Source organism: Dipodomys merriami, unplaced genomic scaffold, assembly GCF_024711535.1.
Source record: "Dipodomys merriami isolate MVZ:Mamm:240054 unplaced genomic scaffold, mDipMer1.0.p SCAF_2, whole genome shotgun sequence".
In the NCBI taxonomy this organism is placed as follows: Eukaryota; Metazoa; Chordata; class Mammalia; order Rodentia; family Heteromyidae; genus Dipodomys; species Dipodomys merriami.
The window spans coordinates 11,308,785-11,452,364 of record NW_027203381.1 but is presented as its reverse complement, the minus strand read 5'-3'; the positions used below and the strand labels follow the sequence as shown (position 1 = coordinate 11,452,364).

The window sequence follows — 143,580 nt, the reverse complement described above, 5'->3', positions numbered from 1 at the left end:
GTTTGTGGTCACCAAATCTCCACATTCCAAGTAACCCTGATTAACAATGTCTCCTCTTCTTCTTCCTTCTCCTTCTCCTCCTCTTCCTCTGTCTCCTAGTTCTTCTTCCAGCTTGTTAAGCAAGCAGTCGCCATTAATCTATGTCCCTACTAGTCCTTTTTTTTTTTTTTTTTGGTCATGGGGCCTAAACTCTGGGCCTGGGCGCTGTCCCTCAGCTCTTCAGCTCAAGGCTAGTGCTCTACCAGTTGAGCCTCTTCTGGCTTTTTTTTTTTGCTTATGTGGTGCTGAGGAATTGAACCCAGGGCCTCATGAATGCAAGGCCAACGCTCTACCACTGAGCCACCTTCCCAGCCCCTCCCCAGTCCTTTTGGATTTTCATTTAAGACAGGGTTTCATGCTTTTTCCTGGACCGGCTTCCTATGGGGCTGGGATTACAGATGAATTCCTTCACCCCAGGTTCCAGGTCCTGCTATCTTCGCCCCTCTCCACATCCCAGCTCTGGTTTAGACTCTCACAGTTGCATTTCTATCACCGCTCCTTGACTGCTTATCTTACCTCTTTGTACCTCACAGGGGCAAAGTCTACTTTCTTGTCAATGACTTTTCTTTCACATACGTATGTGTAATGTCAGTCCTGTGCCTTCAAAGCACTGATGGCTCCCTGGTGCAATGGAGTACACCCCCAATCACCTCACAATCGCACCCTGGACTACTTCATCTCCTGCCCCCAACCATGTGGATGATACATGGAGTCAATCTCATGACTCCAACTCTTCATGCCATGCACAGTCTCACACCTACTTCTCCTTCTCTTAGCACAGCTTTCTCTAGCTAAGGATAACTGTATGCTTCTCAAGTCCAAATTCCAATTCCAAATGATAGAGTGCAGCCTTGAATTCCACACTCAGCCTACCTGAACTCACACCAACCCCTCCCACAAATGAAACACTCCCTACCCAGGAAATCCAATGCATTTGTTCCTACCTTGGAGAAACTTTGCATTAGGAGCTTCTGGCTTTTTGCTTAGAAGGAGGCTGTGGCAGTATGGGTAGGTGGAATTACATTTGTCACATCCAATGCTAGTTCATGACTTGGCTCTCTCTTCTCAAAGACCTGATCTTTCTTAGTTTTACTTCACAGTGCCTTGCATACATGTTGGCTAAATTGAAATGAATTGTTGAGGATGTATTAAAGATTGCACACCAGAATTTGGAGAGAATGAGAAAGAAGGAAATTGTGTTCGAGTCAATAATAAATTTAATCTACTTCATATTTGTAAACATAGAGATACTCTCAGTGCTCAAAAGTTTAATGAATGAGTTGGGCTGATAGTTCAAGCCAGAAGTAACACCCCTGCATTTTGCCTATTCCGGAAGTTACATCCCTGTTCCTTGTCTACTGTTGGCATGGTCCTTGTCATGTGTACCAACCTCCTATTTCTTACTGACAGACAATGTCAGTAAGGTTGGAATTCTCTGTTTTCCAACTATGCGTCATCTTAGCACAATCAAGAAACCTACATGTATTTTTTCCCAAGAATTAAGAAATCTAGGGGCTGGGAAGGTAGCTCAGCAGTAGAGTGCATGCCTTGCAAGCATGAGGCCCTGGGTTCGATTCCTCAGCACCACATAAACAGAAAAAGCCGGAAGTGGCGCTGTGGCTCCAGTGGTAGAGCGCTAGCCTTGAGCTGAAGAGCTGAGGAACAGTGCCCAGGCCCAGAGTTCAGGCCCCATGACCAGCAAAAAAAAAAAAAAAAAGAATTAAGAAATCTATTCCATTTTGGAGTTAGGATCTCATTACATAGCTCAGGCTGGCCTTGAATTTACAATCCTCCTACCTCAGCTTCCCAAGTGCTAGGATTACTGGTGTGAATTACCACACCAGCCAAGTAAACAAAGTAGTCTGTAGTAGGCATTTTTATTGTCTTTATCACCTGAGGTTATTGTTATTGTTGGCATTATGGTTAATGTTTAAAATTTCTTTTTCTCTAACCTAAGTTCCTTGAAAGCAGAGACACTGTATCTGTGGTATATTAAGTGTCCAGTACATGTTTTGTTGAAGTTTTAGAATGATGGATGGATACATGGATGGATAGATGCATGATGAGTAGATAGATGCATACGTGGATGGATGGGTAGACAGATACAGGCATATGTTCATAGATGGGTGGACAGATGACAATTGAGGTGAATTGTTGCTGTCTCTCCTCCCTTATAGTCAGAACGACATAGTTATGTTTCTAGGTAAATAAGAAAGAACAGGCACATAAATTGGCTGCACATTAAAGTAATTTGAAGGAGCTTTCCAGAAAATAGAAACCATAATTTGTGGAGGAAGATTCCAGATGTCAGTATTTTTAAAAGATTTTTCCCACGGGATTTTTAAAATGCATTCATATTGTACTTATTGTACTTTATCTTGTTTGTTGGAATTTGCTTTATTTTATTATTTATTCATTTATTTATTTTTGGTGTGGGTATGAACACTGGTACTATGGGATTGAACTTAGGTCCTAGAACTCTCACTTGGCTTATTATTATTATTATTAGTCTCTCATGGGGCTTGAACTCATGTCCTGGATTATCCCTGAGCTCTTTTTGTCAAAGGTAGTGCTCTACTACTTTGAGCCACAGAGCTACTTCCAGCTTTCTGGAGGTTAATTGGAGATAAGAGTCTCATGGACTTCCCTGCCCAGACTGGCTTTGAACTGTGATCCTCAGCTCTTAGCCTCCTGAGTAGCTAGGATTACAGGCATGAGCCACTGGTGCCTGGTTTCACTTTTTTTCTGCTCAAGGCTGGTGTGCTGCAACTCTACTTCTGGCAGTTTGCTGGTTAACTGGAGATAAAAAGTCTCATGAAGTTTTCTCCCTTGGGCTGGCTTTAAACTATGATCCTCAAATCCTAGCCTCCTGAATAGCTAGGATTACAACCATGAACCATCTGCACCCAGCTAATTTTTCTAAATAGTTATGCTACATACTTGATAGTTACTACTAAACTGTCCAGTGGAGATTAACCCTGAATCCAAATTCCAGAATTCAAAGACTAGAATGTTATTATCATGTGTTAGATACATATATTAAGGCATGCTTACTGTATTCAGGTATAAAATTCAAAACAGGGTAGCAATGACAGAAGTGATTCATCTGTCATAATTCAGATTGGTGGTGACTTCTGGATAGGGTTGACTGTTCACTTTGTTGTTGTTGTTTTTTTCCCCCTTGCCATTAAAGAGTTTTGTTCTGAGACAGGAAACAATCTGGACTCTTTGATGTGGTTCAGAGGAAAGGAGGGCAGTACCACATTTTGAAACACTTTGTAGTAAAGCATCCAGACCCGAAGCAGCCCTCCAGGGCTCCCAGAGCTGTTGCCCAAATGAGAGATGTCTGCAGAGAGAGAATGTGGGGAATCTCCCACCCTGCACCACGTTCTCATTGGAAGAAAGCACAAAAGCAAACAGTGGGAGGTGCCACACAGTTGTGCTTTATTTGAATAGAAATAACTTTCCAATCCCAGTGAGTCTTTACTTTGAGCCTCTGCCAGACACTGAAGACAGGAAACCAAGCCTTGGATTAGAAACACACTCTTGTACAGAGGTATCTGCTTTGGGAAGTACAAACCAGACACCCTCTTGGAAGTGATTGCATTTTTACACCATTATACCTTCCTGTGGCATTTCTCTCTCAGCTTCCTTTCTCTAATCCTTCCTTCTCCCCTTCTAAAAGAGACAGAGTCAAATAAGAATGACAGAAACATGGAGATATAGAGGAAAGAGAACAGATTTCCCTTTGGTTGTGACCTGGTTTTAAAATTGCAATCCAGGGGCTGGGAAGGTGGCTCAGTGGTAGAGTGCTTGCCTTGCATGCATGAGGTCCTGGGTTCGATTCCTCAGCACTACATAAGCAGAAAAAGCCAGAAGTGGCACTGAGGCTCAAGTGGTAGAGCACTAGCCTTGAGTTGAAGATCTGAGGATCAGCGCCCAGGCCCAGAGTTCAGGCCTCACAAAAAAAAAAAAAAAAAAAAAAAAAGTTATCCATGACATGATGAAAGGAAGGGCCCATGACAAAATAGGTCATTTTTATGTTCAGTGAGATCTAGTACTAGGACTTGAACTCAGGACCCTGCCCTTTTGCTAACCTTTTTTGCTCAAGGCTGGTGCTCTACCACTTGAACCACAACTCCACTTCTGGCTTTTTGCTGGTTAATTGGAGATAAAAGTCTCATGGACTTTCTTGCCTATTTTTGAACTGTGATCCCTAGATCTCAGCCTCCTGAGTAGCTCAGTTTATATCTACTGGGAGATCTTGCCATTCACTGACTTTTTTCATAGTCCCAGAAAGAATAGTCTGGCTGTTTTGGCTTTGTCACTTGCCTACTTCCTGTAGTTAGGGGCTGAGTCTGGTATCAGCAAACCCTGAGGGAAGCTGGGAAATAGTGCTGTCAGATATGCAACCACAACCCCAAATCACCTGTGGTTTGTAAGCCTGTGTGTTAGAAGTGGTTCATAGTGGCATCACATTCAGTGGCTCGTCATCCCTATATGTCATCTTCAGGAAAATTCATAAAAGTCTGATTAGAATAAGGATGGGACAAAACTGTTCATGAGGAAGGGTGAACATGATTTGGTCTCATGCACACTGTTATTTTATTTACAGTGGGTATTTATTCCCTTATTTTTTGAGATGGGGCCTTCCTATTCTACCCAGGAGTCCGTGGCTCCAGAAATTCTCCTTTCCTCAACTGACTACAAATACAGATGTGTGCCAACATACCAGGTTTGCAAGCAGCAATTTTGTAAAAACAGTGTAACAATATTTGCACACTTGTGTTCATAGCAACATTAATCACAACAGCCAAGGGTGGAAGCAATCTAAAGGGTCCGTTGATGGCTACGTGGATAGACGACATGGGGTATGCACCTACAATTAAATATTTTTGAACCCTAAAAAGAAAGGAAATTTCCAGGGGCCAGTGGCTCATGCCTGCAATCCTAACTACTCCGGAGGTGGAGTAGCCAGCCCAGACAGAAAAATGCAATAAACTTCATCTCCAAAATAACTAGCAAAAAGAAAGGCTGGAGATGTGGCTCAGTGGTAGAATAGCAGCCGAGCAAGCAAGTTGAGCAAGCATAATAATTCTTGAGTTCAAACCTCACCGCACCCCCACCACCACCACACACACACAGATAAATAGGAGGCTGGCGTATGTCTGAGTTAAAGCACATTGGTTTGTTACTTAGCACTACCAAGAGGGGAAAAAGGTGAAAATAATAGTAACTTTCATGTTATGTACAGCTTATCAAACTATTAAAGAAACAAGACTGAAACTGCCCAATAGTAGAAATACCTGAAGCACAGTAAGGAATCTGAAAAAGGAGAAGACAGGTGTTTTTTTTTCAAACAAGGTGCCCTGTTCCAAGGTTTTGGACAGTGGATTGACTTGCCTTATCCCAAGCTTTATAATTAGTCATTCCTCCCTCTTTGTGTTTCTGTGTGTGTGTGTGTGTGTGTGTGCGCGTGTGCACGCGTGTGCTCATGTGAACACATTGATCCTGCAGCTTGAATTCAGCGCCTGGATGCTTCATCCTAAGCTCCTGGATGCTTCATCCTAAGCTTTTTCACTCAAGGCTAGCACCCTAACACTGAGCCACAGTTCCATTTCCAGGGTTTTGGTTTTTGTTATTGTTGTTGTTGTTATTGTTTTTAGTGGTTAATTGGAGAAAAGTTGCAAGGACTTTCCTACTCAGGCTAGCTTTGAACCTTGATTCTCAGATCTCAGCTTCCTGAGTAGCTAGGATTACAGTTATGAGCCATCATACCTGTCATTAGTCATTCTTTAATGTACAGAATTAAAAATTCATGAGTTCACATGAAACTTCCTTCCTTCCTTTCTTCTTCTTCTTCTTCTTCTTCTTCTTCTTCTTCTTCTTCTTCTTCTTCTTCTTCTTCTTCTTCTTCTTCTTCTTCTTCTTCTTCTTCTTTTTCTTCTTCCTCTGTCCCTCCCTCTCTCTCTCTCCTTTCTCTCTCTCTCTCTCCTCTCTCTCTCTCTCTCTCTCTCTCTCTCTCTCTCTCTCTCTCTCTCTCTCTCTCTCTCTCTCTCTCTCTCTCTCTCTCTCTCTCTCTCTCTCTTGTCCTGGGCTTGAACTCAGGACCTGAGCACTGTTCCTGAGCTTCTTTTGCCCAAGGCAAGCACTCTACCACTTGCGCCACATTCCTAGCCAAATGAAACTCTTTCAAGACCAGGAAACATGTTCCTACCAGTCAGGCTGGTAATCCGAAGCCTTCCTGCATGCACACAGGCTTTCCTCACTTGCTTGCTCTGTAGGACCCAGGATAAACATAAAAACTTTATGGCCAGCAGCACTATTTCATTTCCTTTCTGAACGCTACCCATGACAGGCCACCCATGCAGCCTTTTGCAGCTGTGAGCAAGAGGGTGAACTGAAGAGACTGTATTTCAGTTCCCTCTAGGTTGAGAAAGCAAACCAACCAAACAACAAAACAAAACAAAACAAATGCTATGAATATAAACTCCCTACAAGGTCTGGTTTGCATCTTGATAGCTTAAAATCAGTGAAGCTGTGAGGTTATCTGTAGTCTTTCATGTGGTTAGTTTCAAAATAATATTTATTATCTTCCCCTGACTGTGGTTTTTTGCCTTTTCTCCTTTTTATGGCTTTCTTTCTGGGTAATTGGCCTCCTAGCCTTCAAAGACTATTGTCTATTCTAAAACTCACCAAAATGATCAGCATCCTTTCGAGAAATCTTCCTGAATTCCTTCGTTCAGAGAATTGCCAGGACTCTAATGACTTTCTTGCTTCCCTATGACCCCACAGGATTTGGGGCTATCAAATCAAAGCATCAGTTGCAAAAAGTGATTCTCATCCAAAGGCAGAATGAACATGTGTGGATTATCTAAATTTACACGTGTGGATTAAATGAATTCAGGAGCCCTCGGGAAGGTGGTAAGGCTAGCTCCAAGGAAAATCGGATGAACAGAAGTGCATGTGACCCCTCTGGAAAAACATCCTGGGCAGAATGTTTTCTCAATCACAGACAAAAAGCAGAATGTCCTAAAGAGCAAGGAAACTATGACCTTAAGAATTATCTTAAGCACCAGTGGCTCACACCTGTAATCCTAGTTACTCAGGAGGCTGAGATCTGAGGATGATGGTTAGAAACCAGCTTGAGCAAGGAAGACCATGAGATTCTTCAATTAATCAGAAAACAAAACAAAACAAAACAACAACATCAACAAAAACAAACGGAAGTGAAGCTGGCCGTGGTTAGTGGTAGAGCACCAGCCTGGAATGGAAAAAGGTAAGAGACAGTGAATGCCCAAGCTGTGAGTTCAAGTCCCAGTACCAGCACACACGCACACAAATCTATCTTTGTCACTATTGTGTGTGTGTGTGTCTGTGTCTGTGTGTATGTGTGTGTATGACAATACTGAGGAGTGAACTTAGGGCCTTGTGTTTGCTAGACAGACAAACTTCCTCTTGAACCACACTGGGCAACATCTAGGCCCTAAGTTTAAGCCTTAGGATTGGTGCATACACACCCAAAAAGTGCTATCTAAACTTGTTTTTCATGAGTTGGGTTTATGAATGCTTTAGAGAAGGATCCAAACTACAATAATAAAAATTTAGAATGACTACGGTTAAAATTTTTAAAAATAGCTAAACAATTGACAAAAGTCTTGCTACTTTAATTACATATGGCATTTTAGGATAATAATTTTGGTTGATAGCATTATACTAGCACTATCAGAGTCTTCCTGCTTTTGCCTTTTGTTGACATTGTAATTTCTTTTTCTTTTTTTGGGTGGTCATGGGGCTTGAACTTTAGGCCTGGGCTCTGTTCCTGAGCTCTTCAGCTCAAGGCTAGCACTCTTACCACTTGAGCCACAGTGCCACTTCTGTCTTTTGGTGGTTAGTTGAATAGAAGAATCTCACAGACTTCCTAGCTCAGGCTGGCTTTGAACTGTGATCCTCAGATCTCAGCCTTCTGAGTAGCTGGTATTACAGGCAGGGGCCACTGGTACATGGTAGAGAGAGAGAGAGAGAGAGAGAGAGAGAGAGAGAGAGAGAGAGAGAGAGAGAGAGAGTGTAACACTCAGGCTTAAACTTAGGGTCTTTTGCTCTTGCTGGCTGTTGGTGGTACAGCTGGTGGCACGAGCCAGTTCCAGCTTTTTGCCAGTTAATTGGAAATAGAATCTCTCAGCTTTGTCTGTCAGGGTTGACTTTAGGCCACCATCCTCAGATCTCAGCTTCCTGAATAACTAGGATTATAGGTGTGAGCCCTCAGCGCTATCTCCTCTCTTGAGGAGACAGTTTAATCAGCCCACTGGAGACTCCATGACATCACATTACCCTACTTGATTCTTGCAACATTTCTGCCTAGCGATGACTACTTTGCTCATTCTTAGATGAAGAAACCAAACTTGAGAGATAGTTCACATGTTTTCTGAGGTTGCACTTGAGCAAGCAGAACTAAGCTGAACTCCAGAGTCTGTTTTTTAAATGTCATTCATTGCTGTCTCTCTGCCAACAAGCAAGATTGGAAATCTCTGCTCTAGTCAGAGCCGACGCTGATCTTTGTCAGTTGATGATGAACATACTTCCTGGGGTTGGAAATTCCATGTGTTTAACTTTTGTGTTGATCTGGTTTTTATTTTCTGTATCCTATGATATAGTGACATGGGGGCAGGGGTTAGGGGGACTTCTGGAACTATAGAGTCCCTGTGGGGTAGCACATTAATAAGAATGAAGACTATAGGCCCAGCCCGACACTGGTGGCTCACTAGTGGCTCACGCCTGTAATCCAGGCTACTTAGGAGGCTGAGATCTGAGGATCACTGCTCAAAGCTACCCCGGGGCAGTAAATCTGTAGGACCAACAACGATTAATCAGGAAAAAAAAAAAAAGGCTGGAAGCAGAGATGTGGCTCAAGTAGTAGAGCACTAGCCTCAAGCTGAAAAAGCTTAGAGACAACTCTCAGGTCCTGAGTTCAAGCCCATGCCAGGCAAAACAAACAAAAAACCTACGTGTTGATGAGTGTTTTTCCTAAGCAAACCAACTAATCCTAAATCTGTAGCCCTAACCAACTCCTACCAAACTCCCACACCAAGCCAGTTTTCCTCTACCCTAAATCATGCCAGACCCAGACCCTAACCAGCAAACAACCACTACTGCAGCCCCAGGCCTGCTGAAATTATTCAAACAATCCAGTCCTGTTCAGCTCACCCAGCCTGGCCTCGTCTTCCCTTAGAAATCCTGATAAAAGCTCTGCCCTGACTGTCTCCTCATTCCTACTTTCTATTGGCTGAACAAAACCCAGCATTCCTTCCTCCCGTGAGTCTGGGGAGCACTGTGAGTAAGCAGGGGGGAATCTTGTGGCTTGGAAAATTACCCAAGCCATATATTACAAACAAGATAGGCCCGGCGCCCTTGCTGGGATTCTTGCCCAAGCTGGCCAACTTCACCTCTAACTAAAGCAGTAATGAAGATGGAGATTCATTCATACTGCTGCTTGTCACAGGCTTTTTTTTTTTTTTTTGGTCAGTCATGAGGCTTGAACTCAGGGCCTGTATTGTTCTTGAGTTCTTTTTGCTCAAGGGTAGCACTCTACTTTGGGCCATGTTTCCATTTCTGGTTTTCTAATGGTCAATTGGATTTTTAAGAATCTCATGGATTTTCTGCCAGGTCTGGCTTTGAACCATGATCCCCATATCTCAGCCTTCTGGGCAGCTAGGATTATAGGAGTATGGCTCTATCTGCCCTGGGGCCACAGCAGGCTTTTATCGATCCTTCTGGTGTGGGCTAACGTCTGGAAATTGTCCATTGGTGAAGGACTTGGTTTTCAATGATGTTTTTCCTCTTGTGTACAAGCATTCTGACTTTGAGGCGCAAGGTGGAAACTTAACTCAAAAAGTGTTCCCTTCCTCTTACTATAGCTGCCGTTCTCTTATGTAAGTGTGCTGGCTTCTCGGATTGGTCTGTCTGGGTCTTACAATAAGGCTGAGGAGCTGTGGGGTAGATGAAATGAGTATCTGCTTCAGTAGGTTAGAGGCCAAGTTAACCTTTTGTTAAAATCTTACAAAACATTTTGAATGGTCAACATGCCTATGTACAGACAACCTAAGGGTTAAGACAGCAAAGACAGATAAAATATGAAGACAGAGATGCCAAGCCTTTTATCTCATTTTAGTCATCCATCAGATATCTGTAAGGCTCTGGTAAAGAGCTAGTGTATGTGTGTGTGTGTGTGTGTGTGTGTGTGTGTGTGTGTGTGTGTGTGTTGTTATTATTATTATTATTATTATTATTATTATTATTATTCTGGCCAGTCCTGGGGCTTAAACTCAGGGCCTGGGCACTGTCCCTGAGCTGCTTTTTGTTCAAGGCTAGCACTCTACTGCTTGAGCCACAGCAGCACTTCCGGCTTTTTCTGTGTATGTGGTGCTGAGGACTTGAACCCAGGGCTTCATGCATACTAAGCAAGCACTCTACCAGTAAGCCACACTCCCAGCCCCAGAGCTGGCCAAAGATGGCGGTCCAGTGCCTAAAGAGTAGCCTAGACAACTGTTACCACAATCAATAGGTGTTATCTCCAGGTGGTTAATAGTGTCATCTCCCAATTTAGAGTTGTTGTTGTTGTTGTTGTTTAAGCTGACTAAGCAAATGCTGTGCTCTCAGATCAGACTGCCTAACATCTAAGTTAGTTCTGGGAGTTTGTCAAGTACATTTTAAGAGGTGAATTTTCTCCTTTTCAGCAATTTCCCCTTGCCTTTGTCTGAGATTGTGTCAACATCTCACACTACACCAGTCTTAGCTCGGTTAGTCATGGGGGCTCTAGGCCATCCACATTCCGGTCCTATCATCCAAGCTCAAGTTTCATGATAAAGCTACAGATAGCATGCTTGTGAGGGGAAACAGGTTAAGGTTCTGGAATTTGTGTGGCTTTTGTTCCCTTGTGGTGGTCTCTATCTGTTCTAGAATGGTATGCCCCTTTAAGATCTCAGGTACAAATTGCCTTTTTCTTTTGAGTTGGTTCTGGGGCTTGAAATCATGGCCTGGGCACTATCTCTGAGCTTTTGTGCTCAAGGCTAGTACTCTACCATTTGAGCCACAGCTCCACTTTATAGCTTTTTTGGTGGTTAATCGGAGAGAAAAGCCTCAAGGATTTTCCTGCCCAGGCTGGCTTTGAACCATGATTCTCAGATCTCAGACTCCTGAGCAGCTAGAAGAAGGCATGAATTTCATGAGCCAACAGTGCCTGGCGCACTCTCTCTCGCTCTCTCCCACCCTCTCCCCGGCTCCTCCCTTCCCCTCTCCCTCCCGTTCTCCCTCTCCCTTTCCCTCGCCATCCCCCACCCTCTGTGCCAGTACTGGGGTTTTAACTCAAGGCCTTGCACTCACCCTGCTGGGTGCTATATGACTTAAGCCATGCCATCTACCTGGTTTTTGCAGATTATTTTGGGGATAGCGCTCAAGTGGTCTTTTTCTGGGAAGCTGGCTTCAAACCACAATCCTCTAGATCTTAGCCTCCAAAGTAACATATTAGAGGAGTGAGCCATCAGCACCTGACATACTGTACTAACATCTTCATAGTTATATGTATTAGCTTATCTGTTACAGCTCACTTGGGAATCTGTGGTCTCTGAGACAAGATTTTGAAATCACTTTTAATATAAAATTATATCCATCAATGTATTTCCTGCTATATCACTTGGTTTATTCAACATCTTGTTGATTGATTCTTATAACTACAGAGTCTAGAGAATCCCAGGAGCATATTATAAGGCAGAGATTACCAATTCCCAGCCATATTTATTTTTCTCATCTTTCCTGGTAGTAAAAATTTCAGTGGTGCTCGTGGCCACCCAGAAATGATGGATTTGCTGGCTTCCCTTGCAGGCAAGTGGGCCTCTTGACTAAGTCCAGGCCAACCAACAGGAAAGATGGATGCAGTTTGTGTGGTTTGCAACCTTTTCCTTCTCTCTTGTTCATTGTCCTTTCTTGTATCCAGACGATAAGAACTAGTCCCTGGAGATTTCTTGGAGCAGATCACTTAAGTGATTGTTATTTGGGGTTTTCTGTCACTCACAGCCATACCAAATCGCTACTAGTTCCGTGGCAAATGGTATAAGTGGAATAGTCTAGGATGTGACACTGGGTGATGAAAGTAATACCTGCCTGGCTGAATTGAGGTGGTACCATATGGACCTCAGCAGCTGTAACAATAATGATTGCTTAGAAGAAGGGACTTGGCTCTGAGCAACATAAGGCTTTGAGCTCAATCCCCAGTTACCCTAATAAACAAAAAAAGAATGGCTTGCTTTGGGAGTGCTTTATAATTTCCATGCAGGTTCACACTCGTTTTCTCTTTTGATCTTCATGATAATGACTATGTAGGCCACAGAAATAAACACTTTGTTTGTGGCCTTTAAACTGAAAGCTACCTTCTGACCCTGAGGGCTCAGGTTTTTCTGCCCTAGCTTACACCTGGCTCAATTGAGCCAATTATTGGAATGGTAGTTCAGCTGACATGACCTAAGTACTTCACCTTATTATCACCTGAATTATTTTAAAGCTAAGCCCAGACATTATATCATCTCCTCTGCAAATGTTGTAGCACCAGTCTAAATGATAAAGACAATTCTTATAACTATTTGTTTACTTCTTTTCAACACCAAAGCCTGTAAACTCTGTAAAAACAGGCTTTCTCCTCTTTCCTTTTTCTCTGGAAGAGAAAATAGCAGGCAGGTGACTTGTACATTATATAGGGCTCATGAGCCCATTCCTCAGGCTTGGTTTACTGGCCTGCCTGCCATCCTGAAATTCGTGTGTGTGTGTGTGTGTGTGTGTGTGTGTGTATACCAGTACTTGGACTTGAACTCTGGGCCTGAGCATTGTCCCTTAGCTGTTTTGTTCAATACAGGCACTTGACCACTTGAGACACAGCTCCACTTTTGGCTTTTGGTTGTTCAATTGGCGATAAGAGTCTCCCAGACTTTTCTTCCCAGGCTGGCTTTGAACTGGCAATCTGCAGATCTCAGCCTCCTAAGTAGCCAGGGTTATAGGCTTGAGCCATCATCAACTCTTCTCGGCCAGCACTCAATAGCAGATGGCTCCACATCCTTCCAGATGTGTAGATCTAAAACCTAAGGGTCATCTTCACTTCCTCCCTCTCCCTCAGCCTTCCATCCCATACCACGTGACACATACACATCCTGACACAGGCAAACACAGAATTCGGTGAAGGATGGCTAGGGAAGGGAGAGCTAGTTTTGAGCTGTCTTTGCAAAAAGCAAGCATTCTATTTCTTTCAGCTCCTGTTTGTTTGGGTGACCTACAGGATGGTGTCTTTGTGTTTGGATTCCTCCAGGTGCTAGTGCTTTGCTTGGGAGATGATTTCAGGAAGCACTGTGAGCGGATGGGGAAGTGGGACAAGGAGGGGAATGAGTCACACGTGTGCTAATGAGTGGGCTACCTCTGTGGACACCTGGGGTTGGATCTTGTTGGGTATCCTCTGAAAGACGGTGGAGGACTCACTCTAGCATCATCCAACTGAAAGGAAAGGAAGCTGGGGGATGTATCCACCAAGTCCTATGTCCTGTTTTGGCTTGTTCATTTTTTCATTAGTCCTGCGAATGAATACACTAAGGATGTGCCTCATCACTGGCTACATCCCCAGGGCCTGTTTACTCATGGTGGCTCCTGGGACCTTTAACCCTCCAGCATTTGCAGCTGTGTACTTGTTGGCCTAGCACATGTCTGCTGCTATGGAAGGCCCGCAGGCTTGGTAGACAAAGGGCTTGAGCCAAGAAGTCATTGGGGCATAGGAGAACTCTCTCTCAGATCTATGGCTGAGCTCAAGGCGGACTGAAGGATTATGGGCAAATATCAACAACATCTCCTTTAGAAAGACGATGGAGATTGCATATCCTCTCCTTTCTGGGATCCCTTCAAAGATGTCAGATATCTTTCCACTGCCGAGCCATCCTCTTTCCATTTGCTACCTGTATTTCCATTTCACCAATCTAAAAGGTGGGGTAAAGTGGTAAGAAGGACATTTTTCAATCTTTGATTTTCTTTTTGTCGGTTGGGGGTGGGGAAGCCTTGAACTCAGGGCCTGAGCACTATCCCTGAGCTCTTTTTGTACAAGGCTAGCACTTTGAGCCTCAGCACCGCTTCTGGTTTTCTGGTGGTTAATTGGAAATATGAATCTCATGGACTTTCCTACCCAGACTCGCTTTGAACTGCGATCCTCAGATCTCAGCCTAGAATTATAGGCATGAGCCACTAGTGTCTAGCTAGATTTATAATAACTTTTTAAATATTAGTAAGGTGGAATTTTAGGCATCTACCTAGGAGACATTTCTTTTGTGGGGAGGAGGGGTGGGTACTGGAGCTTGAACTTATTACCTTGCTTGGCTTTTTCATTCAAGGCTGGCTGGCAGTCTACCTCTTGAGCCACAGCTCTACTTCCAGCTTTTTGCTGGTTAATTGGAACTATGAGTCTCTTGGATTTATCTGCCCAGGCAGGTTTTTAGCCATAATCCTCAGATCTTAGCCCCTATCCACCAGCATCTGATGATTTTTCTCTTTCTATTGAGAATATTTCTCTGCCAGGGAAAAAGGACTATGGTGTTTATTCCTAGGAAGTTTTGTTACTTGTCAAAAGCATCCATAGGCTCCACTTATGAGAGAAACGACTGTGTTATTTTATCTTTTGTCTTGTTGAAGGCCACTGGCACATTCCACTATGCCACTTCCTTTCCTTAGAAAGAAAATTGGCAAAGTCTTCCTAGATTTGTTTGTTGTCAAAGCAACCCATACTTTTGGCTGGAATACTCTCCATTTAACGAGGAGAGGGAATGACTCTGAACCTGTTTTGTGTTTGAAAATGTTGCTAGTAGATGAAGTCAAGGAACCGCTTTTTTGAACCCCAGCCACAGTGCTAGCTTTCGTGTTTAATTGAATCTATGCTTACTGAAAGTCAGAGCACCTATTACTCTACCACACCTGTGGGAAATTACAATAGAGTTGGAATTAGACCAATATACTGGGAATTCAGTCAGTCTCCCAGTAAGAATATTGCAATCCCTCTTATGTCTATATTTCTTTATCTGTAAAATGGGAAGAACATACATCTTTTGTAATTAATTTGCATAAAGGTATCTACATATTTCTAGAATAGGGAAATGCAGAATTTAACCACCCATTAGGTAACTATTATTCAAAACAAAAACAAGCCAGGCTCAGATAGCTCATTCTTATAATCCTAACTACTTCAGAGACTGAGATCCAAGGATCTCAGTTCAAAGCCAGCCCAGCAGAAAGACTCCATCTCCTATTAGCCAGCAAAGAGCTGGACTGGAGTTATACTCAAGTAATAGATCACCAACTATAAAAGAAGAGCAAGAGTGCTAAGCCCTGAGTTCAAATCCTAGTACTGACACAAAAACTTTTTTTTTGAACTGAAGGATACCAGCGCTCAACCTTTCAGATTGTGGACTTTTATCAATTTATCTAAAAGAGGCCAGATTTTTTAAAAAAAACTTATTTTATTGTAATGGTGATGTACAGAAGAGTTACAGTTACGAACATCCGGTAATGAATACCTTTCTTTTTGAACAATCACCCCTCCCTCATTTTCTCTGCTTTTCCCCTCCCTAGTCCCTTTGCTGCCAAGTTGTAGAGTTCATTTTCAACATAGTGTCCAGAGTATCACTGCTGAATTACTTTACCCTTTGTCCCACTATTTCTGTGCTTCCCCTTCTCAGGAGACCAGATATTTCCCAACGAATTTTCTAAGACCTGTTCCTCAAACTGGAGGTATAGCTCAGTGATAAATCAGGTGTGAAGCCCTGGCTTTGATCCCCAGCATCATAAAGTAAAATAAATAAAAATAAAGGAAAAAGTGAACAGTTTATTTTGTTCTAAAGTATGTGGATTTTTAAAAATCATTTTAATCTAATTACTGTATATCTGTTTTTCAAATAACACATTAGAAATACAAAGTCTAGAAGTTAATACAACACCTGCTAGGCCTGGGCTGAGCTAATAGATGAGCGCATGGCTGCAGCATGGCGGACCTGAGGTCATCCGTTCCCGTCAGATTTTATTGGCTGGAAACACACAGATGTGGTGGATGTACTGAGTGGTACCTTTAGCGTTTTCTGATTGCTTATTTGCATCCACAAATAATACATACTTAGATCTGATGGCTTTTTAATGAGCTGTATAAATGTCATCTCAAAACAGAGGAAATTCAAAGCATCTCATTTCTGGGACACTGGTGAATTTCTTGCTTGGTTAAATTCAATTTGCAACTGTTCAACTCATGACACTAGCATCCCAAATTGTGTGAACTCTTTATGCATGCCCTTTGGAACCTCATATGTACACACAAGAGGAAGATTTTTATACTGCCCCCGACCGAATATGGGGAGCAGGATGCTGCTAATTAACCACTTTCTCAAACTTTCGTACAGGTATGGCTGACAGTGCTGAACAGCTCTGGGCCATGATAGCTAAGCAAAAAGCTGCTTGGAGTTTTCTAGAAAAGATTTTCATTTCCTGATAAAAGGGCTGGTGGCTCACACCTGTAATCCTACCTACTCAGGAGGCTCAGATCTGAGGATGGAGGTTCAAAGCCACCCTAGGCAGGAAAGTCTGTGAGACTCTTATCTCCAACTAGCCACCTAAAAACCAGAAGTGACTCTGTGGCTCAAAAGTGGTACAGTGCTAGTCTTGAGCAAAAGGGCTCAGGGACAGTGCTTAGACCCTGAGTTCACACCCCATGGCTGACAAAACAAAAAAATCCCCACAAGCCTTAAACTTTAATAAGTTCTGTTACAAAATGACAGAAGCTAGTTCCCAAAGACTGTGATTCCTGAGCTGCTCTTTCTCGCCAAATGAGTCCTTTTCAGCTTGGCTCCTAGAAAAGGAAAAACTATGAAGACAGTCAGTGCAAAGATCACTGGTGGCTGGGGTGAAGGGAGGATGGTCAGGATGCTGGGCGGAGGGGAGGAGGGGAGGGAAGTAGAGAGGATATTTAGGGCTCTTTTTATACTGTACTGGTGAGTGCATATCTATGCATCCATTGGTCCAAACCAATAGTTAGAGGTGTCTAAATTATACTTAATAAACCTAATTAAAACTAAAATGAATGTTGGAAGAGGGATAGAATCTGAGATGACAAGAACCCCAGAGGGCGTTCTGCACCTGTGGCTCATGCACATAATTGAAGCCACTCAGGAGGCTGAGAGCTGAGGATCATGGTTCAAAGCCAGCCCAGTTAATGACCAGAAAACCAGAAGTGGTGCTGTGGCTCAACATGGTAAAGTACTACCTGTGAGCAAAAAGAGCTCAGGGACAATGCACAGGCCCCGAGTTCAAGCCCCACAACCAAAAAGGAAAAAAAAAAAAAAGCTGTAAGTAGTAGAGCATTAGTCTTGAGCAAAAAGCTAAGTGAAAGCATGAGCCCTGAGTTCAGTTCCCAGTAGAGCACATGCATCCGTGCATATGTGTGTGTGTGTGTGTGTGTGTGTGTGTGTGTAAACAACCACACACACACAGAACCCACCCAGAGATTACCTAGCAGGCCCTAGCCTGCCTATGTGAACTTAAGATGTGATTCTGTGCTGCACTTTACTAACTGGATTGTATTGCTTTCTACAATGAATTCCTTTGATGTTGACTTGATATACGAAGCTTAAATAGAAGCCAGGCACTGGTGGTCACGCCTGTAATCCTAGTTACTCAGGAGGCTGAGATCTGAGGATCATGGTTCAAAGCCAAACGGGGCAAGAAAGTCCGTGAGACTCTTATTTCCAATAAACCACTAGGAAACCGGAAGTGGCGCTGTGGCTTAAGCGGTAAAGCGCTAGCCTTGAGCTGAAGAGCGCAGGGACAGCGCCCAAGCCCAGAGTTCAAGCCTCACGACCAACCAAAAAAAAAAAAAAAAAAAAAAAAAAAAAAAAAGCTTAAATAGAGAAATTCAGATGAGTGAAATGATCAAACCCTGTTTAAAAAAAGAAAATCCCAGTGACTGTGTGGTGAATCAGGAGACAGTACCAGGCTTTAATGTCTACCAACTTCAAAATTGCTCTGGGCAGCCATGAGCAGGGCAGCCTGCTAAACTAAGTGAAGACCTCAGGATCTGTGCACAGTGGTTCTTCCATCCCTCTAAGCTGGCCTGGCCCAGCCAGCCTGGCCCTTCTACTGCTCCCCCAGGCCTTAGGAGCCCTGTTTAAAGACCTTGCCATTTAAAGGAGGGAAGAAGCAGCACATGCATAGAGTTGAACATAAAACACTTTTTCTCCAGGGTTAAGCCAAGTCCCCGGGTTAAGACTTGTTAGTGGAGCCCACCTGCTATCCTTTTAAATAGATAAAAGACTCTACCCCACAGCCCCTTCCACTCTCTCAAAACCTGCTTCCCCCACCCTAAAACCCTGTAATTAAGAAGGCTCTTTTCAGGATGGAGTACAATTCCAGCACAATTGTCAAGAAAACCCAGCTCTGCTGGCTCTGCTTTCTTGGTGACTGACAACTCCCTTTGTGTAAATCTCATTAAATCAAACCAGTGATTCCTGGTTTTTGAGACAATTTGTAGGAAGAGAAAGCCATGTTGATTTAAGCAATAATGTTGCAAATATGAGGTATGAGACCTCTTTGGATTAGAAAGTAATATTATTTCTCTCTCTGAAATCATTAACAAATCAACCATGAACAATTGATAATAGTTTTTGTCACCAAAAATCCTTTTTTCTAGCCCCAAGTGTTCTCCAGGTGTAAAAGAAGAGGAATACACACAGCTTTCTTTGAAGAGCTATTTTATTTTCAGGCCTTTCAAGAGACAAATGAAACTCCTGGAAGTATTGCTTTAGAACCCATTTTCAATTCATTTTCATCCTATACCTTTTTTAGTACTTAGGAACAATTTGCTTCTTATTTGATGAGGAAACAAAAGGATTCTTAGTCAAACCTTAAGCAGCGGAGGGTTTGCTTTAAGCCTTGCAAAGCTTGAAAAGTAAAATGTTTCTTGTGTAAAATTAGACACAACAATGACACTTCTTCTGTGCTTGACTGAGCAACATCTACTATCAAAATTGTTAGCCCAAAGAGCTCCCTTCCCATAGCTTAGTACGCCTGCTCCTCTCCTTCTCCACAGCTTAGCATGCTCCCTTCTCAGGCAAATGCTAGGACCATGTGGTAAAGGTAGTAAATAATCAGCTTCCAACCTTTACCTTGGGATGGCACTTCTCTGGGGCAGCCACCACCATATAAAGCAGCAAGAGCCCCTTAGAGTGACCTTCAGGTCTGGGCAGTTGCAGGACTTTTAGCTACTGTTTGGACAGCAGCCATAAATCCTAGTCTGCCATGATGAAGCCCTTGGCCCACATGTCCACACCAGGGTCTCTGCCTCTTAACCCCTTCTAGCCCCTCCTAAACCTCCTAGGTTATATAGGTCACCTCAGACAATAGCCGGCGCTTCTCATTTCTCCCTTGTGCGAAGGGGTCTTGCTGGCCCCCTTTCCCAGCAATAAACCTGTCTTTGTTCTCTGTACCTGGATGTCTGCGTGGTTTTCTGGCCAAGTCCAAATAATCTAGCAGAAATCATAGGCATATTTTTAGGGCCTAGAAGATGTGGTAACTATTATTATCTTGTATTTTCTCTTTTAATTCTGTTATTTTTTATCCCCATTTTAGAATTTCCAAAGTCCCTAACTTTTAGAAGTTTCCTTCTTGTTTATACACACACACGCTCACACAAAATTTTTATTTTTATTGTTTTGATGCCAGTAAGAAGGTTGGAACTCAAGGCCTGGGAGCTGTCCTTGAGCCTTTTTCCTCAAGACTAGTGCTCTACCAATTGAGCCTCAGGTCCACTTCCAGCTTTTTAGGTAGGTAGTTGGAGATAAGAGTCTCAAGGGCCTTCCTGCCCAGGCTGGCTTCAATCCAGGATCCTCAGATTTCAGCCTCCTGAAAGGTGAGGATTAGAGGTATGATCCAATGGCACTCCGCTCCCTGACAGTTGTTACTGTCAAAGAGTATAAATGGCTTAAGACTCTCCCTTAACATTAAACGTCCAAATAGAGCATGTTGGGCATTGTCTGGCTCCTACCAGGAAAGGGCAATGGTGTGACCCAACCCTGCCATTCTCCTCTCTCCGAGTTAAAGAATGTGGACATCTTTGCTTGAACTAGAATCCCTTCAGGGTTACAAAGTTTTCATTTCAGACCCAAAAGTGGTGGTATACACTTCTAAATGGAGCATGTGGGAGCCTATTGCAGGAATATCGAAGTTCCAGGGCAACCTGAGCTACATAGCAAGATCCTGTCTCAAACAAAAATGAAACAGGGCACCAATGGCTCATGCCTGTCATCCCAGCTACTTAGAAGGCTGAGATCTGAGGATTGTGATTCGAAGCCAGCCTGAGAAGTCCCCCAGTCACTTATCTCCAATCAACCACCAAAAAGCAGGAAGTGGAGCTGTGAAGTAGAATGGTAGCCTTGAATGAAAAAGCTCAGGGACATTGCCGCATTTCAAAGTTCATGCCCCAGAATTGGCACACATACACAATCCCCAAATGCCTGTAAATCTAGCTACTCTGAAGGCTGAGATCTGAGGATTATGGTTCAAAGCCACGCAGGGCAAGAAAGTACACGACACTCATTTTCAATTAATCACTGAAAAAAAAAAAAAGCCAGAAGTGTAGCTGTGGCTCAAGTGTTAGCCTTGAACAGAAAAACTCAGGGACAGTACCTAGGCTCTGAGTGCAGGCCCCAGTCTCCCCCACTTCCCTCCCCCCCACCCCCGCCATCCCTAAAAGCCAGGCACTGGTGGATCACACTTTTGTGATCCTACCTACTCAGGAGGCTGAGATCTGAGAGTCCAGATTCAAAGCCAGCTGGGGCAAGCAAGTTGGTGTGAGATTCTTATTGCCAATTAACCACCAGAAAACCAGAAGTAGCACTATGGCTTGAAGTGGTAGAACACTAGAACAAAAGAGCTCAGGGAGAGCACTAAGGCCCTGAGTTAAGAAAAAAAAAAAAAAAGTGAATTATAAAGGCCTAATTTTTTACCAACCCTTCAGCCTTTTGTTTGCCGTGAAGGCTTTCAGCCTGCTCTACCTGGCACTATACCACTTGAGCCAGGTCTCCAGTCTGGCTTTTTATTGCTTATCTTAGAGACAGAATCTTGTGGACTTTCCTACCCAGTCTGGCTTTGAACCTCAGTCCTCCAGATCTCAGTCTCTAGCTACTAGCTAGGATTACAGGGATGCGCCACTGGCACCAGGGCTCTTCCTTTAGTCTTATAAGGATATTCCTCCTTCTCCATCTCATGTGAACCTTGGCCTCTTGGCTAACTTTGAGCACAGCTGATGCAATCAATGACCGATGTCAACTGAGAAAAGAGAGACAACCAGGTTACTGATAAAAGATACGCAGTGTGTGTGGAGGTGTAGCTCAGAGGTAGAGTGCTTGCCTAGCATGTGTGAGCCTCTGGCCTTCAGCTTTTAAGTTCAATCCCCAGCCTTGCAAAACAAACAAGAAACAATGGTGAGTCTAAATGGTCTGGTAAGGAGCTGGCAGGAAGATTGTGAATGCCACGCCCGGCCCTCTCTCCACATCTCCAGGCTCCATCTGGTACCAGCTGTTCCCTGTGTGTTCAGGCCTCTTTCCTCGTACATCTGCTTGGGAGCATTTTATCCAGTTTGTTATTAAGGAACAGTTTCCCTGTCCCTACTCTGCACAGATCTGGGAGGCATCATCCTTCTGGGTGGTCCTCAGCTCCGGCTTCACCGGACCTTCATGCCTTCCTAGTAGTGAAGACACTTTCCTTCCTATCCTCCTCTACCAGGCAGTGCAGACGCCTGAGAATTCAAATCTGTTAGACCCCATCAGACACATTTTACAAAAGAATAACCTTCTGGTAGAATCTCTTCTGAGGGAGATAAATAAAGCAAGCTTGGGCTCAGAACCAGAAATATCCTTCCCCTAGAATGAGCTTGTGAGGACCTAGGAAGACTTAGGAAGGCTTAGGCTCGGAGAAAAAAAAGTCTCAGACAAAGGGAGGAGAGAGGGCAGAAGGGGAGCAGGATTATGGGGCACACCCTCTAGTGAGATGCCTCGTGATTAGCAGGGATGATGAATATTTATGAAGGCCTCCTTGATTATTTTTACTGGGCTTCATTTGAATAATCATGAATATGTTTCCATGCATTTGCACCTAATGCAGGCTTTAATGAGGCTATGGCGTGTGTTTGGAGGGTGGGGGAGAGGAGAGCAGGAGCAGAGAGGGGAGTGAAGGATGTGGGTCACGACCCTTAGGCATGGGTTTTTTTGTTGTTGTTCGTGGCACAACCCTCTGATCCCTGCTGTTCTGTCCATCAAGAATTCGAGGGGAAATATCTAAAATCAGACTTGGGGCGCCTACTGACGCATAGGCAGTCACTGGTTTCTGCTGGCCTGGGAAGAGGAGGAGGTCCCTGCAGAGTCTCACCTTCAGTCCTTCCCATTTCCAAGATGATCATCTGATTTTCTGGAAGGTTAAGTGACCTTTTTAAGGACACATGACTGTATGATGGCAAACCAAGGCTTCAGTTCCTCTCTTGGTCTTGTCTAACAAACAGGCGTGCCCTTCGCAGGGTCATTCTGCTGCTAGATGGCGAGGTCTATTGTTCTATCACAGTTACTGCTGCCCCTTTCACGGGTGGCATAGCCAGGGTGTAAAAAGCCCTGTAACCCTAGCTACTCAGGAGGCCGAGATCTGAGGGTCTTGCTTCAAATCCTACTGGGGCAGAAACGTCTAAGAGTCTAATCTCCAATTACACACACACACACACACACACACACACACACACACACACACACACACACACACACACACACATACACACACATACACAGAGCTGGAAGGGGAGCTGTGGCTCAAGTGCTAGAGACCTGAGTTCAAGTCCTAGTACCAGCACAAAAATAAAAATTCCAGCCAGGTGCTGGTGGCTCACGCCTATAATCCTAGCTATTCAGGAGGCTGAGATCTGAGGATCATGGTTCAAAGCCAGCCCTGGCAAGAAACTCCATGAGACTCTAATCTCCAATAAACCACCAGAAAAATGGCGCCACCAGAAGTGGCGCTGTGGCTCAAGTGGTAGAGCACTCAGCTTGAGCTGAAGAGCCCAGGCCCAGAGTTCAAGCACCACAACCAAACCAAAAAAAAAAAAAAAAAAAATCCATAGAGGGTTCTTTTGAGGCCTCTATCATTCAGAAGGGGAGTGTGTGTGTGTGTGTGTGTGTGTGTGTGTGTGTGTGTGTGTGTGTGTGTGTGTGTGTGTGTGAAGAATGACTTTGGAAGTGAATCTCAATCTCCATGTGAGACTGGAAAGCAGTCTCCCTCCCCACCCATCCCTCACCTCCTCCCTTGCAGAAGCAGACAATCAACTGAGTTACTTCCTAGGAAGAGTCCAGGCAAATTCGTGTGGCCAGGATGTGCAGCCTTAGCAAAGTCCAGCTCATCTGTCCTGCAGCTGTAGAGGCTGGGTCCCGTGTTAGCTTCTCTTGGTATCTGCAGCTTGATCTTGGGCAAGTTCTCTCTGGCTCTCCAGGTTTCCAGGGCTGGAAGCTGGACTGTGGAAGGACAAAAGGCAGTGAAGGGTACAGCCCAGTGCCCCACATGGAAGCGGACCAACACAGGGCATCTATTCTTAGGCAATCCCTGCTGGCAGGAGCGGAATTGCAGCTCCCAGGGAACTGGATGGGGGTGGGGAGGAGGCAGGAGGTGACTCAGCTGCCTCGGCATCCTTCCAGTGCCAGTTCCTGGCCACACCTGCCACACCAGCTGGTCTCTCCCGCACAGGAAGGTTCTGGGCCTTTGGCTGTCCACGCTGGATTCTGATTGGAGTTTATTTTTCAGGTGCTGTAAACTAACCCTCCTCCTTTTGACTGACACATTCTTTCACCTTCAATTATGTTAGTGTGGGGCTGGTTGGGCTCTGAGGCTTTGACTCTTAAGGGGACTTTGCCTAGGCTGGGCTTCTTGCTTTTTAAGTGGTTTTTGTGTTTTTTTCTTTTCTTTTCTTTTCTTTCTTTCTTTTTTTTTTTTTTTTTTTTTTTTTTTTTTTTGCCGGTCATGGGGCCTAAACTCAGGGCCTGGGCGTTGTCCCTCAGCTTTTCAGCTCAAGGCTAGTGTTCTACCACTTGAGCCATAGCGTCACTTCCGGTTTTTTCTGCTCATGTGGTGCTGAGGAGTCGAACCCAGGACCTCATGCATGCAAGGCAAGCACTCTACCACTGAGCTACCTTCCCAGGCCCTGTTTGTTTGTTTGTTTTACTAGTTCTCCTATAGGAGGCAAGTTCTAAACTTTGTGTCCAAGGTATTTCAGGGTGTGTGTATATCACTGGAGGATGAATGAAGGGTCCAATCAGGTCCCCAGTTTTCATGAAAAATCTGAGGTTTGTTTTGTGGGTTTTTAAAAAAAATTGTTGTTGTTGTTGTTGTATGTGTGTGTGTGTGCTGGCACTAGGGTTTGAACTCAGGCCCAGGCACTGTACTTAGCTTTATTACTCAAGGTTGGTGCTTTGCCACACCAGCTTTTTAGTAGTCAGCTGAGGGTGAGAGTCCAGGGTCTTTCTTACCCAAGCCAGTTTGGAACTGTGATCCTCAGATCTCAGTCTCCTGACTTGCTAGGATTACAGACAGGATTGAGCCACCTTTGCCCAGGGGCTCTCAAAGTTCTCGAGATCCATTCATGGAAAGCATGGGGATAAAAGTCACACAGATTTTCCTGCCCAGGCTGGTTATGAACTGTGATCTTCAGATTTCAGCTCCTGAATAACTAGGATTATAGGCATGAGCCACTAGCACCTGGCACTATAGGTACTCTTGCCAGGGGGTTGGTACTATGCTTTGTCAGTTTTAATGAGCTAGATCCAGGAACTGCCCTCAGGGAGTCTACCATCTATGAGGAAAAGGGACAAATAAGGCAATCCCAGTGCTTCAAGAGAAATGCATCCAGCAAGGAAATAGAGAATGTCATTGGCTACCAGAAGTCCCAACCTAGTGGTGAAATTCCCATGGGTCCACAGAGGAAGAGAGCTCCAAGCCACAATATGACAGTGAAATCTGATCAGGCAGAGGTGGAGAACTTCCGGTAATTGGGATCCCCAGTTAAGGGACCATCCTGGTAGAAGGCCATAAGGCAGGACTTTTATTCAACACTGGAAGTATAGGTGCTGAATCTAACCAATGCCATCTTGGCCACGTGGTGGATGATAGGGTATTGGACTTAACTGGGACCATCTTGCCTTCATGGTGGAAGAAGGGAAGTCCCACCTCCTACGCGATGTGCATGTCTGAATTCCTAGAGGCAGGGACAGGGACTTGGAGATAGGTTACTGGGCCTGTCAATCCTGTGCCTGGAACTTGGGAGACTCTGGGGTTTCCTGTGACCCTGTCCCCTGACTGGACCTAATTTTAGGGTCAGAGGAGAGCAGCCACCAGTATGCCAGGCCTCATGTGCTGTGTCATGTCTCCTGGGTCTGCTTTGGTCAATATGGTATCCTGTTTCTGCTCCCCATGGGTGGTTGGTATTGTTTCTCTGCTTTTTCTTTCCTCTAGTGCTCTCACAGCTCAGTTTTCCAACAGTGGAGCTGCAGGTCTTTGTGACAATAGTCCACTTGCAGATGCTGGCCTTTTAATAAAGACTCCCAATTCAACCTCTTAAAATGTGGCATCTCTGTATCTCACTGACTGGATTCACCTCACAACACGAATGAAACACCAAGGAGCTACAAGGAGTGCTCCTTGCCTGGGACTTGGGCCAAAAAGGCTGAAAATGTCAACTTGGATTGTAATTTGGAGGAATTAAAAAGTCCTAAAAGCTGCAGATACTGAGAAAAAATATTCCTAGAAGAGTCTTGTTTCACAGGCATGAAGAAAAGCAAAAACAGAGCATGAAAGGAAGAAGTATAGGTGACTTCAAGTTTTCAAATATGAGTTCCAAATTCCATCATATGCATCAGACTGCCTGAGATTGAATATGGACTCAGTTGTTTGTGGTTGCCTGCTTGAGACCTTTGTGGTCTGTGTCTGTCTTTTATTGCTATAACAGAATCCCTGAGGCCCAGAGGCTTATAAAGAAAAGGGGTTTATCTAACTCACAGTTTGGGAAGTTGGAAATTTAAGATTGGACAATTGCTTCTACTTGGCCTTTTTTTTTTTTTCCTTTTTCTTGTGCTGGTACTGTGGCTTGAATTCAGGTCTTAAGAGTTCTCACTTGGGGCTGGGAAGGTAGCTCAGTGGTAGAGCACTTGCCTTGCATGCCTGAGGCCCTGGGTTTGATTCTTCAGCACCACATAAGCAGAAAGAAAAAAGGCCGGAAGTGGCACACAAATGTACTCTTTACCGTATTTATGTACTCTTTACCATATTTATGTAACTGTAACCCTTCTGTACATCACCTTTATAATAAAAAAAATTAAAAAAAAAGAGTTCTCACTTGGCTTTTTCTTTCTTTCTTTCTTTTTTTGGTTGTGGGGCTTGCACTCTAGGTCTGGGTGCTGTCCCTGAGCTCTTCAGCTCAGAGCTAGCAAGGAAGGTGCTCTACTACTTGATCCATACCTCCATTTCCAGCTTTTTGCTGATTAATTGGTCATAAGACTCTCATAGACTTAGCTGCCCCAGCTGGCTTCAAACTGCAATCCTCAGGTATCAGCCTCTTGAATAGCTAGGTATGAGCTACTGGTACAGGGCTTCTACTTAGCTTGAGACAGTTCCATGCATGGTAGAAAATTGGAAGACTAAGTGGGGGTATGCAAAGAAGGAGAGCAATAGGGTAAGACCCAATAACAGCTTGCCTTAAGCAATAACTAACTTACCCTCACTGGGACCATGTTAATGCATTCACATGGCCCAAATATTATTTCAAGTCTCACTCCCTCTCAGTACTGCTGCATTTGCCATTAAATTTAAACATGATTTTCGGGACAAACTACATCCTATCCATTGTGGTTTTAGGACCTCATTTGCACAGTGGGTAATCCCAAGAATCTGTTCAGGGTCTTGTGGGAGAAGGGGAGTAGAATGAGCACAGAGGAACTGACAGGGAGAGGCCTGCCAACTCTTGGAATAGGGAAGCTCCCAGAGCTCATCCTCTTCATGGTAGTGACTTAGTTGTAGTGGGTGTTCAGGAAGAAGGGAGTTACCTGAAGATCTTCCTAGAAAGACAGAAGTAGGTCTAGAAGTAGGACTCCACTTGGGAAGAAATGTAAAGATCCTATGAAAAAGAAATACAAGATTTACAGAGGTTGAGCAAACTGGTCACTCAGAACAGCTGGGCACTGATAGCTTATGCCTATAATCCTAGCTACTCAGAAGACTGAGATCTGACCATCACAGTTCAAAGCGAGCCCAGGCAGGAGAGTCTGTGAGATTCTTATCTCCAATTAACCACCAGAAAACTAGAAGTGGCCATATGGCTCAAAGTGGTAGAGTGCTAGCCTTGAGCTGAAGAGCTCAGGGACAGTGCCCAGGCCCAGAGTTCAAGCCTCATGACCAACAGAAAATAAAAAAAAAAAAAAAAAACAAAAAACAAACCAAACCCTAATCCGGAGGGCAAGAGAATGATGCATTTAAAACACACTAAATACTTAACTATATTCTAGAACAATTATTGAGGGCATGAAGGCTCTGTTCATAGTACAGTGTTTCCATGAAAGCTGGAGATTTATCAACCAATAATGTTTCATTTGTTTGGGCGATGTGTCTCAGTGCTAAGGTTCTTGTCTAGCCTATGTGAGGCCCTGGGTTCAATCCCTACTACCAAGAAAAAGAAGGGAAGGAGAAAAGAAGAAAGTTAAGCAGGAAGTATATTTTAGAAAATTCATGAGTGGGGCTGGGAAGTTGGCTCAGTGGTAGAGCGCTTGCCTTCCATGCCTGAGGCCCTGGGTTCGATTTCTCAGCACCACGTAAGCAAAAAGAAAAAAAGCCGGAAGTGGCGCTGTGGCTCAAGTGGTAGAGCATTAGCCTTGAGCTGAAGAGCTGAGGGACAGCGCTCATGCCCAGAATTCAGGCCCCACGACCAGACCCAAAAAAAAAAAAAAAAAAAAAAAAGAAAATTCATGAGTGAATTCAGTGCAATACAACCCTGTGTATATACTATTTCCAAGTCACAGTTCCAACCCAGCCAGCCTCTAGGCATTGCCCCTGTTTTGATCTTCCCCCCACCCTTTTCCCCTTAGGGGTGGGGAGTTCTTAAATCTTTGAAATTTTCTTGTTGGGTTTATGCATTGCTTCTAGTTGTAAGTCACTGGCTTAAAGAAAATGTTAAGGTAAAAAACAAACAGAGCCAGACACCAGTGGCTCACACCTATAATCCTAGCTACTCTGGAGGCTGAGATTTGAGGGTAACGGTTCAAAGCCAGCCCAGGCAGGAAAGTCCATGAGACTCTTATCTCCATTAAACCACCAGGAAACTGGAAGTGGTGCTGTGGCTCAAGTGGTAGAGCACTCAGCTGGAGCTGAAGAGCTCAGGGACAGCGCCCAGGCCCAGAGGTCAAGCCCGAGGACAATCAGCCAGGTGTTAGTGGCTCACACTTGAAATCCTAGCTACACCCAAGGCTGAGATCTGAGGATCATGAGTACAAAACCTTCTAGGGCAGAAAAGCCCATGAGATTCTTATCTCCAACAAACCAACAAAAAGCCAGAAATGGAGGTTTGGCTCAAGTGGTAGAGTTCCAGTTTTGAGTGGAAAAGCCAAGTGAGAGCACAGAGCCCAAGTTCAAGCCCTTGTACACACACACACACACACACACACACACACACACACACACACACACACACACACACACACATACACACAGAGCATTCATGACAATTTATTTGTATAAAGGCATACTCCTTTCTTTTTTTTCCCCTTGTCCCTTTAGAGATATGGAGTAGGAAGAAGAGAAAGAAAGAAAAAAAATCTGATATCTTTCTAGGGGGAAACTCTTCAACATTCAAATGATGGCTAGAAGCATTTATTTTCTGCTGCTGAATAAAGAGGTGTGTCTTTGGGGCTTTAACTGTCTTTCTGGCTTCCTGCCTGTGGAAATTGCTCACGTGAAGAATGCCATGGGTCAAAGGAATTACTTAGCTGAGTAAATACACATGAGTGATTGGGAGAGAATTACAAAAGTCTTCCCTAAGTAACCGAATCAGAACTAACAATACCCAGTTGTCAGAACATCAGATGAAACTGCCACAGCGATCACCTCTATGCATCCAAGTGTTTTAAAGACTTGCTGTGGAGGACAGTATTTGATGGACTTAGTTTTGCTTCCTAGCTTAAAGGCACAGAACTCAATAGAGCAGGAGCAGGGATGGCAGAAAGGAAAATGAAGTGATTTTTAAGGGGGAGAGGGTTACAACTTGTCAACGAGGCAAGGATGGATGAGCAGAGTTAAAAAAGGGGAAGGGCATTGTTTTACTGCCAAATTTATGGCTCCATTCTGACTGGTATTAGTGGGATTTGTGAGCTGGCATTTGCCAAGGGTTGGATGGTTTGATACTGATGCTCTTAATCTCACATCAGGACCAGAAGGCAAACAGTTGCATCGTTGGAATCCCCATTGCAATTGAGAAATTTCCAAAGAGACCATTTCTGTTGGGAATGTGGCATGATCACCATCGCCCAGCTAGCACTTCCATTCTTAGCCACTGTGGCTTACGCCGCCGGCTGTTTTCCTTCTCTTCTGAACGCTCAGCTGGACATGCAGACAACTGGATGATGGGAATTACTGGCTTGAGTTCAACAGGCGATGACTGCCCTCATAAAGTTTGCCTGCCACTTGAGTCACAGCTAGACTTCTGGCTTTTTGGTGGTTAATTGGAGATAAGAGTCTCAGAGACTTTCTTGCCTGGGCTTACTTCAAACTGTAATCCTCAGATCTCAGCCTCCTGATTAGCTAGCATTACAGGCATGAGTCACCGGTGCTGGGCCAGTTTTATTTGCTTTATTACTATGCCAGGGCCCCACCCCTGGACATCATGTATACTAAGCACACATGTGCTGTAAGGGAACTACACTCCCCTCCCACATTTAATATACAAAGTCTGGTTGCTTAAGGACTGTTGACTGAGAAAATATTGGGTGAAAACATTATGAGATTTGTGTCTGCCTCCCAGTGGCTCATGCTTGTAATCCTATCTTCTTAGGATACCAAGCATGGGATTCTAAGTTAGCCCAAGCAGAAAAGTCCACTAGACCATCTCTAAAATATCAAGCAAAAAGCCAGGCTGGAGGCATGGATCAAGTGGTAGAGCATCAGCTGACCAAACAACCTGAGCAGTCTCTGGATCCTACATTCAAATCCCAGTGCCTGGGCTCGGGGGAGGGGGGAGATTCCTTCAGGAATCTGGAAGAGCTCAGGTAGGAATAAGCTGTTTTGACTGCTCAGGTTCAATGACTTGCTGTGGTGGAGGGTAAAAGAGGAAGAGATACATTTTCAACCTCCTGGGTTGGAGCAGCTGTGGGACACCTATCATTTGGCAACTCTTTATGATCTGCAATTAGAAGAGAGACCAGACCTAGTAACTCAGTTTAGGAATCATCTGAAGAAGCTTGAGGCTTTCATAGTGGGTTTTTGTTGTTGTTTTTGGTGCTAGTCCTGGGGTTTGATTTGAACTCGGGGCCTGGGTGTTGTTCCTACACTACCATCTGAGCCACAGCTCCACTTAAGGCTCTGTGTATGTGTGTGTGTGTGTGTGTGTGTGTGTGTGTGTGTGTGTGTGTATTCAATTGGAGATAAGAGTCTCACAGACTTTCCTGTCTAGGCTGGCTTCAAATAGCAATCCTCAGAACTCAGCCTCCATTGTAGCTGGGATTACAAATCTATGAGTCACCAATGTCTGGTACAAACTCCATTTTTAGTAGTGAGAGCAGTTTTTGAGCAGATGGACGTGGCTGGGTGAATTACCTGAGAAGAAAGGACTGAGTAATCTCTGGAGACACACCTTTGAGGGACTCAGCTGGGTAGGATTTGGAACAAGATTACCTACCATGCCCTGGTGCCTGGAGCTGGGGCCAATGGAACTGGGAGCTTTGGTTCTGGGTGGCCTTTGGAGTTGGCTCAAATTCAGGCAGAGGGCGGAGCCTTTCTATCTCTTAAATCAGACCCTGTCTGTTTCCTTGGGAAGGGTAATACAACTGAGAACTGTCACAAGATGGTGACTAAGGTAATTTGCAGTGAGAGATCCAGCTGCCAATTTTCTCAGTAGCTCAGGACTGAAGATGCACATCCGGAAGACGGAACTAAGACAGAACACTCCAGTATCAACTAGAGCAGCAAACAAAAACAAAAACAAAAACCAACTTGAGGCATAATTACTTTAACATATGGGTTTAATTAGTTTACATCAACTAGGAGGAAAAGTGAAACGTCGTGCCAAATGTTGGGGATACCATTCACAGGGGTGAACCAGGAGGCTGAAATGAGGAGGAATGATACCCAGGAAGTCTCTGTACCTCAAAGGATCCATGAGATCTCTTTCAGGGGGGACTGAGTCCCCAGCTCCCGTAACTCAGAAAATACTAGCAAAGGTCTTTTGCTAGGAGGTGGTGGCTCTCAAAATAGTAAGCCTGATGTCTTTTTTCAAGATACCTTTTCAGCTTTTCCTTCTCTTTCTCTTCTGGACTTAAGAAAGTGGGAAATAAACAAACACACAAGTTCCTGTTAAGGATGTCCTGGCTCAAAAGGGCTAGGAAGTCTTTAAGAATTGTCAAACATGGGGCTCAGTGGTAGAGCGCTTGCCTTGCATGCCTGAGGCCCTGGGTTTGATTCCTCAGCACCACATAAGCAAAAAGAGAGAAAAAAAAAAGAATTGTCAAACAGGTTTCTCCTGTGGGTTATAGTTTCTGGAAATGTTTCTTAGTTGTTCTTCCCAAACCCTATACTTGTAGCTCTCCTTTGATTCCTAAAGGCACTGCTCAGATAACCACCCACTTTCCTTCCTCCCCCACCCTTTCCTTCCCTTGGACAAGGATATTCTTTGGAAAAAGTCAGCTCTTGGGTAGTTAAGTTTCAAGAAACCACAGGACTTAAGAATGTATGGATTCAGCCAGGACCCAGAGGTCTTTCAAATATCTGGGGGCCTCCGGAAGAATGCTCTGTTCTGAGTTCAACTCTTAATCCCTGCAAGTCTTCTCCAGTGAAGGTTGCTTGGGTAGGGATGTGGAGAGGGGTGGGGTGCTTCTGAACTGAGCTTCAGAAAAAGGTGCTTAGGTTATGGAAAATCTAGGAAGTCACTAACCAAGGATGTTGAGAAACCTTCTCTTAGCCTCTTGCTGAAACTTGGTTATGATTTCTTTCAACAGTCTGGCTTTGGAAATACATAGATGGTCCCTGAGTTTAAAAGAAACTGAGAGCTTGTTTTCTTTTTTCCTTTTGTTTGCCACTCTTCTTTTTCCCTTTGTTGGCCACTCTGCCACGTATCTTAAAATTATTGTGCTAGGATAACAGTTCTTTTTTAAAAAAAAAACAAACATTTAAAATGTCTACAAACACCTAGGCCTAGCTTGGTTTTGAGCTCAAAAGGGCAACCCAAGCCAAGGGTTGGGAGTAGTTTGCAAGAACAGACCTTTGATGGAGAGTTAAAAAAAAAAAAAAAAAAAAGCTTTTCTTTTGGTCCCTCCCCTCACCCTCCAGAACACACCTTTTGTGTGCTCTGCCTAACAAAGGAATTTCCCGACTTCATTGCTGAAGGAGGGAAAAGTAGGAGATCTACGGGCTTCCGCCAGACAGGCTTCTAAGTACAAAGGATTACACGAAACAAAATTAAAAAAAAAAAAAAACCCAGGATGCTTGCAATATACTAATTGGAGACAAAACCTGAGATACTTTAGAGTTAGCAACGAAAACAGCAACAGCAAAATCCTAAAGCATTTGGAATTCCTTTGGTTTCTGTTTGGCTTGAGAATCATATGATTTCTTTGTTCTGCTTTTCCTTATCTACTGTGCTCGGATAATAGTTTTATTTCATTCACGTAGTCAAATTACTATTTTTCTTGTTGCAGAATGGTACACAAGGTGGTCTGACATAGAATAACAGAATGGGTCTTTTTGCATTTTTTTTGTGTGTGTGTGTGTGTGGGAAAGGGATGGAGAGTATTTTTTTTTCTTAACTTAGAAGCTTTTGTCAGCTATGAAATCCAGCCATTTGCCACATGAGCCAAGATGGATGCTTTGCTTTTTAACTATTGGTCTACCTGGCAAAGAGGTTTCTCTGAAATCCTCTATGTGAATATAGAACTGAAATACTTTGCTTGAAATGAGTGTTGTTATACTTTTCAGGGGGTTGCTTGTGGTATTTAAAAGCAGATTCAATGCTATCTCTTGGCATTTGTGCAAATGATGAATTGTGCATTTAAAACAAATTTCCTGCTGTCAAAGGTTGACCAAAACACTGGTTTTATAGAGAGCCTCATTAAGTATTTGGTATTATGAATTGCTTATGATAAGCAATTCAGACTTTGGTTCTGAGAGTTCAACTCTTGTAACTATTCAAATGCTGCTTGGCTCTGATTTCTACTCTGAGAGGGTGTGGGGGAGGGGCACAGGGGCTTTTTAAGTAAACAAAGATTTCAAATCAACTGCAGACTTACTAGAGGGGTATACATTATGAAATTCCATGTTTTGAAATGTGCATAGAATATCAAGACTTCAAATGAGTTGATCCTTGTATACAGTCCAATACACTTTTTTTTTTTACATGCATATTAATACTGGCCTACCTTTAGGAGAATAAAAAGGCTTCCTTTCAAATGAAATTAAGCTCAGGTACAGTGGAAACTCTACACACAAGAGTACTGGCATTGTTTTCCTGGCTCAAAGAAGACAAGTTTCAATTTCATCGTCTTGTAACACTGATAATGGGATGTTGTGGCCGGCAGAATTGGCAGATCACCTAGGTTTTTCTAAATGCGTGTAAATATGTATTCCCACTTACATACATCCCCACATAATTTGCTCTTTGAAACTGAACACAACTCTTCTGTGGGATAATAATTCGGGTTATGTGCACGCAAGGTCTTATACAGCAAATGTGCTCTGTAAGGGTTACATCATTCAGTCTTCCTAGATCAGAGAACAATGGCTTCCTCCAGGGAAGTGAGCCAGAGTGGGATACTGAGATTTCTTTTCTTTTTCACTTTCTGCACACTTTGTGGACATTAAGCAATCAATCTGATCTAAAATAAAACACGCTGGAATGCCTTCTATGCTAAGGAGTCTCCACTGCGGCTCCAGTCAGATTATTGTCTTCAGAGTCAAGCAAACAGGAGGGGGCCTTTTTAGGAGGTAATGGTGACTTTTTTTTTCCCCCTAGTCCTTCCATTTTGTCGTTTCCAGTGTCAGCACAATTAGCTTGACATGGAGGGTTTCTGTGTGTGTGTGTGTGTGTGAAACCCTTTCAATGGAGGGCAACATAGGGACCAGGAACCCAGGTTGGAAAATAACATGACTTCATCAGGAATGGAAATATTGTTGCATTATCCCCCCCCCCACCAACCCCCCTCCGGTCCTCAGCTCCACCCAGACCTGAGCTCCACCCGGCCCCGGAGTTCCCGCCACATAGCTGGCCACTCCCTCTCCCTGCGCCAGGACCTGGCTACAGGCCCCAGAGCTACCCATCTGGGTAGGGGCAGACGCCATATTGCTCCCTCTCGGGGAGCTATGGCCCCTCTAATAAACCTTATAGTCATCTCTCTCCTGTGCCTGCCTGCCTCCGCGTGGCCCCCTGGGATGGCCGGGATGGATCCCAACAAAAAACATTGTCTCAATCTCCACTGGATTGTGATTATAACCCTTCAGTGGCCTTCCACGTGTGCGCTTCAGTGTTTTGTAAACCATGACCACCTGCTGTATGTATAGAATGTGCTGGTTACATTTTGTACAACATCTTCTTTCTAGAATGTAAAGATCCAGCGATTACATCTTGTTTACTCAATATCATTCCTCCATTAAAAAAACACAAAAATCCACCCCCCTCCACCAACCCCTCCATGAACTGAACATGCCATGCTTCAATCTGGCCCCAGTGGCTTTTTCTCTGCAAGCAAAACGTGTGTCTTTTCCACTAGGGCTTTCTCACTCCACCCCAGGGGTGTCTTCTATTCTTTTGTGGCTCGGTTTAAGGCGAAAAAGGCCTCCAAAACCCACTAAACTAACCCGAGGAGAACCCTGGCTTCCACCTCCAGGGAGAATTTCCGAGTTAATTCATCTGAAGATAGCGTGCTCTCTTCTTCTTACTTATTTGCCACCATTACGAGGAGGACAGAACACCACGTTGGCTTCCAGATCCTGGGTCTTTTGCAACCAACCCCGTCTCTGGCGAGGCCTTGCTTCCTTCCACTCGAGTAAGTTGCGGCTTGGGGCCATGGAAAGGACCGGGTGAGAGTCAGAAATGTCGTTTGAAAAGAAAAAAAAAACCCATCCACAACAACAACAAAAAGCAGCAGCAGCAGCCGCCGCCGCAGCCGCCTTTCCCTCGGCCCCCCTTACCACCACCCGCACCAGCACCGCAACGCCCGGCTCTGATCTCCCCGGGCGGGCCGAGCCGCGCTCCCCGCAGCCCCGTGAGGGCGAGACCCGGCGGGTCTGCGGGGCGCCGCTCCGCCGCCCGCCGCGGGGCTCCCGAATCTCCCTTCCCCCGCGGCCGCCCCCTCCCCCTCGCCCGCGCTCCCTTTTGTTCGCTCGCCGCCGGGCCCCGGCCTCGGCGCCCCCCCGCCCCGACCCCCAGTCCGAGCCGCCGCCGCCCTCGCCCGGGCCCGCACCCCCAGCCCTAGGCCCCGGCGTGGCGGGCGGGCCGCTGCCGCCGCCGCGCGGCCTAGAGCGCGCGGGGCCCGGGGAGCGCGGGGCCGGCCGGGCGCACGGCGAGGCCGCGGTGGCGGCCCGGGAGTCCGGGGAGGCGGCGGTGGCGGTGGCGAGGCCGCTCCACCGCACACGCACACACAGACCCGGCCGCGGGAATGCAGACGACACGCCCGTAACATGGAAGCCGCCGCCGCCGCCGCCGCCGCTCCGACGACAGCAGCAGCAGCAGCAGCCACAGCAGCAGCCGCCGGCGGCGCCGCGCGGAACAAAGGTCATCCGAGCTGCGGCCCAGACGCCCGGGCTTGACCGCTGCCGAGGCCGACCCGGGCCCGGGGGTGGGTGTGCGCCTCCGGGCTGAGCGCGTGGGGGGGCGGCCGGGGGGGGGGGGTCGGCCAGGCCGAGCGAGGGGCGCGGGCGGACACCCGGGGAGCAGCCGGGGCGCCGGCCCCGCGTGCCACCCCCAGCCGACCGGGGCGAGCGCGAGGCGCAGGCCCCGGGGCCTGGCTGCGGTGGCTTGGCCCACCCTCGCCTTAGGGACGCTTGGCCTTCGCGCCCCACCACCTTCCGTGGAGGCGGGGGGGGGGGTGTCCGGGCCAGAGCTGGCGGTGCTAGGCCCCACCGGCTCGAGAAAGGGGGGGGGGGGCACGTGAGCGCAGCCGGCCCTTCTTCTCCCCCCTCCATGGCTGGCTGGGCTGAGCTGAGTCTCCCAAGGCCTCTGTGGCCCCTCTTCCCCACTGCCTCTTCACGTGTCCCCCCCGCCCGTCGTCCCCAGTCATCCCCGAGGTGTGCCACCCCGAGGTGAAGGCATTGGGACTTCTCCCCCCAGGTGCTTGAAAGAAGAGAAGGTTGGAGAAGGAGGAGGAGGAGACTTGGGGGGGCTGCTGGTGCTGCTGCTGCTGCTGCTGCTGGTGGTGGTGGTGGTGACAGGGCTGGGAGAGAGAAGAGAGGGACGGAAGGGAGGAGGGGGCTGGGTGGGGTGGGGGTGACAGGCAGAGAGGAGCCTGGTCAACAAGCCAGCACCACTCTGCTAGGAGGCCAGGCCGGCTCCTACAGCCGACGCATCCTGTGTGAGGAGACACACATAGATTGCTTTCTTGGGGGCTCTTTGTCAAGCCACCAACACTGAGAACACACACTGACACACACGTACACAAAGATCTGAGCCAGGTTGTGGGAGGTAAGTGGGGGAAGGAGAAGGAGGGGGAAAACAGTGGCTGCGGTGGGCTTTGGGGTGGTCAGGGACGGGGGGATGAGCCCTGAGGGGCCCGTGGAGTGCTTGTGAGGTGAACATTTCCAAGGCTGTGTGCTTGTGGGGGGGTGTGGGGGGGAAACGACACACAGGATGACCTTCCCCTCCTCAGGAAGGCCTAGAAGGGAGAGGCAGCCCCCAGCGAGGTCCCCCCATGCTGATGATTTTCAGAGACTTGTTGGCAACTCAGGGAGGGTTGCCATAGCTTTTTTATGTAGGGTGACCAGAACCGGCTGAAACTGGTTTGAGGCAGATCAGCTCCTGAACACAATGCAGTCACTGAGCTACTACAGTGGGATAGCAGCTTCCTCCCTTCATGGCAGCCAAAAGCAGAGGAGCTTGCAGGAAGGTGCCATCCCTACACAGTATGTGAATGCACACTTAGACACCACACAGCACTGGTACGTGACTAATGGAACCCTAAAAAGATCCTGTGTAGAGACGATGGGGAAAAAAAAGGTGCAGGTTTGCAAGGTCTGAGATGACTTGGGCTTTTCCTGCCTTTTTCTTTTTGCTTAAGGGATGGACAAGGAGCTGAGATTTATGACCCTTATTAAAGAAAAAAAAAGGTGCCTTGCTAGGGTGGGGACACTTGGCTTGTGCAGTCTCTCTCTCCCTCTCTCTCTCCCTTTCTCTCTCTCTCTGTGCTTTTTTTTTTTTTTTAAACAAAACAAAACCAGGATGAACTGATGGATTCGTAATGGTAGTTTGTTTGTTGCTGGAGAATGCTACTTTGCATGCTTTTTTTCTCTTGCAGGGTATGTTCTGTTTTGTGCTTTTCCTTTTAGAAGCTCCTAAAGGGTGTTGGGGATACTTCTGACTATTATGAAGGCCAAAAGGTAACAGTATTGTTCTAGGAAATGAGCAGAAATGCAATCCAGTGATGCTGTTAGCCATACATGCTGTCTTTTTTTTTTTTTCCTTGTAGGCCTGTTGACTGGGGCTGCTTTTAACCCTTTCCTATTTGCAGAGAATGCAGCCGTGTGACAGTAACTGAACACTGGCCCAAAGTCTTTCCCAAAGGTCAAGGTTCACAAGGTGAGAGATGCTATTTTTAGCATGAATTTAAATATTAATTTGCAGATCCATTCAGACACAGACTGACAGTGCATTGGTATCCTGGAAGTGAATGGGGTTTGGTGTGGAGAAGAAATTCTCTTAATGTTGTCTGTGTTTAAGTGGGATTTGAGTGGCTTTTTGATGGTATTGCTACCAAGGTGAAATCTGAATGCCTTCATTAAATCGCATGTGCCTGGGCATTTGAAACTTCAGGCCTGGAAAGAGGCTTGTTTAGAGAATGGTAGGCGGCTGGGCCTTGTGAGAATGTGCTGGTTTGCATACGACTGAAGCAATACACATGGACCATTCTCCCCATGTTTGAAAGAAAATGTGAAGAAGGGCTTTACCAAATTGAGGCAGCCTAGCTACCTTTTTGTAGGATTTGAGGAGCCTGGAGGTAAACTCGTCTTTTGTTCATTCATCACTTTTTTTTTTTTTTTCTAAAACCCTTTTTCTCTCTGTTAACCTGAAAGGTTTTTCACTTGAGTCAAGTGGTGGAATGTCTTTTATTGATTTTGGGGGCTGTCGACGGTGAGTTCTTCATCGGATTATTTGTAACATACATTTTAATGTGGAATACTAATGGAAGACCAGGAGGAAGGAAACCGGGGAGTCTGGTTTCATCTCTGCAAAGATGTCTCTCAATTCACAGCTTTACTGTAATGGGTAGTAGAAAATGTCTTAATGCTTTCAAAAGACTGCAGTTAGATTTGAGCTGGCATTTTTGTGCACCTTCCCAAACCAGAGGTTGGAGAGGAAGAGGGAGAAAGCAGAGGAGGGTAGCAAAGTGAATTCAGAACAAAGGCTGGGGGAGCTTCCAGAGGAACATGAAACAATTTGCCTTGGGGGTTCCTTGTGAAAAGAAAGACAACTTCCCCAAACAGGAAACCTGTCTCTCCAGACTCTGATCCCACTTGAGCTCAGCCACAGAACTTGTTCTGCCCTTCTGCTGGTTTGGTTAAAAGTATAGTCAAGAGGTGCCCATAGGAGACGTGATTGCAAGTATATTTCTCCCTCACTTTGAAGTGGGTTATTTTGTGCCTCTCTGGGCTCAGCAAAATAGTCTTTTCAAAATGTCGTGGATCTCAGAATTGGTTAAGTCCTGTGCTGGCAGTTGGTGGGCAGTCTAGCTGCAGTGAAGGGTGTTAAGTATGCAGGTTTTTTTTTTTTTATTATTGAAATGTTTTTCATTTGCCTGTAGTAATCCAGCTGGTAAAAGGGGAGACAAGAGTACATTGGTTAGCTTGGAAGACTTTGGGCAGTATTTAATGGAGATAAATGTAATCTCGAATGGATATACCAGCAAATAGCTTAGACGATGGAACAAAATTCTTTGTGAATCACTGGGTTAAAATTGGTTTTCAGTTCTATCTTATTTCCAACTGCCAGAGGTTCTGTGGATGACTGGGGCAGAAATATGCTTGCAAAGCAGATCGGAACCTATGTTGCATGATATGCTGTTTCGGCATTTCTGGTGCCAACTAAAACTCAGATGGCTAATATGATAAACCTTAATTAGCTTAATACAATAAGCTGTTTTACCATTCAGTCCTTCGTTCCCGTGTTTCTAGAGCTGGGGATTTTTTATTTAACTTGGACAACTTGCCCCTTGCAATGACTATTTCTTAAGAATATGTTAAAAAAAAAACCAAACCAAAACAAAACCTTTTTTAGGTACTTCATGTCATGGAATGTTCTGGCTTACTTGCCTGATGGTTTTTAGCTTTGTTCTCTCCCTCCCCCCCCCCCCCCCCAAGTCTCCTGAAAATAGCATTTGTTTTACATCCAGGCCAGTCTTTCCAGCTGCAAATGCTGCTTAAGGTTGGAGAGCTGGTTCCCCCGGGCAGCAATCATGAGCTCATCTTGGATTGGAGCTGGCCTCAGGTGTTGATCTCACGCTGGGCTCTAACAATGCAGCAGGCCCTGGGCTCTGGGGAACGGGACCTGAGAATTCTGGAGAATATGCAAGGGCTTGTTCCTTCCTGGGCAAACCGGGAGAGCCGGGAGAGCCAGGAGGCAAGGCCAGCCCAGGCACCCACACTTGGGGCGGGGCCTGCACTGGAGTCTGAGCCTGGCGCCTGCTTGGAATTGCCTGTGGCTGTCTCCTGGGTGGACGACCCGCGGGCCTTCCCTCTGCAAGCTGGAATGTGTGGGTTTGGCCCAGGGTACACTGGAAAGAAAGTGTAACTGGTTCAAGTGTTGAACACTTCTTGTTTTTATCCTTTGCCTGAAATGTAGTCATATTTTCCGTGTTCAGGAACACTAGATCCAGGCTTTTATAGCTTTCAGCCTCACCTGGTTCAGGAGTATACCACCCCTTTCCCTTTCGACTTCTATTTACTTTAAAATCAGAATCTTACTATGCAGCCAGGCTGGCTTTGGACTCACGAGCCTCCCACGTATCTCCCAAGTGCTGGAATTACAGGCATGTGCCATTACTTCTGGTCACTTATTTTTTAAAACGAAGGTCTAGGGGGAAGAGGTAGGTGGCATAAATACAACTTTTTGCATATACTTTGGGACAGGGTGAGTTAGGAGCCTCGTTTTTCCATTCCCCTAGACTTCTTCCTTTGAGCTTTCCTAGGACCATAGGTTATCTTTATGGCTTTCAAATAGTGCCTTTCTCTACCCCTTGTGCCCTGCTGGTGCAGAGGTGGCCCAGATGTGAAGCCTGGGAAGAGGAGACAGTACTAGGGAGACTGGAAGGACTTGAAGAACCCTTGGGGCTGTCCTTTCCTTACTTTCCTAAAAGCTCCTATTCCATGAATCGTGGAAAAGGAGAACAGCAGAAAGACACATCTTTGTGTTAATAAGGATGGTCTTCCTCCTCCCTTCCCCCATGGCTGTGCTGGTAGAGGGGTTTGAACCTAGGGGCCTCATGCTCTCTTGCTTATCCTTCTAGGCTGATGCTTTATCACGTCATCCAGACTCTCTCCATTTCCCTCTAGGGCTGTTCTTCTTCTGTTTATTTTTGTTTTGGCTGAGCCCTGGGCTTGAACTCAGGAACCTGGGTGGTGTTCCTGAGTTTTTCCCTTCCTGTTGGTTGTGGGATTTGAACTCAAGACGTGGCCACTGCCCCTGAGCTTTTTTGCTCAAGACTAGTGCTCTTCCACTTTGAGCCACAGCGCCACTTCCAGTTTAATTGGAAATAAGAGTCTCATGGACTTTCTTGCCCAGGTTGGCTTTGTACTGCGGATCTTCAGATCTCAGCCTCCTGAGTTGCTAGAGTTGTATGGACGTGAACTATTGGCACATTAAAAAAAAATCACTGAGTAGTATTCCACTGTATGGATGTACCACAATTTGTTTATCTGCTTACTGGTTGAAAGACTTTAGGGTTGTTCCCCTTTCTTGTTGCTTGTGATGAAAGTTCCTAGTGCAGGTCTTCACTTCTCTGGGAAAATAGGGCACTTGCCAGGTCCTATGGTCTGTACATGGGAATGAGAAGTTTGAATGAAACAAACTGAGCTCATTGTAACAGCGTGGAATGATGTGACTTTGGCACACCCGTGAACACTGTCGACACTGAGGGATGATCATGATAATACAGCTCTTTAATGGGATGACATGCTTTATAGCCCTGAACTAATCGGAATTAGCCAAAATGGAAACAAAAACCTGCAAGTTGTAAAATATCCTTTATTTCCTCCAGCTATTTTTAATGTCTTCAGAACCATTTGGCTGTTTAAGTTTTCACATTTGTCTTCAGGTTCAGTTAAACAGCACCCAATAATAGAGCTGAAATTTTGGAAAGTGATACCGGAGATCTTTGTTGAAATAAATCATAGTTGTGTGTAAATAACCTCTTCATTATAGTTTGATTTATTGACTGCCAAAATATTGGTGACACTCTACTTACTCTTTGAAGTTCTTATTCAGCTTTACTACCTTGTAAGGGAGTAAATATAGCAAAGCAACTAAAATAGGGGCACTGGAGTTTGCAAGCAGATTATTAGTATTGAAAAGGATAAAATAGCTGGGGGCTGGGGGTTCACACCTGTAATCTTAGCTACTCAGGAAGCTGAGATCTGAGGATGGTGGTTCAAAGCCAGTCCAGGCAGGAGAGACTGTGAGACTTTTATCTCCAATTAACCACCAGAAAACCAGAAGTGAAGCTGTGGCTCAAGTGGTAGAGTGCTAGTCTTGAGCAAAAAAGCACAGTGCCCATGCCCTGAGTTCAAGCTACAGGACTGGAGCGCGCGCGTGCGTGCATGTGCGCACACACACACACACACACACACACACACATACACACACACACATGAAAGGATAAAATAGCTTTCAGGATGGGAGAGAACCAGTAGGCAGAGGTCATGGTGGAGGACAGTGGTGAGCTGGGTTAATTCAGGGGTTCTTTCAGCTGTTCACTCCATACTTATTGTTTCCTGAGCCCCTGGCATTGTGTTAGTTAGGTCCTGTGAATGCACAAGGCAAAGGAAACCAGAGAGAAAAATCCAGTGGGAAGTAGACTAGAGAAGCTATGAGAGGAATGCAAATGGCCTTATAATGCCAAGGGTCGCAAGGGGAGCCCCTGAAGAAGTGGCCTCTGAGCCAAACCTGGAAAGCCCTGAGTGAGAATGTAAGGCATGGTGCCCGGCAGGCCACCCAGGCTGAGGGGAGAGAGCGTGCAGGGCTGGAGTAGGGGTGTGAAGGCACAGAGAACATGTAAGAAGCCAGGTTGGTACCTCTGGGCGTCAGGCAAGGCCAAACTGCTGCAGGTCTTAGTACACTGCAGTGTGAACTTCTGTGGCCAGCATTGGCAGAAGGACTTGCCTGTCACCACAAAGGTCCCGTGGCAGTCTCTGGGTGGGAGTGGGGGGGTAGGGGGGTGGCATGGTGGCAGGGAGGATGAGTGTGTTCCCTGTAACAGTTCAGAGGAGAAAACCTGAAGGATATGTGGCTGTGGGGTTGGAACAGTAGGTAGTGGTTGGGCAGAGGGCCAGGTGTTGATAGGGTACTCGTGAGTGGCCATCTGGGTCCCTTGGTTCTTTCTGTCTTGATGGCAAACCAGGAGAGATTTGGGAATGGTCTGGGAGGGGAGGTCAGGTTTGGGCTCAGTGGCTCAGTCTGGACATTAGGAGGGTGTTTAGGCTGACGGTCTAGATTGGGAGGCCAGAACTGTCACTTTCCTCCACAGGACATGTTCCAAAAATACCATTGGGCATCTGAAATGGTTCAGGGTACATAGTACTGAGAGCTCAGTGTGCACAGTACTAAGTAGATAGTACATAGTACTGAGCTCTGTATATTGTTTTCTGTACATGCCTACCTGTGATAATATGTATGTTAGATACAGTATGAGAATAACAATAGCTAGTACTAGAACAGAACAATTATAACACTATAGTTATTTGAAACTTACAACTCATTTCTGGAAGTTTCCACTTACCTTTTCTAACTGCTGTTGATCCCAGGGGAACTGGAAAATGAAGTCACAGATAAGAGGAGACTGCCTTAGTATAGAACTGAGGGGTGAGAAGAAGAAAGGCTAAAAAGGATTGAGTTAGGGGTCCTGGGAGGTAATGGTTTACATAGTGAAAGCCTATTAATAAGGAGGGAACTTAAAATGTATGCACCAGAGATTGTGGGAGGGCAAAGGTTGTTAGTGATAGAGTGCTTGCTCCTACAGGATATGCTCTGGGTTTGGTCTGTCTGCAGACCCACATTTCCAGAAAGGTTGAAAATAGTGTCCAAAGCTAACACCTATAGACATGCAATGTGGGAGTGATCCTTTGCTGAGATCACACAATGTCAATGCGATGAGATGCGCACTCTACAGGTATCCCCTATGGTACCAGTAGGGAAACTGAGTCAGGGGCCTTGGCTAACATTTCCCAGATCATAAATGGTGATTGAGGAGGATTGGAAGTACGGGTCAGGTCACTTACCTAGGGGGTTCAGCACTAGGGCTAAGGGAAAGGGATGGACCCCGGGAGTTAGCAGGTGTCAAGCAACAGATACTAATAGTGCTCAGATGAGGTGAGGTCTGGTCCCTGGGCCTGTGTAATGGTGAGGTTTGAGGTACACCAAAAGAGGTTTGAGGTCCACCATCTTCATGTTTAGCCAGATCTCCCAGACTACCCTACAGAGGAGAATCTGCTGTTGGTAACAGAGCTCTAGCAATAGCATGTTGAAAAATTTATGAAAATCCCCCTTCCCCCTGCATTCCAATGTCAAGATTTGAACTCAAGAAGCTTACTTTGGGCTGGCTTTGAACCTCAGTCTTCTAGATCTCAGCTTCTTCAGTTTCTAGGGTTACTGGTATGAGCTACTGGCCTGTCAAGACTTTGAACAGTTTTCTAGAGCACTAGGGTACAGGCACAGAATAAAAGCAAGGATTCTTCCTTTTGTCTTATGTGCTCTTTGAAAAAGAGAAGAAAAGTGAAATACACTGGAAGTCATGCTGAGAAAAATCCAATAATAAATAAACACAGTTTAGGGAATTATTTGAATCATCTCTAGGCCAGAAGTTCTAAATTCTGGCTGTCTTAGACCTCAGGGGATGGAAGTAAATTTGGTTTAATCTATATCTGGAGACTGAAATAAGTAATTTTAGACAAACTGTAAGGGCTTTTTTTTTTTTTTTAAAACTGTCCCATGTATTCTCTACTGAGGAGCTTCTACTCAGTGGTTGTAGGCCCCCAAATGCCATTTTCATGTTGTTTTCTTTTCCATTATTACAACTTCATATAGTTAGAGCTTCTAAGCATTACGAATGACTTGTAGAGACCTAAAAACAATTTGATCGTACAGTTCTCAGTTCAGTCTTTTCTTTTTGGGATACAAACTTGTTTTTGAGGCTGATACTTAGGGTTAACAATGATTGTTGCTTTTATAATTTTCTTTTGAACAGGTTCCCCCCCCCCCCCCCAATCTGGAGATCTAAGTACTAAGAATTAGATTGTTGAAAACTTTTTTTTGCTCAAGGTTAGTGATCTAACACCTTGAACAACAGCTTTACTTCTGTTTTCTGGTAGTCAATTAATTGGAGATCGGAATCTCACAGACTTTCCTGCCCAGGCTGGCTTTGAACTCTGATCCTCAGATCTCAGCCTCTTGAGTAGCTAGGATTACAGACATGAGCCCCCAGTGCACGGTGGTTGAAAATTTCAATAGGTGGAAAGTTTAACCCAGCCTGGAGGTGTCTTATGCCTGTTATCCTAGCTACTCAGTAGGCTGAGATCTGAGAATCATGACTCAAAACCAATCTGGGCAGGACTGAGACTTTTTTTTTGGTAGGTCACAGGGCCTGAACTCAGGGCCTGGGTGTTGTATCTGAGCCTTTTTTGATCAAGGCTAGCACCCTATCACTTTTGAGTCTCAGCTCTACTTGTTTTCTGGGGGTGGTTAATTGGAGATAAGAGTCATGGATTTTCCTGCCCAGGCTGGTTTGGAACCATGATCTTTAGATCTCAGCTTCCTGAGTAGCTCGGATTACAGGTATGAGAGCTACCAGTGTCCCAGCTCTGTGAGACTCTTACTTCCAATTAACCACCAGAAAACTGGAAGTGGTGCTGTGGCTCAAAGTGATCGAGCTCTAGTCTTGAGTGAAAAAGCTCAGAGACAGTGCCTGACCCTGAGTTCAAGTCCCACTACTGGCCAAAAAAAAAAAAAAAAGTTCAACGCTCCTGTTTTAAAGTCTCACATAGCTGAAAATAATTCAGATCTTTGAAGTTATCACCTAATTTTCTAGAGTGAACCCAAATTGTAGGGAAAGGCTCATCAGGAAACCAGCAGCTGGTCAGGTAGTAAAATCCTGAAAGCAGCCAAACTCCTTATTCTGGACCATCCACCATGCTTTTTTCTCTGCCTTCCATTTAGTCTATGTGTTTTGATAATATATAATCTCACTCATGTTTATAATCCTGAATTCTTGGGTTAATCAAATTAAACCTCTCGTAAGCTGACCTTTAACAGTTGGACTGGTTTTCTATAGCAGGAAGGGAGAAGAGGTCTCAAATGGTGGTACTCAGCACATGGCTGACCCTGGGTGATAAGGCCATGAAGATGTGTAGGGCTGTGTCAGGTTCTTCATGACATGGTTCTGTGTGCTGACCCCTAGTGATACACATGTGTGCTCTGCCTGTTACTATTGTGACTGTGGCTCTAGCTGTGGGACCTGGAGCAAATGACTTACATTCCAAATCACGCTCTTCTTGCGGGTGGTTGTGAGGATTGAATGTATACACAGTGCTGTAAGTCTTTCATATAATTGTCGCTGTTATTCTGTGTTTCCTGGTCTCCTTGTTTAGGGAAAAGGACATTTTCTGTGCTGTTTGGGGGTGGTGGTGGTGGTGATGGTTGGTCTTGGATCTCCTCTCCAACCTCATTTCATTTGCAAGTAGATGTTTTTGACCATGAAAACACACAGTGTGTCACCTGCCTGTGTCCAAGGCTTCAGCTACAGTTTCCCTGTACCTGGATAAAAGTGGGTGAAATGGCTGGGTACTGGTGGCTCATGCCTTTAATCCTAGCTACTCAGAGGCCGAGATCTAGGGATTGTGGTTCAAAGCCAGCCCAAGGAGCAAAGTCCTTTAGACTTCTCCAGTTAGCCAACAAAAAAGCCAGAAGTGGAGTTGTGGCTCAAGTGATAGAATGATAGTCTTGAGCATAAAAGCCCAAGGACTGCCCAAGTTCAAACCCTAGGACCCAATCCTCCGCCCCCCCCCCCCCCCCAAGATGTGTGAAATGTAGGTAAAAGGGTAGTATACATGTTCCTACTTGGTTGTAGTTTCATTTGTAGTTGGACGTCTTGCTCAGATTTTCTAATTATAATCTTGTACCTCAACTTTCCTGCTCATGGAAATAGTCCAATTAGGGCTAAGGTCATGGTTCCAGAGAACCTTAAATTCAATCTCTAGCACCTTAGGGAGAAACAAAAATTTAAAAAAAGGCAGCCCAATCAATGATTGATCATGGTCAAGATTGTATATTGGGGGGCTGGGAAGGTGGCTCAGTGGTAGAGCGCTTGCCTTGTATGCATGAGGTCCTGGGTTCGATGCCTCAGCCCCACATAAGCAAAATAAAAAAGCTGGAAGTGGCACTGTGGCTCAAGTGGTAGAGCGCTAGCCTTGAGCGGAAAAGCTGAGGGACAGCGCCCAGACCCAGAGTTCAGGCCCCACAACAGGACCAAAAAAAAAAAAAAAAAAAGATTGTATATTGGTGTCACTTCTCTTGACCAAAGTTTAAAACAGAATCAAAGTTGGCTATGAAAATCTGCCAGGTTAGCAAATACCTTTTCTTTCATCCTACATTTATGTCCCAGTGACTGCACACTGGGATTTGGGTCTAAGGGAAAGTTGAGTGGAGATGGCATTGACAGATCCATGAAAAGGTATTTTATTTTGGGAATTGCTGTGTCCAGTAGCCACTGGCCACCTATGGCCACTGAGCTCTTGAAATTTTGCTTAGTAAGATGCACACTCAGTTTTGAAGACTTAATAAAGGGGATATGAAATATATGATTGTATATTGAACTGAAGATTTTGGTTAAATACAATTATTATTACTTTATTTATTTTTTGTCCATACTGGGCATTGTCCCTGAGCCTCTTTGTGCAAGACTAGCGCTCTACCACTTGAGTCACAGTGCTACTTCTGGCTTTTTTGAGTTGTTTAATGGAGATAAGAGTCTCACAGGGACTATTCTGCCTAGGCTGGCTTTGAACTGTGAGTCTCAGATCTCAACCTTCCAAGTAGCTAGGATAACAGGTGTGAGCCATTGGTGCCCAGCTTGTTACTATTTTTTTGATGTTAGGATTGAACACAGCTTGTTACTATTTTTTTGATATGAGGTTAGCACATTCTAAGCACATGTTCTACTGAGTTATGCCCCCAGCTTCATAATTAATCATTAAAATTTAATCATTCTCCTTTTTTTCCTCTAAATTATAATTTCTACAAAACTTAGAACTATAATTTTCATGTTTCTATTAGTGCTGGTCTGGAATGTTGGGTGGACATCTAAATAAGTCAAGCATGTATTTCTGTGTGCAGTAGTGTTCATATTTAGTGATGTTGTGGATCTCTCCCTTAGCTTAGATAAGGTAATAACTGTGTTCGAGAGCTAGGTGCTAGAGGCTCACACAATGGAATCTTAGTTACTCAGGAGACTGTGATCTGAGGATCACAGTTTGAAGCTATCCAGGACAGAAAAGTCCTTAAGACTCTTCCCTTCAGTTAACCACTACAGAGCCAGAAGTGGCGTCGGACTCAAGTGGTAGACACCAGCCTTGGGCAATGCTCAGATACTGAGCTTAAGTCCCAGTACGGGCACACAGAATCCGATTCATGAGAGGAAAGTGGGAGCAGTGGCCAGCTCTTGGTGAGAAATGGTGAAAAATGAGAGCCCACTATGAGTTGAAGGATGACTCAGCTACTTTGGGAAAACGGAGTTAGGGAAATGGGCTGCTTTTTGATTTCTGTGTTGTTAGGGCTCACAGCAAGCCAGACAACTGCATAGCCTTATGGTCTTGTGCCAGGGAGATTAAGGCTCGGAGAGGTTAGGAGTATGCCAGGAACAAAATTAATTTAACAACCAGGCCCTTCTAATCTGAGCTCTATCTTTATCATTCTCATGCCAGGAGCCAAGATGGATGAACTCTTCACAATGTAGAAAATGTGAATCTGAAGCTGGTGGCTCACGCCTGTAATCCTATCTACTCAAGAGGCTGAGATCTGAGGATCGAGGTGTGAAGCTAGCTTGGCAGTAAAGTCCATGATACTCTTAACCTCCAATAACCTACTCAGAGAAAGACAGAAGTGGTGATGTGGCTCAAGTGGTAGAGCACTAGCCTTGAGTACTGAGGCTCAGGGATAGCACCCAGACCCTTGAGTTTAAGCCCTAAGGACTGCCAAACAACAACAACAACCAAACAAAACACCCCCCACCCCTGTGTGAATCTGTGGGCTCTCTCTCTCTCTCTCTCTCTCCCTCTCCCTCCCTCTCTCTCTCTCTCTCTCTCTCTCTCTCTCTCTCTCTCTCTCTCTCTCTCTTTCTCTTTCTCTTTCTCTCTCTTCTCTCTGCCATTCCTGGGGCTTGAACTTGGCCTGGGCACTGTCCCTGAGCTTCTTTTACTCAAGGCTAGCATTCTACCACTTGAGCCACAGTGCCACTTCCAGCTTTTTCTGTGTATGTGGTAGTACTGAGGAATCGAACCCAGGGCTTCATGCATGCTAGGCAAGCACTCTACCACTAAAGCACCTTCCCAGCCCCAATATGTTCTCTATAAAAAATGATTCAGAATCACAAAACCAGCATCTTGTCTTTAGTATTTGCTCTGTAAATGCATGGCTCATACTGGGTGTCTGAGCAATGTATTGGGCAAAGGCACTGAAGGAAGGAAACGTGACCAAGTGACTGGAGGAACTTTTTAGAGCTAATGCTAAGGGTCCCTCATGGGATCTAAATGTACAGGCGAGGCCTCTGTGACGAAGGTGTGTATCTGCATCTGTGGTACCTGCACAGGTGCACATGGTGTATGACTGGGCCCGTTATAGTATGTATAGTATTTGGCAAAATGCTAGTCCGGTTTTCTGGTGAGTTTTAATTTTGGGGAAGATTAAACACATAGTTTAGCGTATGACAGCAATGAACAGGCTTTAATGGTTTTGATTTAGATGACTCAGAATTAAAACAGCATTTGTTCTCTGATCTTGAGCTGTTGGATATTGTTGACTCTGGTTGGGTTTTGAATTTAGCTGTCATGTCTGGTTACACAGGGCTCAGGTTTCAGGTCATTGAGGAGAGGAAAAACCTTGTCTGCATCTGTTTTGTTTCTTAGAAGACCTTGCTGGGCTGCCGGTCTCTACAGGCCACTTTAGGATGTGCTTGACCATGCTCTGTGTGTTATTGGCCTTCTGATGACATCTGTCTTCTTACTGTCTGCACGGGTGCATCAGTGTGTGCCTTACTTTCCTCCAGACCTCCTCTGTGCTACAGTCTTGCCCCTGAGCTTGCTTGCTTTTTGTTTTGGTCAATCATGGGGTTTGAACTCAAGGCCTGGGCACTGCCCCTGAGCTCATTTGCTCAAGGCTAGTATTTGACCACTTTTGAGCTACAGCTCTACTTCCAGTTTTCTGGTAGTTAATTGGAGCTAAGAGTCACGTGGATATCCCTGCTGGGGCTGGCTTTGAACCCTGATCCTCAGCTCTCAGCCTCTTCCTACTGTTTTTTGAGGCAAGGATTGTACTGTGTATCTCAGGCTGGGCTTGAACTTCCTGTGTGTACCAGGTTAATCTCAAACTCACATTTCCTCTTGACTTAGTCCCCTGAGTGTTGGCATTCAAAACATACATACTACTGCATCCAGCTGGATTTTTTTGGCCAATAGTCTACCACTGAGTTATGCCTCTAGCCTGGTTTTTGGTTGCATTTTGGAGACAGAGTCTCATAGACTCTGTGTGGGGGCTGGCTTTGAACTGCTTTCCTTCAGAGCTCAGCTTCCTGAGTAGTTATGAATTTTCAGACTTGGAAAGGGAAAAGCCAGTACTCAATTTATCTTACTCTGATTCCTGTGTTTCTGCCTGCTGCAGTGTGCTGTGGTTTAGAAGTGTCATTTCTGTAGCTGTGTGGTGGAGGCTCAAATGTCTTTGATGTTCAGAGCCACTGCTTTGAGGTCAACCAGTGTTTCTACTGTTGTCAAAACCCAGTGTGTTCCTTGCTTGCCTCAGGGCCCTGATGTGGCTGTGGCTCCTGAAAGCCCGTGCTATGCTAAGTAGCAGTTTCCCTATCTCACCAGACCTACCTATACCTGCTTGTGTGCATGTACCCTGTCTAAATACACAGAGCCTGTTTTTGGCAGTACTCACAGATATCCAGGTGAGATTTTGCTGTTGTTATTTTGCCTGTCTTGAACTCCGGACCTGGGCATTGCCCCTGAGACTTTTTGCTCAAGGCACTCTACCACTTGAGCCATACTTCCGCTTCTGGCTTTTAAAATAATTTTGATGGCATTAAAATTCAGCTTCTGAAGAAACCTTTCATTGCTGTCTTTCCTATTTGGTCGAGCATGTATGCTTGTTTTGTGTGTGTGTGTGTGTGTGTGTGTGTGTGTGTGTGTGTGTGTGTGTGTGTGTGCATATATATATATATAATCAACTTCAGGTTGATGTAGAATTGGCCTGCGTGTGTGTGTGTGTGTGTGTGTGTGTGTGTGTGTGTGTGTGTGTGTGTGTACATATATATATATATATATATAATCAACTTCAGGTTGATGTAGAATTGGCCTGTGGGGAAAAGCATGGAGTTCCAGTTGTCAGGGAAACAAATGGGCCAGGCAGTACTTTTCTTTAATCAAACTCCAAACTGAACCAGTTTCCTAGCTCTCAAAGAGTCATTACTTGACACTTACCTCCAGTATAAGCAAATATGGTGCTTTGTGAGATCTCCAGCATCTGGGAGGTCTGGGCACTTGGAGCAGAATTCACTCCATCAAAAGTTCAGAGGACTGTGAGAAAAGGAATCATGTGTGTGTGTGTGTGTATATATATATATATATATATTGTGTGTGTGTGTGTGTGTGTGTGTGTGTGTGTCCCAATACTTCCAAATTCCTAGTCTGTAGAAGCCAGCCTTCCTTTTTTTTTTTTTTTTTTTGATGGATAGTTTTAGTAACCAGAGATGCATGCCTGGGTAACAGCATTGGATGCTATTGGTTGTCTTTTTGTGTATCTCCTGGTCCTAGGGCTTATACTCAGGGCCTGGGTACTATCCCTGAACTTTTGTGCTAAAGGCTAGCTATCTAACACTTAAGCCACAGCTCCACTTGTGGCTTTCAGTTTTTGGTGATTAATTGGAGATGAGTCACCAACTGTCCTGCTCAGGCTGGCTTTGAACCTTGATTCTTAGACACCAGCCTCTGAGTAGCTAGGATTACAGGCTTGAGCCACCAGTGTCTTTGAAGCTTCTGGAAGATAGAAGAGAGACTTACTTGTGAGGAATTCTTGGAGATTTCATGCCTCTCTTCTTCCTCCTCCTCTTCCTCCTCCTCCTGCTCCTCCTGCTCTTCCTTCTTCATATAGCTGTGATTTTTGAAATGATGTAATTCATTCTCTTGATTTTTTTAAAAATCTGTTTTCTATCTACTCTAGGATGAAGGCTGATAGATGAGTTTATTTTAAATATCAGCAGTGGTAGACTGGGAATGATAACTATGGGGTACTCTTAGTCATTTTTTACAGATGCAAATACAGTATTTCTATAATCAAAAAAAAGGTTTTTAGTGAATTTGGCAGCTACACTTGATCTCAGTTGAAAGGTGGAGAAACGATTGGATTTACCATCTAGTGAGAATTAGCATGGTTTTGGTGTGGTTTTGGGGACTCAGAACTGTAGAGATAACTTGCAGGGAGCTATTTGTCTATGCTCTCCCCAGCTTGGAGGGAGAGGAGGATGGAATGGAGCAATGGAGCAATGGCTTGCCACCATACTGGGGACTGTGGATGACCCAGAGAAGCCAGTAGTGCATCATGATTTAGAATTCTGAGTTAGCACCCAATGCTGGTGGCTCATGCCTGTAATCCTAGCTACTCAGGAGGCTGAGATCTGAGGATCTCAGTGAGAAGCCAGCTCAGGCATAAAAGTATGTAAGATTATTAGCTCCACTTGAACTGTCAATAGGTTCAAAGTGGAGCAGTGGCTCTAATGATAGAGCACTGGTCTTGAGCAAAACAAAAAGCTCAGTGCAGCACCCAAGCCCCGAGTTCAAGCCCCAGGACCAGCCAGTACACATACAAAAAAGAATGCACTTGAGACATATTCACAGTGCAAACTTTTAAAATAAAGATGTCAGTGACTAACGATTAAAATATTTAAAAAAATAAAGGAAAACAAATGAGAAGGAACAGGAAAGGTTGCTTCTGGTGGCCACAATGTAGGAACAGGCTTCTGAGCAGAATTTAGGACTTAGGTGCAGACATTTTAAAGGCTTAATCAGGTGACAAAGGGAAATTATTTTAAAGTTCTTTCTGTGCGCAAAATACTACTTCTAATTTAAGAAATCTATAATTTGCTTCAAACTAAAATTGTAGAGGTGATGTGAAAAGCATGAGTTGCCAGGCACTGGTGGCTCACGCCTGTAGTCCTAGCTACTCATGAGGCTGAGATCTGAGGATCACGGTTCAAAGCCAGCCCGGGCAAGAAAGACCGTGAGACTCCTATCTCCAATAAACCACCAGAAAACCAGAAGTGGTGCTGTAGCTCAAGTGGTAGAGCGCTCACCTTGAGCTGAAGAGCTGAGGGACAACGCCCAGGCCCAGAGTTCAAGCCCCACGACCGACAAAAAATAAAAATTAAAAAAAAAAAAAAAAGCATGAGTATTATAAAACACCAAAAGCATCCTTTTACAGAGTAGACAAGGTTACTTTTAAGCATTTTACTCTTTTGTTACTAGTATTTACATGAAAAGGTAGTGTCTTAAGACATTTTGGAATTTACCAAATGTGATTTATTAAGAGAAAGGCAGTTTGTATCTAACAGTGAAGATATTTAGCCTAGTCCACTTTAAGCAGTCTAAATGCATTTGCTGAGGTTAATGGAGACAGACTTTGCTTAGACCATTCAATCTTTGTATAAATTCATTAGTACACTGCTAGCACAAGGGTATCCTATCTAGTGGGAAATGGAGCTTATACAAAAGTGTCTTGACACAATTGTCCTGACTGATGGTTTTGACTTTCCCTAATTTTGTAGTAAATTGAAACTTGGACCTGTTTCTTTTTTTGTATAGATAGGAGTTTGAAAAATGCAAAACTTATCTATCCATCTATTCATGTATCTGTGCATACATCCAGATGAGCTTTTTTGAGGGGTACTGAGGATGGAGCCTCATGCATGCTAGGTTAACTCTCACAGAGGTTTATCTTCAACCCATATAAGGGGGAAATGTTATATTTAGTTTTTTTTTTTTTTAATCAGTCCTGGGGCTAGTACTTGGGGCCTGGGCATTGCCCCTGAGCTTCATTTACTCAAGGCTAGCACTCTACCACTTGAGCCCCAATGCTACTTCTGGCTTTTTCTGTTTATGTGGTTCTGAGGACTTGAACTTCATGCATGTTAGGTAAGCACTCTACCACTTTACCACTTCCCAGCCCTATATTTAATATTTTATGTAAAGAAATTTTTCTTTAAATAGAGTAAAAGCTCAAAATACTGTGACAGTTCTCCCCTGCCTTTTTCTAAATAAAAGGTAAAAGGTGTCGTGTGCTCTTTATAAGCCTTTCTGTGAATCTTACATTAAAAATATGACCTAGTTTTTTCCTTGATGGTCTTTTTTCATTGTTCCAGGTCAGTAGTTTATAGTGACTCTGCCTTTTAATGACAGCACAGTCAAAATCATAAAATAGATTGTACCAAAGACATCATAGATGTCTCTAACACTTCTGAAGTGTATACTGAAAAGTGGTTAAAATGGAGCTGGAGATGTAGCTCAGTGGTAGAGCACTTGCCTGGCATGTATGAGTCCTAGGGTTCCATTTCCAGGACCACAAAAACTAAACCAAACCAGATGGTTGAAATGGTGAATTTTATGTTATATATTTTACCAAATTTTTTAAAAGAAATTGAGTAACTGATATAGTCATTTGTATAGCATAATCATTTTCTTATTGGTAAACATTTATATAATTTCTAACGTTTTACCTATGGTTTACAAACAACTGTTCCCCAAGTTCTTTTTTTTTTTTAATTGATTTATTTTTGTCAGTCGTGGGGCTGGAACTCTGGGCCTAGGCTGTCCCTCAGCTCTTCAGCTCAAGGCTAGCATTCTACCACTTTAGCTACAGCGCCACTTCTGGTTTTGTGAGTGGTTTATTGGAGATAGGAGTCTCACAGACTTTCCTGCCCCGCTGGGGCTGGCTTTGAACCGCAGTCCTCAGATCTCAGCCTCCTGAGCCACTGGTGCCTGACCCAAGTTCTTTATTGCACATATGCCCTTGAATTGAACAGACCTTCCTTTTTTGGTTTACAACCTTGTTCCTGTACCCTAAAATCAATGACATGTCATCCTGTTGTAGCAGATAGAATCCTTGCTCATTTTTCTTTGGGAGTAATTATAGAAAGTGCTTTTTTTTTTCTTGTCTAGATTTTTTTTTTTTTTTTTTTGGGTCCGGTCGTGGGGTCTGAACCCTGGGCCTGGGCACTGTCCCTCAGCCCTTCAGCTTAAGGCTAGTGCTCTACCACTTGAGCCACAGCGCCACTTCCAGCTTTTTCTGCTTATGTGGTGCTGAGGAATCGAACCTAGGGTTTCATGCATGCAAGGCAAGCACTCTACCACTGAGCTACCTTCCTAGCCCTCTGTCTAGATTTTAAGAATTTGGGTTGGCGCTAGTGGCTCTTGTTCATAATCCTAGCTTCTCAGGAGGCTGAGATATGAAAGATCATGGTTTGAGGCCAGCCTGGGCAGAACATTCATGAGACTGTATCTCTAAAATAAGCAGCAAAAAGCAGTGCTAGAGGCATGAGTCAAATAATAAAACCACTAGCCAAGCAAACAAGGTGATTGAGCTTGAGTTCAAATCTAAGCACCTCCAAAAAATAAACATTATCAGGTGTGGGAAGCTGTTGGAGAGAAACCACCCCATAGCAATCTCCTGGGTTGAGGATTTTCTTTCAGTAAACTCAATGGATACCTGGGTAAGTCCTGTGTACTTTTTTTTACTGATCCTATGCCAGTTCCCTATGGCTATGCACAGCTCATGTCTAAACCAGGTGGGTGACCTGGTTTTCAAAGGCTCCGGCAGGTGAAATGAAGGACAGGACATCCACCCCCCAGGTGGGGGGAGGTACACACACATACACACACACACGCACACGCACACACACGCATGTACGCACCCGCACACATGCACGCACGTGCACACACACACGGTCAGATAACCAGCTAGGTCAGGTGACTTATTTCCTGTTACAGTAGGGCCAGGGGCCTTAGGCAAGGGCAGATGCCAGCCCTCTCATGCAGTGACCTTGTATTTAGCAAAATCTGAATTCTGAGTTTTGAGTTTTTCTTGCAGATTTATCCTATAGAAGTTTGGAGGGCACTGTTCCTTTTAAATTTACATTCTCTTTTCTACAGAGAAATACTGGGCAGGTATTTTTGGAAGCTTTGTATATTCCATAAGTAGATAGACTGCTGTTTAGAACCTTCATCTCGTGGCAAGTCAGCACAATTCTATTTTTGAACTCTTGAGCAAGAAAAAGAAAACATGGGTCATGTGGGTTGAGCAGAGTTGCTTAATTTGGATGTGGTTTGCTGCAGATTCGAGCACCTGCCACTCATGTGCTTGAGGGCAGGTGGGATGGTCTGATGGGGAGAACGAATGGAACTGTGCCCTGCAGAGCCCTTGCCTTCCACCTGGGCTGCCACATGAGGCCACAGACCAAAACAGAAACCACCTTGCCTGACTCCTGCTCTCACCGCAGCCGCTGTCACAGAGGCCTGGCCAGGATTGCTGGTTGTGGTTAGGGGGTACTTCTCCGTGGTGGCCCTGTGGGTGTTGGGGGCTAGCAGTCCTGGGGGCTGTGGTGGGTGCTTCCTGGGGAAGTGACTAAGGCACTGGCTCTGAAGCCCCTCTATTCCCAGTAGCCCTGCGGCAGGCCAGGGTGGTAGAAATAATATGTAAATGGCTTTTCTTAAGCATGGCCTGAAATGAAAGGAGTCTGACACACACAGTCTTTCGTTCTGCTACTGCTGTGCTTTCAAAAATTCCTTCCTCTATGCTGTTCTAGTTCTCAGTCTAGAGAAAATAACTTGATATGTTTCTTTTTTTTTTTTTTTCTTTCGGTTGTGGGGCTTGAACTCTGGGCCTAAGTGCTGTCCCTCAGCTCTTCAACTCAAGGCAAGTGCTCTACCTCTTGAGCTACAGCACCACTTCTGGTTTTCTGGTGGTTTATTGGAGAAAAGAGTTTCATGGACTTTCCTGCCTGGGCTGGCTTTGAACTGTGATCCTCAGGTCTCAGCCTCCTGAGTAGCTAGCATTACAGGAGTGAGCCATGGCGCCTGGCTTAATATGTTTCTCTAAAGAATTTTCTAGGATTATAGTCCATTATAAATGATAAGATTTAGAATTAAAAAAATCAACTTACTTGAGTAATAAAATATACCTTCCATTAAGAGTTTTATATAAGCCAGTCCCTAGGTAGCTTATTAATACAGGAAGACAGGAGAATATAATCATAAGATTGAATGCATATGAATATAAAACTAGGAAAATTGAGGGGCATTGGGTTGGGAGATGGGGACAATGATCATCTAGATGCATTGTTGTTTTTTTTTAATTTTTGTTTTTTGTTTTTTGTCAGCCATGTGGCTGAACTTTGGGCCTGGGCGCTGTCCCTCAGCTCTTCAGCTCAAGGCTAGAGCTCTACCACTTGAGCCACAGCGCCACTTCTGGCTTTTTCTGGTGCTGAGGAATCAAATCCAGGGCCTCATGCATGCAAGGCAAGCACTCTACCACTGAGCCACCTTCCCAACCCTAGGTACATTGTTTTACTTTATCTCATTTTATAATACAAAGCAGCTTTATTAGGAAGATAATAATGATGGCATGCCAAAAACAATAATGATGGTATACTAACTCGTACCTCTGGATTGGCTAAGGAAGGATCTGAAAATTCCCCTTTTAATGTCTTCCAAGATTTGGACTACATTTATATGTACTCTGTTCTTTCTTCAGACCTGGAAAAAATAGCCACATGTTTTAGTAAGTCATGATTCTTCCCTTTGCCATGTACAGAAGTTCTGGTGATACTTCTGACACTTCTTTTCCTCTTTTACCCTAGCCAGCTTTAGTGGGTTCAGCTTTATGGGTTTTAGAGCTAGGCCAGAGGAGGTATGGCCTTGTGAATTTTTCTCCATTGGAAATTGGTTATTTCATTATCATATTGATAATGGCATTGCCTGAAAATGCCTTGTATCATTCTTTTTATCTTTCAGTGTTTTTTCTCTTTTTTCTCTCTTTGTTTCCGGGCTGGGATGGAAGCCAGTGCTTTGTGCATACTAGGCAAGTGCTTCACTGCACCACACCCCAGGGAAAGCTGCCTGTCTCATTCTGTCCTTCTGATCACCCTTCCTTGTTGTTGAATTTGCCATTTTCCTTTTCATCTAGCATGCTGCCACGTACCACCTTTGGCCAGTATGCTCTCTTTCCTAAGGATGATGAGCTTCTGGTTCATTCTTTCCTGGATTTGCATTTTGGAAGATTTCTTTTAGGCTAAGATCCTAGGAAAGTTAGGGGATAAAAATGAGAATACAGGAAGTAGAGCTATGGCTCAAATAGAGCCCTAGCCTTGACCTGAAGAGCTGAGGGACAGTGTTTAGGCCCAGAGTTCAAGCTCCACAACTGACAAAAAAAAAAAAAAAAATAGTTTTTTAGCTGGGCGCTGGTGGCTCACACCTGTAATCCTAGCTACTCTGGAGGCTGTGATCTGAGGATCATGGTTCAAAGCCAGCTCCAGCAGAAAAGTCTGTGAGACTCTTATCTCCAATTAACCACCAGAAAACCAGAAGTGGCGCTGTGGCTCAAGTGGTAGAGCACTAGCCTTGAGCTGAAGAGCTGAGGGACAGCATCCAGGCCCAGAGTTCAAGCCCCATGACCGACAAAAAAAAAAGGGACTCCATCAGTATGTAGTGACACAAAGGCAAGTGTAGTGTACTGTGAAATCCATAGCAGATGGTATCTTTTTTTTTTCCAGTCCTGGGGCTAAAACTTAGGGCCTGGGCACTGTCCCTGAGCTTCTTTTGCTCAAGGCTAGTGCTCTACCACTTGAGCCACAGTGCCACTTATGGCTTTTTCTGCTTATGTGGTACTGAGGAATTGAACCCAGGGCTTCATGCATTCTAGGCAAGTACTCTACTACTAAGCCACATTCCCAGCCCTCAGATGGTGTCTTGATGGATGAGTGATAGAAGTTGTTCCTGGGCACATGGTAGACATCAAGGTTATGATTTTTCATACTGCTGAGGATCAAAACCAGGATCTTGCACATACTTGACAAGTACTGTCCCATTGAGCTCCACCTGCAGCCATAAAGGTTGTGATTTAAGAACCTGAATAAGTTATTTTAATGTCTCTGTTCCCTCCTGTTCTCTAACCCTTCATTTTACCCTGTGAGTTAAAAATATATGTTCAGGATTTTAAAGCAAATGGGTGAAATTCAACACTGTATGTGTTAAAGGTTATTTTTTGAAGTGTTCTTGCTTTTGCCAGAATTCGTGAAGGCATATCTCTTGGGATTCTTACTTTGCCTTAAAAACAGCTTGGAAATACCAGAATCTGAATATAAAAGGGTAGTCTTTATTTTTTAAGTGTACATTAACTATACAGTGAGGATTTCGTTGTTCCTAAAAGAGTACTTTTGAACAACTGTGTATGTTTGAGTTGACATAGAAGCATGTCTGTCGCTGTGATGAGAGTGCACAGGTATGCACTTCATGTATGTGAAGCTTAGGGTGTTCAAGTGCTGGTGTGTGTATTTATGATCGTGTGTGTTTAGAGATCTCTTTCCCAAATGGTACCAGTTTCTGTCTGGTGAGTTGGCCTCTCCAAGGCTTTTGCCTTCTGCTGCTGAACTTGTGGGTCTCAAAGTTTAGGAAAAGAACATGTGTTACTCTTGTAATATAACTCAGGAGTTAAAGAAAGGTGCATTTGAACATGGCAAAGTTGGGCTCTGGTAGTTCATGCCTGTAATCCAAGCTACTCAGGAGGCTAAGATCTGAGGATTGTGGTTTGAGGTTAGCCCAAGTAACAAATCTATACTATTTCTTTTCTTTCTTTTTGTTTTTGTTCCCCCCTCCACCCCGGTTGTGGGATTTGAACTCAAGGCCTAGGTGCTATCCCTGAGCTTTTTCAATCAAGGGCTAGCACTCTACCACTTTGAGCCACAGGGCTACTTCCAGTTTTCTGGGGATTAATTGGAGATAAGGGTCTCATGATTCCTGCTCCAGCTGGCTTTGAACTGTGATCCTCAGATCTCAGCCTCCTGGGTAGCTAGGATTACATTTAGGCACTCCTGGTGCCCAGCTTCAACTTGAGTTGAAGCTTCTATTTTGAGTATCTATAAAGGGTTTTATGCTTCTATAAGAAGCTGAGAGAGTGGTGATTAGTTGTGTGTAGATTGCTTGAGTGATTCCTCCATTTTCAGATTCTTCAGGAAAGCCAAGAAAACAGTCATTGGGTTTACTGTGGCATTTTCCTATCCCGACTTTAATGTTGTTGGTAGTGAGGTAGAAGAACCATTTTCCAAATGCCCACCACTTAGTGGAGGAAGAGATGCTCTGCTAGCCATTTCTGTCCTAGAACAGGTTGATGGCTGTCTGCCCTCATTTATCCACCATTGTTTCACACTTGCACATAGATGCATGCAGATGTGATTTTCTTCTTGCCATTGAAAACTGAAAGACTCTGTCTAGGAAGGGCTTAAATAACTGATACTACTCTTATTAATGTATTCCTTTGAGCTGTGGCTCATCCTGGGATTAAGGTGCTGGCTGTGTGCATCTTGACCTTCTTCTTCCTTAAGGAAGTGATCATCATTTGCTTTTCCTGCAGCTTGATTTCCTCTTCCACTTTTTATTATACACAGAACTGTCCTTGACATTACAGAGTTCCTTGCATTTTATTTTATTTTATTTTTTGTCGGTTGTGGGGCTTGAACTCTGGGCCTGGGCTCTGTCCCTCAGCTCTTCAGCTCAAGGCCAGCGCTCTACCACTTGAGCTACTTCTGGTTTTCTGGTGGTTCATTGGAGATAGGAGTCTCACGGTCTTTCCTGCCAGGGCTGGCTTTGAACCGTGATCCTCAGATCTCAGCCTCCTGAGTAGCTAGGATTACAGGCGTGAGCCACCAGCGCCTGGCGTTCCTTGCATTTTAATAGCATTTACCTGCCAAGTTTTTTTTTTTTTTTTTCCACCTAGATAGTTTGACACTTTTGTCTAGATTTGTATTGTTTCTGACCTTGGGGAGTTTGTAATTTTTTTTTTTTTTGTCCTCCCAGTACCAGGGCTTGAACTCAGTGCTTGCTTAACTTGCTTGGTTATGTCTAGTGCTATACCACTTGAGTCATACCTCCAGTTTGGCTTTTTTTTGTTGTTTTGGTTCTGATACTGATTGGGGCTTAGATTCAGAGCCTCACACTTTCACTTGGCTTTTTTAAAATCAAGGCTGGTGCTCTACCACTTGAGCCACACCTCTGCTTTTGTCTTTTTGCTGGTTATATCATAGACTTTTCTTGCCCAGGCTGGGTTTGAACCTTGATCCTCAGCTCTCAGCCTCCTGGGTAGCTAGGATTACAAGTGTGAACTATCAGTGCCTGACCAGCCCAGGCTCCCCTGCGCCGCCCCCCCCCCTCCCCCGATTATTTTGGAGATAAAGTCTTAAAAACTTTTCTTCTCAGACTGGCTTTGAACTGCAGTCTTTTAAATCTCAGCCTTTTGGGTAACTAGGATTACAGATGTGAGTCACTAACCTTAATTTACAGTTTGTGGTCTTTTAAGTATGTGGAACTCAGAAAAGTTAGCAAGTTAAATCTTCTAGGAATGAACAAAGAAAACTGCCAAAATTTACACCACACTGCTATGATACCAGGCCATTGGCAGAGACTTCTGCTGAGCTTTTCTCTGTAAGTTCTTGCTACAGCTTAAACTACCTTGGCTTGCTCAGCTTGGATTGTCCACCAGGGAGCCAATCACAGAAGGCATCAGTGGCCCTATACTGAGCAGTAGCCAGGTCATTGGCCTGGCTGGCTGAGCACTGCATTTGGCAGTAAACCAGCAGACCCATTTCTTGAAGATAGTATTTCCCAAGGCACAGGCAAGGCCCTGTGATGCTCGTAGGGGTGAAAGGGTGTGGAGATTAGATCCTGGTGAACAATTTATTCTCTAGACCTTCTTTTGCCAAGTTGAAGGGGGGAAAAAGCACATTAATACATTATAGATCACATAAGAGACTGAAAATGGGGAAGTATTGTGGTAAAGAACCGGTTTAAACTTTGTTTAGCTACTTGACCTTTGACTCTTCTTTAATATCTGAACATGAATATGCCGGTGCTTGTGTGTGTGGAGTAGAGGTGGCTTTCTTTCCCTGTACGCAGGGCTCTGTTCTCATGTTAGAAGTGGCTGGGGTGTTGTATAGGGGCGTCATGAAGGCAAAATTTATTTTTGCAGAAAGGTGCCCTATCAGCCAAGCAAGCACACAGAGCCGGCGTGCTGCTCTCTATTTCTAACACAGAGACTCTGCTTCTCTGCTCAAACTGGCCACGCACAGGTTCACAGCCAGCTTGTGACTGGCTAGTTTAAAGAAAGTAAGATATATCTTATATATTTACACAGAGTGACCACTGAAAAGACTTTGAACGAAGAGTAACAGTACACAAGTAATCTCTTAACACATACCCACACCCTCTGCTATTTCTTGAACAATCTGAGGTGTGTCTTAACTTCATCTTGGAACAAGTTAAGATAAAATCTTACATTTCAAAAATCTCTCCTTATCCCAAAATAGTTCCTCTTTCCCTTTTTTTTACTTGCTGATATTGTCCTAGCAAAACAATCGAGTGCCAAGCTACCAGGCCAAACCCGGAACCCTTAAGCAACCCACTTCGCTAGAAAATAAAAAAGAACAGCTTTTCCCACATCTGTGTGCCAGCTCATTATGTCCCTTTTCTCCATTCCATTCTCTTGTAATGTCCTGCCAGTAGCCTAGAATACACATGAAGAAAGACTGACTTCCTTCCTTCCTTCCTTCCTTCCTTCCTTCCTTCCTTCCTTCCTTCCTTCCTTCCTTCCTTCCTTCCCTCCCTCCCTCCCTCCCTCCCTCATTTCCTCCCTTCCTCCCTTCCTCCTTTCCTTCCTTCCATGCTGGGCTTGGACTCAAGGCTTGGGTTCTGTCTGTCAGCCTTTTCCTCAAGGGTGGTGCTCTACCACTTGAGCTCCAATTTCTGCCCTTTTTTGTGGCTAACGGGAGATAATAGTCTCGTGGACTTTCCTGCCTGGGCTGGCTTAGAACCATGATCCTCAGATCTCAGCTTCCTAAGTAACGAGGATTACACATGTGAGCTACCACTGCCTGCCTTTTGTTGTTTGCCTTTTATATTACTTATCTCATTACCTCATTCTTCTTTAGAGTTATTTAATAAATAAAGTAACAACATCTGGTATACATAACTATTGAAAAGAATATTGAGAAGACCAATGAAATAAAAGAATTTGAAGGTGATTGGGATGAATCAGGTATATGGTGTTGACAGGGTTCTGGATAGGCCAGAAGGAACTCAGGAGAGGCTGACACATGAAGTAGAGTAAGATTAGAAAGCAGGATTAGAAAGAGAGGAGAGCCCAGTCCCATGTGACCATTCGCTAGGTGGAGACATGAAGAGTGCATGGTCTGTGCCCTTCAAAGACTGCAGGCTTTGTTCTGGAGTCCAATCTTAGGTTATGAGTCTGTTTCTTTTTTCTTAGTGCTTTTCCCCCAGGGCCTGGACAGATACACAAAAAGTTCTCTGGGTTGGGATTTGTCTTTGATGTTGATAATGTAATGGTATAAGAGGACGATTGTTACTAACATTGCATTATGTGTGCTCTTAGAGTTGATAAGTTTGAAGCAAGAGTTCCCATGTATCTGAATTATTAAATTTAATAGTTTTATAACCTATACAGTTTTCAGGAATATAGATTACCAAAAGAACGCATATACCAAGGGCTATTCTTCCCTATTTCCCCTTCCTTTTATTATATATTATATTTGTATAAAAGGAATATTTGTGTGTGTGTGTGCACGTGTGCGTGTGCATGCACCAGTCATGGGGCTTGGACTCAGGGCCTGGGCCCTGTCCCTGAGCTTTTTTACTCAAGGCTAATGGTGTACCACTTGAGCCACAGCTTCTCTTCCAGCTTTTTTGGTGCTCTATTGGAGACAAGAGTCTCATGGGCTTTACTGTGAGATCCGGCTTTGAACCATGACCCTTAGAACTTAATCTCCTGAGTAGCTAGGATTACAGACGTGACCTATGGGTACCCGGCCTCTTTTATTAAACAAAACACTCTCTAGATGAGGTTCTTAAAAACACTGAGATTGAGAATAGTGTTGGAAAAAAGAAAAATACACCTAAAAAGTACACCTTCTACATATTCACACATTCTAATTTTGCAGTCTGAAATTGATTTTTAGTTAACATTTTCTGCAAGTAGAATTGATTGTATTTTACTGTAAACAATTTTGGAATCACACTAAATGCTGGATTGTTCTTAGGGTTGCAGTGAGTAAAATATTTTCTACCGTTAGACTTGTACTCATATTAGCAAAAACCACAAATTCCATACTTTGTGTTTTTAAGTTGTTTCTACTGAAGGAAGAGATGTGAAGTTAGGGTTGTTAATTTTTCAAAACTTTCCATTGAGGTTTTATTACCCTCCAAAGAAAATTACATATAACTTTCCATTTTGGTTTGTTACTCTATTATTGACTCCTTTCTTATTTCTGTATAATATGCTCCTATCACTAAATTTGAACTTCTTCATTGTAGGTATCTGGTCATAGAGACAGTTAGAAGCCTGGATTTTGGAGACAGAAGGTATAGATTCGATCTCAGCCTCCCCTTTCCACTACTTAACTGCTCCTTGAACAAAGATAATTTCTCCCCTTACAAAATAAAGTAGGGATGGTGATGGTGATGATGATGATGATGATGATAGCATTGCTCACAGGCCTGTCCTTCGTGCTTGTAAAACTTAGGATAAAAGTACAAATAGAGACCAGAGGGCTAAATATTTAAAATGTATAATTAAATATTTAAAAGGTACATTTAAATATTTAAAAGGTATATACCATATGCCTAAATATTTAAAAGGTTTAAATCAAGCTCTGTTTGTCTTGGCCCTGTTGTCCACCCAGGCCGGAAGTGGGCTGTGCCTGGACCTTTTAGGTCCAGTGATGTCTGAGTAGCGCCAGCTTCCCAGGGAACTTGGATGGCTCATGACCACCCAGGATAACTTGCTTATATTTTCCCCACACCTTGCACCTCCCCAAACTACCTCCTGTTGCAGACAAGTCTGGTTGCTCAGTTACCTGGGGTTTCCCCCTTCATGTCTTCTATTTCTCTGGTGACCCAGACAGAGGCTGTGACCTGCACTCACAGGCCTTCCTGCCCTCCCCCCCTCTCCCCCCCTACTTCCTGGCTCTCTTCCAGAATTCCCATCTGCTCAGCTAGTTTCCCAAATTAAAACCAGTTTCCCACGAGACCAAAAAAAACACAGTCTTCTGATTGTGTGCTGGAGATAAGTGGTAGAGCACAGGCCCAGAGGCTCCTTTGTCTGTGCAAAGGTACTCCGTGCACTGTGATTGCTGGGGCACCGTGTGATGAACCTGCACAGCCTTCAACCTGTGCCTGGCCGCGGTGAGGCTGGACCATGTTGCATGTGTCTGCTGCTCGGGTTCCCTGAGGGCCATGTGCACTCAGGCAGTGTGGACCTCTCCGTTTGTGTCTTGGGTCATCCAAGGAACTGGATTGCCAGGTTGGCCAAGTAAAAAATACAAAATGCCCAGATATACAAGGGAACAAACGTGCACTGAAGAATTACTAGTTGCTTATCTGAATTTGGCAAGTAATTGAGCATCATGTGGTTTATCTGAGGCCCTGTGATGGCACTTTCAAATGACTCCTTTGGGCTCTGGAGTTCTTCCCCCTTTATGTGGCTTGAACTCAAGGACTTGGACTGTGTCACTGCTGTGTTTTTTTGTTTTTTTGGTTTTTTTTGCTCAAAGCTAGTGCTCTACTGCTTGAGCCACACCTCTGTTTCTGGCTTTTTGTTCTGATGGTTAACAGGAGACAGTCATAGATTTGTTTGCCCAAGTTGGCTTTGAACCTCCATCCTCAGATCTGAGCCTCCTGAGTAGTTAGGATTACAGGCGTGAGCCACTAGTACCCAGTTGGAGCACTCTTATTCACTTAGATGTTAGACCAGCTGGATTGAACTTTTGATTTTGAAGCTTTTTTTTTTTTGGGGGGTCCGGTCATGGGGCCTGGACTCTGGGCCTGGGCACTGTCCCTCAGCTCTTCAGCTCAAGGCTAGCGCTCTACCACTTGAGCCATAGCGCCACTTCCGGCTTTTTTCTTATTGCTTATGTGGTGCTGAGGAATCGAACCCAGGGCCTCAGGCATGCAAGGCAAGCACTCTACCACTGAGCCACCTTCCCACCCCTCTAATGTTCTTACTTCTTTTTTAGTTCTGCTTTCTGAGAGAGATTCTGTTTTCCACCGGTTTTATCTTTTATTTTGGTCCTGAATATAAACTTCTAAAAGTTTCTAAATAACTCAAAAAGATGGCAAGTGTATATACAGTAATCTGCTTTGTGCCTCAGTGCTCCCTGCCCCCCCCCCCCCAGTTTTATTTTTCATTTATTCCCATCTTTTCTGTATTCAAGGCTCATGCCTGTGGTCAGCTGGAGGGATGGAGCTGTGGGAAGCGACTTGGGTGCTGGACCCACACACACAGGCAGAGCTCACCTTTGGGGGCTCTGATTTCTCAAGGATTCGGGTCCTTACTAGAGGATCCACAGGCCAGCACCTGAGCCCATTCCTCTGAGCTGTCATTTCCTGGGAGACCTCTTGGGTTCCTGTGTGGAGCATAGGGCATGTCGTTGGTCTTACAGGCAGAAAAGGGGAGAACTGGTTCTCAGCCCCACCTTCTCTCTCAGCTTTACTGTGACCTGGGTGACCTTGAGAAGTCCCTTGTTCCCCGCTCCCTTTGGGAAAGGTGCTGCTGTTTGGATTCCTTCCATGTAGCCCTGATGTCAGATCCACCCACTAATTTCTACTTGGCTCTCCTCTGAGGACAGAGGCCCCATCGTCCCTGTGTGGGACATGCTAGCACTGGGCATCTTCCCTCTGAATGGCAGCCTCCACACACCTCTACAGGATATAGCTACCTTCTCTGACCTCTTCTTTCTCCAGACTGCACTCACTCTTACCTTGGCTTTGACTTGGTCCTGACAGCCCTGACCTTGAGTGTCTAGACTGTATTTTGGTAACAGCTACTGAGATACAATTTATGTGCCACACAGCTCAACTATTGACAGTGTATCATTTGATAGTAATTACATCTTTACCATCACCTCAGTCAATTTTAGGTCATTTTTTTCACTTCATGAAGAGCCCCTCTTTTTTTTTTTTTAAATTGGTTGTGGGGCTTGAACTCTGGGCCTGGGCACTGTCTCTCAGCTCTTCAGCTCAAGGCTAATGCTCTTCCACTTGAGCCACTTCTGGTTAATTGGAGATAAGAGTCTCATGGACATTCCTGCCTGGGCTGGCTTTGAACTGTGATCCTCAGATCTCAACCTCCTTAGTAGCTAGGATTATAGGGGTGAGCCACCAGTGCCTGGCTGAAGAACCCCTCTTAATGAGCCAGGCATAGTAGTGTGTATCTATAATCTCAGCTACTTGGGAAGCGAAGGCCAGGTTTAGTACCCAGTATCACAAAAAAACAAGACAATCTTCCTCCTCCCCCCCACTAATACTATATATCTTGGGCTCCTTTGGTGTTTTTCCAAATCCCTTGTCCTAAGTAGCCACTAATCTTGAGAGAGGTGGGGAACAGAGGGGCAGGGGTGCGGGGCACGGAGAGGGAGAGAGACAGACAGAGACAGAGTGCCAAAGTAGATTTTACTTTATTTTTTCAGTGCTAGGGGCAAAACCTAGGGCTCATGCATGCTGCCACTGAGCTATATATAATACTATAGCCTCATTTGCTTGTTTATATCATTTTACTTTATTTTATTTTTGTGCTAGTCCTGGGACTTGAACTCAGGGTCTGAGTGCTGTCCCTGAGGTTTTTTTTTTTTTTAATGTGCTTTTTTTGTTGTTGTTGTTGGCTGTGGGGCTTGAACTTGGACCCTGGGCACTGTCCCTACTCCAGGCTAGTGTACTTTGAGCTCTACTTCTGGTTTTCTGGAAAGAGGCTCACAGACTTCCCTGCCCAGGCTGGCTTTGAACTTTGATCCTCAGATCTCAGTCTCCTGATTAGTTAGGATCACAGGCATGAGCTACCAGTGCCCGGCATCCCTGAGGTTTTGCTCAAGGCTAGCACTTTGCCACTTGAGACACTTATGTCTTTATTTGGTAGTTAATTGGAGATGAGTCTCAAGGGTTTTCCTGCTTGGGCTGACTTTGAACCATAATCCTCACATCTCAGCCTCCTGAATAGCTAGGATTATAGATGTTAGACAGTGGCACCCAGCCCTGGCTTTGTTTGTACCTTAAAAACATATTTTTAATGTCATCTTTGTAGGATTTCTGGGGGGAAGGAAAAGACAGTCTTGGATTCCATCCACAATGCTCCTGGGTAGCCATCCCCATGTGAAAATCTCAGTATGGAAGACACTGTGCTCAGAGACCCATGGTATGTGCTGCCCTCCTCCCAGCCATCCTGTCCTCTGCAGCCAGGTATCAGTGTGAGCGTGGGGTCCAGGTACAGGCTGGGCAGGGTTAATGAGGCTGTGTGTGTGTGTGATTACATCACAACTCTTCCCAGAATAAAGCTGATCTTGAAGACACTGACTAGAGCGATGGAGCGGGACTCTGAGGTAATGTGCTTGAGATTGATGAGAGTTTACTGCATTCTAAGAGAAAATGGTGCCTCTTTTCCATGTGTGACCTCCAGAGGCCCTCCCAATGATGGATACTTACGGTAGACAAGAGGCAGGTGCACATTGGGAGAAAGCTGCCCATTTGGAAGTGAGTGTCTTCAGCCCGTTTCCCTGCTATTGCCAACATGTCACTCTCCCAATTCCTTCATCACTGCTTCTCAGAAATGGCAATGTCTTATTACAACTAGTAGAGGAAGAAAATAGTATTTTAGTGTGTGCGCACTGCACATTTTCCACATGCTGCTCTGTTTACTGAACAGCCCTAAAAGGCTGCTGTCATTAGAAGTTGGGAATGGAGCCTGTCTCAGTCAATTAACCACCAGAATGTTGGACAGGAGGTTTGGGTGGTAGAGCACTATCTGTGCACCAAAAAAGCTGAATGAAAAGCTGGGCGCCGGTGGCTCACGCCTGTAATCCTAGCTACTTAGGAGGCTGAGATCTAAGGATCATGGTTCAAAGCCAGCCTGGGCAGGAAAGTCTGTGAAACTCTTATCTCCAATAAACCACCAGAAAACCGGAAGTGGCACTGGGGCTCAAGTGGTAGTGCACTCTCCTTGAGCTGAAGAGCTGAGGGACAGCGCCCAGACCCAGAGTTCAAGCCCTGAGACTGATAAAAAAAAGAAAAGAAAAGAAAGCTGAATGAGAGAACAAGGTCCTAAGTTCAAGCCCTATTATTAGCATATTCGCATGCATGCGTACACACTCACATTTCCCCCCTCCCCCAAAGAAGTTGAGGAGGAGTGGGTTATGGAGACTAGATTGATGGAAGTGTGTGTGAACAAGTGTGTATGTGCATGCATGCATGTGCGTATTTTCAAGGCCAAGCAAAGCAAGAACCAGCAAGGAAGGGTGAGAACACTGAGACACGCAAACCTGCTGGGTTAAGGGCTCAGGTTGGAGTCTCGAATTTGAACTTAGTTTGGAAGAGAGTTCAAGCGTTTTTAATTGGGAGAGTGACAGGATTGAAATGAGGTTTGAAGATCGATCTGTCTGTTTTCAGTGAGATGATGGAGAATCAGAGTGGGAATTTCTCTGGGTGTTGATAACATGGTTCCTCTGTGAGGTGAGATGGAACTTAGACAGCACATGCACGGGAATTTGGCTCAATAGAAGAGCACTTACCAGGCAAGTGCTTGCAAAGCTCTGAGTTGGGTCCGGGGGTGGGGCTGGGTGTGGGGTGGAGTGGGGGAGGGGACGAGGGGGGGGGAGCACGTGTAAACCAGCATTTTGCCAGTGAAATGCCCAAAGTGTGGCAAGAACACAGAATGGGAGGTGCAATTTTTACTTTGAGAAGCTGATCACATAGGAAGGAGGCTGGTGTCGAGGAAAAGATGGTGAATTCTGCTGGTGGGTTTTTGTTGTTGTTTTGTCCTTTTTGCAATGTTCTGGATAGAAGCAGGGCATTGTACACTCTAGGTAAGCACTGAGCTGCATTCTCAGAGCCGGAAGGTGTTTGAAATGGCTGCATGGTATAGCTCATTATTTGGATCATTGTTCAGGTCCCTGCATATAGGTATTGAATCAACACAAATTGCAGGGGAACCTCTGTGAAGGGAAGTAACCATTGCATGAGGTGAAGGTCACATCTCAAGTCTAAGCCGTGGAAATGGTATGCATTTATAAAATTGCCTGATAGAGGTTTCTAAGAAATACTCAACCTGTGCTAGGACAGTTCAACATTTTTTCTTTTGGTTCTTCATGTTTTCACTTAGTAATAGGTGGAATTTTAATTTTTTTCTTTTATAATTTTGTGTTTCATAAAAAATTAAATATATGTAGTTCAGATAATGTTTTTTAACAACCAATACTGAGGTTTGAACTCAGGGTCTCTAGCTCTTTCTCAGCTTGTTTGCTCAGCTGATGCCTTACTACTTGAGAGCTGGATCTCCTGCCCAGCATTTTTCTGGTTATTTTAGAGATGGACTTTCATGGACTTTTCTGCCTGAGCTAGTTTCGTCATTGGGGAGCTTCTCAATCGTTTTCTATGCGGAAAGCATAGAGAGTGTGAACTTGAAAATTCTTTTTCTGTTCACCTTAAAAGTTGCTAAGTCATTTGATTAGTCTGACCTTGCTTAGACTGGCCTTGAGGGCGCTTATGGTAAGAGGATAATATGGAAAATTAATCTCCACATATAAAGAGCTCTTACTTGAAGATGGCAGCAATGAGTAAGTTGTTTTTTTTTAAATTATCTTTAAGCAGTTGTACAAAGGGGTTACAGTTCAGCATACCAACTTATGAGTGCAATGTGTATCAGGATACATTGTTACCCTTCCATCATTATCCCTTGTCTCTCCTAACCCTACCCATCCCCTTAAGTTGAACTACCTGCTTCCATTTTCACATATGCACTTTGAATATTATGACTGTATCCGTCCACCTTTCCTCAATCTATCTGCCCTCCCTATTCCCCACAACACTTGTTCCAGCTTCCTGGTATTCATTTTGTTAAACTATGAGTAAGTTGTTTGAGGGAGCTACACCATCGCAATCCTCCCCTGCATATACTGTGCAGAAATGATTTCTTTCCAATTTTAGTTGTAAATAAAAGGATTGCAGTTTGTTGTTGTTGCTTTTTTGGGGGGGGCCGGGGGGAGAGTCAGTTGTGGTACTTGAACTCAGGGCCTGGGGGCTGCTTCTGGTTTTCTAGTGGTTAATTGGAAATAAGGGTCTCATGGACTTTGCTGCCTAGGCTGGCTTTGAATCATGATCCTCAGATCTCAGCCTCCTGAGTAGCTAGGATTATAGGTTTTAGTCCCTCAGTGCCTGCCTAAGGATTATTATTTATAACCCTGCTCATCCCAACTCTATTCCTTGCGTTTTCAGACTGTCCCATTCTTTCGGGCTATTCATCATTTCCATCTTGTTTAAATAAAATTAAAGTCCATGCTTTATCTAGATTTCCTCAGGCTCCTCTGTTTTGATGACTGGCAGTTTTGAGCAGGGATTGTTTATGGTCAGGGATTGTGTGACTATGTCTCGGGTTTGTCTGCTGGTGAGGCTGGGTGCTGTGTCTGGGACAGGTGCCGTTGCTTGGGGCTGTACTGTCAGTGTGACTTCTGACTGCCGATATTGACCTTGGACACCTGCTGGGAACATGTGTTGATGGGTTTCTGCACTGTAAGATGACTTCTTCCCCCCCCCTTCTGCTGCTGCTGCTAGTATTTTTTGGGGGGGGGTTGTTCAGTGTAGAGCACTGTGTTTGTGTACACCGTGATTGTGTTGTGATCCGGGGCTCTGGTCAGGCTTCTGTTGGCTGCTGCTTCTTGAGGATGGCTGAGCACCTTTTCCATTCACCTCCCTGACTGTGGTCCACAAGGTCGGTCATTTGTATATCAGCCACTGATTCTGATCATTGCTGAGTGAACAGATACCCCAGGTTTAGGCTATGTTTGACAGGGTTGAGCCTCTGATCGCACTGACCTCCAATTCCAGTCTTCCCCCCTGTGGATGATACCTTCTCAGCTGCTTCTTTCTCTAGTTCAAAGCCAGGGATCTGTGATGTAGCTGGTTAATGATAAGAACATCACAAACCCTTGTCTAGGATGTCCCCCCAACCTCTCATCAATGGTGGGAAGCAAAAAGTAGGAGCCTTCCTTAAAATTCCATAATCACTGGTCCTCCTCCTCCTCCTCCTCCTCCTCCTCCTCCTCATTATTATTATTATTATTATTTTGCCAATCCTGGGGCTTGAACTCAGGGCCTGGGTACTGTCCCTGAGCTTCTTTTGTTCAAGGCTAGTACGCTACTACTTGAGCCACAGTGCCACTTGCAGCCTTTTCTGTTTATGTGGTACTGAGAGCTTCATGCATGCTAGGCGAGCACTCTACCACAAGATAGCCACATTGTCAGCCCTCCTTATTTTAATGGATACTACTATTTTTTTTTTTTTTTTGGTCCTGGGGCTTGAACTCAGGATCTGGATGCTGTCCCTGAGCTTTAGTTCAAGGCTAGCATTCTACCACTTAAACCACCACACCACTTCTGGCTTATTCTGAGTAGTTTGTTGGAGCTAAGAGTCTCAGCCTTGCCTGCTCAGGCTGGCTGGGAACAGTGATCTTCAGTCTCAGTCTCCTGAGATTACAGGTGGAGCTACGAGGCATGGCATGATTAATGTTTTATACTGTGTGTTTGACTGTCATCCCTCTAAGGATCATATTCTTCTCCATCTCCCTTTAAATGCTCTCATCCTCTTTTTACCTGCCCATTTGTCTGTCTGTATATTTACAGATAGAAACACCTTATGTAGCAGAGGCTGGCCTGGAGCCCTATATAAGTGAGCTGGCCTTGAACTCATGATTTTCCTGCCCCAGCCTCCTTAGTCTTCCCATGCGTGGCTTAACTTTGTATTTTAGGGGGGAAAAAGACCAGAAGCCAAGGAAATACTGGTGATATGGTGTTGGGATGGAATTGTGCTGGAAGGGGGTACAGTGCCCTTCCACCTGCTGGCTAGGTACCTGCGGTACCTAGGGTATCCTAGTCCTGGGGCTGGAACTCAGGGCCTGAGTGCTGTCTCTGAGCTTTTTGCTCAAGGTGAAGTACTCAAGGTTAAACACTTGAGCCAAAGCTCCACTTCTGGCTTTTTTGGTGCTTAATTGGAAATGCAAGTCGCCCACAGATTTTTCTGCCCAGGCTGGCTTTGAACTTTGATCCTCAGATCTCAGCCCCCTGAGTAGCTAGGATTTTAGGCATGAGCCGCTGGCGCCCGGCTTACCTGGGCTGTTCTGTGTTTGTGCTCTCCACTAAGAATTGTTCAGATACTCAGCACTCTTTTCTTGCCATCCTTGGATAACTGACAAGAGAACAGAGTGGTAAGTTTCATAAGCTGCAGAGTGAAGTAAATGGCCAATTTTCTTAGGTTTTGCCTTTTATTCATTTATCATTTATTGACCAAACATTTCATTTGCACCAAGTAAGCTTTAAAACAGTCCTATGGAAATTGAAATATTAAAAGGTACCATTTTGAGTGAAGTTGTATACATGTGTGGAAATGTCACAATAAAACTCCCCCTTTGCAACCAATGTATGCTAATAACTAAATAACAAAGGCCCTATTTTGTTGCCTTTGACATCAGCTAATAAATATTTATAAAACTAAAGAACAGATGCACTAAATATAACTAATGCGTGACTGGGAGCTACAAAAATTTTGTATCCTTTTGGGAAATCATTTTGGCAGTTATGTTTATGGCTCAGGAAAGGTGGCCTGTAGCGATATCAAAATCTGTGAACTGTCTAGCATCACTTTTTTTTGAGATTTAAAATATTCGTTAGTATATATTAGAGGCTGTGAAAGAAATCTGTTTAGAAAAACAGAGTATTTGTGGTTTATTTCAGTCCTGTCCTTGTAACGACCTGGTCTGAAAGGCCACTGAGGGTTTGTGTGTTCTCAGAGAAAGTGAACGCCATGGGGAAACAAAGCCAGGGCTGGAAGAGGAGCAGGCTGTAAGGAACAGCAGTGTTTTCACTTAAGTGTGGCATCCTATTAGGAAAGCCATGGAATATGAGACTGGCACAGGGCAGGATGGCTCCTAAGGTAGGAGGAGTAGGCTGAATTCCTGTGTGACCCTAGGAGTTGTTGATCCAGAGTCTGCGGGGACCCTGGAAAGAGACAATAAACTCCTTGGAAGTCATCAGAAGCTAACTCTTAGCAGTGCTGTGAGGTCCGTGTTGGCACTGGGGATCAAGCCAGGGTGTCACCTGGGCAAGGCAGAGCTCTTCCCACCAGCCACACCCTGGCCCTTTGTAGTGTTTTCTTTTTCTTTTTTTTTTTTTAAATTTTCTTTTTTTTCCCCTTTTTTTTTTATTGTGAAAATACTGTACAGAGGGGTTACAATTACATGGGCAATATAGTGATTACATTTCTTATCAAGCATTGTAGCCTCCTCCTTTGTTTACCCTTCCCATCCCTTCCCATCCTCCCTCCCCCCCCCCAATCCTCCCCCCCCCCCCCCCCGCCAAGTTGTAAAGTTCGTTTTTTGACCTGACAACTTGTACTTCTCATTGTTGCAACAGGTCCACCTGTATCCTGACATTGCCCCATTTGTTAGGAAATGGAAAGACTTGGAAAAAATTATATTAAGTGAAGTAAGCCAGGCCCAAAGAAACATAGGTCCCATGATTTCCCTTATTTGCAATATCTAGTATATGTCTGAGTCAAGCAGAAAAGGTCAGATAAGGTGATGTTAGGAAAATGAACCCTAAGATATGTATTTTAAATGTTTTTTTCTTTCATGCATTTGTTTCTAACTCAATTATAAAATTATTTCTTTGTAGTGTTTTCTAACTGCGAGACATTTCTTTCATGTAGTAGCTCTGTGTTGTAGGTGGAGGGAGTGGTCTTCATATGCAGTGCTTGGGGCCAGAAGTGTTTCAGATTTTGGACATTTTTGTAATTCTGGAATGTCTGTATTCATAAAACTGGTGTTAGACTTCTTTTGGCATAACAAAATATCTGAGAAACTCAACTTGCAAGGAGGGAAAGCTCTGTTGGTTTAATCTATGGGTGCAGGGCACAGTCCTCCTCCCCGTGGTGAACGAAGCTTCATGTGACAGGAATGTGGTAGAGCCAAGACACTCACCTCCCGCGGAAAGGAGGGAAGGGAAGGTGGAGAGAGAAGAGAGGGAGATAAGTAGGAAGGAAGGAGGAAAGGATAAAGAGAAAGGAAGGAGGGATGGGGGAAGGAGGGAGGGAAGGGGAAAGTCATCCCTTTTCTGTTTAAGGGTACACCCTCTCGTGATCTAGTTCCTCTAGCTAGGTCCTACCTCCTAAAGGACTCCCCCCCCCCCCCCCGAAAGAAAAGCCACTGGTACAACTAGACTACAGCGTTTATTTGGATTTTAGCAGTTTTTCCACTAACCAGGGAGAAAGTATTTGTCTACACTTCCTTTCCTCTCCAGCCTTATAAGACTTATCATCAAATTTTTATTTTCTAGTTCTTTCATTTAGTTGGCCATACAGGAGTTTGAATTCAGGGTCTCAAACGTGTTCACTTTGCTCACTGGCTGGTGATCTATCACTTGAGCCATACTTCAAGCCCTGCTTTCTGCTAGATATTTTGAAGATGGAGTCTCCCATACTTTTTCTGCCTAGGCTTGCTGCTTCTACTCCGATCCTCCAGATTTCATCCTTCTGAGGAGGTACGAACCACTAGTGCCTGGCTGTGATCATGTTCTTAACTCACAATATGGTTAGGCTCTCTTGTTCCAGGTGGTCTTTCATGTTGAGAGAGAGAGAGAGAGAGAGAGAGAGAGAGAGAGAGAGAGAGAGAGAGAGAGTGAGTGTGTGTGTGTGTGTGTGTGTGTGTGTGTGTGTGTGTGTGTGTGTGTGTGTGTGACACTAAGGTTTTAACTCAGGGATTTGCTCTTGCCAGGCAGGTACTCTATTGCTGAGCTTCAGTCTTTTCTTTTTTCTTTTTTTCTGCTGTTTATTTAAAAACAGAGCAAGCTTTTTTGAAAGTAAAAGGAAAGTAGCAAGACTCTCAGAAGAGAGGGTCCCTAATAAGAGACCAGTGGAGTCCTCTAGGAGGATGGTTTTGATAGTATGGGGCTCTTGCTGTGTCTCCTCCCATATGCTTGTCTGATGGTATACAAATGAGCCACTCCAGCTCTTTTCATTGGTTAAATGGGCTCCCAGGGCATTATGGGAAGAAGTGTTTGTGTGGGACCGGAACAAGAAGCACCAGGATGGGCCGCAGGTGGGAAGGTCCTGGTTATCTTGGGATTTGTCTCAGTGTTGGGAAACTTGACAAGGGGAGATAGAGTCACAGCTTCCTCAGGTGAGACGGAAGGAGCTCTCTGTGCCAGCAGACAGGAGATAGGAATGACTAAAAATGGAAGAGGAGATCAGGAGGATCCACAGGGCCAGGCCAGCAATGAAGAGAGGAAGCAGCCCGGGGAGCCATTGTTATCTTTACCTGCAGAAAGAAAAGAGGTAGAGTCGGGAAGATGGAACAATTAGACAGAGTCTTTGCCCCTGGCACGATGAAGTTAATAAGGAAGTCAATAAGGAAGACCGGAAGGACTTTCGGTGCTAAATGACATTGAAATCCTGCCAGAGGGCGAAGAGCAGGATTTGTGCATTCAGGCCTCATGACATTTGCTGTACTCTAGGGCTTCCCTTGGCAGCTGCAAAGATATAACAGCTTGTTCTCGCTGAGCTTCCTTTTGGCCCAGGTGTGCTTGAAGGAGGCCAGTGAACTCTTTGGACAGGGCACAAAAGCAAGTAGGCCCAGGAGGCAGGTTGAGCTGTGGGGAGGACTGGAGTTGTTCAGGAATCCTTGCCTAGGTGGGAGGCTGCAGCCCCAGCTGCTCCTGGAGAATGGATAGGGCCTTGAGGGTAAGGGAAGGGTAGAGTAGCTTTGGAATGGCCTGGGGCTGGTTTATGTCTGTGTCCCCCTGCTCTGATTAATGCCATTAGTAAGGCATTCCAGGCTTCACTTTCCAGGAGCAGTTTGGTGTTCACATCTGCTTTATTTCACATCAGAAATATTGTTAACTGAAGAAGGAAACACATTCCCTTGGCCAGTTACCCATTTGTATAATCTGCGTAATAGGAATTATATTTGCTAATGTCTTGTTAATGGACACACAGAGTAAACGTGTGTTCTGATGTCCCTCCACCCCACAACTGAATTGCATTTGGAGTGGGCCGTAGAGTGGACCGTTCAGAAAATGAATGAACTATTCTCAACTGGCAGTGCCATCAGCCCCCTACCAGGGCTGCAGGGTGCCCAGATTAGGGTGCCTTTCATGTTTCTTAGGAAGTATCCTGTAACCTACAAGGCCCTGAGGCCTTGAGATGAGCCGAGAGGCTGGCTGTTGTGAAGGACACAGGACTGACCTTCAGATGGCATGTGATTTTTAAGAGATTCCATAACTTTGAGTTTGGCTTACTTTTCCTGAAAACTTAGCCATCCCCGGGTGTGTTTGAGGTCCCAGTATCTGTTAGTTTTGGAGTTTAGTCCTTCCTCCAGCTTCTTCTACAGAGCTATAGTGAGCCAGTAGCAGCAGGGTTGCAGCTGATTTTAAAAAAAAAAATTATTCTTGTTGTTAACCCATTCACCTCTGGCTTAGAAGGCGTGAGAAGGACAAGACAGACCTGGAACGGAACAGAACTGGCTTAGTATTACAGATGGAAAATATTTTTTCCTGGTAACCAATTCAGATGAATTGGAATAGAAACAAAAGGTCAGTCAGAGAAAGAGAGGAGATGAGATTTCTTTCTCCCCTTGATTGGAGTAATGGGAAGAGCGAAGGTTAGACAGTACGAATGGAGGTAGTCCCTGTATTTTCCTTGAAGATGCTGAGGACTGTTGCTTGCTTTTTTTTTTCCCCTTTATTCACAAGGAATAACCTAAATTTGAAGCACTGTAATGTAAATGTACAATATAATTACATTTTATATCTGAAGGGAAGAAATGAAGGATACAAAAATGAATTAGATCCATCTAGCTCTTGACTTATTTAAGAATTCAGTGGAATTACAAAAGACACAATGATCAGATAGTGCTAGAAAATGGTGACAGGAAGTCCCCACAGAGAGTAACTGACCTTGTATGAACACAGTTGTCTTATGGGAAGTTTGTAGAATACTGGCAGGATGATGGTCTGTAGAATATTTGATTTTGCTTTTAGCAGGACTGTTGAAATTTAGAATACTTATTCCTTTATTGAAGAATCTGAAGCTTTTCACCAGTCAGACGTGCTTACTTGGGGAGCAAGGCCTATGTCTTTTGCTTGGGAATTATTGGAATTAGGATTCAATGGCTTGGGTACTCCTGAGCCTTTCAGTACTGACTTTCTGCGGCCAACCTATTGCAAGGAAGAAACAGTTTTCTTGTTTCTGTTGCAACATAAAAAAAGCATGATTAGAAGTGAGTGATAGGTTCTTTTGAAAGTTTTCTTCTGGCTTGATAACTTTTTGTGTCTGCCAAGAAAAATGAATTATCTTTCTGTAATTTTCAGAGGTTTTGGTAGGAAAGGGAATATTTTGTCTGTTTGATAGGGAATAAATCAATCATTTTGCAGCTCTCACCTCTTTTTATTTCCTCCTTTTATTTTTATTTTTGTGCTGGTCTTGGGGCTTGAACTCAGGTCCTGGGCACTGTCCCTGAGCTTCTTTGCTCAAGGCAAGCACTTCTCCATTTGAGCTATAGCTCTGCTTCCAGCTTTTTGGTAGCTCATTGGAGGTCAGAGCCTCAACTTTGGACCTCCATCCTCAGATCTCAGCTTGACCTCAGTAGCTAGGATTATAGTCATGAGCCACTGGCCCTGGCTTCCATGTCCTCCTTGCATTGGGCCTCACATTTTCTCCTTAGAATTTTCAGAATGAAAGGGACCTTGGCTGAAAGGACATTATACATTAAGCACAAATGCTATTAGGGAATTATAGTTATTTATATAGGGTTCAGTTTAAATTAGATGACCATTGGTACCTTTGTAGGAAGATATATTTTGTAGTTTATAAATGAAATGAAATGTAGTTTATAAGTGAAAATCCTTGGATTTTCTGTTTGAAAATCCAAGTGTTGGGGAAGGGAAGCTGAAATGAGATTTCTTTATTTACACTATCAATTAAAAGACAGATTTATCACTACAATATTTTTAGGCAAATGAGTCTATTTTAAGATGGTATTACTTAGGAATTGGGGTAGAAAATGAAGGAAATCTTCAGCCATAAGTGTCCTCTTTGTATTCATTATGACTGGGAAATAGAGTAGGAGGAAAGCTTTCCCCCCTCTCCAAGTAGAACATTTGTGCTTGCCTTCTACTGTGTGAAGAGAAAATTAATAGAACAATGTGAAAAACATTTCTAGAAACCCAAAAAGAAGTATGGAGTTACAGAGAGCGGTTTTTATTACGTTAATCATACAACCCAGAGAGGCGGGTCCACTTACTCAGCCATCTCAGGTTTCTGGTGATGGGCAGAGCCAGCTACTGCCTTAAAGTGTCTTTCTACCTGGGCTTCCTTCCATGTGTGTTGTGTGTGCGTACACGCGTGTGTCTGTATATTTTGTGTTCTTTGAGTCAGGGTATTGACTCTTGGTCCTCTTGTTTCAGCTTCCCAAGTGCCTGGATTATAGGCATATTCCACTAATACTTGGGCTAGTTTATACTAACATCCTTTTTTTTTTTTTTTTTCTTTTTCTTTTTTTGGTCCTGGTGAAGGAACTCAAGCCTCCAGCCTGCTAGGCAGATGCTCTACTACTTGAGTCTCTCCATAGTCTAGTAATTCATCAGCAATGTGTACCATTCATTGGTTCACTGTGGGCTCACCTGTCTTCTTCGCTCTGAGAGAAGAGGATCAATCTTCTTGACCCCTAGGGGATTTGCAGGTGGCATGGGTTTCTCTGGAGCTTCCCAGACCTTCCTGCTGGTTGAGCTGGCCAGATAGCAGAGGATGTGGGAGGCATGGGGACAAGCTAGCCCTCACTGGAGGACCTAGTCATACTGCTGCCTCTCTGTGTGTGTGTGTGTGTGTGTGTGTGTGTGTGTGTGTGTGTGTGTGTGTGTGTGTGTGTGTGTATCAGGAGAAAGTAATAGGGCTCAGGGTTTGATTGTGCAAGTGTCATAGGAGTACTTGCCAGGTGCACTGCTGAGCGGAACTGACAACTACCCAAGTTTTGTTTCATGTGGTAACTTTTACTATATCTCTTGGTTGTATGTCCTGGGCCTACTGCCCAGTGAGTATGAATTATCTATGAATTATCATTTTGCTCTGAACGGACTGTCCTGTGGAATGAACAGTGTGAAACTGTGTGATGTCTTTGGCATACTACATCCTATAGAGATCTTTAGTGGCACAAATCCTTCTGGCTAGAGGGACTTAGGCAGGGCTCAGTTACTACTGGGGACTACAGGAGCCTGAGTCCCAGCTTCAGGTAAGTGGTAGCACTGAATAAAGACCTACCTTTCAGACTCTTTCAACCTTGGTGATTTTGGGGAGAGATTGGTCAGGATTCTGAATCATTTATTTATTTTTGCCAGTAAGGAAGTTTGAACTCAGTGCCTTGTGTTCACTTGGCTTGCTTGTTTGCCTGGTGCTCTTATCATTTGGGCTAGGCCTTGAGCCCTGCTTTTTGCTGGTTATTTTGCATTTTGGAGATGCTCCTCTAGACCTCAGTCTTCTGAGTATCTAGTATTACAGGCATGGGCACCAGTGTTTGGCAAGGTCCTGTATCTAAGTTTCTAAAAAATAGTGATATATAATCTAGGGGTCAAGATAGATGGACCACAGGACACTTTGAAAATATAGTTTGATTTGGTATATTCAGTTCACAATAGCAAAGTGATTATTTTAAGATATAAGATTTTTTTTTGTAAATTTTCAATTTTGCAATGGGTGAATTTCCCCAGGCTGACCTTGAATTCTCCTCCTTGCCTTTGCCTTCCTAGTTCTAGGCTTACAGGCACAAACTACCACTCCTGGCTCCAGGATTTCTGTCTTCCTTCCTTCCTTCCTTCCTTCCTTCCTTCCTTCCTTCCTTCCTTCCTTCCTTCCTTCCTTCCTTCCTTCCTACCCTCCCTCCCTCCCTCCCTCCCCCTCTCTCTTTCTCTCTCTCTCTTCCTCCTCCCCCTATCTTTTGCTTGCTCTCTCATTCCTTTTTTTGTTGTTGTTCTGGTACCTATTCTCTCTTCCTTTCCCTCCTTCCCTTCCCCCTTCCCCTTCCTCTCTCCCTTCCCCTCCCTTCCTCTCCCCTCCCCCTCCCCTCCCTTTCTGTTTTGGTGTCAGTATTGGGGCTTGAACTCAGGACTTGACATTCTCACTTAGCATTTTGCTCAAGGCCAGCACTCTTCCATTTTCCATACCTTGGCCTTTGGCTTTTTTGTTGGTTAATTAAAGGTCCAGAGTCTCATGGATTTGTCTGCTCGGGCTGACTTTGAACTTTTATTCTTATTCAGCCTCCTGAGTACCTAGCATTACAGGCATGAGCCACCTGTGCCTGGCCATAATTTATTCTTTGTTGTTTTTGTGGTGCCTGTCCTGGGGCTTGAATGAAGGGCCTGGGCACTGCCCCTCTTTGAGCTTTTATTGCTTTGTGTGGTGCTTTACCACTTGAGCTACAGCTCTACTTCAGGCTTTTTGGTAGTTTATTGGAGATAAGAGTCTCATGGAGTTTTCTGCCCAAGCTGACTTTGGGCTTTGATCTTTAGATCTCAGCCTCCTGAGTAGCTAGGGTTATAGGTGTGAGTCACTGGTGCTGGGTCAGGATTTAAAAGGAGAATTCTTAACATGGACACATTATCTCACAGATGGATTTTTAATTCCCCAGAGTTTGCAGTTTTGCCTAATTCAATTTTAAAAAGAATCATTATCACAGTTCCTCCTGGTTATGATTTCTCCTGGATATTTTCACATCAGTATCACTTAGGAAATTTCCATGTTTTATTTCCTGTGTGCCTTTTATGTTGAAGGTGACTTTATGCTGGGGATATTGTTGTTGTCTGGTTGTGCAAATAGAGAAGAGTGACCGCAGTAGTGTTCTTTAAGCAAAGTACCAAGCACACAGACTTCTCCAGTGTGGTGTAATTGAGACATATACAAGTGGTAGGTGATTTATACTTGAATGCCTGCTTAACTTAAATGTTTCTTTCATTTGCCATGGTAGATTTTCCCTGTGAGAGTCTTAGAAGTATTTAGAAATGTCTCCAGAGTGAGTTGATATGCTGAGGGTCTTAGCAGCCATTGATGCATTTTTTAAAAATATTTTTTTTATTGAGATTGATTACATAAATTTCACAGTTTCACAGACAGTGATAATTAAAGTCAGAAACACATTTTAACCTCCACAAGGCAAATTATCCACAAGATCATTATCATGATCTATAATGTTTGTGAATTCTATGAGCTTTGACAATACCAGTATTTCTTCCACATCGGGTGATACGTACATTTCTTTCCTTTTGCTTAGTGTAAGCTGTTCCCTTTTCCCCTTTTATTCCCTCCCTCCACTGATGCATTTTATATGAGTTTTCATAGGGATATATATTCTCATCTGTAGAGGTTCTACCTTGACCCCGTGTTGTTGCCTTCATAAGGAATGTCTGATCTTTTATAGATTGTACAAGAAAGAAGGTCATTGGCTACTCCAATTAAATGTGTTAGACCACTTCTCAGGGACCACTAACACAAGTTTAAAGGAGGAACAACAGTAAATACTGAAGTGTAGAGTCTAGGAATATATGCCTACCAATCAGATAGTCTGTCAGCTGCAGTCTTTCCATTGTTGATTGCTTGATTCTTTTGTCTCTTTCCTCCTCCCCCACTCTCTCCTCCTTTCCCTGCCTTTTTTTTTTTTTTTTTTTTTTTTTTTTTTGAGTCCGGTCGTGGGGCCTGAACTCTGGGCCTGGGCGCTGTCCCTCAGCTCTTCAGCTCAAGGCTAGCGCTCTACCACTTGAGCCACAGTGCCACTTCTGGCTTTTTTCTTTTTGCTTATGTGGTGCTGAGGAATTGAACTCAGGGCCTCAGGCATGCAAGGCAAGCGCTCTACCACTGAGCCACCTTCCCAGCCCCCCCACCCCCCTTTTTAAAATGTCAGTCATGGGGCTTGAACTCTGGGCATAGGCACTGTTCCTCAGCTCTTCAGCTCAAGGCTAGCACTCTACCACTTGAGCCACAGCGCCACTTCCAGCTTTTTCTGCTTAGTGGTCTGAGGAATTGAACCCAGGGCCTCATGCATGCAAGGCAAACACTCTGCCACTGAGCCACCTTCCCAGCCCCTTTCCTTGCTTTTCATTCTCCTTTGTTCTTTCTTCTGTCCTTACCCCAAATACTTTTCCTCCTAGATGCTTGCTCTACTGCCAAAGCAAAGACTGTCCAAGGAGATTTCCTGTGGTTCTGAGTGCTAGTAAGTGACAGAGCTGAGCCCCTGTTCAGCTATAAATCTAGCCTCTAACCTTGTGGCTTGTTAATTATATCACCTGTCCTTAGGCAGGTGATAGGCCAGTAGGTAAGAAGAGACAAGGACACTCATTAGAGGACAGGTCTAAGATGGGGCATTGTGGAGACTGTTCAATTAGCCTCCAAAGGTGGGGTAAAAGGCTCCCTTTTAGTGACCCCAACACTCTGTATATTTATGTGTTTCATCTTTGGAAATGCTCTCCACTCTCCCATGGAGAGGATCTCTTATAACCTAAAAGGAAAATTAGATTTAAATAAAAATGGATAGAATCAACTCACGTTTTTTGTTTTTGTTTTTGACATGCTCCATTTCCTTTTTTACTTACAAATAAAAGTTTCTTTCCTTTTTTTGGGGGGGGGGGGTTGGTCCTGGGTGCTGTCCCTGAGCTTCTTTTGCTCAAGGCTAGAACTCTACCACTTGAGCCATTGTGCCACTTTTGTTTTTTTTTCTGAGTAGTTTATTGGCGATAAGGGTCTCATGGACTTTCCTGTCTGGGCTGGCTTTGAACCATGGTCCTCAGATTGCAGCCTCCTGAGTAGCTAGGATCATAGTGGTGCGACACCAGTGCCTGGCAAGAAAAGTTTCTTTTAAAATATAACTTAAGGGTTCCTCCACCAGCGGGGTCTGTCTGACTCTCTGGGTTTCATCTCTTGACATACTCCTTCATGGACAGCTTAGGGGTGCTTGGGGGAACTTTGGGGTCTTAAAAAATATCTCCCAATTGGACTTATGTCTATCTGGTGGCAGGTTTGTATGCCCATTTCTTCTGTGGGTGAATATTAACATCTATAATACCCTTACAATCTCTTTCTTTTAATTTACTATCCCAAATAGTATGATGACTATGGTAATGATGTTTTGCAAATGGAATTAAATGCTACCAAGATCAAAATATGTTTGGAAGCCAGGTAGAGTGGCTAATACCTTTAATCCCAGCCAAGAGGGAGAGGTAAGGAAATGTAGGTCTTAGGAGGATTGTAGACTAAGGCTGGCCCACAGTATCTGAAAAAGAAAAAAAGCCAAAAAAGAGGTTGGGGGGCTGGAGGTATTTGGCTCTAGTGGTAGAGTGCTTGCATAGCAAGTCGGAAACCCTGAGTTCAGACCCCATTATCATACTCCCAGCCCTGAGAGAACAAATTTAGGGATTGAAAAACAGTTTGGAGACAAAGCTTTGTATGAAAACAGTGTGAAAATGACGCTTTCTCGTTTCTGCACTAAAACCTGCTTTTCTGTGCTATCACAGCTTCAACCAACTTCATTCTTAGGTGCACTGGTGATGCTATACGACATTTTGGAAAGGTTCCTTTTGAAACTGAATGATGGGGGTTTTGTGCGGTCTGTGGATGCCACTTTGACTCAGGTTTCCATGGTTTCCCTAAGTGCTATTACCGAGTTGAGTTGCTCTTTCTTGGTGCTCGTCACTGTGTTGTAGAAACTGTCTGGTGAGATTTTTGCCTCATCGTCACAAATGTTCATCGCTGATGGATTTCTTTCCCATTCCTTTAACAGAACATCTGATCAAATTCATGACCATGGGGGATATGAAGACCCCAGACTTCGATGATCTCCTGGCAGCATTTGACATCCCAGATATGGTCGATCCCAAAGCAGCTATTGAATCCGGCCACGATGACCACGAAAGCCACATCAAGCAGAATGCTCACGTGGACGACGACTCGCATACCCCATCGTCCTCCGACGTGGGTGTCAGCGTGATTGTGAAGAATGTGCGGAACATCGATTCCTCCGAGGGTGCGGAGAAGGAAGGCCACAATCCCACAGGCAATGGCTTACACAACGGGTTTCTCACAGCGTCCTCTCTGGATGGTTACAGTAAAGATGGAGCCAAGTCCTTGAAAGGAGACGCACCTACCTCAGAGGTGACTCTCAAAGACTCGGCATTCAGCCAGTTCAGCCCTATCTCCAGTGCTGAAGAGTTTGATGACGATGAGAAAATCGAGGTGGACGACCCCTCGGACAAGGAGGAGGTGCGCTCCGGTTTCAGATCGAATGTCTTGACGGGGTCTGTTTCTCAGCAGGACTGTGATAAACTAAAGGCACTCGGAGGAGAAAACTCAGGCAAAACTGGAATGGCTACGCCCGGCAGTCTAGATAAAAACAAAGTCAAGAGAGAAACAGAAAGCAATTCCATAAGTCTGAGTGTTTATGAATCGTTTAAAGTCAGAAAGCTGGAGGATAAGTTGAAGGAGAACTCTGAGAAGGTGCTCGAAAATAGGGTCCTTGATGGGAAGCTGAGCTTGGAGAAGAACGATATCAGCCTTGCTGGGCTTGCACCATCCAAGACCAAGGCGGCCTCCAAGCTCTCGTCCTGTATAGCCGCCATTGCGGCCCTGAGCGCCAAAAAGGCGGCTTCTGACTCATGCAAAGAGCCTGTGGCCAACTCCAGGGAAGCATCTCCCTTACCGAAAGAAGAAAATGACAGTCCGAGACCTGCCGACAAGTCTCCCGAATCCCAGAGCCTCATCGATGGCCCCAAGAAAGCCTCCCTCAAGCCATCGGATAGTCCCAGGAGCATCTCGAGTGAGAACAGCAGCAAAGGGTCCCCGGCGTCTCCTGCAGGCCCCACACCGGCCATCCCCAAGGTCCGCATCAAGACCATCAAGACATCTTCCGGGGAGATCAAGAGAACGGTGACGCGGGTTCTGCCGGAAGTGGACCTTGACTCGGGGAAGAAGCCTTCTGAGCAGACGGCGTCTGTGATGGCTTCTGTGACATCCCTTCTGTCATCTCCAGCCTCGGCCACTGTCCTCTCCTCTCCCACCAGGGCGCCTCTCCAGGCAGTTTCCTCTGCCGAGCTGACCCCCAAGCAGGTCACCATCAAGCCCGTGGCCACCGCGTTCCTCCCCGTGTCCGCCGTGAAGACAGCAGGGTCCCAAGTCATCAATCTGAAGCTGGCAAACAACACGACGGTGAAAGCCACGGTCATCTCTGCTGCCTCTGTCCAGAGTGCTAGCAGCGCCATCATTAAAGCTGCCAACGCCATTCAGCAGCAAACCGTTGTGGTGCCAGCCTCCAGCCTGGCGAACGCCAAACTCGTGCCAAAGACTGTGCACCTTGCCAACCTTAACCTTCTGCCTCAGGGTGCCCAGGCCACCTCTGAACTCCGCCAAGTGCTAACCAAACCTCAGCAACAAATAAAGCAGGCAATAATCAATGCAGCGGCCTCGCAGCCACCCAAAAAGGTGTCTCGTGTCCAGGTGGTGTCCTCCTTGCAGAGTTCGGTGGTGGAAGCTTTCAACAAGGTGCTGAGCAGTGTCAACCCAGTCCCAGTTTACATCCCAAACCTCAGTCCTCCTGCCAACGCGGGCATCACGATCCCCACACGCGGGTACAAGTGCTTGGAGTGCGGGGACTCCTTCGCGCTGGAGAAGAGTCTGACCCAGCACTACGACCGGCGCAGCGTGCGCATCGAAGTCACCTGCAACCACTGTACCAAGAACCTCGTTTTTTATAACAAATGCAGCCTCCTTTCCCACGCCCGGGGCCATAAGGAGAAAGGAGTGGTAATGCAGTGCTCCCACTTAATTCTCAAGCCAGTCCCAGCAGATCAGATGATAGTTTCTCCGTCTAGCAATACTTCTGCTTCCTCTCCCACTCTGCAGAGCTCTGTGGGAGCCGGCACACACACTGTCACCAAAATCCAGTCTGGCATCACGGGGACGGTCATATCGGCTCCCTCCAGCACACCCATCTCCCCAGCTATGCCCCTAGACGAAGACCCCTCCAAACTCTGTAGACACAGTCTCAAATGTTTGGAGTGTAACGAAGTCTTCCAGGACGAGACATCGCTGGCCACACATTTCCAGCAGGCTGCAGATACGAGTGGACAAGTAGAGTATCATTTACATTTTGGTGTTTCGGTGATGAGTCTGTAGCCATGAGTGCTCAGTAGGATGCCTTGTTTTTTGGGGTGGAGGAGCGTGTGCGCGTATGTATGCTAGCAAGGCACGGGAGGGAGAAAGAGAGGATTGTTTTCATAGAGCAGAAGCAGTGCTGAAACATGAAGATACAAAGTCTATACACTGGTTTGGGTTGTGGTACTTCAGGTAGTTGTTTGGTTATCGGAATATATGTTGATAGTCCGAGGTTTAGCTATCAAATTAGTGTCACCCCACTGTCAGGTTACCGGGCCTTATCTCCTTAGTTATTAGCGACGATTTTGGCATTTTTAGAAGTACTTCCTGTGGTTACTTATAGTACTGAAATGTCTTTTCTGAACACATCTGATGGGTGCCAACTTTTCTAGCATGTCTGCTTAAGACAGTGGTTCAGCAGCATATTCAGTGGATTTAAGCTACGGACGACAAACCAGCACTTCTTACATAAAGCTGCTTTTGCAGCTCTTTTGTGTTTTTGCAGGTTGGTGCGTGTGAAAGGCATTTCACAATAGGCATCAGGCCTGGATCCCCGTTGTCTCCAGTACTCCATGAGGCAACTAGATAACATGCTTGACAAATATGCTTATTATTTGGAAGTAACTGGACTTGCTGAATCAAATAATTTCCAGTCAGGGAAACCATAGGACATGCAGTCTGGATCGGAACCCGTGTGCTGTTCGGAGCGGGAGGGAAACTAGTGTGCACTTATGTTCACTGCTACTCAGACTTCTCTTTATGAAGAACCAGTGGGTTTTTTCCCTACTGTTTGTTAATTAGGAGATTTGTGCTGTGGTCAGAAGTATTTCACTGTCTTGGTAATTCAAGACAGTGATCCCTTTGAGTATGAGGAAGAAAAGATCAACATGACTTCACTTTATATTCTGGATTTTCAGTGTAGTGGCTGTGGAAGTGAGAGTTCTGACTAGCTTCTGGCAGGCTTGGTGTTTCTCCTGTCATTGGTTCCCACAGTAGATGTTTCAGGACGAGAACAGCAGTGAGCTCAAAGGGGAAGCAATGGCTGTGGCTCTTGGCTCGTGTCCTAGTGACGATGCCCAGGGTCTCTCCATCCTGCTGTTCCCTTTTCTTGCCACCTCTTCATCAAAAGGGTGGAAGTTCTTTCCATCTTAAAAGAATGCAGTAAAAGGGGGGAAAAAAAGGCATCTCTTTAGTTGTTTATCCTGTCTTCTCCTGCTGTGCCAGGACTCCATGGCCTCTGGCCTGGCCCAGGAGGGTTGGCATGGAGGTCCTTGGTTGGAACTGCCTTCCAATGTTCTTCTTTAGGACACTGCTTTCTCCAGAAACATGCAAGACAGTGGGCAAAGGGTTAAGAGTCTCGCTGCTCTCTGTGTTCCACCAGGTTTGGTTCTGGATTACTTTTGAAGGCTCAACAGCCACGCCAGGCTCAGACAAGGATGAAGTCTCTAACTGAGAGAAGAAGAATGTCCCTCACTGTGTGTGGTTGGTTCACCATCACTCTTTTATTTTGCTGGGACGAGTAAAATGTGCAACGCCACGTGGAGTCCTTAAGTATAGCAGGCTGTACTTACGGTCAGATGTACATGTACTCCCTAGTCTCTTGCCTACCTAAGTTGTACACTCAGCACCTCTCAGAGAAGATTTATATCTAGTAAGCATCAGCCGACTGGTCAGCCAGGTGCTATGGGGCTGGCGACATGAGCATAAGTCCATATTATGCTTTCCTCACATAGCACTCGTGGTCAGGAGACCCTGTATGCATTTCCTGGTCTGTGCGGACTCAGCCTTTAGTTCTCACCTGGATGGAGGCAGGAAGTCTGGGTTCTAACTGAGCCCCAGGCCGTGGCAGCCCTGTGTGAAATGGCTGTTTTTCCACTTGCATCTGAAGCACCTCCTCTCTTTCCCTGCTCCAAGAGGTCTGTAGAGTACCGGTACCACAGTCTCCTATTGCACTTGAACTGGGGTTCCTTCTACATCACTATCACAGCTGAAATATTGGTAATCGGGGTGGCAGGAAGTGGGGCAGCAATAAGAAAGAAGAGAACAATCATTCCATCTTTCTACTTACCAGTCACATGACCCTTGCCCAGTTTATAATTGTAACCTTAAACTCAGTTGAGGGAAAAAAAAAAACAACTTTGCCTGTGTGAATGGGACTGAAACTTTGTGATTTTTTTTTCCCCCTACAAAATCTAGAAGATGAACTAGTGGCTCCGCTAGGACCAGAGACTTTGCTGACTTTACCGAACCTCTTCTTTCCTCTGTTGTCTACTGTGTTTCTAGGTTTAGAACTTCCCTTTACATCCCCTGTCCCCTAACCTCTGTGTTCTAGTAACTCATTGGTGAATTGGGAAACAAGGACTTCCCACTGTTGAGTAATGGCTTCCCCTGTAGGTAGGCTTACACCCTAACCTGTCTTTTCCCTGCCAGTTCCCCATAGAGGCAAAGCCTCTGGCCTGCAGTATTGGTGGTCTTGAGTTATGCCTGGGCTCTGCACAGCTGCCTGGTTTATATCTGCACTCTTGTCAGTCCTGAGATGGGCCTAGGGTGTACACGCTGCCTGGTCTGCAGAAGCTTCCCCACGAGCCCTTGCTGCCAGCGTTAGGTTCTATAGGAAGTCCACTGGTCCTGGCTAGATCTGCAGACCACTGCCCGTCAGGCATTGCCTTTCAGCTCTGGTTAGCCAGGCCTGGGGAAGGGGACCACTGCTGGCAGCTGGCCTTGTTCTTCCTTCTTTCCCTTTTAGTTTGAGGTAATGGTAGACTCATAGCAGTAACAGGGGTCCTAGGCACCCATCATCCAGTTCTCCCTAAGGATCACAGCTGACAAACGCCAATCAGTATCATAACCAGGATGCTAACATCAATACAGTCAAGAAAGAGAAAAATCGTATGATATGAAGCTACTGTTACTGCCCATTCCACTGTAAGCCCTGGTAACCACTACCTGCATTTCTGTCATTTTGAGAGTGTTACCTGCCTGGAACTATACTGTGTGCATAGTCATTAGGACTGTGTTTTTTTTTTTTTTTTCATTCACCATGATTCCCTGGAGAGTCTTCTAGGTTTTTCCCTGTGTGAATATAGATGCTTCTCTGCTCATGACAATGGTACTATCTTCTTCATAAGCCCTTTGTAGGTTCAAAGTATTCTGTGAGCCAAAAATGCATTGTATGTTCCTACCCTGCCACATACCCTAGCTTAGCAACACAATATGCTGTAGAGTATCAGTTGTTTCTCCAGTGGTGGCTCACTGGCTGTGGCTGCCTAGCATTGCGAGAGAATGGAAGACTGTATTGCTAGCCTGGGAAAAGATCAAGATCCAACACTCCAAGTGTAGTTCTATTCTGAGCATAATTCTATTGAAAGTGTATCACTTTTACACATTGAAAAGTGATAAGTTAAACGATTACAAGTTGGGCCTTCTGTATCTTATTCCTTTTTATTACACAGTGATATTCGAGTCTGTTGTTACACCGTAGTTTTCTTTAATCATTTGTGGTGGGACTTGTGCTTCATTCCTAGTTTGGGGCTGTTAAGAATATAGCTCCCATGAACACTGGTGTACACGTTTTTGTGTGAACAGGGTTTTTACTTCTGTGGTATAGTAACCAGGAGCTTGCCTAATTGCTGGTTTTTATGTGAGTTGCATGTTTCGACTCTTAAACTGTTCTAAAGTAGCTATCCCCAGGAACCATCAAGTTTCTCTGTAGACTTGCCAAAATTGGCTGGTGGTACTGTTTTTTTATTCCTTGCTTATTCTGGGCCTTGTGATATTGCTTGGCCTTTTTGCTCATGGCTGCTGCTCTACCACTTGAGCCTTGCCTTCAGTTCCAGCTTTTTGCTGGAGTTAAGAGTCTTGGACTTTACTGCCCAGGCTGGCTTCTAATCTCTTCATTTAATTGTGTCCACCTACTCTGATAGGTGTATTATTTCATTGTGTTTTCCTGTTGGTTGATTATGTTAAACATATTTTTACAGATTTGCTATGTGTGTATATATATATATATGTGAATGTGTGTGTATATGTATATGTATATGTGTGTGTGTGTGTATATATATATATATATATATATATATATTTATTTGGGAAATACCTTTTTATATCATTAGTCTATTTTCCAGTTAGTTTAGTTGTTGTTGTTTTTCTATTGAGGTTTAAAAGTTACTGATAAAAATCTAACAAGAGTCCTTTGCAGGGTATGTGTTTGTTTGCAAGTCTTTGCTTTCAGTCTGCAGCTTGTCTTTTCATACCCTCAGTAGGCCTTTGGCCTGTTAATGAGGTTCAGTTTATCAGTTTTATCCCTTGTTTATTCCTTGTGCTTTTTGCTTTGCTTAGCACTAGATTTTTGAAAATTTACTTTTTTTTTCTAGAGGGTTTTTAGTTTTGAGTTCCACATTTAAATCTGTGATACATTTCAAGATACTTTCTGTGTAAGACATGAGGCTTAGGTTGGGTTTATTGTTTTGGTCCATGTATATTGAAAAGTTGGTCTCTCTCCAGTGAATTGCTTATGTGCCAGGTGAACATATTTGTATGGTGCTTCTTCATTCTAGTCCGTTTCTCTCTGTCTGTCCTTAGATCAATATCACCACCCAGTCTTGAGTACCTAACTACATTATCTTCAAGTCCAAGGCACTTTCTTCTTTTTCAGAATTTAAGTTTTGCCTTTTCTAGTTCTTTTGTCTTTCCATATAAATTTTAAAACAATCTTGTCCATATCTGCAAAAAAATCTTCCTAATATTTTGACAAAAATTGCACTAAGCTCAAATGTCAGTTCTACAGAGAATAGACACCTGTACTGTGTTGAGTCCATGAATATAGGCTCTCTCTCCTTTGATTTCTTCCATAGTTTTCTTGTACATGTTTGCTTTTTAATTTTTTTTTGGTTCTATGGATTGAACCCAGGGCACCATGAAAGCTAGACATCCACTCTACTACTGTGCTATACCTAGTCCCAATGTTTTATTTATTTATTTATTTTTTGTCAGTCATGGGGCTTGAACTCTGGGCCTGGGCGCTGTCCCTCAGCTCTTCAGCTCAAGGCGAGCGCTCTACCACTTGAGCTATAGTGCCACTTCCAGTTTTCTAGTGGTTTATTGGAGATAAGAGTCTCATGTTCTTTCCTGCCCAGGCTGGCTTTGAACCTCGATCCTCAGATCTCAGCCTCCTGAATAACTAGGATTACAGGCGTGAGCCACCGGCGCCTGGCTCCAATGTTTTTTCTTTAAGCAACTATAAAACAGTATACTTTTAGCATCTATGTATTTATTGGTAATATATAAAAATACAATTTATTTTTGCATATTCATTTTTGTATCTTATGACTCTGTTGAGCTCATTTATTGGTTTTAGAGTTTTTTGGGGAGTAACTTGTGTTGGTTTTTCAGATACTGGAATGGTTCTATATCCCTGGAAGTACTTGGTAAGGCTGCCTAATTCCTGTCTGTTTTATAAACATACTTGGTAATCTTTTGTTGTCATTTCATTTATTTTATATCTGTGGTTATGTAGATTCCCTTCCCCCCATCCTTTTCTAGTGTTGGGTAGTTTACTACAAGCTATCGAATGAACCAAGAAGTGCCCCGTTAGGTGTTTTGTGGATGAATATGTTATAATTGGTATTAGGCATTTATTAAATGTTGTAGAATTCTCCAGCAAAACCACCTGGGCCTGGAGATTTCTCTGGGTCATTTCTTTATGCCTGCTCCTCACCGCCCCTGACTCCAGCTGTGCAGGTGCTGGGACCCTTCACTGAAGTCCGGGAGGGCTGGGAGTCTGGCATGGCGTGGTGGGGCCGCAGCGTGTCCTATGGGGTTTGGCTGGAGTGGAGCAGTGATTGTCTAAACATTTTCTCCTTCCCTCGGCTGCCACTTTCCGCTCCTTTGGCAACAGAAAACAGGGTTTTGTTCCACAGAGAACAGGGGGTTTTGTCTCTTTGTGTTGGTATCACTGTTGCCGGCTTTTTCAACTTCAGCACGGGATATGTGAGGCCAGGGGAAATAAATGTCCAGCCCTCCAGCCTCCGTTCTTCCATCCTGAAGTCCCTGACTGGTCTGCCCTCTTGCTCCCCTTTCCGAGTCCTTCTGTGGCTGTTTAATGCCCCAGCTTTCTACTTGCCCTCCATGGGAAGGGTAGGAAAAGCACTTTTGTTTCCTAGAAGTCAAAGTTGTACTTCATTTTCTTCTCTACCTCTGTTGTCATCATCCTCTTCCTCTCTTTCCCTTTTTTAAAGTTGTTTTGTTTTTTTGAGAGAGAGAGGGGTGTGTGTGTGTGTGTGTGTGTGTGTGTGTGTGTGTGTGTGTGTGTGTGTGTAGATGAGTTCTTGAACTTACTCAGGGTTAATACTATACTAGAGTGTGTGTGTGTGTGTGTGTGTGTGTGTGTGTGTGTGTGTGTGTGTGTGTGTGTGTGTGTGTGTGTGTGTGTGTGTGTGTGTGTGTGTGTGTGTGTGTGTGTGTGTAGGTAGGTAGGTAGATGAGTTCTTGAACTCTGGGCCTGAGTGTTCTAGCTTTTTGGTGATTAATTGGAGATGAGAGTCTTTTCTACCAGGCCAGCTTCAAATCTTGATCCTCCCATCTCATCCTCCCAAGTAGCTCAGATTACTGGTGTGAGCCACTGACACTCTGCAATTTTTTTTATTTTTGAGTATACTCAGGCCTCTATCTCCGGCACTGGGATTACAGGTATATGCTACCATACCCGGCTGTCTGCCACTCCCTTTTTCTAAAGTTTGGATGTAGCCCTCGTGTCAGGCTCTGCCTGAGACTTGCAGACAGTGCTTTGCACTATGGGAATTTGGGAATCAGACCTCCTGTTATTTGACATTATGAGGTTTCTCACTGAATCACAGTTCTCTGTCCCATCTTCAAAGCAATTAGGAAGGAAAATCTCACATCCGGTATACCTGCTCAAGCCCTTGGCCTTGCTCCCAAGAACAGCCTTTTCTGGATTTAGCTCAGTCCGACCTCGACAGCTCACTTTGCCACTGAACCTCACCCTAGCCTGCTCCCCTTTTTTCTTCTCTGTTTTCCTTTGCCTCCTGTGCTCTCAGCATAGGCCTTTTTGTCCCCCTTGCTTGTGCAAACCAAGACTCTCCTGGACATGTCTGGTTCTGCTGACTGCATCTCCATCCATCTGCCAGCCCCCTGCACGCAGGTATGCAGTCTTCTGAGGCTGTGCCAGGCTGTCAACACCCAGGGAAAGGCTTTGCTTCCTGCTGTCTGTCCAGTAGGCGCCCCTCCTTCCTCCTCCCCTCCAGTGGATATGTGAGAGCAACTATCGACCTGGCGCTGCCGAGCCGTTGCCCTTTGTTAGCACTGGCCCAGCCACGCCCTGCCCGCTGCGGCTCTCTGGCTGTCTAGGAAGGAATTCGGGCTTTAGCTTGAGCCTTCTTTGTTTCTTAAGCTTGGGGATTTTATCGCACTCAGGAAGGTGATAAATTCCAGAGCTCAACTCTTGCTTTGGGGGCAGCTCTGCTCACCCCCTACCTAAGTATAGGTACCCCACTGAGAAGGTCTAAAGTGAGGGAAGAGAGCAGGGGGCATGGAATCAAGCAGTGCAACGCCAATGGAGCTTATTGGGAATTGGCAGCCACACCCACACATCTGCCTTCGTTGGAGGCTTCTGGTTTGAACTGTGTTTCATAACCCTGGCTGTGGGGAGAAAGGCAGTGGGCAGAGGCCAGGGATGCAGGCCTTCTCTCCATGAAGTATTTAAGAGTGGATGGCTGTCAGTTTAATAATTGATACTCGAAATGTATTGGAATGTCTTTGCTTCACTCTTGGTAAAACTGTGACTAAATTTAGCCAAGTACAGTCTGGCAGTGCATACATACTGGAACCTTTAATTGCTAAAATGTGTTTTCTATAGAATCTGAGTCAGCCCTTAAAAAAAAAAAATCAGAGAATGTGGTAGATAGATCCTTTGCTCTGCTTGTGTTTTGCAGTCGGAAAAACAATGTCCAGTTAGTGGCAGAAGCATGTTCAAAGCAAGGTTTCTTTAATGCTGGCTCATGACCTTTTCTTTTCATCATTCCTTTGGCTAGAGAAACAGAGTTTTACAGGGACAGAGACCTCAATGATCAGAAGAATGGACTCTTAGGATTAGATCCATTTTGGCTTCAAGAGTACAGTTAGAGGAGATAGATTTGAGCTGCTCCTCAAATGCTGATTCATTTCAGATTCTGGAACTTACCATAGCACACCAATATATCAAATGCTATTGAGAGTTAATTCTGACTGCTAGGTATACTCTGCTACAAGTGTTTTCTGCTGTCTCTGAGGCCTTCTTCCCTTCCTCAGACGTCATTGTTTAGGGCTGGGAAGGTGGCTTAGTGGTAGAGTGCTTGCCTAGCATGAATGAAGCCTGGGTTCAACTCCTCAGTACTACATACACAGAAAAGGCCAGAAGTGGCGCTGTGGCTCAAGTGGTAGAGTGCTAGCCTTGAGCAAAAGAAGCTCAGGGACAGTGCCCAGGCCCCGAGTTTGAGCCCCAGGACTGCCTGTCTTGGTTTGGGACCCTGCTCTCCCAAGTGCTAGATGTTTCTGTTGTTCAGACTAGCTCATATTTTAGTGTTATCAACCTTTAGTATATGTATATTCTCCAGTGATAATCACCTAAGTAGATTATACATGTCCATCTTGTAGCCTTCTGTAAATTTGGTCATTTAATTGTCAGCCCTTGTTGAGGCTTTTGACTGCACATGCTTTGAGAACAAAACTGCCACCAACTAGCTTTGGGAACAAAGGGATTTTGTAGCCAGTTCCTCTGTAATGCCTTGTGTTATTCCCATGCAAGTGTGAACTGAAATGGAATATTTTCTCTGTGTTCTTTTTGTGAAACTGGATGGATTGGAAGGCTAGGAAACATATCTCTATGATGACCATTGTTTTGTTAATTGTACTGTGAGCAGAGCTTAGGAAGCCGCTGTTAATGAGGCGGCAGTAATTTATTTAGCCTCTGGTTGACTGTGAAGCTGGTGGTGTTTTGACCTCTAGATTTAGTGTTCTGAGCTGTCACAGGCTTTGGGTCTATTTGTATAAATGCATGCTTCACTTACCTCTCCAGCCTCTCTCACCCATCGCCTTTAATTTTCCCAGGCTATTTTTCCTCTCTAAATTATGAATGGAAATGCAATTGTTTTGCTTGTTACTCAGATACCTTCTCACTTAGGGGAAGGGCAGTAAGCCCCATGTCCTCTGAGTCCTGAATGCTAGCCCTGGCATTTGTGAGCTCGTGATTGATTTCAGTGGCAGGATGGGGTGGAAAGGCTCAAGATGAATTTTGTAGCATGGAATGGGATTACTGCTTCGGTTTTCTTTCCCTGTACCTTTCTAATAGTACCCGACTCTATTAAAAACATTTACTTTAAAAAGGAATTATCTCTTGAGCAAATGAAACTTCTCCGGAGTAGAAATTAGTTGTTTATTACCTAAGGATGAAAAACATTTTTGTTGACATAAGTAAAATATCCAGAGACACACAAAACCACTGGAATTCGTTTTATCAGGTTTTCTTCTGTTCAAAAGGCAGGTGATCAAACAAGACTGCTTCCTTACTAAATAACTTCAGCTTGTGTGATGGGGAGTTAGGTTTTTCATATATATTTTAAAATGCGTTAATATTGATCCATCAGACAGATTATTCAAGCAGCTATTAATGTTGCTATGAAAATTTTATTGGTATGATTCATTTGGTTGAATTTTTTTTATTAAACAAAAGTATTTTCAGTAACATAAAGAAGGGAATTTGGTGCTGGTGGTGGCTTCTACTGGTAATCCTAGCTTCTCAAGAGGCTCAGATCTGAGGATCTCAGTTAGAAGCCAGCCAGGGCAGGAAAGTCTGTGAAACTTACCTTGAGTTAACCACCAAATAGGGTAACCTGAAGTGGAAGTATGACTCAAGTGGGAGACTACTGGCCCTGAGTGAAAAGCCTCTCAGGGACAGTATTCAGGCACCAGACTCAAGCAGTACGGCCATCCAGGATTAAGGGGGGAAAGGTAATAAATTAATAAGTAAAGAAAAGGAAGTTACAGTCAGATTCTTTAGACTACAAGGAAATCTTTGTCCTCTGTCACTTTGCTAAAATATATCCCCTAGATCTAGAATAGAAATCTCTGTCATGAAATTCAAAGCATCCCAGAAAAGCTATTGGAGAACACTGCTGTACTGTGGGAAAGCAGAGCACTTGGATGCAATGACATCTCTGTACCAGGTAGACAGGTAGATTGGCTCAGTCAGTGATTAAGTCAGTGATGTCATATGAGTTTAAAACAATTGTACCATGCAGACACCAAGAGGAGAATGTCTACAACCAAAAATAGCATACTTTTTGTCAAAATGAAACAGGCTAGCTGTGGAAACAGGTAAACCATGAGAGAAAAGTAGGATCAGGTGCAGTATGAGCACAAGATCATGAGTGTGTCTCTATAAACTGAAGGTCAGGGCACAGCAGCATGATCTCCAGGAGCCAGCTTCCCCCAGTGCACTGCTTTTTTTTTTTAAATCTGAGTTTGGTCCTTACAGTCTCTCACCTTTTCCCTTGTGTCTCCCACAAGTGGGGCCTCTGAGCTGGTGAAGGTGCATTTGTGCTTCTTCCTGTGGTCAGCGCAAAGGGGGACATCGGATGATGTGGTGACCATAAGCTTAAGTAACTAACTCATTGCCCATTTTAGGTGCGTTAGGAAGAGTAACCTACAGTATGGAAAGATTCTTTTTAACTTTTAGGTAAACACATACCTTATCCCTCTCAGATTTTCGTTTTTTATTTTGTGCTATTATAAAAGTAGTATGATCACATTACTTTAGATAACAGAGACGCTAGCGGGGGAGATGAGGACAAGATTCTAATGTTAACCTGTCCTCCTTGGCATTCGGTATACTTTCGGTATAGTTTTCAACCCTGTATATTTTGTTCTTGGTTCCTCGTGACATCCCCTCTCCCTCAGGAGAGGGCTCAGAACTGAATCTTAGTAGCTGTGGGGCCTTGGATAAGTGTCTTAAGTTTACTAAGCCCGATTTCCTCATCTGTAAAATGGAGGTATTGTGGACTTCATAGATGAAAAAATAAATGAGATAACGTATTTAAATTTCCTTTTATTGTTAACGTAACTGATTCCCTATTTGGCTCATGGTGAAATGGGCCCAATCCATATTTACATTTTACATGTACACGCACATTGTGAACATATGTATATATGCATCTATGTAGATGTATATATGTGTATAGATATATAGTCTTTTTTTGTTGTTGCTTACTTTAATTTGAAAGTATGAATTTTTATCCCAAATAAGTGCTAGGCCTAAGATGTCTGCAGAAGTCCAGACATCATAATTCACTGCCTGGAAGGAAGGAATAATGGTGTCAAGGTAGATAGATAACATTAATTCAAAGAAGCAGATGATGGCCAGTAATAATGTCGATACCTACAGATACCAACGGGATCCTATAATTAATGAATTTGTCCATTGGGTTTCCTTAAGGCTTATTTTAACCTTTGACGTGTGCTATCAGAAAAGGAATGCTATTTTTAAAAAAATATGCTTAATCTCATCAAAGCTGCCTGTAATGTTATTTTGTGATTATAATAAATATTTTATGGGATAAAATTTGTATTTTAGTCCTTTCAGGAGAAAACCAAGAAAGAATTTTCAAGTGAGTTTTCTATTTTTCTTAGTCTAAGGTCCTCTAAAGTTTAAAGATCAATTTTTGGGGGCTTGAGTTAAAATAAATATGAAGAATAAGATATAAAGGCGCATTCTTGATTTAAAATAAATATGAAGAATAAGATATAAAGGCGCATTCTTGATTTAAAATAAATATGAAGAATAAGATATAAAGGCGCATTTTAATCTATATTTGAGGCTTTCTTGTGTGTTTTGGAGGTCCTTGTTTTTGCATGAATATCTGAAAATCATTTTATACGCTATGCTAGTAGAAAGAAGTCCTCAGTTTATATTACTTTGAGTACTTTTGGGTTTGTGTTTAAAAAAATATATATTACGTCTAGATTTTTATAAAGCGGTGAAAAGTAGCATTCTGGGTAGTTAATAATATAGACACATTTCCAAAGATGGTTTCAGTCATTAAACACAAAAACATGAAATCAGCCTTTAAGCTCTGTAACATGGTAACTTAACCTATTTGAGTTTGAGCTTATTGGTTTTAATTATAAATCATATTATGGCCACTTAATTTAAAGGCCTGTTTAAGTGCAAAAATCAAGTGGCCATTTACATAATGGAATTGATTGGCAGAGAAAGAAAGAAACTAGACTAGCCTCCAGTTAATTTTTATTATTTTGAAGAAAGTTGATGAACTATGAAACTGTTAATACTGTCAAAATTCACATGCCTATGGACTTGTTAATATAAAATAAACTTGGTTTGCTAACATAATTTGCAAGAATGCAACTTCGAATACTTTTTTGCACTAAATAAAATGTGAGGTAATGAAGCTGGAACCATTTAAAGCTGAAGTTCCCAAGAGTTCTTATTTTGGAGATGAATGATTACCCAGCACTGATCATTTTATTTTACACAGTTAAGAGTTTTCCTTTGAACATGTAATTTTCAAGTTTGCTTTTTCCCCGTGGGCTTAGAATCAATGACAGTAGTATTCAAAATGACAAGACGCATAATTACTGTGAGGTTTAACTAAGGTTCTTTACGTGTTAGAAACTACTTAGCAGGACCAACCCTGTTTCCCCCTTTGGTTTATTTAGAAGACTTGCACTATCTGCCAGATGCTGCTTCCTAACCAGTGCAGTTATGCTTCACACCAGAGAATCCATCAGCACAAATCTCCCTTCTCCTGCCCTGAGTGTGGGGCCATCTGCAGGTCGGTGCACTTCCAGACCCACGTCACCAAGAACTGTCTGCACTACACACGGAGAGTTGGTTTTCGGTTAGTATCGTTCACTTAACGTGCAAGTACAGCTCGGTCGCTAATAACCACACTGCCAGTTGAGAGGTCTGTGCACATAGCATTCAGGGGCAGATGGTGAGGCCTTCATGAACAGATCCTCTGGGAACCCAGTTCCTTCATAGTACAGTTTACCTCTAGATCCTTTTCATGCCACATTGGCCTTGCTGGACAACACATGGGGGGAGTGGGCCCGTCCTTTTAGATGAGTGTGTGTGCATGGAGGTTGGCTTTGAATGACCCACAGAACCTTTTCTTTTCGGACCTTTTTTCTGTTGTCACACTCCTTACCTTTTATCCCCTGTAAGAATACCATGCATTCCTTCACCTCTTAATACTTCCCCTCTGCTGAGGAAAACAGAAATGGTAAGACGAGTAGTTGTTTTATCCACATGAAGAGGATCACATGCACATCCTTTCCTAGCATCACCCATTTTGGAAGAATTTCCACTCCAATTAACCTTCCCCACCTCCTCCTATACCTGCTTCTGGGTTTCTCCCGGAAGCTTTACCTCGGCTCTTTACTGCCCCCCCTCCCCCTGAAGATTCACAGATGTGTATTTGCAACATCTGGCAGATTTAATGGTAGTTTAGCTAGTGTTGTACTGGAACTTTATTCACCATTTTATGACCTTCTGGGCTCAGTTTCTCTGCCATTTGTATTTTGCCCTGATGAAAATCCTTCACAAGAACAGGTCATCGGAAACACCGTGCTTTTGTTCACAGAGGTATTACCGAATCGTTTGTGTATCTGAACCATTGTTGGGTTACCTGGTAACTTTCCTATGAGGCTGTGAGTCCATAGTATTTCTTTTAGTTGTGATTTAGTTATGTTTGATGAAAATAAAACCCAGTCGGCATGAATTGATCATTTCATTGCAGTTTAAGTGATGAGACCTTTGAGTGCTGGTTGGTGGCTCTGCCCACTTTTCCTAGCACTAAAAAAATAAGAAACTGACTTCCCATTTTTATCTCCTGCCTCCAAACCTGCAGTGCACACAGGTTTCATGGACTGGAATCTATGAAGCAAATGGAAGCTGGTAGGAATCACTTGGTTTAGGAACCAAGAAACTGGAGCTTTTTTGGTGCTAATTTACCTATAACTACTTGTGTGGGATTCTCATGGATTCTCCTCGTGCTGGTACATTGCCCGCCTCTAGCTCCAGAGGTGGGAGTGGAGGGGGAGATGTGATAGTTAAACAGGACAAAAGGTGCCCTAGGGTCCACAGAGTCTACACAGAGTAACTCTTTGGTTCTTACCATCACATGCATGGAAATTATTAGTAGATTCTACAGTAGTAATAGAAAGCAGCACTGCGACATTGTACAAGTGCTGGCCTTTTCTTAAAGCTACACTCCCCTCTAGCATTGAGTTTATTCTCCTAACAGAATGGAAACAAAGCTAGGTTGGAATGACTAAGGGAAGTTAGCCTTCCGCTGTTCGTGCTGTTCCTGGTTTCTTTCCTTCAATGAAGGCAGACATTCCAGATGTGCCCCGATAGCCACCTCCACTGGGGAAAGACCTCTGGGCTCTCCTTTTCTTCTGTCCCATTCTCAGAGCTCTGTATATTTGGGGCCTTAAACTGTGTGGCTTTTAAATTTTTACTGAAAGGTCTGGGTTAAATACAGGGTATTGCTCCCTTGAGGCTATATGAGCTGTCAACATAGTGTATTTGTTACAAAGTTTAGTTCATGTTAGAAGAGAAATTTGAAAAAAAAATGGTTTAAACTTATTATTTTTTTCTTGCTGTTTTAAATAATGGTCCAGTGTAATGCTGGATTGGAGCTTAGCAGCCACTGGTCCTTGCCCCTCCCTCTTTGGCTCCATAGTTACTTGTTTATTCTTTTCTTCCGATACTTCCCTTTGTCTCATCCTGATGCAAGTGCCTTGCTCTTTTCCTCTTCTCTTTGCTCAGGCTGCATCTCCCAGATCCTTAGAGGCTGGTCACCTCTGGCTCCTGGTTAACCTGGAACAAGTTAAATATTGATAAAGATGCAGTATTTTTCTAAATTTTCCTGCATGGATACATTGGCTGTCCATCTAGAAAGAGGATTATTAGAGGATTGCATTTGATGAATTTTTTGTGTTGTTTTTATGCTGGTGGGAGCTTGAACTCAGTGCCTAGGCACTGTCCCTGAGCTAATTTTGCTCAATGCTAGTGTTCTACCACTTGAGCCACAGCTCCACTTCCAGCCTTTTTTTTTTGGTTGGTCATGGGGCTTGAACTCTGGGCCTGGTTGCTGTCCCTGAGCTCTTTTACTCAGGGCTAGCGCTCTACCACTTGAGCCACAGTGCCACTTCTGCATTTGATGAATTAAAAAATTTTTTTTAAAAAAAGTTGAGTGATAAACTAAGGCCTTTTAAATACTTGTTAATATACCTGAGTATTAGTAGTAGTGTGATATTGTTTGAGCTCTGCCATAGTGAACCTGACATGTTTCTGTCCTGTGGGCAAATCATTTATAACTAACTTTGTCCTTTCTTAATAAGACCTAATTCTCTGTGTTCTCAGTTGTAGGAAGCTTTCTCTTGGCCTCTGCAGTGCTCTTTGGACTGATTCCTTGTAATTTCATCAATGATGTTATGTGGAATATAGACTAACTTTATTTTATTTTTGTGACAGTCCTTGAACTCAGAGCCTTGGTACTGTTCCTGAGCATTTTTTGCTTAAGGCTTGAGATCTACCAATTTGAGCCACAGCACTACTTCCACTTTGTTGGTGGTTAATTGGAGATTAGAATCTTACAGACTTCGTTGCCTGGTCTGGCTTTGAACTGTAATCCTCAGATCTCAGCCTCCTGAGTAGCTAGTATATTACAATTGTGAGCCACTGGCACTGAGCTCCTTCATACTCTGTAGATTAAACGTTTCTCGTATTCCAACTGACTTGAGGTTTAGTGGTTTGTTTTCCTTTTTATCCTTTGGTCTTTGGCCCTTTGTATACCACCTTACCGTGATTGACGGAGAGATCATTGTGGCTAGTGGTGTGGTGGATCTTTGGATTTCACTAGTTACCTGTCTTCTTTGGCATAGTCCCTCCCTCTTCCTTTCCCTTGAGTCAGGCTTTTAGAGTGGGAAAGGATGAAAAAACGATCTGTGTCTTCTCATTTTACAAATGAGTAACTGGCTTGGAGAACAGCATTAATGTGATCAAGACAGCACTGTAACTTAACTCAAAACGACTTTAGTGTGCTCGAGTGGCTCCTGTATTTTCCAAAAGAGCAGTTGCATTAGATAGGGGAAATAAAACTTTCTACCTATTCTGTTCTGGGCCTGGGCGCTGTCCCTCAGCTCTTCAGCTCAAGGCGAGCGCTCCACCACTTGAGCTACAGTGCCACTTCCGGTTTTCTGGTGGTTTATTGGAGATAGGAGTCTCACGGTCTCTCCTGCCCGGGCTGGCTTTGAACCGCGATCCTCAGATCTCAGCCTCCTGAGTAGCTAGGATTACAGGCGTGAGCCACCAGCGCCCGGCTCCTATTCTGTTCTTTAGTGGTTTTACTGTCTATGTTTTCTGGGCACTTGGACTTAAGACATCAAAAATGCTGATGCATTCATTGTGATTTGTATAAAATGCTCATAACACCTACACATGGCCTACTGTATAGAATATGTACAATGTAGAACCCACTTGTTCCTGTGTGGTCTTGGAAGCAGTTCCAAGATTTTGAAGCAGAGATACTTTGAGTTACTGCAAGATCCTTGGGCACTGTATCCTAGTGGGCAGGTCCTGTCTGCAGCCTCGTTTCCCCTGGTGACTTACACACATGTCCAGGAACACGTGTGTTCAGTCATCCTGAATTATCGACAGTGGTTCCCAAGAGTCTAGTGGCTGAACTTAAATAGTTTTCAGGTGCAAACCAAGAAGACTCATTACATGAAGGGCTATGGGTCCTTGTGCAAAAAAAAGGTGAGATATGAGAGAGATGTCTCTTAGTTTAACTTGGTTTCTGTGGAATTAGATCACTAAGGAATGAGCTAAATTGTGCGTGGGGAGGGAATTAGGAATTCAACAAGGAAGAAGGTTAGTTAGGCATTTTTTAAAAAGAGAATTATTTTTCAGAAGCTTACAATTCATGTAGTTTTATTAAAAACAAATACGAGTATATTCACATTTATTTTCCAGGAGACAGAAATCCTAAGAGGTTGACTTCCACTCTGTAGGTTACCATGCATTTATGCCTTATGTCCATTAGATGCTTGATCATACCAGAGTGCACTGCGAGACGGTGTACACCCAGAGACAGTGGCTCAGTGCTTCTCTCTTCCCCACTGTCAAAGGCTTGTAGGTTTAGATGTCAAAAGCATCTTCCATTGGGAGCCGTTAGGGCATTGGGATGAATGGCCCTGCTGTCTGTCAGAAGCCAGCATCTGGAAGTCCTCAGAGCCAGGAGTCTTGAGGTTATGCCGTGTTCCCTCATCTTCATCTGACCCCCCCCCCCATAACTCATTGTCCTCAACAGACTGGAGTACACATCATTTCTAGAAACAGATGTTCCCCCCAAATTGACCCATTTGAGTTTTGCTTTCCTTCCTCATGATCCTCTCTCTTCAACATCTACTCTTCATCTTCTGTACATAGAAAACAACTACAAAACAACCCCCAAATTCAAAACATTTCCACAAAGCCATTTGAAACCTAAGCTGGCTGTGAACAATGTCATTTTACCTGGCTTCATACACAGTGAAGTCACATGTTTAGTGGTCTGTGCTAACAACGGTGTTGTTTCTCTAACAGATGTGTACATTGCAATGTTGTGTACTCTGATGTGGCTGCACTGAAGTCTCACATTCAAGGCTCTCACTGTGAAGTCTTCTACAAGTGCCCTATCTGTCCAATGGCGTTTAAGTCTGCCCCAAGCACACATTCCCACGCCTACACACAGCATCCTGGCATCAAGATAGGAGAACCAAAGTAAGTCATCCCGACTGCCGAGTTTTACTCCCCTTCTGTATGAGTCATTTAGAGGAGATGGTCGTTCTATTGAGTAAAATTTCAGATATGAAGTTTATGCAGCTGTGTCAATTTTGATAACTTTAAATTACAGCTCGTATGTAGCTCACCAAAACCTTTCTATTTTTTTCCAGGTAAAAAGCCTTTGTCAAAAAATGTCACCTATCATTTATGCTCTTTTCATCAGTTTTGGTCCAGTAGATATTTATCTACTTTATTCTTCAGATGATTTTTTTAACCAAAAAAGTTGAAAACAAAAAGAAATACACCCCAAACACCCAAACCTCAAAGCTGTCCTCTACATTTTCCCATAATTTCTGTCTTACAGGATATACTTTTCCCTGTAGAATTTAGAAGAGGAAGTCAACTTAAAATGTTGGTTAACAAATTTAACTTTATAGTCAGTCTAAGTCTTTAGTTAGTAGGATTAGTAGAAGTTAACTTTACTTTTGCCTTAATCTTGCTCATCCTGTGAGCAATAATTGCTTTGCGAAGTCTTTAGCAGTGAAGTGGTTCTTGACACTTGGGTGGGCTGCCTGTCCGACCTGGGGAAGGTTAGCAGGATAGTTAGGAGTACAGTGTGGGCAGGCCAGAATCCCAACACCTACCAGCTGTGTGACCCAGGGCTCTTGCCTATCTCCCCTGTAGCTTTCTGCCTGGTACAGTGAGGATCATGCTGCATCCCAGGGTTGTGAGAGGTTAAATGGGATGGCGGATTTAACGTGTAGCACTTGGGCCCTCTGTGGGAGTGTGGAGGGCTTTGTAAGCATTAGTTCCTTCCTGCGTTTCTCTACTCTTCTTTGTGTATGTAGCACTGGTTCAAATGCTCTGGGTTATGTTCATTTTATTCCTGGATTCATTGTGGAAGTGTAGTTTCATAATCACTGAAGGCTAGATTTGCTGCCTAGACAATCTGTTGACAGATGTTTGCCTATGAGTCCATTACCAAGGTCTTATTGTGAGAAGATCTGTAGGTATACAAACTTTTTTATTTTTTGGTGCCAACCCTAGAACTTAAACTCAAGGCTAGTATTCTGCCACTTGAACCACAGCTGCACTTCCAGCTTTTTGGTGGTTAATTGGAGGTATAAGTCTCATGGACTTTCCTGCTTGGACTGGATTTAAACCACGATCCTTAGGTCTCAGCCTCCTGATTAGCTAGGATTACAGGTGTGAGGCACTGGTGCCTGGCATAACTTAACCTTTTAATGTAGTATTTAGGGGAAATTCTATTGAACAAATATATAAGTAACTTTACTAAAAACAGCTATGTTAAAATCTAACTTTATTCTAATAGGAGTTTTACCCCAATCCTTTGTGTACTAATCCTTAAAGTAAAACAGATGATAAATTATGCAACTTTATTTGTTTTATGTATCTTTTCGGCAATACTGGAATTTAAACTCAGCACCTAGCACTTGCTAGGCAGGTGCTCCACCACTTGAGCCACACCTCTAGCTCCCAGCCCCCATGTAGGTTGTAATGCCTGACTCTGAAGACAAGGATTAGTGAATGTTAGTATCTTCAGTGTTTGTGATGCTATGACTTCTGGAAATGAATGTAACTTTTTCTTACTAGTGTCGTACTTCTTTATTTGTAAATGGAATTTTACTGTCTGGAATGTATATGAAGTCTGGAATAGTAGTTGTAACCTGAAAATATAGGGCAGTGATGCTTAAAATATGCTAAGGCAGTATTTGAGTATAGTAGTCTGCTGCCACTCCCATCCCTTATCTAGAATTTCACTTTCTGTAGCTTCAGTTACCTGTGGTCAACTATAGTTTGAAAATATTAAATGGAAGATTTCAAGCATGAACAACTTGTAGGACTGAGACTGTACATGATTCTGAGTAGTGTGATAAAATTTCTCAATGTCCTGTGGCACAAATTCCCACTTTGTCCAGCATGTCCACATTGTGCATGCCACTTACTAACTAGCCTGGCATTGATTGGATTGAGGAAGTGCAGCACTTGTGTTCACGTGATTTATGTAAATGGTCCCAAAGCACAAGCATAATTATTCTGAAATGCCACAAAGTGCTTCCTTTAAGTAAAATCATTGAAGTTTTTTGATCTTTTAAAAGGAATGGGTAAGTCAGGTGCTGGTAGTTCAGGCCGATTATCCTAGCTACTCAGGAGGCTAAGATCTGAGAACCCTGGTTTGAGGCCACACCGACCAAGAAAGTTTGTGAGACTCTTACCTCAATAAACCATCAAGAAGTTGAAAGTAGAGCTGTGGCTCAAGAAGTAGAGTCCTAGTCTTGAGTAAAACACTCCAGTACAATGCCCAGGCCCTGAGTTCAAGCCCTAGGACCAGCACAAGTAAAAACAGGATAGATGCTAAGATGCATGCTAAAATAAATCTTGGGTGTGTGAAACTATGACAAAGGGAGAGGTTAGTGCTAGTCTTGCTGTTTAGACACAGCCACGGTGCCAACATGCTGCTGAAATGGAAGAGGCCCTCAGTCATGGTGTGGGTACTGTCCACAGCTTTGGGCATTCCAGGGGCCTTGGAATGGAACCTTTCTCTCCTGTGAGTGAGAGGGGTTTGTCGTCACCTCTCAAGCCAGGCTACTGTAAGACTCACCCTCAAATCACTGGGCCTCCATTTGATCCAAAAAGTTCATTTTGGAATTAAGTCTAAAATGAATATGCAGTCTCTATCTCAAAGAGACCTGGGACTTGGAAATCTAGCAAGCTTTGGTTAACAGTGGTTATGCAAATGATGACTAAAAATTAATGCAAATCGTGTAAATTATTAATCATCATGATAAATTAGTATTAAACATTTCCCATCCATTTTACCTTAGTGAATAATAAATGGGTGTCTGAAAATGTTCCATAATGCCTGCAGCCCTAGCCCCTGAATCCAAAAAACACCATATAGGATTTTGACCTACTTTACATTTGTAGATTTATTTTTTCCTCCTTCTGGTGGTTCTGGGGATTGAATTTAGCCTCTTGCTTGCTAGACAAATCCCGCCTCCCTCCCCTCCTTTGTCTTTTCAGAACATTTACTTTGTGCCAGGCGCGATTGTAAGCATCTTGTTTCTCAGTGTATGAGCAGGTATATTTCCTTTCTATCTAAAAGGAACCTTTGTACCTCATTTGTTTTTTTGCTAGAGAGCTCAAGATCATGTCACTTGACTACTACTATGTTTTATGGGGATAAAGACTTGTGTCTTTTGAAAAAATACATAATTTTATTGTTGTTATTAAGTTGTTGTACAGAAGGGATACCATTTCATAAGTCAGATATTGAGTACATTTCTTTTTGTCACCCCTTCCTTCACGTTCCCCAAGTGTCTCCTTCCATTCCTGCCCACAAGTTACCCAGTCCATTTTCTACATAGTGATCCCGAGTGCCTGCATTTGTGTCTTCTATTGATTGAGCTTAACATCTCAAATGTATGTAAGTGAAGAAATTAGAACCTCAAAGTTAAGAGACAGGTTTTGAACAAGTTCCTAAGAAATGGTGCATATAGAATTAGAGTTGCGACTGGCCGTGGGTCATGCAGATCTCAGAAAAGGCTGAAGTTGAACCTTGGCCCTGGGGTTTATTGAACGCCGAACAAATAACCTGCTGTCTCTTGAGTCTCAGTGTACCGCCTGGGCATGATAGTAGTGTAAATTCACCTTGCCAAGGGTGTAGGAGGTCTTGTGAGCGTGGAAAGAATGGTATACATGGGAAAGGATTCAGTCAGTGGCTTACAACCCTTTTGCCATTTTTTCACATGGAGTTTACTTGTAGTTTACTTGTGGCCTGCAGAGTTTGGGTTGCTGTAAGTTTGACTGGAATCAGTGTGTGTGGTTTTAGTTTTCTATTCTCTTATTTCCTTCCTGTTCTACCTCCCTTTCTTTCTCTCTCCCCTTTTGTTATAATGTAGTTACCTGGCCCCCTCACAGGTCTTAGAAATAGGATTAGGTTTTAGGGTAGCTTTCCCTCCATACCCTATACCCACCTCACACCCTGGAGACCCAGTTATCCTGGGGTCCTCACGGTCCCTCATAACATGCTCTATCCTTATAGGAAGGGATCCTCTCCTGTGGTAGACCTTCCTGTCTCTCTGCTGGGTTGGCAGCTGTGTGCCTGGGCTTTCCCACTGTGGTTGTGGAGTTTGTTCCATCTTCATGATCTGTCCTTTAAAAAAAAAATTAATGCTTGTAAGCCTGTAGTACTTGTGTTCTTTGTTTTTAATGTATTAGCAGCAGCTTTTTTGTTATTGTTGTTTTTCATAATTTTTACCCAACAAACTACTGGATTAATGAGCCGAGACCTCTGCATCCCCTGGTTACAGTATCTGGTTCTGTCCATCACTGATGAGTCCCATCCTCACCATGCACACCTAGGATGCTTGGTTGTTTCCTCTCCTTCCAATGCATGTTCACGTAGGTCATCACCACACAGGAAGCTGGTGTGGACTGTAATGCCGGCTGGCTCATAAATTGTTTTCCAGTATTCCCAGTGCTCTAACATCCTCATCTGGGTGGAACCTTTGGATTCAATTGTCCTATGTTTCCTCTGGCTGCCAACTAGCTGTCCCTCTCCACCCCTCCCCACTCCACTTCTTGGTTCTCCCAAAGAGGATGCGAGATTCATCCTGAAGATAGTCTTTCCATGCCATCACTGCTTTCTTGCTAGGAATATCTCAGGAGTGACATTCTCTTCTCAGTGGGCTTCACTGGGGGCTTGGGCAGTGCCTAGTTATAATGCCAGCCTTCATCATTGACCCAGATTGGTATCTACCAGGTCCAGGTCTCTCCACTTACCTGATTTCCCCTTAGTATTCAGTAGTGATGTCATTTGTTTTGAAGCTGGTCTCAAACTCACAAGTTTCCTGCCTCTGACTTCTGAGTGCTGATGTTACAGCGATGAGCCACTGTGATTGGCTGTAGTGTTTGGTAAGGAACTTTTCTGATAGCATGCTAACAAGCCATTCCTCAGATGCCAAGAAAACAGCTTGTCTCTGCTTAATACTTTCTCTGTTGATAGGTATAAGACTTCACATCAAAACAACCCAGGGTTGTACCTAGCTACTCAGGAGGCTGAGATCTGAGGTCCAAGGATTGTGATTCTAAACCAGCCTGAACAGGAAAGTCTGTGAGATTCTCCTCTCCAATTAACCACCAGAAAACTGAAAGTGGCGCTGTGGGTCAAAGTAGTAGAGTGCTAGCCTTGAGCAAAAGAGCTCAGAGACAGTGCCCAGGCCCTGAGTTCAAACCCCACAAAACAACAAAAACAAACAAAAAGCAAAAACAAACAAACCAAAAATCCCCAACCCTCTCCAAAGGAATGTAACATGAATAAAATGAGAGTCATGTCATATTTTATAAAATAGTTATTTCTTAGCGCAGTGTTAGTGGCTCACACCTTGTAATCCTAGCTATTCAGGAGGCTGAGATATGAGGATTGAGGTTCTAAGCCAGCGCAGACAGGAAAGTCCGTTAGACTCTTGCCTACAGTTAACTACTAAAAAGCTTGGAAGTGGAGGTATGGTTCAAGTGGTAGAGCACCAGCATTAGGTAAAAAAGTTAAAGGCAACCTGGCACTGGTAGTTCACACCTGTAATCCTAGTAATTCAGGAGGCTGAGATTTGAGGATCATGGTTTGAAGCCAGCCTGGGGAAGAAAAGTCCCTGTGAGACTCTTATCTCCAATAAACTACTCAGAAAAAGCTGGAAGTAGCACTCTGTATCAAGTAGTAGAGCACTAGCCTTGACCATGAAGAGGTGTGTACATGCACATACAACCCCCCCCCCCAAAGTTATTTTTAAAAATGTAAGAAGAGAATCCTGAGCAAACTCTTAGTCCAACTAATCTCAGTGGTTTTCTTGAAGCTATTGGCTTTTGTAATAGTTGTGTTCTAATTATAGAACACCCAGGAAATGCGGATAGGCAAAACTAGAAAGAATGCAGATGCTATAATCCAGTGGAGATGATGATGTTTTTATGCTTTCTTATTCTTTTCTACAAGTACTTTAAGAAATTTGATCAGCCTGGCACTGGTGGCTCACACCTGTAATCCTAGCTACTCAGGAGGCTAAGATCTGAGGATCATGGTTCAAAGTCAACCCAGGCAGGAAAGTCTGAGACTCTTATCTCCAATAAACCACCAGAAAATTGGAAGTGGCACTGTGGCTCTAGCAGTAGAGAGCTAACCTTGAGCTGAAGAGCTGAGGTTCAGTGCCCAGGCCCAGAGTTCAAGCCCCACGAACAAAAAAAAAGAAAAGAAAAGAAAAAAAAATGTGATCGTATCATTAAGCTATCTTCTATCTGTTGTTTTAGTTTTCACAGAAATCTTTCTTGTCATAGGCCTATGTCTATAATGTCATCTTAACAAATCTTTATTTGCACTGTTTAAATACATACTTTATTGGGTACTGGAACCATTTATATCCCTATACACTTACACATTTTTCCAACACTGAGGAAAGGAACAATCTTGGACAACTACTCTCATTGATAATGGCATCCCACAGGTCCCAGCACAGGGCTGGATAGTCAAGCCTTTGAGACTTGAGTCTGGTTGTAACTCCATCCATCATATCAAGACATTGGGAAAACATGTGCCCCTCCAATTACATTTAGAAATCTTCAGTGTAAAGGGAAGTTAAATGGGCCAGGCTCATGCCTGTAATCTTCCCTCCTTGGGGGTCCGAGATCTGAGGATTCTGGTTTGAGGCAGACAAATGAGAGACTCTTTATTTCCAACTAACCAACCAAAAAGCTGGAAGTGGAAATGTAACTGAAGTGATAGAGCACCAGCTGTTAGCCAGAAAGCCAAGTGAGAATTCAAGAGACCCAGAGTTTTAAGTGCTGGTGCCAGCACAAAAATAAATACAATAAATAATTTAAAAAAGTGAAGTGGGTAAGCTGTTGTTAACAGAGCATTGCACGGTGATGTTTGAAGCTATGGGAGAAACACAGTATTAAAAAGAGCTGAGAAAGAGGTGTCTGACTACTGTAGAAACACCAAGACAAACAAACCTCAGCTTTTCTTCTTTTCTCTGTGACCTTCACCTTCAGCCAGTTTTCCTTTGACCTTTTTCTAAGCTGTTTCTTAGATTCTCTATGCCACATTAACCCCCCCCCCCACGCCCCCCACCCCCCATTATTTAAAGGATAGACATATTCCCACAGGACTTTTTACTAAGGATCAGGCTGTCCCTGAACACCGTGTGGTGCAGGTGTTCACACGTGACCTGTTGGAAGTGAAGGGGGCCAGCTTGAATCCACACATGCCTCTTGCCCCAGACTTCAGTGGAGACTACAGATTGGTAAAGAGAAGTCTTTCCAGGAGACGCAGATTGTTGAGTTAGGGTAAAGAGGTCATTATATAAGAATCCTAACACAACTATGGAAATATCTGGCAGCAGACAAATATCTGACAGTAGACAAATATATAGTGCCACTTAGTTTTTGGTTTTTGAGCTAGAGTGTCAGCCCTTGGATGCTCTCCATCCTCCTGCCTTGCCTCCTGAGTACTGGGATGACAGGTGCTGCAAGGGTATCCACACTTGAGGTCATTGTTGCCAGTGTTAAAAGAAAACTTGTAACAAGCAGTAACTTGTTCCAGCATTGGAGTCTAGTGGGCCTACTTAACTCATTAACCAAATGCTTTTTTCAAGTTAGGGTACCACCACTGAGCCGTTAAGGTCCTGTCTTCCCCTTGCCTACTCCCCACCACGCGTCCCCCCCCCCCTCCTGAAAAGATGCTTTTGCTCCAAAGAAACATCCAAACGATCCAGGTATCGATTTATAAGGTGTCAAATGGTCTTTAGTTTAGACTTCTCAATAAATGTAGCCTAATGCTTCTTCCTGTGGAATGGTAAGATTTATTTGTAATTGAGTGCTGCCAGCTGTCTTGAAAAGTTTGTTCCAAAGCTAAAATGTTGTTCTTTTAATTGTCTGTGTGTTCTCAACGTGCTTCTGCCTCCTGAGTCCCTTAGATGTCAAGTAGCAGCTCCTTTGACTTGAGATGAGGCTGACTGACGTGATCTCGCTGCACTTCTTCTATTTTAGAGTAATCTATAAGTGTGCCATGTGCGACACTGTGTTCACCCTGCAAACCTTGCTGTATCGCCACTTTGACCAGCACATTGAAAACCAGAAGGTGTCTGTTTTCAAGTGTCCAGACTGTTCTCTTTTATATGCACAGAAGCAACTTATGATGGACCATATCAAGGTGTGTGTGCATCTCCTCTCCTCTCCTCTTAGTGAGTTGCAGATACTTAAGCCAAGGCTGAGCCGCAGCCATCTGCAGGGCGTGTTGCACTTTCCAAAGAAGGGATGGAAGCTGTTGTTGTCAATGAGCAACATAGGAGCCTGTCTTCCTGTGTTCATGTGATGTGGGTGCTATTTACACAGGGTCTGGACCTGCCTTCTGCAAAGATGAATGCAAGGGAACAAATGCATGCTCTGATTTTTCAAAGAATAATCAAGCATTTGGGCACATATATGTATATAATATACACATATATGTGTATATATTATATACACATATATGTATATATTATACTATTTTGAGTACTCTACTACATATGATATTTAGAAATCGGTAGTAATTATGCTAATTCATACAAATACTACTCTATTTCTTTTTTTAAAAAAATGAAGATTTTGCTTCTTGATATTATATCAGCAATTCAATTTGATGCCCTTGAGTTTTTAGTTTAGGGCTTTTGTTTGTTTGTTTTTTACTTAGCCTGTGAAGTTTGCATGTAAAAATGAGGATTAAATATTCAGGCTAGAGTGGGTGCCTGTGCCTGGTGTGGTGTTGGGTTAATGAGGAGCATAATGTCTTATTTGGACCATCTCTGTCTGCTCTCGAGGGACACTCAGCTGTGTTTTCAGCCTTTTGAGCTTTCTGAGGCCAGTGTTCCCTTCTGGCCTTTTGCCTGTTTGCTGGGACACTGACAGGTTACCAGTTTTGTTCCTTGAGTACTTAGGAGGGAAGGTTCTCTGGCTTTCAGCAGTTACAGGGACTTCTAGAAAAACAGGAGATCCAATGCCATCAGCAACTCACTCTTTCTTTGTAAATTTTTTTTCTTGTAAAAGTGTATATTATAGATCGATCAATCGATCGATTGATAGATAGCTCATTCAATTAAAAGTCAAATAAAGTAATTGGACACTTTGGCTCCCGCCTTCAATCTTAGCTACTTAGGAGATTGAGACCCAGAGGAATGTGATTTAAAACGAGCGTGGGCAAAAAAGTCCAAACTCCTCCTTTCCAAATCCCTACCGGAGAGCTACCAGGTGTTAGTGGTTCACACCTGTAATCCTAGTTACACAAGAGGCTGAGATCTGAGGGTCGTGTTTTGAAGTCAGCCCTAGGCAGAAAAGCCTAGGAGACTTTATCTCCAATTAGTCACTAAAAAGAGCTGAAAGTAGAACTGTGATCCAAGTGATAGAATGCTTGCCTGGGACAGGGCCCAGGTCCCGAGTTCAAACTGTACAACTGGTGCACATGCACACACACACACACACACACACACACACACGGGTCCCGAGTTCAAACTGTACAACTGGTACACATGCACACACACACACACACACACACACACACACACACACACGGGTCCCGAGTTCAAACTGTACAACTGGTACACATGCACACATACACACACACACACACACACACACACACACACACACGGGTCCCGAGTTCAAACTGTAGAACTGGTGCACGTGCACTCACACACACACACACGCACACGCACGCAGGCACTCCAGATTGGAAACATGATTCAAGTGGTAGTTTGCTAGCCAGACAGCAAGCTGAGAAAGCATGAAGCCCTGAGTTCAAATCCTGGTTCTACTTGGGATCACAGGATCAAATGAAGTGTCTTAATAATTTTATTTTCATGTTCATTAGACAAATGGATTGTTAATTCTTGAAATTTCCTGTCTTAAACCTATCCGGACACATGTAGCTTGAACATGCATAGCCTGCTGTTGCTAGGGAGTATGAAATGTACTGGGAGAGGGAGATGCTTCATTTTTAGTTGGAAGTTCAGTAAATCCTCTTAAGATATTTTAAATGTTTGAGCCCAGATGGTAATATGTGTATGTGTATATGTGTGTGTATGTGGTGTTAGGAAATGGAGTGCAATGCTTGCTAGCATTCTAGGCAAGTACTCTACTACCCAGGATCCCCAGCACTTTTTGTGTGTGTGTTTTTTGTGTTTTTGTTTGTTTTTAGAACTCAGAATTCTTCTGCCTTTGCCTCTCAAGTGCTGAGATTACAGTGTGTACTGTAAAATGGATAGACAGTAAATACTGATGAATGACAGGACAATAAAATTACTAAAATAAATACATGGGCACATTGGATCAAGCTGTTTCCATATTTTATGTGCCAAAAAAGAGAAGAAGGAGGAAGGCATGAAGAAGAAGGGGAGGAAGGGAGACAGAAGGGAAGGAAGGGGGAGGAAGAAGAGTCTCTTGGAAGAATCTCACAAGGTTCTGCATTTGGAAGTCACCAGCCGATGAGAAGGTGGGGAGGGGTCTTTGTGGTTAGGGTTTCTTCTGAATGCTGTGGAGTGGTAAAATCTTATGGCCACAAGGAGGACAGTAATGTTTTCAGTCGTCCAATGCTTTAAGAGCCTCTGTGATACAATGGAAATGGTCACTCACTGAAGTTCTCTGATCAAACATGGATTTTTGTTGTTTTTTGTAGAGACAAAGCTCTCATCATGTAATCCAGGGTTGTCTAGAATTTTAATCCTCCTGCTATAGCCTCCTGATTGCTGGGATTACAGGCATGTTGAACCATGCCTGACTTTCAAGGATGATCTGTGCATCTTAAAATATTACCCTACATTTATGCATTTGGGGTAGGCAAGAATAAAGTTCTAGGTTATCATCTTTTTAATGATATATCTAGTTCTGGCTCTATGTGGTTTCCCTGATGCCTGGGAGAAAGGATTGAAGAAGAAATGGAATGGGAGTGGGGCTGTGGCTACTCACAGGCACTCATTTACAGGTGGCTCTTTGTTCTGTCAAAACAGATTTATTTACTTTTAGGTCCTGTGTGCCATTCACATTTGAAGTAAGCCTTTTAGTTACAAACTGTCATTTATTGTAAGAGCTAAGGAAAAAAATCAATTCTGCCTCCCTCCCTCCCTCCCTCCCTCCCTCCCTCCCTCCCTCCCTCCCTCCCTCCCTCCCTCCCTCCCTTCCTTCCTTCCTTCCTTCCGAACTCAGGCATTGTACAAAGAACTCTAACTCTACCACTAAGCCACATCTCAATTGTATTTCCTTTGTTGTTGTTGTTGTTGTTGTTGGTTGTGGGGCTTGAACAGAGCCTCAGCGCTGTCCTTGAGCACTCCCACTTTGAGCCATGGCTCCACTTGTAGTATGAGTGGTTAATTAGAGATACGAGGCTCATGGGGACTTTTCTGTCCAGGCTGGCTTTGAACTCAGCCTCCTGAGCCACAGGCCACCCAGCCCAACTGTCTTCTTTTACTTTAAAAAAATTTTTTTTGTTTTAGCCTTTTTTAAAAAACTACATTGTATAAATAAAGTGAATAAAAAAATTTAAAAATCTAATTTTAGCACATCTCCTGTAGTCCTCTTTAGTCATGGCAGAAGTTTTGCTTTTTTTTTTTCTGTAATTTCTATAGTACTTTAGAATTATAAAAGATCCTCTTCAGTCACTTCATTGAAATGCATTTATCTAGATACAACGTTTTATTGGAAGGTTTTAGACTTTGTCTCTTTGTGTTTAAAACGGCTTAAAATGTAAAAAGTTAGCTTCCATTTTGAAAGAAGACCAAACCTAGAAGCTCTGTGCCTGCTTCCCTGGTAGAGATAAGACTGGTGTTTAGTTTTGAGCTGACTGAAAATCCTATCTGTCCAGCTTTTCTCTGAAGAGGAAGACTCCGAGGCAGACCACTCTGTCCATGCTGATCAGCCAGTTTAATGTTTATCTGTTAGTTAGGCCTTGTGACCTGCTAAAGAGAACATCACAGCAGCCTTTTCCACCCAGGAATGCGGGCCAGCTAATCCTGGTGCTGTTTAGATAAGCCCTTCGCTCTGAGAGCTGGAGCAGGCAGAAGGCATTGTAAGCTTGAGCTTCAGCAGGAGTGTGGCGGGGAGGTCATGGAGCCAGGCTCTGTGATTTAAGGGACTTGGGTTTTTGGGGTCAGAGTCCAGGTCTTGTCTTCTGTAGGCTCAGGGATGTAGAGGCCAGCTGCCATTCTGCATCCTATTCAGCAGAGTCGGGCCCCATTGGAAGATAAACTGTCAGATAAACTGAGTAAGGCACACACTGCTTCCTTTTATTGTTGTGGGCTTTATGCCCTGAGTACATAAAAGACAAAAACCACAGTGAACCCATCTTTACAACCAAATAGCACTGATTCTTATACCTCTGATATTTGGTGTCTTGTGAGTTTTAGGTTGCTGTTTTGTCTATTATGCTAATAGTAATAAATAGCTACATAATTAGGTACCTTCTATGGAGGGCTCACAAATCTGAGTGTTGTTAGTAAGAAGGGATGCATTCAGATAGGAGCTGGGGAGATGAAAATTACCCCACCCATCAGCAAAATCCTGCAGAATCACAAGTGTTCAGAGTCTGAAAGGGAGAGAGAAAGTCTTGCTGCTGAGGGTCTTAGAAATTGGGTCATGTTGGTAAGCCATGGTATACTAGCCCATTAAAACTTTGCTGCAAATCAGAAGAGAAAACAGTCTAGAAATGGTCTGTTGGAGAGAGGACTCAGTGCAGCCTGGAGAGGAAGAGTACCACGACTAATTTGATTTGAGTGTGGGGATCTGTCTGTAGAACATTTTTAAAGGGCACAGGTATATAAAGTTTAAAGAACCATTTGGAACTAGAAACACAAGACAATTACCAAAGATAGTTCTCTTTTATCTCTTAACTTTTTTTGTTTGTTTGTTTTGGCTTAGCTTTTCTTCTTTGCTAATTAGGAACTATTCCTAAATGATTGTACAAAAATCCTGTTGAAATGTCTATAAAGTATTAAGACCATCTACATGTGCTTTCTTTCTACGGTGTGACTTGTGATAGTTATTTCTTTTCTTTTTGTAATGCAGTCTATGCATGGAACATTGAAAAGTATTCAAGGGCCTCCCAACTTGGGTATACACTTGCCTTTGAGCATTAAGCCTGCATCTCAAAATTCATCAAACCACAGCAAAGAGGACACCAAGTCCATGAATGGGAAAGAGAAATTGGAAAAGAAGTCACCGTCTCCTGCAAAAAAGTCCGTGGAATCCAAGAAGTCGACCATTCTTGGGTGGACTTGTTGGGAGTGTGACCGCCTGTTCACGCAGAGGGAAGTGTACATCTCCCACATGAGGAAGGAGCACGGGAAGGTCAGTAAGAGACAGAGCCACGCAGGGAGTACAAGAGTGCCGGCGGCACTGACCACCTTCCAAGACCTGGTTCTTGGCTTGGCTCTGAGGGTGATTAGTAATAGTGCCAGCTCAGAAATCCCTCTGTCCCTTTGCCTCTGTGCCTCAGTTTATCGGACACCCCCAAGCCCTCCCACTACTGCTGTGTGACTTCCCCCAGCGGCCTTCACATGCTCATCAGCATAGGGGTAAGTTGGCCCACCACGTGGGTGTTTAGAGCTGAGCCAATGGAGAGCAAGATTCATGCAGCTCAGTACATTGTATAAATAAGTACTGTTAGGTAAGTAACTGCTGAGCAGGTCTGTGCATCTGAATGGCATCCTGTGATGGGGAAAGAAGGAGGGCCTGGTGGCCCACCCACCAAGAACCTCTGGTAGCTTTTGTTCCACTTGCTTACCTAATCTTCCTTGAGTCTGTAGAGTGAGAAGAGGAGCCCAATCCTTCAACTCCCAAAAGTTCTGCAACTCGAAATCATGAAAACTCAGTCACAATGTGTATATTCTTTCTCTCTCTTTTTTTTATTAAACACACACACACACACACACACACACACACACACACACACACACACACACACACAGAGAGAGAGAGAGAGAGAGAGAGAGAGAGAGAGAGAGAGAGAGAGAGAGAGAGAGAGAGAGAAATAAGTGCATTGCCAGGCGCCGGTGGCTCATGCCTGTATTCCTAGCTACGACTTAAGAGGTTGAGTACTGTCTGATACCATGTTTAGGTGTAATCTTAGGTTGTGTTTGCATTTTGTTTATGTAGTTGGGAATCCAGGAGTCCATATTCTATTTGGTTTTATAATTTAAATCATCTCCCTCCTGCCCTCCCCGCGGACCCCCTTTCCCCCACAATAGTGTTCCCTCCATTTTAAGTTTTAATATGCTGTTGATTTGTTGTTGAGTTGTTTGGTCTATGGATTAATCCTCAAATTACTGGGTTTGGATAATTGCTTGTTTTTTGACATTGTTTCTTGTTCCTCTTTATCCCCTAATTTGTAAATTTTGATTATTCAAGTTGGTGGTTTCAGATGGTTATACATCAGAGGGACATAATAGGTCATGAAGAACCTAATGCCAGCTTATTTCGCTTTGAGCCATATACTGAGGTAGATTAATAAATTCAGCGGTTTGATATTTTTAAAGAGAACTATCTTAGTGCTTCATCCTTTAATCTTGCTTTGTCTTTTAGCAACCTGTGTAAAGTGTACATAGGAATTGCCTTATAATGAGTATATACTGACTCTTTCTTTAAAACTTACTTTTAAATTAGCATGCATTTGTCATCTGAGGGGGTTTTACTATGATGTTTTCATATACTTGCAGGTTCCCTGTCCTCTGTACTTCTAATCATTTTCTCCCTACCTTCCTCCTTTTTCAAACAGTATTTGGCAGGTTTCATGATTATGTCTTCATGTATCTATATTGAACTGGAGCTTTGAAAAGTTTATTTTATGAAGTGTTAATCGTAATGATGAATCTCATTTATTGAATGACTCGTATTACCTCATGCACATCTAAATGGTATAAACTTGTCTTTGCACAGCCGTCACAATGATGACAAATTAAATAGAGATTTGTTTTTATTGCATTTTGTGTATTTGCAGTATGTTTATATAATGTTATGTGGCTTGAGTGGCATGTCGCTTATTGTTGTGATTTGGGTTTTATTGTAAGTACTGGGCAGTTCTTAGGAAGTATTGTCTTTTCAATCCACTGTATTAGTTCTCTTAGACAAGCATTTCAGAACTGTACATCAGCAGAAACTAGGATGTTGATTCTAGAATCTTTTTTACTTCGTACCAAACTGGGTTTCATAAATGTTAAAAGTAGGCAACTTTAGTTATCAAGTAGTCTAATTCTTTTTTTCTCTTCCTTTTTAAATACTCATTTACTATATATGTATGCTGGGGATTGAACCTAAAGCCCTGGATATGCCCCTTGAGCCACAGACCCGTCTCTGACATTCTGCTTTCTGAAGTGCAGAATACCAGATTACATTGGAGCTTTACATTGTGTTCATTCAGTCTTCTGAAGGAATTGAGGGACTGTGGAAGAAGGAAGGAAAGAAGACCTGACATTACAAATTAGTAAAATGAAAGAGTGTTGAGGGCCAGTCAGAAACCAATGTTGCCATCAGACTGGAGCCTTCTACTTTCCATCATCCTGCTTACAAGGACACTTGTGTTTATTTTGATTACTTTGCCAGATACTCTTGCTTTAAAGCCCACACTTTGAATTATTGCACTTATTTTCTCTTCTTCAGGTCCCAGTGTAGCAGGGCACTCTCTTTCCATTCTCCCTGCCGGCATACTCCCAAGTTGTACCTATGAGTTGATTTACACCTCACTGCCCTCCGCAGCTCGTTTAGCTCACCTGTTTGTTGAATTCATTGGATGTGCTTTGAACTTTGCTTGGATCAACCCCACTGCTGTGTTTCATGATTGGTGGTTCTTTCCAAAAAGCACTTTGTATCCTTGTTGTTGAACTCTCCTGGTTTTCTCCTTGTTGTCTAGAAAACCCATCAGGTTTCTTAAATGTTTTCTAAAACCTTAAAAAATTTTTTTTAATATTAAGTAGTTGTACAAAGGAGTTTGAATGCAGCAAGTCAGATATGAGTACAACGCGTCTGGATCAATGTCATCCCCTTCCATCGATCACCCCATCTTTCCCAGTCCCATTCTAAAAACATTGTAACTCTCTTTCTGGAAAATGGAACCACTCACAGAGCGTCACTTCTCATATCTATGCTGATAGCACCCTAATCTGTGTCATAAACTGTGTTTTCTTCCTGAATTTTAGTCTCCAGAGTTTAACCATTGTTAATCTACCGTGTTCCTCTATTCTACCCTAGTGCATGGTGCCCTGCTTGACTCGGTGATTTTATGCCTGTCCCAGTTCCCAAACCCTAACCATCACCAAACACCACTAGCCAGTCATTTCTCTTTTTGCCTTTGCCTAGACAGCATCAGTTCTTGCCTGGATTGTTATTCTCGCTGCAGGCCTGGAGCATTTTCTGAAGGACAGATCTGATTGGATCACTCTTAGAAAGTGTTATGTTCCCATCACCTTCAACACGGTGAAGTGTAGGTTTGGTGATATAAAACAGTTTTCTACTCATTTATTTATTTATTTTTATTGACTGGTCCTGGAGTGTGAACTCAGCTGGGCTCTGTCCCTGAGCTTTTATGATTTTTATGATGAAGGCCTAGTACTCTATCACTTGAGCAGCTTCACTTTTGTGTGTGTGTGTGTGTGTGTGTGTGTGTGTGTGTGTGTGTGTGTGTGTGTGTGTGTGTGTGTGTGTGTGTGTGTGTGTGTGTGTGTGTGTGTGTGTGTGTGTGTGTGTGTGTGTAATTGGAGATAGGAGTCTCATGGACTTTCTTGCCTGGACTGACTTCAAACTGCAACCCTCAGATCTCAGCTTCCTGAGCAGCTTGGCTTGTTGGTGTCACTAATTCACTTGGTGATCTCATCCAAGCTATTAGCTCTTCCTAGATAGGTATCTACACACAATTTCAGTTGGGTTATACGCCTCCTGGTATTCTGGTTATTTTTTGGATTGCAAAGGGGTCTTTCAACGAACCTCAAAGTAAGATTCTTTGAGTAAGATGGAATCTGAGTTCATTTTTTATAGATAAAAGCACCTGTAATGCTGTGACTTAATAGTAAAGTAAAAAGTAAAAGTCATCTGTACTTGTGCATAAACAAGTAAAAAACTGCAGTGTGATCTGTGGTAATAGATGAGCCTTTCTATTTACTGCCGGCCAACCCCCCCCCCCACTCCCCCCCTCTTCCCCCAACACATGAAGGAACTGTGACTCAGCTTGTTCATGGGAAGACCGTAGAACAGAGTGGCATGTTCGAAACTATAGAGCTTGGCTCCATCTACATGAATCTTAAATCCTTTTGTGAAATGGCTAAGTTCTGTCTGTAATGTGGGAGAAACCTGGGATTTTGGAATTTGACAGAGTTTTCTTTGAAATTGATCATCAGCACAGTAGTGTGACTTTGTAAGATTATAACCATCCAGCTTCTTTTTCTGTTATCTAGAACAGAAGTAATAGTGTTCACCACAGAAGGCCCTCTTGAAAACTAAATAACATGAAACCATGTATGTATCTCCTGTGGTACTGCATATAGTAGCTATTTTCTCTCCATATTTCCTCTCAATATTAGATTTTTAAAAACGATTTTTTTAAATGTGATTTTAGATAAATCTTATTATCGTCACAAATCTTGTTTTTCTTTTTTTCTTAAACTGCAACAGAGCATGTTGGACTCAGCAAAACTTTTGGCAGGTGTAGCAAGGTCTTGGATGGGGCGTGGACTTTATAGCTGACTCGTCGCTCAATTGCTGTGCTGGACAGAAAGCTTCTACTTTGGATCAGGTTTTTCCTGACATTGTAGGGACAGAAGCTGTAGGCATTTAAAGTAGATCTTACATAAATGCAGGGCTTTTCACTTACATATGTAGGTATTGCATGAGGTAGATATGGCTTTGTTATGTGAATATATGTCTTTGTGTGTTAATTACCTTTCTTTTTTGTGGGTTATAAGATAGCTGCCTATCTGGGAAGCCAGTACCTCTTTGTGATGTGGCACCATCATCTAGTTCATGGTTCTCAGATCTTGATTGTGTATCAGATTCCTCTGGAGCTTGTTGGACTCCCAGAGTTTCTGATTCTGCAGGTCTGATCATTTGCATTCATGTGACTCAGGTGTTGGATGCTGCTGCTGCTGGTGGGGTGGGAACCCCCCTTTGAGAACCGTTTGATTAGACTGTGTGACGGGAAAATCCTCAGAAGCTCATTGATGCCCACAGTGCAAGTTTCTTGCACATGCAGGGTTTGCTTTGTCTACTGAAAACGGGCTGTTTCTCCACTTCCTTAGTATAGGTATTAATAATGGGAGAATAATAGCTGGCCTTCACAGTCTCTTATTCTGATGTGACACAATCATGTGAGCAGTCCATTGAAGGATTCTAATATGTGTGTTCTTCTCTTTGCACCCCAGCAAAGGTGGCCCTGGCAAATTTGATTGCGCATGCTCGGGTTCTCACTGCACAGGCATTTAAGATTGCATACTGATAAGCTACACTCAGAGAGGGGTGGCCAGGATGGCTGGAGACAGTGCCTTTCAGAATGGGTTGTGGGGGGAGGTCAAAGGGAATTTTCATAGATGTCTTTAGAGATCTGTGTTGTGCACGGGAGGACCCATGTAGATGAGTTACAGGCATTGGGGGAGATTCTAGAAGACACCAAGAGCCTGCCGTTTCAAAACCTGTTTAAATTTCACCTCATCAAATGTTCACAGGAACCAGTTAGCAAAGACCCCTCTCCATGCTGCGTTTCCCCTGCCTGCACTGGTCATGGGGCTGAGCTCTGTTGTGGTTGCAGCTGGCTATGTTAACCCTAATGAATGAGGCTTCTGGTGATTGTCTTTTCTGGAGCTGATTGCAAATGTTTAACGCTGATATGGTGTAATCAATCAATTGGGCATATCTTCCCACAAAATCAATGCCATTTTTTAAAAGAGTGGTATGTATGGCTTAGCTATTTTGCATGATGTATGTGCATGCTGAGTAGATTAGGTGGTTGGATAGTTAGTTCTCAGAGGGGTGTGGCTGTAGGGGTTGGGGCCAGGGCATCGTGGGAGTGAAGTCTATTTCTGGCTTCTTCTGAGTTGTGGAGGCATGCACACACTCACACACCTTCCTTCCCACTCTTCTGCCCTTTCTTACCCTGGAAAAGTTCTGCTGCAAAGGAATTAAGTCAGCTGACAGCTGAGAGAGAAGCTATTTAGAGTGCTTAGCTTCTCATGCTACAGAACTTGGAGAAACTGCTCTAACAGGAAGACCATGTTGCAGAATAACTTCAGATGGGGAGATAATGCATTTTATTTTTTTATTTTGTGGTGCTGGGGAAGGAACCTAGGACATGAGTATGTTAGGCATGTGTTCTACCACTGAGCTACATCCCCAGCTCTCTATATTACAAACACAAAGATCACAGGTTTTTAACCTTGGCCTTTACTTTCTATTTCAAATGTTTATCTTAAAAATCATAGGTATTAGCCAGGTGCTGGTGGCTCACACCTGTAATCCTATCTACTCAGGAGGCTGAGATCTGAAATTGCAGTTGGAAGCCAGCCGGGCAATAAAATCTGTAAGACTCTTATATCCAGTTATTACCAAAGAGCCCAAAGTGAAACTATGGATCAAGTGGTAGAGCATTAGCCTGGAGCAACAAAGCTCAGGGACAGTGACCAGACCAGAGTTCAAGCCCTAGGATCAGCACACACACACACACACACACACACACAGTTGTATATCTGAATGTTGGCTTATAATAATTTTCAGTTAAACTATTTTAGCACACCAGATTATTTTGGGATCATCAACAAGAATCTGGAAAGTGCCAAGCTTGCCAGCACAAGGCAGGTCTATTGCATTGTGCTAAATCTAAATAAAGCAAAGTATACAGAAGGAGCTACGGAATTGGGAACTCTAAATGAAAAGAAAATGAAATGGCAAGTAACCAATTTCCCCTTGTAAAATTTGCTGGTTATTCCACAAAGGACAGAAAAATAGAGAAAAATCTTGCAAGAATTGTAAATGATTTGGAAACTTGATTTAAGCAAAGCTGTCAGCTCTTATTCTTTGCATTGCTCATAGCCAGAAGAGGTGCATTTTAAAAGCGTTTAAGAATTTGCTCTAGAGTCCATCATTGGTTTCTGGTCAGATGTGTAGCCATTTGAGAGGCATTTTCCTGTGAACTCACTTGAGTTTGCTTCACAAAGAATGTAGGTATGGATTTATTTGTGCTCTAAAGGAAAGGACGTGGATTTCTTAACTCCTTTTGTAGTCATGGGAGATACTGTTTACTTTGTATAATTGCATTGTATGAAGGTATACATAGAAGTACACTGCATTGGTTATCAAGTTGAAAAACCCCAAATCAAAGGAGATTTAATCAAGTTTATAACAAAGTAGTAAAGTAAATGAGGTGAATTCTAGGATGTAGATCACTAGTTTCATCCCAAAAGTCTTTTAAAATCTTAAAAGTCTTTTAAGGCTTAGGAGCTGGAATGCCTAGAGCTTGAATAGTGAGGGTCCTCAGAAGACCCAATCTCCTGTAATTCTAACCTAGGATAGTTGTCCCTTGGATTTGAGTCTCCTCTCTCTCAAATGCCTTTTGTAGAATAGTGTAAAGTCGCGTATGATTTGTGAACACCCTTCCAATGTATGCTGGATCATCTCTAGATTACTTATTTTAAAAAAAGGTACAAATCCTATGCAGATTCTTGTTATACTGTATTTTTAGGGAATAAGACTGAAAAAAATGTCTGTCCATGTTCAGTACAGATGTAGGGTCTTCCCACCCCCCCCCCAATATTTTCGCTGGGATGTTGGTTGGATCTGAGGATGTGGAACCAATGTGGGTTCACTAGGCAGTTTTAGACAGTGAAAGCACTCCAGATGTAAGCACACAGTACGTCCTTGCTTATGAGATGGGGCGCTTGGAGAGTCCAGACTTGACAAGGAGTGGAGGCTGGAACTGGTTACGCTGGGTGCTTGGACACAGTGAGTCAAATGTTTAGACATGCAGACACATGTGGTGCACGGCCTGCAGGGCCGCAAGCATTTTGGAGACCAAGGAGGAAGCTTCCTCCTCAAGCCTTTCCTGTTTATGTCTAGGAGGCTTGGGAGGAAGGTAGGGGGAGGTGCCCTTGGCACTGGGCTGCTACTGTTGCTAAGACAGGACCTGCAGGATCCTGGTCCCATTACAGTCTCCTTATTTAAGCCAATGCCCAAAACCTTGCTTGCTTGAGAACATTTCTTATTAAAAAATAACACCACTGGCCAGAGCACAGACAGCAATTTGCCCTAGGTTTTGTTCCCACTGCCTGTGGCTGCAAGAGTTCCATTCCCTAGGTCGCCAGTTCATCTGACTTATTTGAGTTTTGCTGTCTTTGTGCCCTGTACCTACCACACAGGGCGCCAGCCTGCCTTGGTTCTCATTCTGAGGCTTCCTGCCCCAACCCCACATGGCTGTCCCTGCTGCGGAGCCTGGCTGCAGCTCCTGTGGGGTGGGGGGATGTTGGAGCTTTCCTCCCTGTGCAGTCCAGATTTGCCCTGACATGAGTTTCTTGATGGGATCAGTGCTGAAAATAGTCGTGATTGTGCTGATCCGGGATTGTGGCGCCAGCCCCTCAGTTTCAGCTGGTAGAAACCTGCATGGTGTGATTAATTTTAGTACTTAAATTATATTCTCAAAGCTTCTATGTGTAGGTGGCTTGGGTTTCCTGTGCTGTGTGCATCAAAATATGCTTTGTCTATTCTTGGATCTAGTGAAGTGGGAACTGGAAAATCTTACCAGAGCCCTAGATACTGCATTTCACAGTAAGACTCCAAAATTTATGTCCTTGTAATATTCCAAACTTCTGGGAAGGCTACTTCGTGTCTGTGTTAAGGATCATTTGCTAAGACAGCAGGAGTGGCTTGGGTAAGCAGGTTTATTCCCTGTAATTTACCGTCGGTAACTGGAGGTGATGTTTATATAACAGGAGTTGAAGCTTGCCAGTTACCATACCCAGATTTAACAGGAGTGAAGGAGAAACGTTTTGTACGTGTGTATATATGCTGGTCCTGGGACGTAAACTCAGGGCCTAGCTGCTGTCCCTGAGCTTTTTTGCTCAAGGCTAGTACTGTATCACTTGAGCCACAGTGCCACTTCTGTTTTTGTTTTTGTGTTTGTGTGTGTGTGTGTGTGTGTGTGTTTAACTGGAGATAAGAGTCTCACCAACTTTGCTATTTGGACTGGCTTGAGCCATGATCCTTGGATCTCAGCCTCCTAAGTAGCTAGTAAGCCCCTGGAGCCCGGCTGAATGAGAAACTTTAATACCTATGACTACTCAGAAAAGGCCAGAAGTGGCATGGTGGCTCAAGTGGTAGAGCATTAGCCTTGAGCACAATGAGACTCAGGAATAGTGCCCAGGTTGAGTTCAAGCCCCAGGACCAGCAAAAAAAAAAGTATGCTGGGAAGTAGAGCTCTCAGTTCAAGGCCAGCCTATAATTCCAGCTAGTTGGAAAGCTTAAGTAAGAGAAAGTGGTCTAATCCAGCCTGGGTAAAAGAAATGCTAGACTCTTATCTGAAAAATGACTAGAGCAAAGGGTTGGAGGCATGGCTGAAATAGAAGGGTGCTTGCTAAGCAAGGGTTTGAACTCAGATCCTTGAGCTTGCTGAGCTTGCTTAGCTGGCACTGTACAGCTAGTGGCATGGCTCCAGCCTGGCATTTTAGAGGTGGAGTCTCATACACTTTTCTGCCCAACTGGTTTGAACTATGATCTTCCAGATCAGCTTCCTGAGTAGCTAGGATTACAGGTATGAGTCACTGGGACCCATGTAATATTTCATTTTTAAGTGAGTCTTAAAAAATATCATATCTTAAAGTGGAGCTGTGGTTCAAGTGGTAGAATGATAGCCTTGAGCAAAAATGCTAAGGGACAATGCCCAGGCCATGAGTTCAATCCCCAGTATTAGTACTCATTATTTAATTAATGAAAGAAATAGCATCAGTAGGTTTCTATTTTCTGGAAAAGCTAGTATATTTTAGAGTGTTTTTTTGGTCATGGGTCTTGAACTCTGGGCCTGGGTGCTGTCCCTCAGCTCTTCAGCTCAAAGCAAGCACTCTACCACTTGAGCCACAGCGCCATTTCCAGTTTTCTGGTGGTTAACTGGAGATAAGAGTCTCATGGACTTTCCCTCTCTGGGCTGGCTTTGAACCCTGGTCCTCAGATCTCAGCCACCTGAGTAGCTAGGATTACAGACGTGAGCCACTGGTGCCCAGCTTAGAGATTTTCTTTTTTAAACTCATTCAGTGTATCTATCTATTTTACAAGTTGACTTTTCCTTTTCCAAAATGTTTGAGTCCTGAAATACGTTTCAGATTTCAGGTTATTGTTATTTTTAACATTGGAATAATTGCATAGACCTGACTGGTTTTTCTGATTCGAGATTATCAGTCTGTCTTTGTTCTTCTCTTTCTTTTTCCCTTCTTTTCTTTTTCCTCATTTGTTTTCTTTCTTTTGCCTTGATACTTGGATATTACAGATGTAGTATACAATTTTGAAACTGAAAACAAGCCATTTATTTGTATCCTGGAGATGTTTAACTTATAATCATTTTTTTTTCTTTTGTGTGTATCACTTTCTTTTATTTAGTAAACACTTACCAAGCATAGCTTTTCCTATGAGCCATATAGATGAAGTTGTGCTCTACAAATACTTACAGCATGGTAGAAAGAGAAAACAAAAACATTTTGAAAGCTTGGACGAGTTTGAAGAGTTGACCATCTTAGATCATGTACTTGGTAATATAACAAAGGGCTCAATGAGCGCTGTTCTGAGTTAGATTTCAGTTTGTTGAGACCCTGTGACTAGACTAAATACAGTCAGATGTTAAAGAGGTAGGAGAACAGAAGGAAATGTGGCAGTTCAGTATGAGTTCAGAAGAGTTCAGAGAGCTGAGGGTCCCACAGGGATGGGCCATTCCAGGCAAGGCTCCACACAAGTCAGATGACTCAGAGCTGTGTTTGAAGGATGAGCAGGAGGAATTTGCTTGTGTGCTGAGAAACCAGAAGAGGTGAAGTGGTACCACGCAGAGCCAGACAAACTCTGACTGCTGGACACCCAGTCCTCTCCAGAGGTGTGTGGAGGGAGGTTAAGACTGGAGAAGGGGCCTCGCTCCTGAAGGCTGGGGTGCCTCAGCTGGCTTTGGGTAGTCGCCTGTTGGGATGTGAACTTTCTGTGGTTTGTGGTTTGCTCTGATAGCAGTGTGGGATGGAGAGAGGAAGAAGAAGGGACTGTGGTAACAGCAGGGGTCAGAAAGCTCTCCCCCTCACCCCATAGAGCTGAGGTGGGCTGGCTTGACTGGGCCTCAGGAAGAACAAGGCTGTTTCAAATGGGCAGGAGGAGTGGGTCATGGTGTCTTAACTCAGAGAGATGGCTGTACAAACCCTTTTATGTCTGGATCTCTATACTCTGGCCCCTTCTGTTCCAAGGTTGATGCTGGGTCACCCCGGCCTCTTTATTGATCATCTAGGTGTCACAGCACACTTGTTCTCTCTTGCTTGTGTCTTCAGATTTTTTGTCTCCCTTTACAACCAATCTTACAGATGGAGTCTTTACCCCCACCCCCGTCTCCCCTGTACCATCAGCGTATCCAGAGATGCAGGTCTCCAGGACTTGATTCTCAGCCACTGTCTTCTGGCTGTGTCTGAAGCACTTGTTCTTGAAATGCTGATCGCCAGGCCTTCGGGTTACCATTTTTCTCTAGGTATTCCTGCTTTATTGATAGCTACTGCTGTTCTGTCTGAGTGTCGATGTATCCATTTGTTCTTGGATAGTTTTTACCCTGGCCCATAAACATCACTGAGGTTTATGTCTCTTATTGGGATTTATTTCCCCCAAACTGTAAACAACCTGATGTCTATTTGGTAACTATCGATCAGTAAACTAGAGAACATCTCTATATGTGGCATACTTCTCTGCAGTGAAAAAGAATGGACAACCAAATTATCCATGTTTTATGTTAGATGAAGGAAGCAGACCCCAGGAAGCCACCTGCTGCTATATAACAGGTGGGAAAGCAAAACTGAAGGGATAGAAAACAGGGCATGGTAGCCAACAGCCAGATGTTGGGGCTGGCTGCAAGGGGGGGGGGTGTTACATGGGGCCTTAGGAGGTAATAATCTATATGTTGATTGTTGTGGCAGCTTCTCAACTCTCAAAGCTCACAGAACTGTAGTTGAAGATGAAATTTACATTCTGTAAACACTTCCTCAGCAGGCAAAAAAAAAATCCCTCTATTAATATGTACTACATTCACGTGTTTTAAAAATCCAAATAGGGCCAGGCTCTGATGGCTTACACCTATAATCCTAGCTACTCAGGAGGCTGAGATCTGAGGATCATGGTTCAAAGCCAGCCCAGGCAGGAAAGTCCATGAGATTCTTTTTTTTTTTTTTTTGCTGGTCGTGGGTCCTGAACTCTGGGCCTGGGTACTGTCCCTCAGCTGTTCAGCTCAATGTTAGCGCCCTACCACTTGAGCCACAGCACCACTTCCGGCTTTTTCTGCTTATGTGGTGCTGAGGAATCGAACCCAGGGCCTCATGCATGTGAGACAAGCACTCTACCACTAAGCCACCTTCCCAGCCCAGTCCATGAGATTCTTATCTCCAATAAACCTCCAGAAAACTGGAAGTGGCGCTGTGGCTCAAGTGGTAGAGTGCTCCCCTTGAGCTGAAGAGCTGAGGGACAGCGCCCAAGCCCAGAGTTCAAGCCCCATGACTGACAAAAAAAAAAAATCCAAATAGGGAAGAATGCAGCAAAAAGTGTGTGTGTGTGTGTGTGTGTGTGTGTGTGTGTGTGTGTGTGTGTGTGTGTGTATGCACGTGTGTGCACTTTTACTACCCATAATCACTAAGTCTTATAGGAAGTTTCTTTATACAAATATGGTGATCCCCATCTACCATCTAGTGGAAAATTCTAGAAACAAAACCAGTTTTAAGTTGTATGTCATTCTGAGTAATATGACAAATCTTGTACTGTCCTACTTAAGTCTTCCCTCCAAGGAACTGAATCATCCCTTTGTCCAGCATTTCCAGTGTTGGAGATTGATTATCTATCTATATGTAAATACTATACTGTCCGCCATTTGTCACTTACTATCTTGCTTATCAGGTCAACGGTTATGGTTTTGTACAGTAGTAACCTTTATTTGTCTAATTATGTCCCCAAAGTACAAGAGTTGTGATACTGGCAATGCAGAGATGCCAAAATGTGCTTCATTAAGTGAGGTAAACATACATTGGTTCCTTTGGAGGAGAAGGGGAGACCCTATGCACGTCTCGTTAGAGCCTGATTTGTTCTGTTTTATTCATTGTTAACCATTTGCTTCAAGTCAAAGTTCAGCAAAATAAAACCCCAGGAAGTGATTACTTGAAAGGGATGGGTTGGGGTCAAGGGTAGAGGGGTAGACAAATGAAGAGGAGAAGAAGTGGAGGATGCAGTCAAGAATGCAGTGTATATCCCACAAAATGAAGAGTAAGGGAAGGGATGGAGAGAGGAGGATGGGTGAGAATGTTGAAAGGAGGGACACTGATGAAGATAAGTTGTATTCATGAACTCCTTGGTTAAATGGCAACTCTTTGTACAACTACTTAAAGGTACTGAAATTTAAAAAAAGATCAGGGTTTATCATCAGTGTCTATGTCCAGACTGTCCTCAACATTCATTGGTTTGGCTTTCAGTCTTTCAAGTTCATAATGGATTTATCTGGGTACTAAGTGCATTTTCCACTTAGGGTGGCAACCCCATCACAGACAAGTAGCTCCAGTATGCGGAAGAACTTAGTCCACACGGGCTCCAGTGCTGATCAAGGCTTCAGGCAGCCTTTGGGAGACTTGGCATGTACCCCCTGGAGTGGGGTGCTGGGGTGTTGTCTCATCATAGGACAGATCCCAAATGGAAGCGTTCAGAACTTAGAATTCTGAGGGACTATGGCTGTGAAACACTTCAGGTGTGGAATTGGTTTTGTGTGGCCTTTTTTCACAGAGTGTAGTGACAGCCGAAGGGTTTGTGTGGACGTGGCTGGAGAACAGTGTTCGCCTGGTGTTGTAGGTGTGTGGGCATAAGGAACCCCTTCGTGCGGAAGTAAGGCTGATGCCGCGTGGAGGTGAAGCAGGGCTCTCAGGAAAGGCCAGGGGTCTCTCCAGATGTGCAGGCGAGGTTGGGGTCCCTTTCACTCTCACAGCCGGTGGCAAACCAAGGCACACTCCCCACAGCCTCCACGGGAGGGGTCGCAGCACTGAGCTGGGTCTCTCCTCCCCCCCCCCCCCCCCCCCCCCCCCCCCCGCCCAATAGCAGAGGGTTTGCGAGCAGAATGAAGCAGTGAAGTTGGGATGTGCAAGGAGTCAAAAGATCAGGGATAAAGTTTAGGAAGTGGACACTTTGTTCTCCAGCTCCGTGTAAGCATTTTTGGGCTCTTGACTGCTGGCAAGTTTTTTCTCTCAAGAGTACCACTCAGCAAGCGGAGTAACTGGGCATTGTGAAAAGACACGCTCCTTTTCTGTTAACCGTCCAAAGCCTCCTCAGACTCTTTCTCCTCTCTCCACTTCTACATGAAGCCAGAAGGAAAGCAAAAGCCAGAAGCATCCTAGACACAGAACGACAGCCTTCACACCTTCTTCACACTGGTTTTCGTTGGTCTGTGTTTTTTCTGTTGCTGTGTTTTTGGTTTTTTGAAAGTAGGTTGTGCCTTGTAGCCCCAGCTGGCCTCAAACTGAAGCTGCCCATTCTTCTGCTGAGATTACAGTCATACACTACTATGGCCGGCCTGTTCTTCTGTCTCTTTCTGAGTTATCAAAGTTGTTTTTGGTGTCATAAAGTATCTAGCTGCTGTGAATCATAGTTTTGAAGATAGAGAGTTATAAAAAAAATCCCTAAAGCATACTTAGATGCGAATTTGAAGTTTAACAGGGAAGAAGAATGTCACTTGTCTTGATCTGGAAAGCAACATTGAACTCTCTCATTTTCTTGTCACCAGTAAAGCTGAAGTCCTGCTCTGTTTGGAGATTGTACAGCTCAGTTCTGTGTGCTTTCCTGAAGATTAGATAGAGGAGGGTAGCTTATGCCTGTGTGCGGTGTGAGAACAGACTTTCTACCCTCTGAGGACTACTTCCAGTATTGCTCCATGCAGATTTTGCTGCGATGTTAGTATAACTATATAGCAAGACGTGGGATCTTAAACGCCTTGAGAACGAGGCCGCTCTTGCACTCTTACCAGGAAAGGTGTATTTCCTTTCTCAGCATCCATTAGGAATGTTTCCCAAAACAGTCTTTTAAAAAAGATGGCTGTGTTTTGGCCTTTTGGATCAGTCTTAATATTGTTGTCATATATACATACATGCACAGTTACAAAAGGATGAAGTATTTGCTTTTTAAAAACCATGATTGAGACATAAAGCTATTATTCATGCATCTGTTCTTCAGGCTTTCCTTTAATAAAGACCTATTGCCCCTTCCTCATTCTTTGGCTACATAAATAGATCAGGGATTGCTGACAGTGTATTTATGTGATCAAAAATGTTTATGAAGAAATCTCTTTGGGGGAGGATGAAGCATAATCTGATGCATAACTGGTCACTTTATTCTTTTTTGGGGCGGGGGGAAGGATCCGGTCGTGGGGCCTGAGCTCTGGGTCTGGGCGCTGTCCCTCAGCTCTTCAGCTCAAGGCTAGTGCTCTACCACTTGAGCCACAGCGCCACTTCCAGCTTTTTTTTTTTTTTTTGCTTATATGGTGCTGAATCGAACCCAGGGCCTAGAGCATGCAAGGCAAGCACTCTACCACTGAGCCACCTTCCCAGCCCAGTTTATTCTTTTTTTAAAAATACAATTTTATTATTGAAGTTTTTACAGAGGGATTACTATCCCATAACACTTTATTTTTCCCCTCAAATTATATGCCAAGGAAAACAGTATAAGGCATTGGTGGTACTGGGGATTGAGTTGAGGGCCTAGTGCTTACGAGGCAAACACTCTACCAGTTGAGCCACTTGCTGTTTTACAGGAGTTATTTTCGAGGTAATGTCTTGCTTTAATTGTTGGGCTAGTCGGTGCTTCTCCCTTTGTTGCCCGGATGACAGTCATACACCACTGTATCCAGACATGGGTTGAGACAGAATCTCACAAATTGTTATGCCTCATCTGACCTTCAACCACAATCCTCAATCTCTGCTTCCGAGTGGCTATGATCACAGGCTTAAAGCACCACACCTGGACAAGGAAGGCATGTTTGTGACACCTCCCCTCCCCCCCCCCCCCCCAGGTGAGGAAGTGACTACTGGGTAGCTGTACTCTGTCACACTCTGTCTGTCCTTGGTGTCAGCCTCTCTTTGGTTCTGTCCAGCCAGATGCTGCTCATCAGATTAAATATAGACACACTTGTAGGTTAATTAATTGAAGCTTTCAGAAATATGATTTCTTCCTTCCTCCGTTATCTTGTAGTTGCATGTGTAGCTCTCTTGCTGCCAAGAATGGTAATATTATCTCACATGAGGACTGATTTTCAGCCTTATTTTTAATGAGGGTCCATGCCAAATTGTGGGGGATTTTTTTTTCTTGTTTCCGTTTCCAGGAGTTCATTTTCATGCTCCATTGTGTCAGCTCTTAGGATTCTATTTCCTTGTGACAAGGCTGCTTGAAGCATGTCATACTCAAAAGAATTTGTTTTAAAGCTAAGCCTCTAATCTATTTCAAAGATTCTGCATGGACACACACTTAGCGTAGCTATGTCTTCACCAAAGTGGAAACGTAAATGTGGAAAGTTATTCTATCTACTTGATAGCTCATTTGTGAATGTGTCAACTCTGAATCTCTCTCTCACATCACCCTACACATAAATCCTGAAAGTGACCCCAGCGTTCTCTGTAATGACATTGTGCGGAACAAAAGCCCTTATTCCTATACTGAATAATTTAGTCATTAAAGAGGAAAGTTTAAGAAGTGTTTTTAATCAGCCACTGGAAAAAGTGGCATCTTATATTTACAACACATCAAGTAATAGTCTTAATTTGTTATTTGTTAAAGTATATTTTCCTAGATATTTTAAATACTAGTATTAGTCTTTTGTAAAAAAAATTATATTATGTTCTGTTATTAAAACATCTGTGTATTTGTGTCAGATTAAATAAAGTACGGGGAAAGGGGATAATCGCTTAGGTAGCTTTAGCCTATCTTCCTGAAATTAGCCCTTCCCTCAATAGTGTGGTACTGAGGATCCACTCTAATTACATCTTTAAAAAAAAACCTTGTGTTTTGTTGATACTTTCCTAAGCAGTGATTACTGGACTTAGACCATGATGGGCATCCTTTAAGTTCTTGCAGTATTTTTAGGTCTGGGGGTGTAGTTTAGTCGGTGTTGAAGCACTTGCCTAGCATGCATGAGGCCTCCAGATGGATCCCTAGCACTGCCAGAAATAAGTAGATAAAATAGTGTTTTTCTCTTCACTGCCTCAAATGGCCTTCTCTTCTCTCCTGACACAGCAAATGAAGAAGCACCCTTGCCGCCAGTGCGACAAGTCCTTCAGCTCCTCCCACAGCCTATGCCGCCACAATCGGATCAAGCACAAAGGCATCAGGAAAGTCTACACCTGCTCGTAAGTCGCGGCTCCTTTCCTTGGCCTTTAAGTGACAGGAAAGTTTATTAGGACAGAGAAAGGAGATTGCGTGGCCTGAGGCCACATGATCAGGGCGCCCGAGTTTACCTCCGGCCATCTTCAGGGCTCAAGGTCAGTCTGTGCTTTCTAACATGAAAGTACCGTGGACATACCATCAGAACATCTCAAAAGATCGTCACTTCTTGCTGTCTACCTCTGAATGCCCTGGTTTCCAGCTTACAGTTTTTACAGTGTTTAATTTTGACTTGGCACGCAGCATTTTTCATTGGGCTGAGACACAGAAAGGGTGAAGCGGCAGCAGTTCCTCACATACTCCATGCCCAAGTATAGTCTGCTACCTAAGGCAGACTTGAGGCAGACTGAAACCATTGACAGACACCAGACAAGTGCAAGGGCCCATGGAAACCCTCCCTGGCTACACGTAAGCCAGTTCTTGATAGAGATGACCAGGATGAGCTTTATTATGACTGGTGGAGAATCTTTATCACAAGCCAGAACTGAGGGTCCTGAAGATGACCCCTTAGCATGAGTGTAATGTGGCAAAAACCTGGTGAGGGCAGGTGCTGGGGGCCCGTAGATAGATAGCTGCTGGGTGAGGAGGCGTGTTCTGGGACGTTGTTTCCTGGGTAGGAAGGGTATCAAGGTGGAGAGGGATTTCAGTAAGCTGTATTACATAACTAAAGCATGTATGCTGACTGAATAAAAAGAAGATGCCCTGGGCTGAGGAGGAGAGGAAAAGGAGGCCATCTGGGTCCTGTGAGGTCCCTGTAAGGCAGTAAAATGTCGGGTTTACTTCCAGCAAGCACTTGATGATGGGAGAGCATTTTTATTTATTTATTTATTTTATTTTTTGTCCATTGTGGGGCTTGAACTCTGGGCTTGGGCAATGTCCCTCAGCTCTTCAGCTCAAGGCGAGCGCTTTACCGTTTGAGCCACAGTGCCACTTCCGGTTTTCTGGTGGTTTATTGGAGATAAGAGTCTCACGGAGTTTCCTGCCCGGGCTGGCTTTGAACCATGATCCTCAGATCTCAGCCTCCTGAGTAGCTAGGATTACAGGCGTGAGCCACCGGCACCTGGCTGATGGAGAGCATTTGTGTGGGGGCTGGGATCACAGAACCCCGCGAAGGCTTTCAGAGAGAGCAGTTGTGGTTGTGTGTAAGAGCACAAGATGCGTTCCGCCCACCTCGCCACTTGCTGCTCTTCTACGTGTGATGGACATCAGCCATCGTCACAGAGCCTCGGGGACCATGGCTGGTGTGCTTTTGGCCAAAATTATCTTATTGAGAAACAGTCATTTTACACCTTTCAAAGAAGCTGCCTTCCTAATCTATAAAACGTAAATAATTTTCCTGCCTTAGATAAATGTTCTGTTTTCTACATTTTAGCCCAGTGAGCAAATGTTCTCAAGGGCTGTGATGATGAACACATGCGTCCATCTGTGTTCTGATGGGTCGTCAGCGCTGTCTTGTCACACAGAGGGCTATTTTCAGCCTGAGGCAGGTCACATGTCTATTCTGCGGGCATTCTCCAAGCCAGGGTAAAGAAAACTTGGGAAGTGTAACTCCTTTACAAGGCAGTGGAGAAGTACAAGTTAAGCAAACAAGTAACGCACTTACTTACATAAGATTTCCTAAGAAGCACTAAACCAATCGAGCTTTATACAGTAGCCATTTGCCGGGAGGTGCTTAGCCCAGGGACTGGCTTGTTCTTCATGTGCAGCCCTGATGTTAATCAGCCTTCCTGACCTGGGTGCGAGTTCTGCTAGCCAGAAGCTACATGGCAGTGATAGTGTTTTCCTCCCGCCTTGTGCTCCGCAGGCACTGCCCGGACTCGCGGCGGACTTTCACCAAGCGGCTGATGCTGGAGAAGCACGTTCAGCTCATGCATGGGATCAAGGACCCTGACCTGAAAGAAATGACAGAGGCCACCAACGAGGAGGAAGTGGAAATAAAGGAAGACACGAAGGTGAGACACTGCACCCCTTTCCTGTACCAGGGTTGCCCTTCAGATCTCTGCTCATTCCCTTCCCCTACATTTGGGCTTGAACTCAGGGCCTGAGTGCTGTCGCTGAGTCAGTTTCGCTCAAGGCTAGTGTGGTACACAGCACCACTTCTACTTTTTGAATGGTTAATTGGAGATAAGAGGCTCACGACTTAACCTGCCCGGGCTGGCTTTGAACCATGATCCTCAGATCTCAGCCTCTTGAGTAGCTGGGATTACAGGCGTGAGCCACCGGTGCTGGGTGGCAATTACACAATGTTAAACATTACTTTCTACCTATGAAGGCATAAAATACTCCCCTTTACAAGCGCCCCTTCTGGCTTGGGCCTCCCTGGGTCCCTCCCCTGCTTCCCCGCCGGGTCACCCCGTCTTGTTCTTCACCCCCTCCCTCCCTTGCAGGCTCCCAGTCCCAAGCGCAAGTTGGAAGAGCCGGTTCTGGAGTTCCGGCCCCCGCGGGGCGCCATCACACAGCCCCTGAAGAAGCTGAAGATCAACGTGTTCAAGGTGCACAAGTGCGCGGTGTGCGGCTTCACCACGGAGAACCTGCTGCAGTTCCACGAGCACATCCCGCAGCACAAGTCGGACGGCTCGTCCTACCAGTGCCGCGAGTGCGGCCTGTGCTACACGTCGCACGTGTCCCTGTCCCGGCACCTCTTCATCGTGCACAAGCTCAAGGAGCCGCAGCCCGCCACCAAGCAGAACGGGGCCGGCGAGGACGGCCAGCAGGAGAACCAGCCGGGCCCCGACGACGAGGCCGCCGACGGCGCCGTGTCGGACCGCAAGTGCAAAGTGTGCGCCAAGACCTTTGAAACGGAAGCTGCCTTAAACACGCACATGCGCACGCACGGCATGGCCTTCATCAAGTCCAAGAGGATGAGCGCCGCCGACAAATAGCCCCGCGCGCACGGTCCAGGCTGCTGCAATATCCCGCCCTCCGCCCTCCGCCCTCCGCCACGCCCCGGAGCATCCACACAGTATTTGCGTTGAAAAGAGTTTGTATATATTTAAATGACAACTTTTTATACTCTTTGTTACATGTTTGTATCAGTATTTAGTAGAAGATGTTTTGAAGTGTCTTTTGTTGTTGTTGTTGTTGTTGTTGGTTGGTTTGTTCAGATGGGTTTCGATGTTTGTTTTTCTTCCTTTCTTTTTGTACCGTTTCTTTATAACAGAGTTCTTAGTCCTAGGGGCAGTTCCTGAATTCCAACCCAACCATTTTTGTATGGTCACCAATTGGAATGGGTTGATAACCAAGTCACAGGCTAACTAATGTGATGCCTTTTTTTTAGTGTTTTTAAGTTTTTTAGAATCCACTACATAATTTGTAGGTGGTTGTGGCTCTCACAACACTAGAAACTTTGAAGTGTCTTAGCACCACCCCAGCGTGCCTGCCCCCAAGGAAGCCAGGGTGCTGGGGGGTACCCCGCTCCCGTGGGCACCTGGCCTCCGGTCAGGCCGTGCCCAGTGGCAGCCAAAGCAGCCTTGCAGGGCCTCCTCTGTCCCCAGGGCTGGCTACAGCAGGCCAGAATCCAGTGAGGAATGTGGACTTCCTCAGTTCCATCCTAAGAAATGGGGAAGGAGGGGATTGCAGAATGGGGAAAACCAGGCCTGATGGTTTTCCAGGCAGATAGGCAAGGCTGATTTAAAGAGCACAAGGAGATACGCTAGGAAAGGGCTGGACTACTGTAAAAGTTACACCTGGGGAGTCAGACCTAGCTCCGTCTAGTCAGGTTTTTCTGTCATGTAACTTATTACCTATTACAAACACAACAACTACGAGTATCAAGTATTTTTCTCTGGCTCTTGACGGGGGAAAAAAAAAGTCAATAGTTGACTTACCCCTTTGCCGTCTACACAGTTGGCGTTTCCTGTTCTGGGTGCTACTGCCAAACGTTCTGGTACTTAGAGTTGGGATGCACAACTTCAACCACCGAGCTGTCAGTGCAGGAGCCTGCTGCATTGGGCGCTTGGCCATTAGATGACGCACTGAGCCACCACCGGCTTTCCTTCAGCATTTCAGTAGTGTAGCTCCTGTTCGTGGTTCTGTTAGCTGAGCTGAGGCACCACACAGGTGCTCTTCTGTCCCTTCCGTTCATAGTTCTCTGGGAGAGTTATAAACATATTATATATATATATTATATATACGTATATATGTGTATATATATAATATTTTTGTCTTTGAGTTTTGTGTTTTCTTTTGCATTTTATACCTTGTACTTGTCCCCGAACATGTTTTATACTCTTATTTTTTTTCCCCCTATGAAAAGGAATTCTTTTGTGTATATATAGATACTTGCATGATAGACTGTAGTCGATGTTTGGTTCCTCAAAAGGTCTTGCTGCTGTCAGGTGTAGGCCCCACACCTATCATGACTGTATTCAACACATTTCACATGTAAATAAACATGAGACATTTGGCCTTGTGCTTCTATGAGAGAGTTATTGATGGTGGGGGCTGACCCTCCCTGGAGTTTAGGAAGCGATGCATTGCTGGATGGCATAGACTACTGGATGCTGCAGAATTCTTTCCATTCTGAAGAATGGCCTCCTCGTTCTCCTCAGTCACCAGCTGTTCTGTCACTTTCTCGTTGACTCCATCCGTACATCGGTACAATCGGAGGGTGTGACGAAGTATTCCTCCACTTGAAGTTGGACCGCTGTTCCTTGTTCTGTTTGTATTGCTCTAAGTCGTATTCTTGGCACTTTCACATTGCTTCTGCATTGGAACCTTGCAATAAGCCTGCGTGGAGGCCGCGCAGGTCTGTACAGCCTAGATTGACAGTTGAGGAAGCCGAGCTCTGATGACGTTCTCTGCCTAAGCCCTCGTATCTGGCGAGTGGCTTTGAGTATTAGAACCCAAATATTTTGCTCTAAATCTAGTGCTCGCTCTTTGTGGTTATGTACATATCGACAAATATTCATTTATTCAACAAATAAAAAAAAGTATGTGCAAAACACGACCCTAGAGCTTTTTGTTTTTGGCATCCTGGCTTTTATAAGATCACATCAGTCTTCCTACTTTTAAAAACTCAGGAAATACTTGATAATATGGAATTCATATTAAATGTCTGGTCGAAAGCATAAAGAAAAATTTTTAAGTGCTTAAGGGTCCCAAATGAAGCAGCTGAGACGCCGACAAGAAAAGCACCATGTGGTGTGGGAGGTTGGGGCGGGGATGGGGGGAGCTGGGTGGTCAGCTCTGGGGAAGGGGGGGGTCAACTGGAAGACATTTGTGGGGGGGGGAATCCATGGGCTATAGCACAGAGATAAGGGTTAGACTCTGGAAGAGAGGTTATAGAAGTCAGGGTGTCAGTGCTAGTGACTCACACCTGTAATCCTAGCTACTCAAGAGGCTGAGATCTGCAGATGGAGGTTCAAAGCCAGCTTGGCCATGAAAGCCCATGAGACCTTATCTCCAATTAACCAGTCAAAGCTGAAATGGAGCTGTAGCCTAAGTGGTAGCATGCCAGCCTTGAGTAGAAAAGCTAAGGGACAGTGCCCTGGCCCTGAATTCAAATCCCAGTACTGATACACATACCAGAAAAGTCAAGAAGGACGAATTAAAATCCAATTTAGGGTCAATGGGAATTCTAGAAAGAAGGAAATAATCGAGAGGTCAGTGTGAAAATACCTTAGGCATTACAGAAAACCATGAAGAATCCCTGGGTTGGGACTGTGAGGCGTGCACAGGGAGTTCCTAAGGAAGCCATTTGCCACAGAGGAAGGGTGGGAGCTGAGGCCAGAATGGGTGGGATAGGCCTTAGAAGAATCTTTGGATCCAGTTTCCTAGCTACTCAGAGGGCTGAGATCTGAGGATCTCTTCAAAGCCAGATGGGGCAGGAAAGCCCGTGAGGCTCTTATCTCCAATAAACCACCAGAAAACTGGAAGTGGCTCTGTGGCTCAAAGTGGTGGAGCAGTAGTTTTGAGCTGAAGAGCTTAGGGAGACACACTGACTGTACTTGGACAATTAGAAATATGTTACATGGTAAAGCATGAAGACCCTAGATGGGTTAGTAGCGGTATGTATGTGTGATGGGGCACTGTGGAAGCAGAGCAAGCAGGTTTTTGTATGGTTATAATCTCAAACGGCTTAGCTCAAGACTGTCTTTCTCATCAATGCCTCTTCCAGGTTGGCTGAGGCACGCCTCTCTATCTCTTAATCCTGTTTTGTCATGGTCACAAAAATTGCTGGGCTAACCGGGGCAGAAAGGTTTAACTGCTGTGGTCCAGAAGTAATAGCTCTTCTCACGACTCAGCCACAAACTACCACCTGCATCCACACAGTCCCCAGCCCTGTCCTCCCCTGCTCAGAAGGCTGAGAACATTGGATGGCATAAATGTCAGTCACAGGCTGTAGCTCTGATGCTAACCCAGTATGACGATATGACCTAAGGTAGCCAGGACTGGCTTAGAAACAGTTGTAAGTAGTATTAAGGATTTCATACAGTGAGATAGAGAAAGAAATTCTATTTGAAAGTTGAACTTGGGTTACTTTAAGTAACAATAAAGAGCTGGTTATGAGGAAGATGGTGAGTTGTCTTTTTTTTTTTTTTTTTTTTGGCAAAGAAAGATGTGGCCAGCAGTAGATCTCGTTTCAATGAGAATCCTGGCACAAGAAAAAGCACAAGAGACGCCAGTATCCTGTGGCACACATGTATAATCCTAGCTACTTAGGAGACTGAGCTCTGAGGACCAAAGTTTGAAGCCAGCCTGGGAAGGAACGTCATGAGACTCAATCTCCCACTAGCCACCAAAAAAGTCAGAAGTGGGGCTGCAGCTCAAGTGGTAGAATATCAGCCTGAGCAAAAGGGCTAGAGGACAGTGCCCAGTCCTTGAGAGCAAGCCCCGGTTCAAATATGCACACACACAGCACAGCACAGCAGAAAAGGTTTAACTGGGGAATTACTGAATGGAATACATACAGAGTGATGGGCTGGAACAGATGTTGAAACATCCTGGGACTAGCAAAATGGGAGCCCTCCTCCCATGTCATGCCTGAGAACCTAAACAGGGAGCCATGGAACAGGACAGAACCACTCAACAGAGGCCACTGCCAGATCCAGGGTGCCCCAGGGATGATGTGGGGAAGAGAGATTTTTAGGCTCACTCTCCTGACAAAGATTGTTGCCTGAACCTACCATGATCAGCACCATGTAAAGAGAGAAGACAAGGAGGCCATAGTATTAGTCTGCGGACATCACTGTGCTGGGCGCAAAGAAGACAGAGAAGAGTGGAGGAAAGAGCTACACCTGCTTTCCTGTCTACAAGCACCCCTTCCCTCTAGGTAAGCTGTCAGCACAGAGTACTGAGTGCGGATTCTGCATTTTACCTTTTCTTTTTAATTACTCCACCTGTTTATCTGGAAATTATACACTTGCCCTGAGTGGTTATTTTCCCTCAAGGAAACAGAATAGCATTTCCCAGCAAACATTCTTTTAACTTTCAAAATTCATTTTATGAATTTAGTGCTGAGTCATATAACAGGGCACTATTTATA

The 143,580-nt window shown here is 44.1% G+C and overlaps 1 protein-coding gene and 1 non-coding gene across 14 annotated transcripts; one reads left to right on the top strand and one right to left on the bottom strand.

The window, feature by feature from the left end:
* The first annotated feature begins 35,130 nt into the window (after nt 1-35,130).
* Nucleotides 35,131-141,037, top strand: Znf532 (zinc finger protein 532). Of its 13 annotated transcripts, XM_070029029.1 has the most exons (11): nt 35,980-36,197; nt 37,869-37,950; nt 38,082-38,149; nt 85,212-87,553; nt 100,304-100,485; nt 105,240-105,416; nt 113,478-113,640; nt 118,518-118,799; nt 135,948-136,060; nt 137,899-138,046; nt 138,482-141,037. In XM_070029029.1, exons 2-11 carry the CDS (start codon nt 37,937-37,939, stop codon nt 138,974-138,976), a joined length of 3,984 nt encoding a protein of 1,327 aa, XP_069885130.1. In that variant the 5' UTR covers nt 35,980-36,197; nt 37,869-37,936; the 3' UTR covers nt 138,977-141,037. The 13 variants fall into 13 exon arrangements, with proteins under 13 accessions (XP_069885142.1, XP_069885134.1, XP_069885137.1 ...); XM_070029033.1 differs by lacking the exons at nt 35,980-36,197; nt 37,869-37,950 and adding an exon at nt 35,240-35,405 and having other exon boundaries at nt 38,040-38,149; XM_070029035.1 differs by lacking the exon at nt 37,869-37,950.
* LOC138832668 (small nucleolar RNA SNORD22) lies at nt 57,913-58,028 on the bottom strand. Its single transcript, XR_011373616.1, has one exon. It is a non-coding gene; the product is annotated as a small nucleolar RNA SNORD22 (small nucleolar RNA).
* Nucleotides 141,038-143,580: the final 2,543 nt, after the last annotated feature.

Coding starts and splice junctions, on each gene's coding strand:
- Znf532 (XM_070029029.1), top strand. Junction 118,800..135,947: donor TGAGGAAGGAGCACGGGAAG/GTCAGTAAGAGA, acceptor CTCCTGACACAG/CAAATGAAGAAGCACCCTTG. Junction 136,061..137,898: donor AGGAAAGTCTACACCTGCTC/GTAAGTCGCGGC, acceptor TGTGCTCCGCAG/GCACTGCCCGGACTCGCGGC.